This window comes from Anabas testudineus, chromosome 17 (assembly GCF_900324465.2).
Source record: "Anabas testudineus chromosome 17, fAnaTes1.2, whole genome shotgun sequence".
Taxonomy (NCBI): Eukaryota; Metazoa; Chordata; class Actinopteri; order Anabantiformes; family Anabantidae; genus Anabas; species Anabas testudineus.
The window spans coordinates 203,821-328,604 of record NC_046626.1 but is presented as its reverse complement, the minus strand read 5'-3'; the positions used below and the strand labels follow the sequence as shown (position 1 = coordinate 328,604).

Here is a 124,784-nt window from a genome sequence, read left to right as displayed (position 1 = left end):
TCTGTCCAGACTCGTGTCATTACAAATGCCATTACCTCTGGCACAAATCACAAATGGTGTTCCTGAGATGTAGCTTTGGTAAGGATGAGGCACACATGTGGTCACAATGATCCTGAACTTTAATCACCAAATTCTAATCAATTTAGTAGACACTTGAGCCAAATTTGAAGAAATTCCTTCAAGGTGTTCCTACATATAAATTGTACAGATGGCTGCACAAGCTGAAAACATAATGCCTCCTGTCATGTGTTGTTGCTGGTGCGGAGGCATAGAAGAAGAACAACAACTGAATACCTACAACCACAAGAGTGAGACTAACTGTTGCTGTTGTTTTTTGTTGCCAGCTGTTATACCTGTTCTTTTCTCTCCTCTTTCCACTCACCCCAATCAAATCAAATACTTGCAGTTGAATTTAGCAGCTGAACAGTTTATTTGTGAATTTATTTCTGTACAGGAAACTGTTTCTCAGCCTTGTGCTGAGTTGGACGGAATCACACACATCACAGAACATAACAGAAACAAAGGAAGTATGTAGGCGCCTCAAGGTAAGGGCTGGGAGCTTGCATGCTGCCCTCTAACCTGTTCTTTTATTTATTGCCATAGCAACATCTTGTTTGTCTCCATTAGAGGCATATGGTTACATAACACTGGCACACTTTCTGCTATGAGTTCTTGGTCATTGTCATAAATTATCAACACTAAACACACGTAAAATCTGCATTACTTGAATTATCCTAAGTCAAAACTCATCTATTTAATTTTTTTTACAGCTATACAGAACATTCTCCTGGGCATCAATCTTTTGTGTCATTTTAATTTGTTGTAAAATATTCTACTGAATAAAAGATTTAAAAATCTTTTATTTCTTTTAAATTTGTATTACATCTACATTGTCAAAAACCCATTTAGATACACCAGGAGATGATGAGGTGAAACTGCAGTGTCAGGTTACTTTATTAATGAGAAAGGTTGTTGTAGTGTTGTAATTTTCTCCATATTCTAAAAACCATCATACCACCAACTTACACTTAAACAACCTCTATGGGGAACTTTTAAAATTAGCCTCTAGCTATTAAGTATTTCATTACCTGTCATTACTCATCTAATCTAAGTACAAAGAAGGGTGTGAGCACCACTCCTTATGAAGCTGCGAAAGTTCGACCAAAATTCAAAAAGCAGTACTTACGTGTGCCAGCCTGTGTCCTCTCAAAATTCTTCCTCTGCTAAGAAAATAAATGGAAAGAGATTAACTTCAAATGAAGGATTCTTAATCGAACTGGCTTTGACCTTATTATTAAACCTTTTACCCAATGCCTTGAAGACTGAACTTAACATGAACCTAACGTACCTGGATGCTAACCTTTTGATTGAAAGCAGTGCATTTCAGTTACTTGTGGAAAAACAAATAAAGTTTTGCACATGAATTCATTTGTTTGTTCGTGTTGTGCAATTAAAATGATTCACCTACATGTTGCCACATAAAACAACGAGACAGACAGATTTTTTCTGCAGACCACATACCATGCATGTTCAGGAACCAGAGAGGAAAACATGCAGCCACAGAAACAGAAGCAGAGTAGGAATAAAAAATAAACATTGTTTTTGTGTTCATGCTCCATTTCCTTGAACAATGTTCCCCACTCTTTCACCCCAGATGTTATACGCTATGGACCTTCCGTCCCATCAATAGTTCAAATCATATTTTCAGGAACGAACCCTCCAAGAAAGCAATTAACCACTAAGTGGAACGCTGTAACACTTCAGTAATCAGTATAAAAATCAAATGTCTCTTTAAATTCATCCTACTCCCTTACAGCTTCAAATTCACATGAAGGTTTTTCCAGGCAGCTACCAGTTGCCAAATACATCAGGTAGTAGTTAAGGAGGAATCACTGCAATCACTATTGTGAAGTAAATAATACGTTACTGATGAATTACACAAAATTAGTTTAGTTTTGTCAGCATGTCAGCCTGAGCTACCTGAGCTGACACTGTAACCAGTTCAGTTACTCTTATGAATGAATATTTGACTGTATCGTCAGCATGAAAGTAAAATTTTCTATTTGTAGTTTGGCCAGTTTTATTGATGTAAATAATGACAATCAAAATTTCAAATCACTTGATTTCCTTCATATGGAGTCAAAACTAGTAGTAGAGCAGCAATGATAACAGCATGCTGCTTAGGAAACGTAAGGGTGGATACATACCACCATGTTCAATGGTGTGGTCTTGTGACAAAAGACAACCTGCCAACAAAGTTCTGACAATGTCAAAAATATGGGATGACAATCGTCACATCTTTTCACTTGTCCAAATCTGGATCCACGTTGCTGAAACCTGTCCTGTTCCTCGAAAATGTATTCAGGAATTTATCCATCCCAGTATCGTTAGCAGCCCCTCTGCTAGTCACAGTGTGGAGTCAAGTCAAGTTTGATTTATAAAGCACTTTTCATACACAACAGCAATTCAAAGTGTTTCACATGCACATTGCAAACCACTTGACAACGACCTGCTCTTCCCTTAAGAAGTCAGCTGACATGGATCATTTTTCTTGACTGTTTGGCAGCAGGAGACTGTTCTGAACCCTTCTCTGTATCTTCATCATCATCCTGTGATGATGAAATACATTCTCTTTTCTTATATATTTAGGCTACTACAATTTAAAAACTCTAGAAATAACATATAATATATTCAACAAATATCTTTTCTATTTGTCTCCTTTGAAGCTGAATGAATATAAAGTTTCATTCTGCCACACCGCACTCTTTCCTCATCTGTAATGTTCAAACAATCCAAAGTGTAGTAAATGTTATATGAATGAACTGCACAGCTCATCCCATTCAAGTAAAGAAAAGTAAGTCCTCTCAGTTGCCATTGTGATTCATACTATCAAAGCTCCTTTGATGATGAACAAACTGAGGGTTGATTAAACAGGTTCTGATCTGCTGTTCTCTCAGGTTCCCCCGTCAGGGTTAATCAGCTCACTTGGTTCAACTCCACAGTCATGGGTGGAAGCTGCCAGCTGTGGCAATATAGACACGTGGACGCAGTCAAACACAAATAGTTCTTTCGGTTTGAACCTTGACATCCTGCGCCAGTCAGAAGATTTCAGATTTCAGAGTCCAGGGCTTTTTAGGAAATGTATTTGACTGGTTTGACATGCTGCTACCCTTGGATTCACTCTCTATAACTGTGAATGCTAAGCTGTTGAAGGTTTTTGTGTTGTAGCCTCAGACTTTGACAGAAATACTTCTGTCTGTTGCAGTAGTTTTGCAGATCTGTTTGTTTCTCCAATATATCACTCCAGAATACCACCTGTGAAAAAGTACCATGAAAAAACTGTCAACATCTGTAGTAAGGCGAATTGTTGAACTGCATGTAAGAAGGCATGCATGTTTCTTATGAAGCACTGTCACTTTGCTTTCTAAGGAGTTCTAGAGAATTTAGCTTGAAACCAAACATACTATAAAAGACACATGAACACAGCAAAAAACAATTCAACAGAATAGGTGTTAAACATCATGTGCATGAGCCAATAAGGACACTTTGCACGGGTGGGTTGATCTAGCATCATTTGACTTTTGAAGCCTCCAGGTCAACAGGTAAGCAGGATGCACATACAGTATAGGGAGGAATGCTGATGAACCTGGCAGGCTTCTGGTTAATGTGGTGCAGTCTAAAATTAATCTACAAAACACCAGACACCAGAAAGCACTAAAGATAAGAAATTGCAATCAAATAATACAAGAAGATAAAGAGAAAGAAACCTCATTCCAAACGCCTCTCTTATTCCTAAAAAAATGAACATTGCCACCTCTTATCGTGACCTTTCATGTCTTCATCAAACACACAAAGTGATAGTGGAAACAGTTAGTGCAATTAGATTTTTTAATAACTGGTTAAACTACCTTTGGCAGCAAAAACCTCAAGCAAACTTATTACAATTTTTTAATTTAAATTCAAAAAATGTTATTAATCCTAGAGGAATATTGCCTAAATGTGAGTTCTACCAGTGCACAAACCTTTTCCCAGTAGCATTGTGGAAGGGTAGTGTCAGGGTTGTTTTTGGGAGAGAACACACAACACTCTGCGGCTTTTAGTCGAGGGAGAATCATGATCTGGTACTGCTTTGCTGCCTCTGGACCTGGATAGAGTTCTCTTTAACAGGAGCTAAAACTGTGCCAGGGATTTCTGCATGTTTCAAACGTTTTAGGTCACAGTGCTTTTAAAAGCAATGCCATGCATACAGAGGCTTCAGAAAAATAACCGATCTGCACAAGCTTGTTTTAAGATGATGAGATAACCTACAGAGAAGATGTTCCAGCCTTGACCTCATGCTATCATGACTGCAACTTCCATCAGCAAAACAAAGGAGCTTATCATGTTAGAGAGGAGGTTGTGTCGCTGTTCCACGAAGGGCAGAGGGTAGGTGCCACATCTTATGAGTGCTTTTGCTCAGTTATGCAGTAAGTATTGGTTTAAAGGGGTAATTGCTGAGCTTTTGACAAACATGGACTTGAACTTTGCTTCCACTGCAACTAGGATAATCAAAAGGTCTCAAAGCTTTATTGACTGTAATTAAACTTTCAAGTATTTTACGCATTTGTAATTGTGACTTTACCTCTGACTTTCTTTATCTGCTGCATGTTACTACTCACTACTTGCTTCTGCATTGTTATTGTGTAAGCTCTGATACTAATGAAGTTCTGTGTGTTTATGTGAGTGATTCATATATAAATGGTTCATATTCTAATCATTGCATTGAGTTGTTGAAAATGAAAATGAAATACAGTTTCAGTGTGTGTTTCTAAATCTGTGTCTAGATCTATTGTGCCTGTAACCTTGATGGAATCCGAAAGCATATTGAAGAGGTTGTGTGCAGTGAATGGGTTCAGTGTCTCCAGTGTTTGACCAGTAGGAACCTATCAGCCACAGAGGCTCAGTGCCATCCGTAGAGGCTTTTCCAGTTCATCCAGATATTTCTCAATAAAATGTTTGTTCGCCTGCTGTTTATACAGAGATGATGCTGAAGAGGGGACACTTACAGCACACTCACACTGTGGGTAGAGACAAAGGTTGCACAGCATGTGACTCGGTGCTGATAGGAAAAGGCTTTCTTACTTGACTTCCTATCCCACGTCACTGTTACCATAATGACAACATTACACACATTAAGTTCCGTGCTCATATTTATGAAGACAAAGATTTTACACTGGCACTGATACACTGCTCCCACTGTAATAACACATATACAGTAGTTTCCTATTTACGATCTGTTGACTCTTGAGCTACAGTCGGTCACATGTGGACTCAAACAATACACATCATGACAACACAATGATGACCCTGGGGGTCATCATTGATGACCAGCTGACCTTCACAGATCACATCGCCACAGTCTCTAGGTCGTGTAGATATGCCCTCCACAATATCAGAAAGATCAGACCCTATCTGACGGAATACACAACCCAACTCATTGTACAGGCGTTGATCTTATCTCGCCTGGATTACTGCAATGCACTACTGATGGGTTTACCGGCATCCACGACCAAACCCCTCCAGATGATCCAAAATGCGGCAGCACGCCTCATGTTCAATCAACCTAGAAGGTCTCATGTCACACCGCTCTTCAGATCTTTGCACTGGCTTCCTGTGGCTGCAAGGATCAGGTTCAAAGCTCTGTCTCTTGCCTACAGAGTGGTGAACTCCACAGCTCCATCTTATCTCAATTCAATCGTTCAGGTCTACATCCCCTCCCGTCCACTGCGCTCAACCAGGGAACGTCGTCTGGTGGTACCAGCACCACACAGTCGACACCAAGGAAAACTGTTCAGCTCAGTGATCCCAAGATGGTGGAATGAGCTGCCTATCTCTGCACGCTCAGCCACCTCACTTGCAATCTTTAAAAAACTGCTGAAAACAGAACTCTTTCGCATCTTCCTTTGCACTTAAAAAAAAAAAAAAAAAAAAAAAAAAAAAAAAAAATTCTACCCTTTCTTTCTAACATCTCTTGAAACAGAAACACTTTTTTGATAGCACTTTGCTTTGATGTTGTTTCTTCTTGACTTAGATTTTGTTTGCTTGCCTTGTTCCTCACTTGTAAGTCGCTTTGGATAAAAGCGTCTGCTAAATGACTAAATGTAAATGTAAATGTAAATGTAAATGTAAATGTAAATGTAAATGTAAATGTAAATGTAAATGTAAATGTAAATGTAAATGTAAACATCAAAAGCATCGCTGCTTTATATAGGGCAGGTGAGTCATGAAGTCATGATATGGCTTCAGTTTTAGCAGAGTGGCACTTTAAATATACACAGCTGCAGTGTGACCATGATATCATAATATCTACAATCAAATCTAGTCATCATCTTAATGACTCACAGTGACCTACAGTGACCTAACAGGTTACACCAAGTCAGGCCTTAGTATACAGTGACAAGAAAAAGTATGTTATTAGAATTTTATGGTTTTCTGCATTAATTTATCATAAAATGGGATCTGATCCTCATCTAAGTCAAGAGTATTAACATATATGTTGTGCTTTAAATAACAACACAAAAAATTCTGATCTTTCATGTCTTTATTGAGAACAATCATAAAAACCTCACAGTGATAGTAGAAAAAGTTTGTAAACCCTGCCGGGTGTTAGCATAAGTTAAGAAAATTAGTTAGATTAGACGCTAAGGAATTAGTAAAGGTGTGGACTAAACCTACTTCAACTGACAAAAACCACTTTTTGTGCTGAATGTCCTTATGTGAGCCATGCCTTGACAAAAGAAGCTGTTAGAGCATATCTGATTAAGAATTGGTGATTTACATAAAAATGGAAATGATGTCAAAGACTTGAGAAATTCACAGTCTACAGTTTGGCAAACAATCTACAAATGGAGACACTCAACTGTGGCTTCTCTACCAAGAAGTGGACGGCCAGTCAAAATGACCCCAAGAGCACAACAAACACTCATCAATGAGGTAAAGAAACAAAGTCAGGGCCTGGGTAGCTTTCAATGACTGGGGGGGATGAATTGTGTATCAAAAAAAGGCATATTATATTTGTTAATACTCTTGACTTAGATGAAGATCAGATCACATTTTATGATAAATTAATGCAGAAAACAATGAAATTCCAAAAGGTTCTTGTCACTGTATACTAAGGCCTGACTTGGTGTAACCTGATAGGTCACTGTAGGTCACTGTGAGTCACTAAGACGATGACTAGATATGATTTTTCTTGCCATTGTACTGTCACTATTTATGACTTCAGACTCCCTGGTGTTTGTTTGCCTCCAGAATTGAACATGCAGCAAAATCAAAATCATTCCAGGACTAAGACGTGCAACAAATTCTAATAATGACCTGTAGTGGGACTACAAGTCTGAAATCCCTATAATATCATGAACCTTTGCCACAGATAAACAAAGGTGTGTTTACCAGAACTAACTTTTTCCTCACAGTTTCTTGTGTGTGAACATGTGCTTGAAATTTTATCACATATGTTTTTTTTTTCTGTGTTAATGCAGCAGTACAATTTCAGCATTTCTACACATCACACTTATAGCATCTACATATTTTGCTTTAAACATGTCACTCACTAATTGATCACTGTGAAGGGAACCAAGAGCTAAAAATATTTATTGCAACACGCAGGTTGCAGAGGTACAAAAACTCAATAATTAAGTCAATATGTAAGTACTTGCCTAAAATGTGGTCTGCTACACAGTCTTTACTCAAGTTGAAACACTAAGTATATGTTCTAAAATTTCTCACTTAAACTCAAAAGTACAAGTACTTCACTAACACAATGATTCCTCTGGGGATTAGTTTAACTGAATTAAACATACAGTACACAGTAAACACACTCTATACTAGAATATATTGTGTGTATATGTATACCAGTACATATAATGTATGTGAGTGGCTTGTTAGATACAGTATGAACACAGCACTTTGGCTGGGTTTAGGCACTAAATGTTCAAAAATAACCACTTAACTTCACACGACTGGTTGCACTGACAGCAGCAGCTGTTTAACACCGGACTCCTGTGCAGGTCCAGTGCTTTGTTGACCCATCATGTTTTTGAGTCTATGTACTACTTTATGTGAATGTGTGTGACAGCCTAATCACAAAGGCTGAACTTGTTGTAGCTGCTCTTCAGTAATAATGAAGATAACTTTTCCTGAAAGAGTGAGATGCGTAGGAAGGACGACAACTGAGCTACTCAAGTTTCATTTATTAAATATTTATATTTATATTATATTAAAATAGTCTGATATCAGAAAGATTGACAGGTCATCTTTCTGACTACAACACTTAGGCTCGTTAGTATGAAGTCACTACATAACATATACAAGATAGCATATATAGAACTCACATTTAACGAAGAATATTCCTACAGCAAATACCCATGCACACACAAACATACCGACAACATACACTAACATAGACACCAACACGAAAGTGACTTAGTTAAAGTCAAATTGTGTACAATGAAGTAAGCTAATGAAGTAATAATAATAGTGATAGGGTTAATAGCATTAGCACCATTATCAATGCAACAGCAATAACACTGTTATGTGTGATAGAACTGACGAGTTCTCTTTTATGGTCTGGGCCATGTCAAGATGTGTCAAGTGAAGGATGTCTCACGGGGTATTTTTCTAAAAATCATAATTGTTTCATTGTAACCTAAAACCAAGTCAAACAGGTCATGATGCCTCTTGCGTCTAGTAGCCAACAGGGTTACTGGTGGTTACATGCACTGAACTCAGCTCTAACAGCCTAATATTGGCTAAATATTTTTAGATGTACCTGCGAGTCGGCTAGAAAACTGCAAAGAAAGGTGCTTACACTGAGAACCTTTGTTCAAGTGGGAAGGAGGCACAGTTAGGCATTGGGGTGTAGTTATGAAAGGTAGCAATTTTAGAAATAAGCTTTTGTTCAGGCTCATAGAAGGAGGAAGCACAGGTATGAGATCTGTAATGTTCATTAATATAAGATGAGGACACAGTAATTTATATCATCAGCATAATTTGATTTTATAAAACTTGTTAACATGCATTTGCTTATTTACACATCCATCAGTTATGAAGCAACATTATCATTCATGTGGACTTTTTCTGTCTACCTGTTGAATGTCTAATATTTACTTTATCTCTGGTTTTGACCCTAATTAAACCCTACAGACAATAGCTGTCTGAGTGCATTGAACTATATTTTCGCTTTGGTTTGAAAAATTCATAAATGTTTTATAAGGGGAGAGAGGTTACAGAGAAATGTGTGTGTGAGTGAGTATTGACGTTCATATTGACAGGTAGAGACAACATGGCACACAGCCAGGTGTACAAATGTATTGATTTATTATCAGTTTGTACAGCATGCACATGTTAACAAACACACACACACACACACACACACACACACACACACACACACACACACACACACACACACACACACACACACATATGTCAATTCATTGCTTTCTTAGAGTGAAAATAGCTTAAAATTGTCAGGGAATAAAACAGTTGTGAATATTTACAGTAGTGCATAATTACATGATTACTCACAGAGCATGTAGACTTGTTATTAAATACATTTTACAATTAACATAGATTTAGGTTTTCATGTGAAAACAGTAAGTTAACTTTCTTACATCTCACTGTAAGTCAAGAAGATGGCTGAGATGTGACAAATGCAAATCCATTTCGATGCAATCATGTCTTTAAAAAATTAAATTAATAGTTTGTATACAGCTAAACTGCATTCAGAAATACCTTACAAAGGGAATGTAATTACAACCTGACTGTTACCATGATAAGGATATGTTCACATGAAACGGAAAAGGCAAGTTGTAAATAGGTTGATAATGAACATATCAATAAGTTGTACCCAGACTATGGATTTTTTTCACACCACCACATAAAGTCCACATCATAGGTTGGCTGGAGGATTCCCAGTCCAGCACGGGACTGGTCAAGAGGTGGGACTTTGACAGCAGGGTCCAATAGCTCTATGTCAAAGTATGACAATATGAGAGATTCACTACAAAAACTTAAACACTTTGTAGTTCACTTGTTATCTTTAGTAAACAGGGCCGTTTATCGTCTGTGCAATTCACAGTATGAAAAAGCAGACATACCTGTTAAGTCAGAGACTTGTAGACAAACTGTCTAACCAGCTGTGCATGTGAAATATCTCACCGACTTGTGCAATACAACATTTCTTCTTTCTCTCAATGAGACAGAATTCCTTCTGTGTTTATAGTATGCAAATGTACTGTATGTCCCCACTGATTAAATAGACTACAGCTTATTGCTGAGCAGCATGTGTTGGACTAGTGATAGTGAGAGGGTGGTAAAGGTCAGCATTGGCCAACAAGCAGGCACATCTTCTGTGACAGCAGTGTTGTAGGTACAGCCACAGGGAGCAAAGAGCAGAAATGTGACTTCTATTAGCTCCCGAGCTTAAACAAGCAGACACATTAGATGCTGTGTTTCTACAAAAACTGAAGATGCTACTTCACACTTTTAGCCTGCCAGTCTTGGTCCATCAAAGGCAGGAAGTGTTTGGTCCAGTACTACCCAATACACTGAAGGTTTTAACAGTTTGTTAGGACTACATGTGCAGAATACTTCATAGTACCGTTCTTCAGCAGCAAAATTACAACAACAGAAATGTATAATTCTATTCCATATACATACAGCAAAGCCTGTTCATTAACACCGTTAAATACATTATGTACAATATGTACTTCATTTACTGTTCTTGACATAGACAGAACCTAGTGGATTGATTTCAGTTTGTACCTGAAGTCTACATCATAGGTTGGCTGGAGGATTCCCAGTCCAGCACGGGACTGGTCAAGAGGTGGGACTTTGACAGCAGGGTCCAATAGCTCCATGTCAAAGTATGACAATATGAGAGAGAGGAACTGTTTAATTTCATACACAGCAAAAAATCTGCCGGGGCATTTGGTGACACCGGAGCCAAAAGGCATGTAGAAGTAACGCAATCTGCGTCCATTGCGGTAAAAAGTTGTTTTCTCCTGACCCTTCTCATCCAGGAAACGGTCAAACTTGTACTCCTGTAGGGAGAGGAGGTGAGAAGGAGAGAGGTAGATAAGTTAGGGACAAGGAAGGTAACACAAATTGTACAGATTTTCTGAGGAAGATCATTTTCTAATTTAGTAAAAAGGAATTACGTCAGGATCTTACATAGGGATCCTCGTAGATTTCGGGATCGTAGTGTAGCATGGGTGGGTACAGGGCAATGACATCATCTTTCCTTATATGGTAGGACTCTTGGTTGTCAAGATGAAGCAGGAAGTCTTCCTTAGCAACACGCACATTCATGGAGGCACTGGAAAGGCGCATGGATTCTTTGATGATGCTGTCTATAGACAGAAAGTAGAGAGAAAGCCATGAAAGAAATTCCAGTTTGTATTAGTTATTATTAAATATGCTCTAATGCTGCACTGAGACCACAGCTGCATGTTGTCTGTCATATGGGCAATACCAGAATTTAATGCAGCACATAAGTTATCTATTGCCATACTTACCTAAAACAGGCATTTTGTCCAGCTGGTCCCTCGTGAGATTCAGTTCAGGGTTGTGTGGGTCGACCTTCAGACCTGAATCCTGCAGCACTTTCTGCACTTCCTCACGAGCTGCTTTCATTGCATCAGGACTCCTGTGCACAGATAGAGGAGCCTGCTAGTCTGGTCCAGTTAGCTGTCACTGTTGGGGATGAACTATTGTTCTCTCATGTTGATTATATACACGCCTTTCATTTTCATTTCATCCAGGAGCAGATAAAATTCAATAGTACCATGCTTCCTGCATGGCATTTAGTTGTAACTGTGATATTTGCTGCACATACTGCATGGAATCATTGTCTAAAAACACAGCTTCATTAATTTTCAATAATGTGTTTACATTTAAAACACATTAGCAGTTCCTGAATCAAAGGGCAAGGTCACAAATTTTCAAATTCTTTCCTATACTTCTAGCCTGGGAAGTCCCATAAATGAAAGGTAAGAAAGTTCCCTCTGCTTTCCCTTATTTAAAATATTCTCTGCTTCTAAGTGAAGAGGTCCTTCAGAATCACATTCTCATAGTATCCGGTGTCAACAACTCTCTGCTGAGTTAAGTCCTGACTCTAACAGGCCAATCCAAATGTATTTCTTTATTTTTTGAGGTCATTTTATAGTAGATTTACACCATGTTTAGGTCAGTTACCCTGCAGCATAACTTAACTTATATACATTATATCTGGGAGGCAAACACCTAACACTATTCTATAAGAATCCTTGGAAAACCTATTAATTCATTTTTTCTTTGATGATTGCCTGCAGTCCAAATGTAGAGGCAGCAAAGCAGTTCAATATCAATCATAGACATCCCTAAACCCGACCAATGGGATGGAATTTGATCAAATTGCCCTTTAAAACTTTTCTTATATGTAATACAGTGCATCAGCATTACGGAACATTACGCATATGGACACATGGACATGAAATTCTTCATTTCAATTTATCATATGTAATCTTACCGCAATTTTTCACAACGCTCTTATCTTCTAAAATGTTCATTGGTTGTACCACATCTGAAATTACAGACATGTATCCTGTGCTCCACATGCTCACATAGACCCATCTGACATGTTCAGACATTGCAAAACCATTATGTAACTCTGCTCCACACTGAACCCTGTCGTGGAAATGTCTGAGAGTTGCTAATTCTCTAAAGATTTATAAATGCAGTGTGATGACCTAATGTGCTTCATTTCATCATTTGGATCTATCTCACAATATTTCCCTGACCTTAACCCAGTACTGTGAGTGTCTAAATCTGATGATAAAAATCCCTAATAATATAAGTGTAAGATTGGATATTTTTGCAGAAGAGAAGACAGTATGTTGTAGATTGGATAGATACTGTTGTCTGTGTACAATTAAATGATGTGTTAAAGATCAACATATGTGCTACATTAATTATGTACATATGGTCAATATATTTATTGAAATGAGAGGTTGCAGTTGCAGGATTGCAAAAATGCTCCTCAAAAAAACATTTTCGTTGTACAAAAATGACAAGTTAGAGCTGCTAAATATTGCCAAAAGCTAGAAAGCTTGACTCTTTTTATTTCTGAGTCCTAATTTCTCTTTGATTAATGATCCTGGTCCTGAATGAACGATAATGATTACCATAGAAATGAACCCCATCTATGGTTTTCATCTTAGACAGAGCAGAACTCACAACCACTACCACATGATGATTGATGTTGATTGGTAATTGAGCCATACATTGTGGCTGCCTTGTGTTTCAATTTCTGAAAACCTATATAGCACCAAAAAAGAGAATGCACCAGCATACCTGATCATATAAAAGAGACTCCAGAAAGTAGCGGGCAGAGTGTTAGCCTGCGAAGCCCAGAGCAGAGCAACGTGGGTCCTGGCCTTGCTAATGTCATTGAAGGTAGATAAGGAATCATTCAGGATCATCCTCATAGAGATCAGATCAGACACGTTCTCTCTTTTGGACAAGTTCTCAGCATGCATGGTCTTTGCCAGGTTCTAGATATTGGAAAAGAACACAAGAAATAACATAGTTATTAATTAATATACACAAGTCATGAACAGTATATAGCCTACTACTAAAACTTGTTGTTGAAATGGCAGCACTCAGGTGTTAGGTCAAGGAGGTTAACATCCTCATGTCCTCCATGGATACAGATGCAACAGAAAGCACGGGAACTAATTTTGTACAGAAAAATGCAATGTCTGCAAAAACATGCAGTCAGGATACAGCTTCATCTTCCCATATTCTTGTAATACCTGGTGTGAACAGTTTTCTATTTGGTCTGAGTTCCAATGGGAACACTCCAAAACTTTGTTTGAGATAAGTTTATATTAGATTTACACTGTTACTTTGTTCACTATTAACAGCAGACACAGTCTGTGTGTCTACCCTAAACAATATAACCTTGTTTTTTTATATCAGCCCCCAAGTAAATCAAGCTCCCCTTTCGTAAGCTTCATGCACACAGTGATGCATTGGAGAGGCTTATAAAAAGATGTCTACTGATTCTATCAGGAGTTTAGCTGTTATTACGAGGTTCTTTTTCACTTCAGTAATTATTCTGCATTTCTGCTTTTGGTGTCATCTTTCAACTTTTTGTGAGGATAGACACAGTTCTAAACTACCTCTATTTATGGACAGCTTAATAACAAATGCCTAGACACTTGTTTACATAATGGCAATCCAATTGGGTACTTATTTTTTCCTGCCATTACAGGTGTAGGAAAAGTTCACTAACCTCTCTGGCACTGTAGGCACTCAAGAAGACATGGATGGGCAGGCCAGCAACCAATGCGGGGAAGATCTTGTCAAATTCTTTGAAATTCTCCAAAGCATTGAGCACCAAGGCTTTCTGAGCTGCCTGCCTAGCCTGGCACTTGTCATCACCAAACTCTTTACCAAACAGTGTCAGGTAGCCCGATTCAAACATCACCTGACAGACAGAAAAAGAGATGGAAATCTGTTAGGGCCGTAAGCAATATTGTTTTCAAATCCAAATGTACAACATGCAGGCTATGCAAACTTAGATGACAGTCCTCAACTTAAGTCCAGGCCTTCCTGAATACTGGGAAATCAATTTTTTGTCAAAAGTTTAGAAGTCAGTTTTGCAAGTTGATCCAATCCAGACATCCAGTCCATTATCCAACGGTAAGTCCTGAACCCAAATAAAAGTTCCTTAGCCTGTGCTATCAATTCAAGTCCAATTACTTACCTTGTAGCAGAACGCAAAGATGCCATCCACCTGCCATTGGTCCTTGCTTGGGCTTAGTGTGTCTGATCTCAGCATGACATCCTGAAGGTGGCCCATCATGGTCTCTATCAGGGAAGGTAGAGCCTCTCCCTGCAGAGTCTTCAGAAAGGTTTGATGGAGGTTCTCTGTGGTGTAGCCATGGCGAGGGTCAAAGCTGTCATGGCCAAATGCCTGGTGAAGGAAGGAGGAGCTTGTTGATCATTGTAGAAGTCATTGAGAGCCTGAAAAAGGCCCTTAATTGCAAAAGAAATTATCCTGGCCAAACATGTTATAAATAATCAAAGATGAAACTACAGAAATGTACCTTGACAGATGTAGCAAAGTGGAACTTTCTCCAATCAAGATGTCTCCCCTGTCTTATCACTGAATGGTAAGAGAAGGGGTCACATAGGAAATGGATGTACTGGCCTGCGATCTTGCAGGTGAATATATGGCCGTACTTTTTTTGCCGGCTGTGAAGGAACAGCAGAGGGTTGGACCCAAACTGCAAAGCACAGCCCAGGTAGGGGATTAAGCCATTTTCAACTGCAGGCTCACCAGGTTGCCTAAGGATATTGACAAGAGATTAAAAAAAAATATATATATATATGTATATATATATATATATATTTCTGCATTGGGCACAGAGGTGCTATCAGCAGTATTTTCACTTGAAGTCAAAGTTAAACTAAAAAAGTATCTTTAATAATAATATTATTAATAATATTTTAATCATAAAACAGTCTTGTCTGAAGACTATACAGGCTTGCTTAAAGTGTAAGAAAAAAGGACACACAACACACCGTCTTTAGGTTATATGAAAAACTACAAAACACCAAGTATAGTGATACACACTTTGCAATCAATAGCAGCCCCACAGAAAATATTGCTATTAATTTACTTGATGCCTGTATACTTTATTATTCACTGAGACTTGGTAAACCATGATAATCCCAACAACCACAACATTTCCAAAACAGCCACTAGTGTTGTTATAGTTTCATATACACCTTAAGCACACAATGGTGCGCTGACAAACAACAGAACACCTATAATATTTATATGTAGAAACCTCTCTCTGGATTTGTCAATCTGACTGGGGAGTAATATTAATGATACAAAAAAAAAATCAGTCAGCTGCATAACATCTGTATTCTGAGTAGACATAGACTAATAACACACACAACATAACATTTTTTCAACATCAGCTAAGCTGGGACAACATACCAGTGAAAATGATTGACAGTCAAAGTATACTAAACAAATTCCATCATCTTCATCATCACACTAAAGCTATTGTTTGATTACCATTTACCGTGTGCATACTTCTGTGACTCAGAGACAGTTGACTCTTATACAGTTTTATTGCTCTCCCAGTAGACACACTGTGTTAAGTAAAATGCATCAATGGATCAATTATATCACATGCCTGATACAATACATCCTTCATATGCTATATCAAGTCTTACCTGTGTCGTGTCCCAACAGCGAGCCACAGAATGCAGCAGAATCCCACCACTACTGCCCAGATCAGAGCAATGCTTAGTATCATAGTGATGATGTTCAGATGATGAGGACAGGAAGATCCAACACAGCAGAGGGTTCAGTACCAGCTGATAATGCTCCACACTGACATGAACTGTGTTTAACTAACTGCTGCTTGCTTCATGAAGTCAATGGTCCTGGAGAGAAGAGTGTGTTTCAAAGATGCTGCCCTTATTTCATGGAGTTTTCTAAACCAGAGACAATAAATTCAGTGTCACTGGATATTGTGTAAGAGTGGATGTGTCAGTGAGCACTGTAGGTTCAACCTAGTGTGATGACATGCAGCATGAGGGAGGTTTTTATACTATGCTGCTGAGGGTGGGACCCAAGAGAAGCTGTTTTTTCTTTGTTTGTTGTGCAACAAAATCAGTATTATTACCCTATCTGCAGTGACTTTATCTGAGTTATCTCAACATGTATTTTTGTGAAAAGAAGGGAAGGGTGATTTTTTCCTGCATTTGTCAGCAAAAAAAAAAAAAAAAATCCAGATGGTGGAAAAAGTCAGCCCCTTTTACATTAAAATATATGTCTAATTCTATGTAGTTGTCCAGTATGATCTCTTTTGGTGTAAAAAAAGATGCATCTTAATTTCAGATTACGATTTGTTCAATTAAAGGTGTTGTCTTCATTTGAAATTTAATCCAGCAGCAATATGATCTATAAGCCTTTCTTTCTAGGAAATGGCATTCCATGCAAGCTGTGTGTGTGTGTGTGTGTGTGTGTGTGTGTGTGTGTGTGTGTGCAATGTCTTTCCAAGGTTGAGTGGAGAAATTTCGGTTAGAGGGTTCATTTTGCCAGACATGTTGACCAGTCTCCACTACTTCAGAGTTTTGAGGGTTAAGACTCACGCATTTCAAGTTTAGGATTAGGGGTTAGAGTTAGGGTTAGAAATTTAGTTGAGATAGTAAAGAAGAGGAAATGCATTATGTCCTCACAGCTATAGTGAGATTAATGCGTTTGTGAGTATGCGTGTGAAATGGCCTTGACCGGAGTCCATGGACAGTGGTACCTGAAGGTCTGTGCTATGATAGTGCATCCAGGTTGGTAAATAGATCGAAGGTCCCTGCTATGCTCCCATTGAAGGTGTGTGTGTGTGTGTGTGTGTGTGTGTGTGTGTCAGTACAGGCATGGGCAGGAACATTACAACTGTATGGTATGTAACTAGCTGAAACTTGTTACTGTGCAAACACATTATAGGTAAAATCTAGTTCATCTAGAAAGAAATTAAAAGATAAAAAATGACATTACAAGTAATGTAAGTGTGTGGAGAGACACCACAGATTGATGGATGAAGTGTCCATCTAGCTGGAAGCACAACAATTCTCTAAACAGTAAGCATTAAGACATACTCACACACATACATGGTAAGAGTGATGGGGGTGTGTTCAGTGTTTGAGATTCCATCAACCACATGCTTCATTCAATGGTATCAGCTTAGAATTTTAAACCTAATAAACCCATCACAACCTTTAACTGCTGACTTCAACTGTGATTAGACAGTCCTTTAGGTGACCTGTAACATTTGTAGTACTAAAGTATAACCTGTTGCTGTCCTGTTGGTTTGCCTAGCCTAGCCACCGCAGCTAATTAACTTTACCACTGTTATTAAGGCTTGTGATGTTTTCGAGTTGTCTGTCTGTCCCCACAGCCACCAAATTCTTGTGAACGTGATATCTAAGGAGTGCTTGAAGGGAATTTATTCAACTCCTTTTGGAGAAACTAACTAGATTTTCATAACTAAAAGCTCAAAGATCAAGTTCCTGGTCAAGGCCCATTCTTGTGAATGCGATACAGTATGTGTCAAACGTCTTGGTACAATTTGGTACCAAGTGTCAATCTGGCATCAGTGATGAACTGATTCCTTTTTGTTGCTCAAAGGTCAAAAGTCAAGGTCACAGTCACCTCATGTTCATCCACTTCTTGTTGTGAATATGATGTCTCAGGAACACCTTGAAAGAATTTCTCCAAAGCTCAAATTGTCAAGGTCGCTTGACATCGTGATCACATGCATGTCCTATTCTCATCAATGCTAGGGATAGATGGGTCCACTTCTGTCCCTACCCTAAACACTTTCACAGCTTGCGGGGAGAAGCCTCACATACTGGTCATTGTCTGCTAGTAAATGCATGAAGTTACGTTTTTCATTTCCTTGCAACAGTCGGTGGTAGAGACATTAGTCTTTAAACATCACAGAGAGTGCCAATATGGCTTTATGGAGACCCACACAGAGCTCTACAGAGCTCACATGGGTGTATTAATTTACTGTCACTTTATTCTTACAGACTGAAGTAGAAAATACAAATATACACTACATCTGTGATCAAATAGAAAAGTAGGTTGACATTGCAATATAAAAATGGTTTGTGCTTATTGACCAGTGCTTTCTCACAAAGCATGTGAACTGGAGCCAACGGGAATCTGACTCGACATGCCACTGCAAATTGACTGACAGCGCTAAAGAAAGATGACAGATGTGTTTTTGTGATTACATGAAGGTCTGCAGTAGGAAAAAGGCCCTGCAACCAGTTTTACCTGTACTTCTAGTTTCAAGGAAACATTTTAAAACGTATTTTTGGCATTGAAAACAAAACATAAATGGAAAAAGAACATTGGCATGGTAATACCAGTCCTGCTGCTCCTGTTTCATACCCATAACAGTACTGTTACACCTTTGCAAATTAACTGTGAAGTTAATTAAAAGTTTAACTTAGTTGTATTTGTGAAAGCAACGGCAAACACAAATTTTCCACACGTAGGTTTGTTTTAATGGAAACCGACATATTTATTCTCCCCAGAAAAACATAAGCTGTATAACGTTCTCTGTGTTATGGACATTGGCATACTGTCTGATGGCATACTGTATAGCATTGTTTTCCATGACCTTTACAATTCTATGCCCTGTAACAGCACAGGTGTTAGCCACAGCCTCCAGGTTACTGTAAATGTATCACGCAGCAAATGATGAATGAATGATGAAGTAGATTGAATATTATTTCAACTGTGTTGTTTTTACTTGTTCAGCTGAAGCTCAGGATGGCAGTAAGGAGCAGAATGAAAGAGAACAGGGTTAATAAATGTCTTAAAATTGAGATAAAATATGTGTTGAAGGGAATTTTAACTCCACAAAAACCAAACCAAGTATATATTTGACAACCTGCTCCTTTCTATGTTTATTGTTGGATGGCGATGACGCCCAGTGCATGAGAGCGCTCTGCTAAGCTGCCTGGCAGGTGGAGTAGGGACAATTAACCCTATCTTTGCTCCTGATAACAACTGGTAAATGCCTGATAGCATCAAAGCAGATAGATTTTCTTTGCTTTATTCATTTTCAAAGACCAACTGTAACAAAGCAAAGAGAATCATTAAAATGTTGATTTAATGAATGAGTAACAAGTGCTAGCTCATCTACTGAGGCCACTGGTTTGGTACCCAATGTCATTTTAAGTGTTTTGGAAACTATTAAAGATTCATTGAAAAGATTCTAACTCAAAACAAACATGATTTCTTTTATTTCTCAGGTACGGAGAAAGATATTAAGAGAAAGTGAAGAGAATCAGAAGAAGTCTCTTAAAGAGGCATCAGCTCTAAGTACAAATACAGTTCCCCAGAGAATAGAGAGAGAAATAAAGTTCATGTTTTTGAAGCACGTTTGTTTATCTTAATTAAATTGCAATTTTCATATGCAATCAACATAAAACATGAAATTTCTCATCCTGTTTGCATGTTATGAAAGTGTGTGAAGTTACTGAACCAGACTGCATTTTAAATGAAGGCGTGTCATTTACCTGTGTCTGTTGCTAACTAACACACGTTAGAAACAGTCAGTGTGGCACAGATTAGATTTAGTATGCAGTGGAGATTTATCTCTCCATGTGTCTTTCTGTGTTTTTAATACTAAAACTTACAGTTTAACCAAAGTCACTTTGTAAAAGTTGTATTCTAACAGTCGCCAGTGGATGTCTGTCATTCCCTGCAAAAGCCCTTCCATCCCTGATTAGAAATGGAGTTTCTGTGTTATAAATGCTGATAAGGAGTGATATGTATTATCCTGGACAAATTCAGCTAAATTGACTGACTGTCAAGGTCAAGGTTTAGGGTGACTGAGGTGCTGTTGTGTTAGTGTGTTGGTTTCCAGTTTCTTATCTGGTAATCGTATAGTGGCTCAACCTTTGCACCCTTGTCAGAAAACAACTGAGTATGAACCTTGAAAAACGGCCATGTACGCAGCCTTTAGGGTTGAAGGGCTATAGCCTATGGTTCAGACCTGCCGAGTAAAGTTACCAAGAAGAGTGCGTTGTTTTTTCTTTTCCGTTTCAATATGTTCCAGCAGCTGCAGGAGAAGAAGATGGCAGGATTCTGATGTTACTTTAATTACTTTTAAAATCAACTGGCAGCACCAGTGATGATTTAGTTTCCAATCGTTAAAGTGCATGACTATTTCATTCCTTATTTTCTGTCTTGTCCTCTAACTGGATATAAGTACTTTTTATATGCACAAGGATGTGGGCAAGGGTATGCAAGCACGTTTAGAAAATGTGTAGTGATTTCAACATTTCCTCTATTCATAGGTAAGAATGTGGATCTGTTTGCCTTTGTGATGACAAGTCCCATGTAGTCATCCACACTAACTCTCTCACACCTACACAAACACACATACAGTTGGAATCTGTTGCTGCAAATCACTGCAGCCAAGACGCTTGACATGTCTGGGAAGATAAAAAGATGAATATACAATATAAAAGAGTGTGGTGTTTCTCCTATCTTAACTCTTCTCCTACTGCTACATTACGGTATGTTGGACTTCATTTGAAAACGATGTTAAAGCACTTTGTGATGTCAGAGATAATGGGAGATGAATGGAAAATGGACGAGAACATAATGTAAAAACAAAACCATCTTCATTGTTATTTATGGTGTAACAAAGTTATTAGTTAATTCAAAATGTAATGCATTTGTAAAAAAGAAAATAATAAAGCCTCTCACCATACATAAAAAAATTAAGTGTATAATACACAGGAAAGTACTTTATTAATCACTGAGGGGAAATGTGGATAGCCTGCTACATTTAGGGCATTAATGGTTTGAGGAAGGAGGAACCTGTCTGTGGGAGACTATTGAACAATCTGAACCACAACCCCCTTAATCAAGTCATTTGTTTTCCCAATATACCAATATCTAACTCTTTTATCTTAACATTACCATTAACAACTCTGTTTAACCGTGCAGGCTGCCATGTCACATGCCAAAGTGTCCTTGGGAAAAATACAGAACCCCAAATTGCCCCCGGTGAGTCAGATCAGCTGCATAGCAGCTCTGCCGTCTGTGTTTGAGCGTATGAGTGAATGAGATGCAGTGTAAAGAGCTTTGAGTACCATTTAGGAAGAAAAAAAAAAAGTAGAACATTTACCATTTAAAGTGCCCACAGTAACAACACTAATATTCAGCAGGTCTAATATTTACAATGCTCAACATCCTATTGTATCATTATAACATGGTAAAATTAGCTAATCAGCACAAAACCCGGCATCTAAATGTTACTGATGGGAAAGTAATTAGTTTTGCAGAGAAAAAGTATTTACACAAATAAAAATTTTACTTGGATGATAGTATAGAAAAAGCCACACATCAGCAAAGTGATTACACATTAGTGTTGAGACATTACACTACAACCTCAACCTTGTGGTGGCACGACAGGAAAAGTCAGGAGATCACCTAAGTCAGGGGTCAGCAACCTTTAACACCCAAAGAGCCACTTGGACCCGGTTTCCACGGAATAAAAACCCACTGGGAGCTGCAAATACTTTTTGACATCTAAAATGAAGATAATATAGCTTTGTTTTTTTATGACATTTATGAAGTGCTACAGAGAAAATTACATTTCAACACATTAAACACATTTTGAACTCTCAAAAAATTATGACACAAAATATAAATAAATAAATAAATAAATAATACATTGAGTTGAGGGTCTCTTTCAAATGAATTAAAAAGCTAAACTTAAATTATCCACGTAGCAAACAGAAGATGCTGTGAGCCGTCATCCTCACACCGTCATCTTCCTTTGGGCTATCGGAGCGTATATCGGAGCCTTGACATGAATTAAAATGAAGTAAAATGGGGAAAAAGCACTATGTCACACACGTTTCTTTTACCTGCTCCTGAACCTCTGCGCACAGCGTCTTTAAATCAAACACGAGCTTGTCCGGTCTTGGAAGGTTCTCAGTATCACTCTATTTGTGATTCTGTATTCTATTAAATACTTATAATTTATTTTCCCTAGCCACGCGGAGCCGCAGGTTTCCGACCCCTTGACCTAAGTCATTAGGCTTCGTCCTCAGGAGACTATGGATGTCTGTACTTGATTTTATGGGAATGTATTCATTAGTTGCTGAGATTTTCAGTCTGGATGGAAAGTGATAAGACCAACTGAAGCCTAGGCAAAGTTGCAATGGAAGATCTCTCCCTTTATGGGTTAATGTTGGCTATATACCTCTGATCGAATTATCTCTGACACTTCTGCTTCCCCACGCTATCAAATCTCTCAATTCACAATCCATATCTAACCAATAATCTTTCTGCTTAGGCACTGTTGCCAAGTCCGTTTATTATAAGATACTTGCAAGCTTGTTCTTTTCTAAATTCAATGAATAATAAATATAATTTGAATTTCAAGTGGCAGTCATGGGTTGTGGATTGTTGGGCTTGTTTCTAAACGCGTATTTGCTTATTTGGAATAGATCCCTATCACCTGTTGTGCTTATACTTGTCTAACAACAACATTGTTCCCTTTCTCCTCTCCTTCCCCATTCCAATCACATCACTGCCTGACTAAGGATTCATTTTAGTTGGTTTCATATGGAAGCTCTCTTTTCATCTTTGACTAGTTGGCTGGAAAATATAAGAACAAAACATAACATGTGGGAGAAAAGACCTCAAGTGGGGGTGATTTGAAGGCTGTGCCGATTGTTTAAGAGTGACTTATGTGAACATTATGCCAGTCTTGTTCAGCATGCCAGCAGTGATAAACATAAAAGAAATGCAGCATCTTTCTTGTCAATTAATTACCTGCAGTTCATTGTGCAACTTCTTCACGTTCGTTGTCATGGGGCTGATGCACAATAGTACTGCAGTGAAATCACGCTCTGCTCTGGATGATCTTGCTACTTTTTATGGCATGTCAAGTAGATTATTACAGGGAGGTTTCTAGTTTGGCGTCAATGAAGAGAGAGAGAGAGAGAGACCTTTTAAAGAATCACTACCTCTAATAGAACAGCAGATATTGATTTCTGCCCATCTGTCTTTTAGACCTACTATTGTGCAACCCACCTCCTCCCCATCACCTCCACAATGCCCAAGGCCTGGTCCAAGGTTTCTATGAACCATCTGCTGACTCTAAAGAACCTATCCTGTCTTCTAACTTCATATGAGCTCACATGTAATGTTGACGCTTCACATTATCAGAGTCTATCTGGATTTTCTCAGTTGATTCACTGAACTAACCTATAGTGTAAAGTAATGACTTGAGTAGTCTTAAGGCTGCTGGGAAATGTAGAGGCCTTAGTTACAGCCAAATGCAGGCAGACTACACTGAGTCCAATGTCCCACATCACTGAACAGTTGAAATCATTCCAGCGTCATCATATTGGGTGACCTACAGTTGATATTAAAGTTACACGTCCCCAGACACTTAATTTATATTGGGTAATAAAAATCAGACACTGATATCAAATCTTGGTTGGCCTGGTAACATTCTGATTATGTGTGACAGGAATATGGAGATGGTTTATACGCATTTAACCAACTTCTGCATTGATAGCAATCAATGTGGTGATATGTCCTTAACCTGAAATTAACTTTAGGAGCTGCAGATGAAGGTCGGCAGAGAGAGAAAAAGAGAGACAGACAGAGGAAGAGAGATAAAAAAAGGTTAAAAGAGCAAAGAAATAATCACTAAGCTGCAATAAGCAAACACTTCCCTATAATCGACTGTTCAGTCTGCATGGCCTTGACACTCCTGATAATCTGCTGGAAATCTAGCAATGCAATGAAACCACCCATATGCTGCAAAAACCTGATAACCTCATCAATCTGTCATACATGTACAGAAGGAAACTCATTCTGGCTAGTTTAAGCTTAAGGTAGCAGGCTAATCATACAACTACTTGTAACATATTGCACCGAGGGACACCTGACGACAGACCTTAGTCACAATGTCAGTTGCCCAGGTTTTAATAATCAATGTCCACATTACATACTGTACAAGTCTAAATAGAGTTATTCAGCTTTTATTTGATTGGTCGTGTCTGACAGTAGACTGGCTTCCAGTGAACCAGATCATCACCCTCAGTAAGGAGTGTATTTGTGCCTCTATACTGTTGCCTGTTCTATCTTTGTGGTGCTCAGTTGCTAAAACGTGATGAAGAATCTGCTAAAGTAAAATGTTTTATTAAGACTTTCTCTATCCTATCAGACAAATGGTTTAAGAAAACCAATCTGGAATAGTTCCAAAAGCTTACATGGAGACAATGAGACATAATCTGTCAAGATTTTTAAATTTACAAGTATGACAAATTCATTAAGTGTGTCTAGTTGAATCAGTCTACACAATCTTCTTTTCCTCTGGGTTTGCCAGAAGCTAGTGAAGTTGAAATATGAAGCAATGCCAATAAAACGCAAACTGCATTTGTTGCAGTCATTACAGATCAAAATTCCTCCAAAACAAGACCTGTAAACAGCGCAGGAATTGCACAACTGCACATTTCCTTCTTTAAGCAGACCTATAAACCAGCTTTTTTTTTTATCACGAGCGAGTCAACAGTCAACTGATGCTGCCTCAGTGTTTATTGCTGATAAAGATATGAACACAAATGCTGAAAATTAACCAAACAAACAAATATGTCAAGTGCGGTGGTTTAGCAGGAACAGTGTGACATGGTAGGACAGTGTATCAAGCCCCTCACGTGTAAGCATGTCTTCATGTGGGTCTTGGGGAGCCACTTGGTCCCCAGGGCTACTAGAGGTCTAAAACTCATTTGGGGAAACTAGCTTCTGTAAGTTTTATTGAGAAATATGTATATATACATATATATGTATATAAAAATTGTTTTCTAACCTTTTTTCTTTTGCTGAGATGAGTTATCTTTTACAGATATCTGAAAGAGCTGTGGACCACAGTGCTGTTCCAATGAGCAGTAAGGGCTAACAAATAAACTACCTTCTATTCCCAAGCTTTTGGCTACCACTGCCCTCTGAAACTCAGAAATTAAGTAAATGTGAATGGTTGTCTCTGTTTCTGTGTTAGCAGACTGTACTTGTACGTGCAGATTTTTATTCTGAAGTTGAAACATTTCAAATTAAGTTACCATCCAGAGCAAAGTCTTGTCTTGACTTTCACTTACATTTTTGTATTTGAACGAATCAATTATCACTTATTCTGTGCACACCCTATAAGTGGTCTTTTATTACTTTATTTCCTTATGCCTTGTATTATCATGCTACTGATTTTATTTTCTCCAGTTTTACTGAGCCAAAGATATGAGATAGCAGTTTACATGGACAAGGTCAACACTGTTGATAACATGTAGTTATCTCCAGCACCCTGGCCTAATTAAAATGATAAAATGCTTAATTTGATAATTCTGGAAAATGAATCAAAGACATTTGTGGGTGATAGGTCAGGGCTCTTTATTCTACACTCATGGTCATCAATTCTAAATATGCAAATAAAATTAGTTAGTGCTAAGTTAGCAGCACAGTGGCAGAGCAACAGCACCAGCTCTGGTCTACACAGAAGGCATTTGGGTCCAGTACAAAGTCACTGGCAGTCTGGAATAACCTTTATGGTAACTCTGAACAATAGCAATCTTGAGACAACACACAAACAAACAATGAAATAATATACTGCATACTCAGTAGGTGAATGAGGGATGTCCATGCAGAGTAAATTTCCCTAAGCCTAACCCTTCAGCACTGTTACCTAGCTTAGCTTTCAGCTTTTTTCTTCCAGCTACTCAACTACTTGATAAGAATAAGAATAACAATAACAATAACAATAACTCATTGAACAAGAATAACTCATTGTACAACGTACAACGAAATTAGAGTGCAATCATTTCAGTAGATAAATAGTGAGTAAATAAATAAAAACTAAAAACTGCTAAATAAGAAAAATATAAAACACCAGTAGGTTACACATACATACTCCAGCTATTGCACAGTTCCCTTAATAAATTAACCTTTTTTAGCAGTGTTTAAGGCAACGATGGCTCTTGGATAAAAACAGTTTTTTAATCTGCTTGTCCTTGTTTTAATTGTCCTGTATGTTCTGCCTGAAGGCAGCAGTTCAAACAGGGAATGATCAGGGTGTGATGGGTCCTGCAGGATGTTCTGTGCTTTTTTTAGGCAGTGGGAGCTGTACAGTTCTTCAAGGGATGGGAGAGGGCAGCCGATGACCTTCTGGGCTCTCGTGGTGACTCTCTGGAGAGCTTTCCTATCCACAGCTGTGCAACTGACAAACCAGGCACAGACACAGTATGATAAGATACTCTCTACTGAGCAACGGTAGAAGGACACTAGCAGTTTCTCATTCAGGTTGTTTTTCTTTAGAAGACTGAGAAAGTAGAGTCTCTGCTGGGCCTTCTTCACCAGAGCAGTGGTGTTGGCGCCCCAGGTCAGGTTCTGCTCAATGGTGATGCCCAGAAACTTGAAAGCAGCCACCCTCTCCACACGATCTCCACCGATAAACAGTGGCTAAAGTAAATCTTCATGCTGAGGTTGGCAGCCTCCGACGTGTCCGACGTGTTCTCACATAGGGAGTACTCAGACTTCAGAGAGTGAAGGGGGACCTGTTTAGAGTGTGCAAGAACTGACACAGCAGAGATCACATTCCAACATTACCTGGACCCTGTACTGGGGGCCCACAGGATAAAGTCTGGGTAACCTCCAGGCTGTCTGCTGTGCACATCTGCGTTCTTACCACAGAATTTACCAGACTTTAGGAAATCCTAAATCTCCTGCAGCTGTGTTGTTTTTTGCACTCTGCTTATTTAACTTTACAGTGGAAGTCTCACCTGTAAAATAACAATAGCATGTTTTTGTGCTCTAAATCCTTATTTTATAGGCAGTTTAATTTTTTCATATAGTGTATCAGGCTCGTAGACACACTATACTATGTACAGTATTGTTGATTTGATATGGGATGGATATGATATGATGATGATAATGATCTTTTATTAGCATCAGACAATGGTCTACTCTCTATACTCGTCTTGTTAGATCTTAGTGCTGCATTTGACACTATAGATCACAACATTTTATTACACAGACTGGAACATGTCATTGGAATAAAAGGAACAGCACTAGAGTGGTTTAAATCGTATCTATCAGATAGATTTCAGTTTGTACACGTTAATGAAGAGTCTTCCATGCACAGCAAAGTCAGCTATGGAGTTCCACAGGGATCTGTGCTTGGACCGATTCTTTTCACTTTATATATGTCAATATCATTAGGAAACACTCTATAAATGTCCATTGTTATGCAGATGATACCCAGCTATACCTATCTATGAAACCAGGAGAAACTAATAAATTAGTCAAACTTCAAGCATGCTTTAAAGACATAAAGGCCTGGATGTCCTCCAATTTCCTTCTCCTAAATCCAGACAGAGGTTATACTGTTCGGGCCTAAAAATCTCAGAGATGTCTCATCACGTTCTCACCCTTGATGACTCAGTACTGGCCTCAAGTAATACTGTAAGAAACCTCAGAGTTATCTTTAATCAGGATATCTCCTTCACTTCATACATCAAAGATATCTCTAGAACTGCCTTTTTTCACCTGAGAAACATTAAAGTTAAAACTAGGAGCATCCTGTCCCAAAGTGATGCTGAAAAACTAGTCCATGCATTTGTTACTTCCAGACTGGACTATTGTAATTAATTATTAATAGTTTGTCCCAATAACTCATTAAAAAGTCTCCAGTTAATCCAAAATGCTGCAGCCAGAGTTCTGACTGGAATTAGTAAGAGAGATCATATTTCTCCTACGTTAGCTTCTCTCCATTGGCTCCCTGTAAAATCCAGAATTGAATTTAAAATTCTTCTCCTCACTTATAAATCCCTTAATAATCAGGCTCCATCTTATCTTAAAGACCTCATAGTTCCATATCTTCCAAGCAGAACTCTACGTTCTCAGACTGCAGGTTTACTTGTGGTTCCTAGAGTTTCCAAATGTAGAATGGGAGGCAGAGCCTTTAGCTATCAAGCCCCTCTCCTGTGGAACCAGCTCCGAGTTCAGGTTCAGGGGGCAGACACCCTCTCTACATTTAAGACTAGACTTAAAACTTTCCTTTTTTATAAAGCTTATAGTTAGAGATGGATCAGGTGACTCTGAACCATCTCTTAGTTCTGCTGATATAGGTTAGTCTGCTGGGGGAACTCTACTGATAAACTGAGCTCCTCTCCTCTCTCCTTTCTCCTCTATCCATTCAAATGCCACCATTTCCTGTCATTAACTTTGTGTCTTCTCTCTCCTGTAGTTGTGTTTCCTCCTCTCTGTCTCCCTCTCTCTGTACTTTTCTGCAGGTATCCTCGGCCTGGAGCTGTACATCTCCAGAATCCAGTTGACCTGTCCAATGTTCTTGATGCTTGTTGTTGTCTTATTGCCTGCTGTTCTTTTCTCTGTTCTCTTTCCACTCACCCCAACCGGTCGAGGCAGATGGCCGCCCACTATGAGCCTGGTTCTGCTGGAGGTTTCTTCCTCTAAAGGGAGTTTTTCCTCGCCACTGTTGCCTAAAGCTTGCTCAAATGGGATTGTTGGGTTTTCTCTATCATTTTTTTGTATAAATATTTTCTGTAAGGTATTAAACCTTAAACACTGTAAAGTGCCTTGAGATAACTTCTGTTGTAAATTGGCGCTATACAAATAAAACTGAATTGAATTGAATTGAATTTGTGATAAAGTGATGTGTGATTTCTACATTGATTAAATGAATAATAACTAGATTTCAGTCCAAACTTTTTTATAAAACTACAATTTTAGGATCTATTTTTACTGCAGAATGCATGTTGGTTGTTATGGTTTTTAAATAGTAATCTGCCTTTATACTCTGAAAGTGAATTGTCTGCGTGTTCTGAGGTGATCTATTGGCCTTGAACATTTGTGTTTTAACACACGATTGTATCACTCTTATCTCCTACAGTTTACCCAATTAACTGATTAGAAATGCAGTGTGTGTGTAAAAGAAAGAAACCATTCATATAAAAAACAGCTGACAGAAGACAGTGAGGAATGGTAGACAAGGCAAATCGGAATAGTTTTCATTCATGAAACTACTCAGTTCCTCACACACACATACATACGCTTACAGTTATTTCTTGGAAACTTCACTGTAACCCTAAATTGTACCAGAACCTGCCTAAGCTTAACCAACCAAGTCATCAATCTAAATTTCAACACTATTGTGATGAGTACCAGTTGCTGGCTCCCCTAATAAAGGCAGTTTCCACACGATGTGAGTGTGCAACCATGTTTCAGTTGTGAGTAGTGTGTGCAGTACATGGTGCTCTTGTATGTCCAGCAGAGTGAGAACTGATTTGTGCCAAGTTATGAGTGGTTTGAATTTTATAAGACTGACGTGAGGTCATTTGGACAAAGTGAGGATAGTTCTCACATTCTTGTACCACTACAAAGGTTGTTTAGGGTTTAGACTTTGTTTCAGAACTAAGGTTAGAATCAGGTCAAAGTTGCAGGTTAGGCACATAGCTGTGGTGGTTGGTGTTAGGGCATATAATGTCAATAGGTGTTCTTACTTACTACTATTAATCAAAGGGTTTTCAGTTTAAACTTTGTTAAACTCAATAATTAATACAGTCTACTGATACTGGTGTAATTAGCTGATGATACAGAACAGTGTGCAAGAATCAGGACAGCTGCTAAGGCTGATTGCTGACATTACTCTGGCTGCTAGTGAAAATGTACATCTGCACAACAGGGTAACTGATATACACACTGTTGCTGTTGTCAAACATTGTTGTGGAACAGGCCGGAGAAATGACGTGGTCTTCTACCGGGACCACGTGTACTTAATGTGTACTTAATGACAAAACCAATGAAATAATCTGTGACCTGTTAAATGAACATGCAACCAACTCTAGTGTTAGGGAAAGCAAATACTTACCCTGCGGCCAAAGAAACTTTGCCTTTTTGCCAGTCTTTATTGTTCATTGAAACTAGTGATATTCAGTATGTGAAGTACAACTAGCACATAACAAGACTCGCATGTCACATACCAAATAAACTACTATACAAGATGTATAAAAAATCTGTCACCCACCTACTGGAATTCAAAGCTATTTGGATGATCTTATCACCACAAAACCTCTGCTTAACACAACATGACCATAACATAACCAAGCCAAAAAGAGGCTGGACCAGTACTCAGTGTATGTAACAAATACCAGAAAACCATCACTATTATTCCTGGGTCATGTCATTAACATGGGTAAAATCCTTCCTGTCCAAGAACACACCAGCATTGCTCTGAAAGGCTTTTGTCTCCCAAACACAAAATTAGCACTTGCTTGTGTGACAACCAGATATGGACAGTGCTACTGATCACAAAAGGAATTGGTCGTGCTGGAATCCATGTTGCCCACTGATCTGCACACATTACATATATGTTTTGATTAAGAATTAGGATCTTTTGTTTTTCAGAGGTGAGGTCTCTCTCAGTGACTAACTTTCACTGTGCTTTATCTTTTTTCCCCGAACTGTCAATTTTATGTGTACAAACTGAAATGTGTTAGCTTTTCTCTATTAAATGAGCAATTAATGTACTTGCATCATACTACAAGATTAGAGGTGAACTTGCACTTGCACATTATGCTCACCAAACGGCTGTCTGCACAAAGCAACACCTGCAAAACCTTTATTAGTGACCAAAAATTGACTCCAGTACAGCCCATACAGTACAGTTTACACTGGCATGTAAAATACCAGTAAATATGAGAGCTGCTTTTTTTTTTTTCAGATAAAAACGTAATAAAACGTACATTTTTCAAGTGATATTTGTAAACCATTTATATTAAATGGTTTACAATCTACAGGTACATATAATGCATAAAACATTTGTGTCTGTGGAGGAATGTGTACTGCTGCCAAATTCTGCTTCTGCTTCAGCATTTCAACTCTATTTCAATCTTTATGAAGAAATGGCATCATCATAAGTATCATAAATACCATGATGTATATGATGATGTTCAGCTAGCACTTTATCAAATTGGTGTTTAATTTGAGCAGAAGTTAACACAAACATTTGGGGTCAGCTTTTCCTCGTTATGTTATGCTCTTGTTCCCCCAACTATGCTAAATCCCCTGCACAGAGCCAGCCTTTCCTGGTCAGAGAGAAGTCAACTAAAATAATTTAAAACCGGAAAATTATCAATATAAGTGAACCTAAAGCCAAAGCCAGTCACAATGTGGGCATGAATAAATATGAGCAAAATCAAAAAACCATGGCAAGGCATTGCAAACCAACACACAGAACAAGACCACAGTCAAACACTGACTTACAATACAGAAAAGAAGCAGAGTCTTTGGTGTGCTGAGGCATGGAGTTACAGGAAAACATGCACAAGAACATAAAGTCACTGTGTCCTTCAAAGATAATCTGGCAGTGTGTCAAGGGAAGAGAAGTTCTTAAATACTGAGCTTGGTGGCCTGGATTTGTCTTCAGTGGGGTGTGGGTGTTGGGGAGCAAGGGAAGGAAAGTGAACAAAGGAATAGTGGTAGAAGAGCAACCTAGTTGAGTGTGTGTAGCAAGTGGCAAAAAGTGAAACACTACTTCACAATTAAATTAAATTTTATTTGTATAGAGCCAAAACACAACTGAAGTAATCTCAATACACTTTATCGTGTATACTCGTCGATTAATGATCACATGTGACACAAGATGGGAGCCTAGAAACTACAGCACATTTTTTGGTGTTTGCTGCACTCCTGTGGCTCCTTGGTGTCATTGTATATTTTTTAAAATAGACCCTTCTGGTGTGGTAATAAGAATTAGGACTGATTTTGTCCATAATTGCATCAGTTGAGAAGAAGAAACCACACAAACTTGGAAGAGGTGAGTACAGCCATATAACCTGAATTCCTTGCTGGACAGATGCATAGATATCTGCACATGCATGTAATACAGAAAGCATAGAACATGAGAAATATCAGTATAATTAGCAGAACATCCCTCATTTTCTCTTTCTGTCTCATGGTCTGTGCCCGGTTTAAACTGCTGTCCTTATTACCTGGGACATGATTAATTCAGAAATGTGTGGGGTACTCTTCTTTATTATGGTGTTTGTGTTATCTTTTAGCATCCCCTCTTACTGCACTTTAAGAAGCACCTTCAAGTGTGACTGCTAAGATACCAAGGGCCAACAATCTTAGTATGTAAATGGACAATTTAGGAACCCAAGACTGCAGGCAGAAAGGGCTATTAGAAGTGTGGTTGAGAGACAGGAATTAAATGCTGCTGCTTTACAGCATCAATTTAACAGTAATACATATATCCGTTAGTGGATCAGTTATACTTGTATAAGAATCTGAAACAGAATCTGTGCTGGAACTACTGGAAGACACATCTTGATGTCATTCTGTACTCTGAGTCTTTTTTTTTACCAGGCAACTCGGTCTAATACTTAGGGGCTCAAACTGCATGTACCTCTTTTATCAAATAATCACATCATGTATTATTTCCTTATTGTAATCTTTTTTTCCTCTGCATATTTTAACCTGGTTCTATCACTTACTTATTCTGCTTTTTTAATAATTCTGTGTTTTTTTAACTAAAGAAAAGGAATTAATACAAGTAAAATATTGTACTGTTCCTTGTGCACCTGTTTTAAGCCAGACTTACAGTCTGGTTACATACCTATTTTACACAAAACTTTTAGGAGTCTCTTGCAGGGCCACCAAGAGACGATAAACCTCACTACACACGGAGTACTACATTTTAGGCATTGCACCTGTCCAGTTTGTCACTGCTTCGTGCACTCTGCACAACAGAAATCTTTTGCAGCGTGCTGCATGCATACATGTTGCCTTAGGTAGAATATTACAATTAAATGTTGGGACACACCTGGGTAATTGACTGATGATGATCATTAAAAAAAGGTAAATAGGCTTACAATATGAGGAACCAAGAGACTTTAAAAATGAACCTTCGAATGCACTGTTACATCTTTATAGTTACACTGAAGGACTGATTACATTAGTAATTACCTACTACTGCCAAACACGGGAAAATTAAACATTTATATCCATATCAATATATAATTTAGTTTTAGGCATTGAAGGAAAAACTAACAATCCAATAATAAAAAAGAAAGAAGTCGTTTTCTAATTATGGCGTTTACGGTTTCAGGAGCGACCAAACCCCTCCAGATGATCCAAAATGCAGCAGCACGCCTCATTTTCAATCAACCAAAAAGGTCTCATGTCACACCGCTCTTCAGATCTTTGCACTGGGTTCCTGTGGCTGCAAGGATCAGGTTCAAAGCTCTGTCTCTTGCCTACAGAGTGGTCAACTCCACAGCTCCATCTTATCTCAGTTCAATCATTCAGGTCTACATCCTCTCCCGTCCACTGCGCTCAACCAGTGAACATCGTCTGGTGGTACCAGCACCACACAGTCGACACCAAGTAAAAACTGTTCAGCTCAGTGATCCCACGATGGTGGAATGAGCTGCAGAACTCAGCCACCTCACTTTAATATTTAAAACACTGCTGAAGACAGAACTCTTCCTCATCTTCCTTTGCACTTAAAAAAAAAAACTCTACTCTTCCGTTCTCACATCTCTTGAAACAGAAACACTTCTTTAACAGCACTTTGCTTTGATGTTGTTTCTTCTTGACTTAGATTTTGTTTGCTTGCCTTGTTCCTCACTTGTAAGTCGCTTTGAATAAACGTGTCTGATAAATGAATAAATGGATAAATGGAAATGGAGGAGCGACTTTTAATTTGAAAAAGAAAAAAAAATACCGGAAAAGCTACCTACCGGAAGTAGCTGACATCGGAAGAAGAACGACAAATGAATGTGTGAAAGCTAGGAGAACTTTCAACGTTGCAAAATTACGTTTTTTGAACACCCCCATAAAATATCAACAAATCCCTTTACGGTGTCAACTGTTCCAAAATTGAAGATGTTTAACAGACAGACGAGCCTGTGGATGGGTGATGTATGTTTAAAGTGTGTTTCAGTGTCAGACGTTTGCTTAGCTAGCCTCACGTACTGGTTGCTAGGTTGTTAGCGTGGTTAAAGTTAGCTCGGATACGTGCTTAATGTTGTAAAAGATTTGACTAAGGTGTGCTTTCTAGATAAAGCCTGATGCTGCATCTTTCTAAAACGTCAATGTTACATTTTGTGCTATAACGAGTCGCGAAAATACGTCTATTAACGTCACATAGCTAAACTCGACTTGTAGCAAGCGGTAGCTAACGTGAGCAACGTGATTCGAATCATTCAAGTCCTTCAACTAGAGTTCATATATAAAACACAGCTTCACTATTCAAGAAACGTGAAGCTGGGGCTTCTGGCGGCAGAGTGTGACATACGTGCTGTTAATGGACAGCTGTAGGTTTGAGGGTAGCGTTAGTTGTTGGCTAATATTTGATTAATACTAAGTATTGTCTTGTGAGTACCCGCGGATAATCTGCGAGCTAGAATCAACTAGTGAACTTTGTGTTATTATTGATGAAGCTGCTGTCAGTATGTACCGTAAATTGGTTTAATCAGCTGCTGGCTTTGTTCCACACGAAGATTTTTGAGTTCTTTACTTAGTTTGCAGTTTATAACTCAGATATGAAATGAATCGACAGATGTTTTCTTTTTTAAAAGCCGAGTTTCACTGGTGTGTAACCCCAAACATTTGGCTTTGTTGCTGCCACCTAAATGGTCAATTTATCAACAGAAGAAATTAAAATCAATGCTGATGAGAACATTCTGAGAAATTCAATTGAAACTTAACAAGGCCTGAACATTTTAGGTTTCTGCAGAAAGCTTGTTTTAGTATTGTGAACATTTGGGTTTGGTTTAGGGGAATGTGATGTATGTTCAACTTCTTTACATGTGTATTTAGTTGGACCCATACATGGATGAAAACTTCATCAAGCAGGCCTTCAGTGCTATGGGAGAATCACCATTTGGAGTCAAGATCATTACTCACAGGATAACAGGGTAGGTTATTTACCACACCGCATGCTTTACAGCCACCTAAAGGTTTGAAGACAACTGTTGCATTATGTACAATATTTTTTAATATAAAAATGAAGCTAGAGAGTTTTGGCCCACTGTAAACAACAATGGGCAACTTTTGCATGTGCCACCTCACTATTGTGTTGAGTTATAAAGTTGTTGAATCACAAGTCCAGTGAATGATAAACTAATTGTTTGAGTTGCACTGATTGCTGAATTGTGATGGCAGATAGACTTTTTTTTAAATAGTGTTTTCTGAATAACCTTCTAAGAACTATAATCAACACCATACACAAACATTTTGGTAACTTTTCTTTAGTGAAGAATTTGACTACTAAGTAACCTCTGTATTTTACATATTTTATCACTCAAAGAAATCTCAAAAGTGCTCCAGGTTTTGGGGCAAACCTTTCTTGTCTTTACAAACATTCAAATAAAAATGAGAGGCATTTGTACTTTTTCCAGATGTAAACAGGATCAACAGATTCTGTACAGAACGTCCATGCCGACTACATGTTTTTTGTGTGTGTGTGTGTGTGTGTGTGTGTGGCTGGCTGTGGCTGTGGCTGTGGCTGTGGCTGTGTAGAGCCGCGTTTCAGATTTGCTATGGCGCATTTGATGGAATCTCAAACATTGACTAGAGAGCCAGTGATCTGCTCCAGTGAACATGTTTGAGCTGACATGCCTCACAGCTGGTTCCAGTGGAACTGGGCAGTAACTGTGTGCAGCATGAACCGTTGTGTGTAAACAATTGACCAGCACAAAATATGATATCTCTGATCGGCCGGTGACGAGTCATGGCTAGTCGAGCTTAAAACCAGCCAATTCTGCTATCCCACTGATTAAAAACTGGCTGATATTAACTTAAAGACACTGTTATACTGAACTGCCTGCTGCCTAACACATAGCATGTAATAACCCATATGAGGATGGGCTCCCTATTGAGTCTGGTTCCTCTCAAGGTTTCTTCCTGTTCTGTCCCTTCTCAGGGAGTTTTTCTTGCCACTGTCGCCCTCGGCTTGCTCATCAGGGACAATCTGATTATTATGATTCATACACATTCACTGTTCATGTAAACTTCCATAGTTTCTTTGCTTGTGTAAAGCTGCTTTGCGACAATGTCAATTGTTAAAAGCGCTATACAAATTGAATTGAATTGAATTGAATTGATTGATTAGTGCATCTGCATATACACATTAGTCTCTTTTAGTGTGTGAATGTCAAGTAACAAATAGCCTGAATACGGGAATGTGATTGTGTTGTTGGGCAAAGTAGATATTTGTGTAGTAACAATTTTTTGACAAATTGTTGACAAGTTAAGACATAGTGTCCTACTCCGGGTCTAGACTAAAGCCTGTAGCTGGGCTGTGGTTTGTTATATTTTCATCTGTTGCTTATTCACTGTTATTGCAAATGCTGTTATGTAGCCTATAGAACATGTTTTTTTCCCTGTATCTGTCCTAACATTTCTGTCCTCTTGTGCAGTGGCTCAGCGGGATACTGCTTTGTGGAACTGGCAGATGAAGCAAGTGTTGACCGCTGTGTCCAGAGACTCAATGGAAAACTTGTTCCTGGATCAAACCCGGTTAGTTCTTTGGTGCAAATACTTTATCATAAATGCAATTTTACCACAAGATGTATATCATACTACAATAATTTACATGCTGTTTACAATTTCATAAATCTTTTTCTCCACTGACGTTTGCTATTGAGTACTATACAATTGTTGATTTGGCTGTAGAAAGTGGAGCTCAACTAGTCTTGGTCTTCCATTGATATGACAAACACATTAGGACACAGTGGTTAAATGAGCCAGATCTATTCAGTGTCCTGTTTGTGTTGCTCTCTCTTCAATTATTGTGCTTTCTCTGTCAATTCAAACCACATTTACTAAGAACCTGTATTGAATACCAGTAAATACCATTTACAGATACAATTGAGTGAAACAATGTTGTGTATGGGTTGCAATGACAACACGTCTACTTGACAGTTTGGTGATGTTAAAACTAAAAGAAATCGTTCCAGCTTGACATTGTTTTAAGTCTGTAGGTGTGTGTTAAATGTGAGCTATAGCTTCTTGCTACTGAATTTGAAATGTTGTTGGCCCTGTGAGCTGGCCAAGCTATTGGACTCCCCTGTCCACCAGCCTTTACCTACGGCTGAGGGGCTGCTTGTACATGAATGTACTTTGTTTGAAGCTGGTGAATAGAGTCTCTGGTAGGAACTAACTGAGGAATGGGCTAATGGCTGGTCTGGGTGGTGGAGGTATGTAAACCAAATTAACAACAACCATAATAACTCCACTCTCTATTTGCAGCAATATTAGAGCTATAGTACATCTTTGCTGTTTGAGGTTTGCTTAATGTGTGTTTGTGTTCTCTTCCCATGTGCAGCCCCGGAAGTTTAAGCTAAACTATGCCACCTATGGTAAACGGCCAGAGGCAGGGTAAGCTGTGATTGAAATGTACCTTTTGCATCTTATTGTTTAAGTCTACATTTAAGTTTAAACTGATGCATGTCTTTTTGTGTTGTATCAGGTCTTGATACAACATTGGTTGAGCTGTAAAGGCAGTTTAACAAATTTAGTTTACTTCATTCACAACCATGTAGTTTGAAATGATAGAGCATGTGTGGAGAATAGTTCCCACTATAACTTTAGTTTATTTCTAACATCATGGTGGCTGATTTGTCTGATCCTATTATTTTAATCATGAAGGGCAAAACTCCATGAACTGAACAAAGCTTTTCTAACCTCACTATTACATAAAACTTGACAGTGAGACATTCAGTACCTTGTCTGAATATGGTGAAATTCCCCAGAAACCCAGCACTCTTTAAATCCTGGCAGCAGCAAATGTGTATTAATCAAAGACTGTCTTTGATCCAAGTCTTTCCTTCTCTCAGGCCAGAGTTTTCAGTGTTTGTAGGCGACTTGGCCTCTGAAGTGGACGACTTCCAGCTGCACCAAGTTTTTAAGAAGTACCCTTCCTGCAAAGGAGCCAAAGTCGTCACCGACCAGTACGGATACTCTAGGTATGCCCTCTTCTAAACCAGACACCAGACGATGTGGCTTGAGAAATGTCATTGTTGTTAACATCAGTTGATTTCTTAAACTACTTATTGTTTATAATAATTTCTGTGGTGTGGTGTGTAATACTCTGTTTTGAATATTGAGTATTGTGATTATTTGCATAGCAGTGTTATGGACGTTGACCACCAGTGCATCAACTATTTTCCAACAAAGGCTGAAGGAATGTTTTCTTGCGGTCTTATGCTAAAACTATTGTTTTCCCCATATAGGCTAAGCAAGAGCAACTCACAATTCAAGTGATGCTACCTCATGTTAAAAGTAAAACAACAAGTTTCAGTTCTACCATAATAATACCCATTATATTCTGTTTCTCATTATACGTGGCTATTTAATGCCAAGTGTAGTATGTGCTGGTGTGGAGGGTAGGTGTAACTGTTGTTTGACTTGCAGAGGCTATGGCTTTGTCAAGTTTGGGGAGGAGAGTGAGCAGAAGAAAGCGATTGAGGAGTGCCAGGGAACGATGCTCGGGGGAAAGCCACTCAGACTCAGTATTGCTGTAGCAAAGAGGTAAGACGCTGAAACACAGATGTGGGTCATTTCATATTTCTGTAATCCCAGAAATAAAACAAAACCAACAATGAATACATTTTGCTAGGTATGTGTATCCAAGGCCTGGTGTATCTTTGCCAAATGAGAGAAGTTAGAAAGTGTCAGACAAAGCAATTTGACAAAGCAAAGGAAAAAGAGATGATGGTTTTTCACCAGTGCGTCATATATATTTGTCACACATTTTATATCCATGTGTCAGTATCAGTCTTAAACATTTTGCACCAGTAAGTGTGTGTTTTGGTTTGTTTTGGTTCTGTCCCTTGCCCCAGCTAGCTCTCCGTTTATGCCTGTATGTATGCAGCATGTTGCAAGTGTTGATGAAAAAAGGAAACTGTAGTTAAATATCCGTTACACATACGCGTTTTTATTTCTTATTTGCAGCCAGAAGATGAGTAACTACCATGGGAGCCAGGGCCAGAATTACCACAGCAGCTACAACCCGTCTCAGTCAAGTTACTACGGCGGCCACGGAGGCGGTGGTCAGGGAGGTTACTACTCTCAGTGGGGGAGCTATGACCAGTACGGTGGCTACAATAACAGTGGTTACAACAGCGGCTATAACAGCGGATACAACTCGGGCTACAACTATAATTATGGGCCCTATGGGTACCCCCCACCAGGCCACATGATGCCACCTCCTCCCATGGGTATGCCACCAATGTCCACCGACATGTCTGGAGCTGTAGAGGTGAGGGAAAGAATTTTCACATCTGTTGCCAGAAATATGTTTGTCTGCTTGAGAAAGTAAAGCAACAGCAAAGCTAAGGGCAACCTGGTTGCTCTGTACATGTAGAAGCACTGACTGAATCTGTTTCGTCTTCCCCAGCAGAGTCATGAAGAGACAGACGGTGTAGAGGAAGATAATGTTGAAGGTAAAGGCTAGTGAAAAACGCTATTACTGGATGACACTCTTGTTGGGTCCGTGCTCTTTAGGCAAGTGGGAAAACAGTAGGACACAACACTGCTGTCAGTACCTGGCAAAGATTGTTTGTGGATTAACCGGTATCACTCAATCACAGCATTCAAAAAACATGTGTCTCAGAGTTACAGTTGTATAACTGTCCGTTGGTTAATGTCACTCATACTTAAAATCAGAACACATACTAAAATCCAAATTAATGTCATGTTTGACAGCTGACAGGTTCCCTCTGTGAGAAGCTGTGCTTTCACACATGTAGTGCGCAATGTCCAGACTTCATTGTCCTGACATTGTCTATATTCTAGAGTTTATGTGAAATCAGCTCAAGGTTTAATGAAGTCACTCTGTTTTTCTTTGTCACTGTTTGTTGTCTGTCTTTAGTTAGAAGCAAGCCTTCTTCCAAACAAAGCTAAGGAACAATACTTTACTGGAGTACTTTTCTCCCTCCATTTTAAATGTTATTACAAATTATGCCTAGCTTCAGGAATTGGAGTGGGTAACACCTTACAGATATAACTTGTTAAAGCTGTATAAATGAATATTTTGCAATTGTTTCTAATAAATTAAGTGTAAATGGGACGATGTCTCTCAGCTGTTCTAGTCCTCTTCATGTTTCTGGGTTACACAGACCCCCGAATGAGTTTTAATTTCAAACTAACATAGAAGAAAGTTCTAAGATCAGTGCAGCCACACGAGTTGTCGTGCAAAATTTCAAGCTTTTATTACTGCCATCTCTTCACCAAAACAGACAAATTCAACAAATCACATCCCCTAGAAACATTAGACATTGGTATAACTCTGAGCCATAGGTCACAAGTACTCACTTCACATTACCTAAACTACATGTAAGGAGAATCGGCTCCAGACATTGGGCAGCGTTATGTTGGTGCATGCATTCTCCCATTGGGATCAAGTGCGGTTACCCTCCAGGCTGTTTGATTCACATTTGCATTTATCACATGCAACTCCTTCTGACAATGTCTGGAAACGTTCAAGGTCTGAAAGCAGCTTATGTCACTGCAGTGCTGCTGTACAAAGGCACCATCACTTTTCAGCTAACAGCTAATGATTGCTTTGCAAAGGAGGAATATGATGTAGTTGTAGAAATGGGACAGGGGGAGCAAAGAGCGAAGTTGTGGCTATATTCTGGAGTTAGTTTGGGTTCTGAAATTGGTTATTGCCTTAATGCCTTATGGTTTTTAAGTCATGGCTTGTGAATATTTTACAGAGCCCATCCCTGAATGTGACGTGGACCAGTGGAATAAAGCTTTTATGCAGCGCAGTGAGGAGCTCTACGACGCCATGATGAACTGTCACTGGGAACCCCTGGACTCTGTTGACTCCCCCATCCCATCTCTCTCTTGATACGTTGTCTTCTGATCCCTCCCTAACCGCTGACTATTTAATTTTTCATCCTTGTCATAATTTTCCATGATCTAAAGCTACATTGGCACCTTAAAGGCCACTTCAGCCCACTGTCCCAGTACTTTATCTACATCTGACTAGAGTCTGGTGCTACAAACAGAAGTATCAGTTACTATTTAAATGCTGAAAGTATGAACATTGACTTGATTTTAATGTTTACCATGTTGGTAATTTACAGAAAGTTGGTCAATAATCAGTAACGGTACCGTGTAGTCGATACTGCATAGTATGAACTCTGTTGGTTGACACAGTAGTGAATGTTGTGTGTCTGTGCTTCACCACTGATGGTTGTCACAGATAGCCAAACGACGCTCTTTTTTTTTGTGTGTGTTTTTTTTGGACCATGTTGAAGTGGTCGCACCAGCAGAAGATTAAATATGGCCCCATCTCGTTAGGAAGAGATTCTGAAGACAAACTTTAATATGATGCCTTTATTTGCCATGTTTGTGTCTCAGTCCAGGATGGTAGATTGTTTTATGTATATACACGTTATTAGTTCTTGTTCATTTTTAATGAAGGAATTTTCCTAATTTTTTTAATATTTTGTCATCAACATTATCTTTACATAATAATTTAATGAACACTTTCTGAGTAGAAGTTTGGGGAACTTACGGCAGGATAAATGTAATTTATCACCTCTTTCCAGACACGAAGCTTGATGTGTTTCTAGATGATGGATATAACCTCTCAATGTTTCTGATTGCTGTGAAACTGTATGTGATGACGTGGTGAGGTTGACAGATGATTTTCTGTATCACGTCACGACAGCTTCGATTCCCCGCTGTCTCGTGGCTGATGTTTTGTATGTTTTCTGTCTGCAGACATTTTATCAAAAAAAAAAAAAGCAGTTTAGAAAGAAAATGGTGTCTTGAGTCTTTATTTTAGAGAAGTGAAGAATCAAATGTTAGTCTTGTGAACACTTGTTATACATTACATTGATTGCCCAATGATATGTTCTCAGTGGCAACATCAAACATGCAACATGTTAGCATATTCTCAACAGCAAGTTTATGTTGAGAATATGGTAAGCAGCAAATAAGTAATTACATTCATACTTGGGTTGATTTCTTAATGTTTTTAGTAGGATGAAAAGTGATGAGATTTCTGTCCAAAAAAAGACTTTAAAAAATTGCTTAATCCCACAGGGAAATAGTTTTGCCTCATTGCAAAGAAAAAAAATGTCCAGCCAGCGCAGTGAAGTGGGTGGGGGATTGTCCAGGGCTACAACATGTAGTGTCCAGACTTTATTGTAATCACTTCTTAATGAGTACAAGAGAAGGTTTCTCTAGCTATGCTGATGGACAGGCTGACAGATGAGGTCAGACAGGAATCTCCCTGGACAATGATGTTTCCGGATGACATTGTAATTTGCAGTGAGAGTAGAGAGCAGGTAGAGGAACAGCTGGAGAAGTGGAGATTTGCTCTGGAAAGAAGAGGCATGAAGGTCAGTCGTAGTAAGACAGAATACATGTGTCTGAACGAGAGGGATCAAGGTAGAAGCGTTAGGTTACAGGGGGCTGAGGTGAAGAAGGTGCAGGCGTACTTAGGGTCAACAGTTCAGTGTGATGGGGAGTGTGGAAAAGAGGTGAAGACGCGAGTGCAGGCAGGTTGGAGCGGGTGGAGGAAAGTGTCAGGAGTGTTGTGTGACAGAAGAGTGTCAGGAAGACTCAAAGGAAAGGTGTACAAGACAGTGATGAGACCAGCTCTGCTCTATGGGTTAGAGACGGTAGCAGTGAGACAGAGACAAGAGGCTGAGATGGAGGTAGCAGAGATGAAGATGTTGAGGTTCTCCTTAGGAGTGACCAGGTTAGACAGAATAAGGAACGAGTACATCAGAGGGACGGCTCACGTTGCCTGTGTTAGAAACAAAGTCAGAGAGGCCAGACTGAGATGGTTTGGACATGTTCAGAGGAGGGATAGTGAATATATTGGTAGAAGAATGTTGGAGATGGAGCTGCCAGGCAGGAGGGCAAGAGGACGACCAAGGAGGAGATATATGGATGTCAGAGGACATGAGGTTGGCTGGTGTTAGGGTAGAAGAGGCTCATGATAGAGTGAGGTGGAAAAGGATGATTCGCTGTGGCGACCCCTGATGGGAAAAGCCGAAAGAGAAGAAGAAGGTTTCTCCAGAAGTAATGACATTCCCTGTGGTTTTTCCTAAAATATTTAATGAATATTATAACCTTTGACCCCCTGCCCCCAAGAGTGCAAGTGGATGTTTGTGGAAAAAATTTCCTTTGGCGTTTCTGAGATATAATGTTAATAAGAATGGGACAGACATAAAAATAAAGCTGATGGATTCATTAAACTCTGGGAATATTTTACTGAAATTGAAATCCTAATCCAGTATCTTTTCCTCTGAAGTATTTGCTTAAGCCTGTGTCCTGCTCTGATCGAGTCAGTGGTGAGCATGCCTGAAAGAGAGAGAAGAAGCAGAAAGGACAGTAAATGTGTGTAATGTGTCTGCATGTGTGTTACTATTCACTGACTGACAGGCGCAGATGCTGCAACAGCTGAGTCTCAGCCCAGATACAGTACAAAGGTTGCTGCTATTAATACACAAACTGCATTCACAAACACATAATGCGGCACATTGCACCCTACTTCACATCACTGTTGTTGCTTTTCATTTTCAACTTTTCTGAAGAGTGGTTCCTCCGCTGGCTTCGTCTCTGCCTCTGTCTCTCAAGTTTCATTCAGTCGGAAAGCCTGCGATACCTGTGCTAATACCAAAGAATCAATTTCATTGGTTCACACTTGAGACATATTATTAGGAGTAATGTGACACCTCCAAGACCCAGGAGATATGCAACAGGGCAAGAACATGCCCTGTGTTTTTATGTGTGTCTTTGAGAGAGAGGGTGGCAATGGCAGGGGGCAGAGCAAGCTGCAGTAGGAGTATGGAGGAGATAGTTCAAAGAGGGGAGGAATTCTGAAGCCACAACCCTTGGATGTGCTCCACAAAGTGATATCAAGGTGGTGAATGATGTTTGCTGTACAAGAGGAAAGCTGGAAAGAGAGACTTGGAAAGCTGCTTTATAAGGTTGGAGAAGAAGAGAGTGTGTCTTTCTGCAGAAGCAAGGTTTAGAGAGTGGCTGCTTTTTTGATATTCTATGTGTAAAGTCAGCACTGGTAGCATTGAAAAGCTACTTGCAGACACACCAAACTACGCTGAGTCAGCACAAGTGTCGACTGAAGAATTTCATGGTTGGATTTCACAGGGTGGACATACTTTCACTCTGTGGAATGCTACATACGCTCATTCATGTTAGTCAGTGCAACTCAACGCATGGATGCTGTTCACTAGCAGGCAACTGACTTACACCATTGGATTTAAACTCTTCATACTTAACAGCCAAAAGCTTAGCATTCCTGCACTTATCTGGATGAATCATCCATCCGTGCACCAATGCATCTTATCAGCAGTGAAAATAGATTGTAGATGTATAGATTGAGCAATACCAACCAGACGTTTGGATGAAATGCTAAATGGTTCTGCAATAGCAGGCAACCACAGCTGAGTTGAGTGTGTACTGCTCTATCACACGAGGCACTTCTGCTGCTTTGTCAGTAGTGGATAATCTACCCCTTCACATTATTTATCCTCAGAACCATTCAGAGTTGCTGGCTGTGAGTTCAGATGTTTCTCAACACAGTGCTTGTGGTCCTGACGGACCTGGCAGCCTGTCTCCTGGGTAACACCACGTTCCGGCGGCATTTCCACCTCTTGCTGTCTGCAGTGGTCATGTTTGGTCCTGCTCTGAGCCTCTGGGTCTCACAGCACAGCGTCTTTGCCAAGAGAAGCCACTTCCTCTACAGGTGAGACTGTTTCCTGTTAGATTCTTACTCTTCTTGCTTGGTGGTGTTATGTGCCATGTAGTTACAGGCCTACAAAGTGGGCTTGTACACTCCCTGTGTGTTATGTGATTTCTCTCAAAACTAAATGACTTTTAACACACGAAGGAGAAGTATGCTGATTGCTTGATTTGTTTAAAGCTGAGGTGTCATGTCATGCATATTGAATAAGAATCCATTTAGCATTGTGAGGCTCAGGAGGTAGAGCAGTCGTCTACCAGACATGGGATCAGTGGTTCGATTCCCAGCTTCTCCTGTCAAAGTGTCCTTGGGCAGATACTGAACCCCAAGTTGCCCCTGGTGAGTAAGATCAGCTGCTTGGCAGCTCTGCCACTGGTGTGTTTGTGCACAAAGGGGTGAATGAGAAGCAGTGTGAGAGTGCCAGTGCCAGTGCCACTTCTCAACTAGCCTAAATAGGCTCATTAGGTGGACAATAGAAGGAGGGCGTGTGAATGAATGCAATAGTCACACCTCCTTCACCCCCTACCTGTTTTTAATTGGGTTTTTTGTGTCTTTTGGATCAGTGGTCTTGATTTTCCTCGATATGGATAAAATGGTGGCATGATAGTAGATTCTGTTTTCATCTCTTTTCTCCTTCCAGGATGTTCCTGCGCTCTGGTTGGGGCTGGACCTGCGTTTTTGTAGGCGCGTTTGTCTTTCTTCTCTCCTTTTCCATCCGTCGTTCCCTTGCTCTGTCTATTCGCCACCTCTCCAGGCTCGGGTTTACTGGTGGACTGTGGCTTGCTTTCTGCAAACTGCTAGACCTTCTGGACAACGCAACAGGAAATTGCTACAAACCCTTAGTCACAGACTCGGTGGTACCCAATGTCCAGCCTCTGTTGGTGTTACAAGAAGATGAGAGCAAATCAGAATGCCTGAAAGCTGGGATGTTGTGGAGAGGATATGAAGTTTCACAGGACGTCTTCCTTCTCTGTCTCTGCTGCTTGCTATTGGCGGAGGAAACAGCTGTGTTCGGTCCATATCTGAGGTTGGGAGGCTTTTCAGATGCTCCCCTAAGAATCCTCTTTCTGTTCTGTGTCCTCCTGCTTGGGCTCTGGATCTTTTTGCTGCTCTGTCTCTTAGCTTACTTCCCTCAGTTCCCAACCCAGCTACTAGGAGGTGCACTCGGCTGTCTGAGCTGGAGGGGATTGTATAAAGGCTGGTACTGCCTGGAGCCCAATTGGTACTGCCCTGGCCGGCCTGGACTGGGACTGCTTAACACTAAGACCAACAGTACTGATGCGGAGAACACCCAACTGAAAAAATAAAAAAATGAATTAATTAGCTCCAACACAAAACCTGTTTGTCTGTGTTTACTGCACTTGTAGTAAGTAACGTAAGTGATTCTGTTGAGACTTTGACCGATCTTTGAAAATTGACTTAGTGGGCATTCAATAATGTACTTTATCTTTGCTTGCTGTTTTCCTATTGTGCTGCTCATGTCATTAATAGACTTGTTTTTTGTAAATTCATACCAGCTGACTAACACTGGATCACAGGGGAGTGTCCATTTAGACATGGCATACCGATGCTGCCAAACATGTAGATGTTAACATCTTTCAGTGTCTTATTTTGTGTAACAATCTAAAAGCATCTTAACAGGACCCGATTTAGTGATTTGGGGGCTCGGGGCAAATCCACAAATGAGGCCTCCCCTGTGCTTTATTCTCAACCACTGTTTAACTGTTTATATATCTAAATTAAGTTTATGTAAATAAAGGAAGACAATTTGAAATTCAAACAGAAAAAAGCAAGTTGTTTTTCATCTCTATTCTCTCGATTGTACAACAACTCAAGGCCTAACAAACAGCTGCATTTCCATCCTCTGTAACCATCAGAAAGCGTGACTGCAGAGATATAATTTCTGATGAACTAAAAAGCTTCCAGTTAATCCAAAATGCTGCAGCCAGAGTTCTGACTGGAATTAGCAACAGAGATCATATTTCTCCTACGTTAGCTTCTTTCTATTGGCTCCCTGTAAAATCCAGAATTGAATTTAAAATTCTTCTCAGAACAAAATAAAAATAAAAAAGAAAACAGAAAACAGAAATTTGATCTCTCTCGTCTTAATCCCTGTTAGTCAGAATCAGAATCAGAATCAGAAACATTTTATTCCCAGGTGCATTAAGGGCATTTTACAGCACTAGGAATTTGTCCCGATGTTAGGTGCAGACATAGAATAGAATAGCAGGAAAAACAAACAAACGTAAATACGCATATTCACAGTCGGTTGGGAGGGGGGGATTTGTGCAGAGGTTATCTGGGGGGAATTGGGGAACTGTTCAGCAGGCTGACAGCAGCAGGGAAGAAACTGTTCTTGTGGCGTGAGGTCCTGGTCCTGATGGACCGGAGTCTCTTGCCAGAGGGGAGAGGTTGAAATAGTGCATGGCCAGGGTGAGAGGGATCAGCTGCAATCCTGAAGCACGTCTCTGGGTCCTGGAGACGTACAGGTCCCGGAGTGATGGAAGGCTGCAGCCAATCACCTTCTCAGCAGAGCGTATGATTCTCTGCAGCCTGGCCTTGTCCCTGGCAGTGGCTGCAGCAAACCAGACTGTGATGGAGGAGGTGAGGATGGATTCGATGATGGCAGTATAGAAGTTGGTCAGCATCTGCTTTGGGAGGTTGTACTTCTTCAGCTGCCGCAAGAAGTACAGCCTCTGCTGAGCCTTCTTGGTGAGGGAGCTGATGTTCTGCTCCCACTTGAGCTCCTGGGTGACTGTGGTGCCCAGGAAAATGGAAGGACTCAACAGAGGTGACTGGGGTGTTACAGAGGATGACAGGCTGGAGGGGGGCTGGGTGTCTTCTGAAATCCACTATCATCTCCACTGTCTTGAGAGCGTTGAGCTCCAGGTTGTTCAAGCTGCACCATGACACCAGACGGTCCATCTCGCTCCTGTAGGCTGACTCGTCTCCATCGGAGATTAGGCCAATGAGGGTGGTGTCGTCTGCGAACTTTAGGAGTTTGACAGACTGGTGTCCAGATGTGCAGTTGTTTGTGTATAGGGAGAATAACAGAGGAGAGAGGACGCATCCTTGGGGGGATCCTGTGCTGATGGTCCGGGAGTCCGAGACATGCTTCCCCAGCCTCACAAACTGCCGTCTGTCTGTCAGGAAGTCTGTAATCCACCTGCACAGTGAGTCCGGCACGTTCAGTTGAGAGAGCTTGTCTTGGAGCAGAGATGGAACAATAGTGTTGAAGGCAGAGCTGAAGTCCACAAACAGTATCCTGGCATAGGATCCTGGGGAGTCCAGGTGCTGGAGGAGGAAGTGGAGAGCCATGTTTACAGCATCGTCTACAGATCTATTGGCCCTGTAGGCGAACTGCAAGGGGTCCAGCAGGGGGGGCTGTAATGTCCTTGAGGTGGGACAAGACAAGACGCTCAAAAGACTTCATGACCACGGAAGTCAGGGCAACGGGTCTGTAGTCTTTGAGTCCTGTGGTTTTTGCTTTTTTAGCAATAGGGGTTATGGCTGAGGTTTTAAAACAGACTGGCACATGGCAGGTCTCCAGTGAGGTGTTGAAGATGCCAGTGAACACAGGAGACAGTTGGTCGGCACAGTGCTTTAGGGCAGAGGGTGAGACAGAGTCTGGGCCCGCGGCTTTGCGGGGGTTCAGTCGTTTAAATACCTTGTTAACATCTCTCTCTTTGATAGAGAGAGGTGGGGGCGGAGGAGGTGACACTGAGGTGTGAAGCTGTGAGGTGGAGGGGCTGCTGCTGCTCAGTGGCTGGTGGGGGGTCACAGGTCCGTCCCATTGTCTGTCAAAACGACAATAGAACTCGTAAATAGAACAGTAAATGATTTGATAATTGACCATCAAATAGACTTATTCTGTCTTACTGAAACCTGGCTGCAGCAGGATGAATATGTCTCTCTGAATGAGTCAACCCCCCCAAGTCATGTTAATTATCATGTTCCTAGAAGCACAGGTCGGGGTGGAGGAGTAGCAGCAATCTTCCACTCAAGTTTGTTAATCAACCCCAGACCTAAACATAGTTTGAATTCATTTGAGAGCCTCACTCTTAGCCTCTCTGAACCTAACTGGAAAAATCAAAAACCAGTCCTGTTTGTTATTGTGTACCGTCCTCCTGTCCCTTACTCTGAGTTTTTAACTCAATTCTCAGAGTTTCTATCTGATTTAGTTCTTAGTGCAGATTAAGTCCTTATAGTGGGTGACTTTAATATCCATGTAGATGTTGATGATAACTGCCTCAACACTGCATTTAATTCACTATTAGACTCCATTGGTTTTACCCAAAATGTAAATAAACCCACTCACTGTTTTAATCACACCCTTGATCTTATTCTGACATACGGTGTGGAAGTTGATCAGTTAATAGTTTTTCCCCAAAACCCTCTTTTATCTGACCATTTCTTAATTACATTTGAATTTACAGTACCAGACTTTACTAAATCTATAGATAAGATTCTCTACAGTAGATGTTTATGTGAAAATGCTGTTGACAAATTTAAGGAACTGATTCCATCTTTTATTTCAGAGCCATGTACCAACACAGAGGAAGGCAGTTATTTCAATGTTACTCCAGCACAAGTGGACTATCTTGTTAATAGTACTGGTGCTTCACTCTTACTCAAATACTTGATACTGTTGCTCCTCTAAAAAAGAAGCTGGTGACTTACAGGAAGTTAGCTCCATGGTTACAATTCACAAATCCATAGCTTAAAGGAGAAATCACGTAAGCTGGAAAGGAGGTGGCGTTCCACCAATTTAGATGAATATTGCCTAGCCTGGAAAGATAGTTTAATAATATATAAAAAAGCCCTCCGTAAAGCTAGAACCTCATATTACTCCTCATTAATAGAGGCAAATAAGAACAACCCTAGGTTTCTTTTCAGCACTGTAGCCAGGCTGACAAAGAGTCATAGCTCTGTTGAGCCTAGTATTCCGTCAACTCTCAGCAGCAGTAATTTCATGAATTTCTTTACCGTATTTTCCGTGCTATAGGGCGCTCCGGATTATAAGGCGCAAACGCTTGATGCTCCTGACTACGGTAGCCGTAATGTTGCAGGTGGTGCGGCTTTGTAGTTTAGTAAAGTCGTACTAAGTTACTGGAATGAATTAATATATAAGGCGCTCTGGATTATAAGGCACACTGTTGTTTTTTTGAGAAGAGTGAAGATTTTTAAGTGCGCCCTATAGCATGGAAAATACAGTACAAATAAAATCAGAACCATTAGAGAAAAAATTTAACACATCCTCCCTGCATATGGCATGAATTGTCTCATTTGTACAACAACTCTAGATTCATTTGAAAGACCACGCTTGTACTTATACTGCTTCCTCCCTGTAGATCATTCTGAATTAATTTCAGTAATTAATTCCTCTGAACCATCAACATGTCTCTTAGATCTCATCCCGACTAGACTCCTCAAAGATGTCTTACCTTTGATCAGCACGTCCATATTAGATCAGATCAATCTGTCTTTACAAATAGGCTACGTACCACAGGCTTTTAAGGTTGCTGTAGTCAAGCCCCTACTCAAAAAGCCTACTCTGGACTCAGGGGTTTTAGTGAATTATAGACCAATATCCAATCTGCCCTTTATCTCTAAAATTCTTGAAAAGCTAGTTTCTAAGCAATTATATGACCACCTGCTCAGCAATAACTTTTTATGAAGATTTCCAGTCAGGATTTAGAGTACATCATAGCACAGAAACAGCACTGGTAAAGGTCACTAATGATCTTCTATTAGCATCAGACAATGGACTACTCTCTATACTCGTCTTGTTAGATCTTAGTGCTATATTTGACACTATAGATCACAACATTTTATTACACAGACTGGAACATGTCATTGGGATCAAAGGAACAGCACTAGAGTGGTTTAAATCGTATCTATCAGATAGATTTCAGTTTGTACATGTTATTGATGAATCATCCTTGCACAGCAAAGTTAGCTATGGAGTTCCACAGGGATCTGTGCTTGGACCGATTCTTTTCACTTTATATATGTTCCCCTTGGGCAATATTATTAGGAAACACTCTATAAATGTCCATTGTTATGCAAATGATACCCAGCTATACCTATCTATGAAACCAGGACAAACTAATAAATTAGTCAAACTTCAAGCATGCAAGACATAAAGACTTGGATGTCCTCCACTTTCCTTCTCCCAAATCCAGACAAGACAGAGGTTATACTGTTTGGGCCTAAACATTTCAGAGACACTATATCTAATCACGTTCTCACCCTTGATGACTTAGTATTGGCCTCAAGTAATACTGTAAGAAATCTCAGAGTTATCTTTAATCAGGATATCTCCTTCACTTCATACATAAAAGAAATCTCTAGAACTGCCTTTTTTCACCTGAGAAACATTGTTAAAATTAGGAGCATTCTGTCCCAAAGTGATGCTGAAAAACTAGTCCATGCATTTGTTACTTCCAGACTGGACTATTGTAATTCATTATTAATAGTTTGTCCCAGTAACTCATTAAAAAGCCTCCAGTTAATCCAAAATGCTGCAGCCAGAGTTCTGACTGGAATTAGCAACAGAGATCATATTTCTCCTACATTAGCTTCTCTCCATTGGCTCCCTGTTAAATCCAGAATTGAATTTAAAATTCTTCTCCTCTCTTATAAATCCCTTAATAATCAGGCTCCATCTTATCTTAAAGAACTCATAGTTCCATATTTTCCAAGCAGAACTCTACTTTCTCAGGCTGCAGGTTTACTTGTGGTTCCTAGCGTTTCCTAATGTAGAATGGGAGGCAGAGCCTTTAGCTATCAAGCCCCTCTCCTGTGGAACCAGCTCCCAGTTCAGGTTCTGGAGGTAGACACCCTCTCTACATTTAAGACTAGACTTAAAACTTTCCTTTTTTATAAAGCTTATAGTTAGAGATGGATCAGGTGACTCTGAACCATCTCTTAGTTATGCTGCTATAGGTTAGTCTGCTGGGGGACCTTTACTGATAATAAGAAACCTTGAGAGGAACCAGACTCAACAGGGAACCCATCCTCATATGGGTGATTACATGCTATGTGTTAGGCAGCAGGCACTTCAGTATAACAGTTAATGTCTTTAAGTTAATGTGGAGTCCAGTTAGTTATTGGAGGCTTTGGTAATTCCAGTCCTGGACTATCGGGCGTTGAGTCGAGACCTCAGTGAAACAGCTGTCAACATCAGCCGAGGCCAGGACCGTCGTCATGGTAGTGTGGAACCAAACCCAGTCACCACACGCATCCCACAGAGACCACACGGGGCATCCAAGCGATGAGATCTCCGACCAGAAGTGGGACACCAGGACGAGTCGAAAGGTCTAGAGGGCAAAGGGTGGAACGACGTGTAGCTCGACAGAGAGACAGGAAGAGGGGAAGAGATAGAAGAGGAGAGATAACAGTCAGTTAGAACTACAGTGAGGGAAAAAATTATTTGAACCCCAGCTGATTTTGTAAGTTTGCCCACTAACAAAGAAACGATCAGTCTATAATTTCAATGGTAGGTTTATTTGAACAGTGAGACACAACAATGACAAAAAAAATCCAGAAAAATGCGTTTCAAAAAGAGTTATAAATTAATTTGTATTTGATCCCTTCGAAAAACGTGCTTTAGTACTTGGTGGCAAAACCTTTGTTGGCAATCACAGAGGTCAGCCGTTTCTTGTAGTTGGCCACAAGGTTTGCACACATCTCAGGGGGGATTTTGGCCCACTCCTCTTTGCAGATCCTCTCCAATGTTTGGCAACTCGAACCTTCAGCTCCCTCCACAGATTTTCTATGGGATTAAGGTCTGGAGACTGACTAGGCCACTCCATGACCTTAATATGCTTCTTCTTGAGCCAGTGATTTGTTGCCTTAGCCGTGTGTTTTGGATCATTGTCATGCTGGAGTACCCAACCACGACCCTTTTCAATGCCCTGACTGAGGGAAGGAGGTTCTCACCCAACATTTGACGGTACATGGCCCCATCCATCCTCCCTTTGATGCGGTGCAATTGTCCTGTCCCCTTGGCAGAAAAACACCCCCAAAGCATAATGTTTCCACCTCCATATTTGACAGTGGGGACGGTGTTTTTGGAGTCGTAGGCAGCATTCCTCCTCCTCCAAACACAGCGAGTTGAGTTGATGCCAAAGAGCTCGATTTTGGTCTTATCTGACCACAACACTTTCACCCAGTCTTCCTCTGAATCAGTCAGATGTTCAGTGGCAAACTTCAAACGGGCCTGTAGATGGGCTTTCTTGAGCAGGGGGACCTTGCGGGCACAGCAGGATTTCAGTCCTTCACGGCGCAGTGTGTTACCAACTGTTTTTTTGGTGACTATGGTCCCAGCTGCCTTGAGATCATTGACAAGTTCCTCCCGAGTGGTTCTTGGCTGATTCCTCACCGTTCTCATTATCATTGAAACTCCACGAGGTGAGATCTTGCATGGAGCTCCAGACCAAGGGAGATTGGCAGTTAATTTATGTTTCTTCCATTTGCGAATAATTGCACCAACTGTTGTCACATTCTCACCCAGCTGCTTGGCGATGGTCTTGTAGCCCATTACAGCCTTGTGCAGGTCCACAATCTTGTCCCTGACATCCTTGGAAAGCTCTTTGGTCTTGGCCATGGTGAAGAGTTTGGAATCTGGATTGATTGATTGCTTCTGTGGACAGGTCTCTTTTATACAGGTAACGAGCTGAGAGGGCTGCCAATGTCAGCTCGTTACCTGTATAAGATCCACCTGGGAGCTAGAGATCTTGCTGACGGATAGGGGATCAAATACTTATTTCCTTCATGGAAATGCAAATTAATTTATAACTCTTTTTGAAACGCATTTTTCTGGATTTTTTTTGTCATTGTTGTGTCTCACTGTTCAAATAAACCTACCATTGAAATTATAGCCTGATCATTTCTTTGTTAGTGGGCAAACTTACAAAATCAGCTGGGGTTCAAATAATTTTTTCCCTCACTGTACATGTCTTAGCCAAGGACACGTAACCATATTGACTACATTATATTCTCTGAATGTAGCTTTTTATTACTGGGCCCTTTTGACATTGAGGGAGGTATCTGTGTTGAAGTCCACCCTGAACACAAAATGACCTTGACTTTGCTCTGCACACTGCAAAACCAGACAAAACATTTTACACAACAGTTTAATTGTATGATTGATATAGTAAAATTGATTTACACTGAGGATAAATATGCTGCAGGAGTGTGTCTAGCATCTTTCAGGTTCCACCAACTGAGCCAAGGGACAACGAAGACCTGGAAAGAAGACAGGGCACAAAAACAGAGACAGCACACACAGGAGGTAAAAGTCTAACACCAATCAACAAATTGGAGAAAAGAACAAAGAAAAAGAAGGAGAGAGAGTCATGTGGTCAAGAGAGAGAAAGAGACTAAATAAGAGGCTGAGACTATGGGAACAGAAAGATCTATATTCAAGACGTGAAATAAGTTGAGTTGTGCTAAGACTGATGCAATCTGACTGTAACTTTCACAATATCAAGAGTGCTATGGTTCATCTAGGTCATTTAAATATGTTTAGTGCAGCAGCACCTCCAAGAATAAGACCTACCACTGTTACATTCCTGCTCTGGTGCTGACACCTGCAGGCAGAGAGAAGTTGCTTGTGGTTATTTGTTTTTATTAACCTTTTGAATAAAACCAACTGAGTCTAATAGTGAATTAAATGCAGTGCTGAGGCAGTTAGCAACATAGAAAGTCTGAATATTCAGAACTCAGAGTAAGGGACCGGAGGACAGTCTACCATAACAAACAGAACAGTTTTTTCACTTTTCCAGTTTGGACTAGAGAGGCTATGACTAATGAATGAATTAAAACTATGTTAAGGCCTCGAGTTGATTAATAAGCTTGAGTGGGTGGAAGATTGCTGCTACTCCTTCACCCCGACCTGTGCTTCTCGAAACATAGAGTTAACTATAAGTTAAAATGACTGCAAAGATTTGATGACATTTTTTTCAGCCAGGTTTCAGTAAGACAAAATAAATCTATTTAACAGTCCACATTGGATTGTTTTGTTTTTATTTATTTCTATAAGATGAGTAGTCTTTTTTAAGCAAATGTGAGTTTGTTCTCACTTTAGCACACCTTAACCTTCTCTTTCTGTCTTTTAAACTACTCCTGTTGTTAATATGAATATCAAACATTAATATGTGTTTTATCAGAGTGCTAATTTATTGATTGATTTTTTTGATTGTTCTTCAGCTCTTAAATCAAACAGCAAATACGACCACATAACCAGCCCTTCCCATGCTGTTCCTCCTAGTGCAGATCCTTTAAAGGGCCTGGTATCTGTATGGTGTTTAGGCAGCCAGAGGAACTGTCAGCTGTAGGATTTCACACTAATCCTCCATAAAACACTAACTGACAACATGAACAGCTGCACGGCCTGATCTACTCTGCCCTGTCCTGCTGCTGATAATGTTCCAAAACAGAGAGCCTAAAAGGAAGGGCACAGCCAGAGATGCCAGATGCCCCGTGTTCATTCTTACCAAAAAATTGAGTTCAGTTCTAATGGTGAAATAAAGCAAGTCATCAGTAAGTGTAAACTGAAAGCAAAATGAACTAATATAACAGCCATGGCGGTTATTTTCAACAATGCCAGTGTTAAAATGAGCCCTTATCTCCCTGGCTGCTATCAGGCTGAAAATGCCACTGGTAGTGTGACCAAACAGTGTTTGTGTGGTCTGTCTATGCAGTTGAAGGCAGCGGGGTCATGGAAGGTAACACAGAAATGGTTTATTAATATCCTTCACACCCAGAGTAATAATAAACAGCACACATACTGAATACCAAATAGATGAGAGAACAAGAGTCCAGGCTCCTGTGGATGGAGCACTTACAGTCCAGCAGTCGACCAGGGGACGTATATACTTTCTTTGCTCACCTACAATAAGTAGTTCTTTAATAGATTACGTTTTCACTTCAAGATGTATTCTCCCATCTAAAAGTACTGGAACAGTACTTTACCTTTACTTTTGCTGTAGCCTGAAAACATTCGGGTTTGACATCAAAAGATAAATATGAGACAAAAGATCAACATCCCAGCTTTTATTTCCAGGTTTTAATGTCTGGATCCAATACACAATTTAGAAGATAGCACCTTTAGTTTGAACCCACCATTTTTAATGTGAGCTAAAGTATTAGAACATGTGACTGACAGGTGTGTCCTATTACATTGATTATTCAATAACAATAAATATCACTAAATGTTTTTGGATTTTGTCTGTTCGGACTGCATTTAGAGGTATAAATGGAAAATGGAAAATCAGTCAGAGCCCTTACACAAACATTGGTCATATCCAGTACAACCATCTCGAATGTCCTAAAGAAGAAAGAAACCACTGATGTGCTAAGTAGCAAACGTCAAATGGGTAGACTAAGGAAGATAGAGAAAGAAAGACCCTAAAACAACTGTTGGTGACATCAGCAACAATCTCCAGAGGGCGGGAGTGAAGGTATCACAATTCACTGTTTTCAGAAAACTTCATGGACAAAATTACAGAGGCTGCACAAGATGCAAACCACTCATTAGCAAGAAGAAAAGCTAGGCCAGGATGGAATCTGCCAAAAAGTACAGAAATTAGTCGCAGAAATTCAGGATAAAGTTTTATAGTCTGATGAGACTTTGAATGAATCTTTACCAAAGCGATGGAAAGACTAAAGTTTAGGAAAATAATGGATCTGTTCATGATCCCCAACATACAAGCTCATCTGTGAAACACAGTGGAGGAAATGTTATGACTTGGGCTGCATGGCTTCTTCTGGGACAGGCTCAATAATCTTTATTGATTATGTAACACATGATGACAGCAGCAAAATAAACTACAGAAACATTTGCCAGTTTAAGGAAAGATGCAACCAAACAGATTTCATGCAGCATCACGCAGCAAGATAATATAAAGAAAAAACAAACACACTATCAACACTCAGATCATCCAACAAATTTTAATATTATACGAAGAAAATGTGATGCAGTTTATAAATGATGACTTCATTTCTTATTGGAATAATGCTGTCCAAACCTTCCTGGCCCCATGTGAAAAGGTGCTAAATCATAAATAAACTGTGATTAACCACATTCTTGGAAAGCTAATTTAAAGTTCCTTTGCCACACTCCAGCCCTGCTGAATCAAGAAAGAACTTAAATAAAAACTGTCTGATAAAGTGCAGCACACTAATCTCAAAGTAACACATCATGCTGCAATCTACAGATATTCAAGAACATATGAGAAACAAAGCAACTGATGTATTAGTCTGCAGTCAGAATTTGGACTAGGTGGGACGGTTTTGCTGCTGGAAATTGTCTATACTGGAGTAATATGGTTGCAAATAGTCCTCCAACTGGGAATTACCTAAGAAACAAAGACCCTGACTGGTTTTAACACACAAGAGCATGGCTAAAGCAGGTGCAGGTTGGGGTGGGGGGTTCCAAGTAACTGCATGAAAACAGTTAATGCAGTCATAAAGGCATTTAAATAGACTGACAGAAAAGAGTCTGTTGCCAACCATAGCAACTTACAGTATCTTTCCTGAACGTTTCCTGAACGTTTTCCTTTTGTCTTGAATTGTTTTTTTACTATTTTAAAAACTGTTACAGCAAATACAAATACACAGTGTGACTTGGCAGAATGGCTCTGCTCTTACACTTCATGTTTCATAACTATTATCCCACCATGTCCAATGAAATGAATGGTTTTTTGCAAACCACTTTATAAAGCTGCAAGGTGTTGCGACTGCTTTTGACCACCTGTCTCCAATTTGGCGAGATGTAGGAGACTTACCGAACCTTTCACCTACCACTTGAGAGTAATTCAACTTACAACATAGAACAGGACTGTCTTTCTTTCTCCTCTGATGGTTTACCAGAAAATCTTTGAGATCAACTGGAAGTCCCTCTCCACGGCCTATCTAAACTCAGCCCACATTTGACCAGAGAGGCTACACTCTCGCTCTTAAAACCATCCTTCTTCACATCAAACCTCTCTCCACTGTTGCAGTCCACCAACAGGGTAAAGAAATGAACATCCATGACCTTCTGTATACAGAACAGAGGCCAGTGAGAATCACTTTGCTATAGGTAGAAGTTAAAGATCTTGAAGACAGAGCTACAATCATGCCCTAGCATTTATTAGGATTGTGCAAATTGGAGCCTCTATTTTGTTAAGTTCAAGTAGATAAGTTCATATAATGTCTACCTCTCTTTATGAAAATAATTATTTTTTTCAGGTGACTAACTGCGCAAACTACTTTGCTCCTCCTTTTACTTTAGTAAAAGGAGGAGCTCCTCCTTTTACTTTAGTGTCCAAAACACATAGTCACAGAAGTGGTAAAAATATTGATTGCCTTATCTCATTGTGTTTGTTACCGTTTGTTACCATCACCCAGTCAGAGATATCCAATAAAATCACCCCACTCAGACTTTTCGAAAATGGAAGTATTGAAATGAAGAACCTGTCTTAATACAAACTCTTATTCCCATGCAGCATCTGTGCAATTATTAAGTTTAGTTCCTGATCTGTAAAATAATTTCCTCCACTTCTCAAAATATCTGTGCTTCAAGAGTTGATTTAGATTTTTGACCTGTTGCACCACAGTTAATAACAAGCATTGTACCTTCAATAATGTTCTGAGACGGGAACAGGATTATTAATTAATTAAATCTAGTGAAAACAGCTGAGACAAATGCAAAGGTGCATTGATGTATGAAGGTAAGCTAGTTTAACATTAACGTTAATACAGCTGTAGATGTAATAGCATGTCTCACATCTCCTAAGGAATAACTAGGGAGTAATCTAAGGTATACATTCAACAACCAAAAACCACAATACTGAACTGAGTTAAATCAGCTCCTGAGTCAGTGAATTACTAACTGTGGAAAGATAATGAAAGGACTTATAGTCAGTTCCCCTTCACAGGTCCCACGCGTTGATTTGGCATGTGTTTACGCCAGATGCCCTTCCTGTTGCAACCCTCCCTTTTCTATCCAGGCTTGGGACCGGCACCAGGGTTGCCTTTGCCATGCCTGGTGGAGTGGTATGCGACCCCTCCTCCCCCCAAAAAAAACAAACAAAACAAAACACACACAAAAAGAACAAAAAGAGTCCAGACTACACTCTCTGCTATTAGGGAGCAGGTTAGTGAATACTTTTAAATGATAAGGAAAGGTTATTTTACTTTCATTATTATTTCATAGTCTTTTTGTTACTCTCTGCCTCTTTGCTCTTTCTAGCATGGAATCAACATACTCTGGTTTCTGTCAGTCCTCACTTAGAAAAAGAATTCAGCACATGAGAAGACAGAAAAAACTGTGGTAGAATTAGTGATAGAGAGGCTATGCCTGGGTGAGTCATGGTCGAGTTATGCTGGAGAAAGTTCCTGGCACTGCTCCCGAAAAATCACATTATTTGGACATGAGAGGTAGAGACAAACAAGCATAGAGGGCAGCCAGACATCATGAGAGCCATAGAGAGTCCTGTCATAAGTGATGAAAGTGATGGCGATTACTCCAGTGTGTGTGTGTGTGGGTGTGTGTGTATGGGTGTGAGGGCATACTAGTATGTGTGGAAGTAGTGTACCTGTTGATGTGTGTGTTTGTGTTTGTGCGTATTAGTAAGCAGGTCAGGGTGGTGCCCTTGGCCTTATAAGGGAGGGTTATCTGGGGTTATATATTTGATCCCTGTCTACCCTGAAGGTCTAGTAGCTGCTTCTTCTTCACCTGGCTTCTGTAAGTCTGCACAGCTGGCTCTTTAAATTCATAGATGCTGTTCTTCATACTTTTGTACTACTTCTATTGATATTAAATGGTTTCAAGTTGATCTCATTTTACTGAATGGAGGTGATGAGAAGGTGCATTTGAAACTGTTAAGACAGGAGTGGCATGCAGCTTAACAAGATGTTGCCCGACCTCATTAAAAGGCTTTCATTAAATATACTTTTGAAATTTATCAGGATACACTCAGTGATATGGGTGTAAGCTAATTCAAATATTTACTTTAACCTCTGAATGTCTTATAACCTGTATTTATCTGTCTACTGCAGATGAACACTGATTTATTTCTCTGAAGTCTGAGTTTACCTGTCATCGGAGTTGAATCTGCTGGTAAACTCTGCTTTCCTAATGGTTACTTAACTATACATGTTATTGAGCTAAAGACAAGTGTCGTATGGCTATGTTGCTATATACATTTTCAAATATCTGTAAATTGTAAAAGAAATATAGCAAAACATATAGCAAAAATATATACAGATGGGGTGAAGTCTTAATCATTATATCTGACTGTATGTATAATAGTGAAGCTATGGGGGATGCAGAGATGTCTGTGTTTGGGGCAGCAGCCCCCTACCTGAGGAAGTCAGACAGGGAGCGTATGGAGGCCTCCACACGTCCCTTTGACATAAAGAAGGAATGTTTTGTCCCGGATCCAGTGGAAGAGTTTGTCAAGGCAACCATCATCAGCCGAGATGGAGACAAAGTCACTGTGGAGACAGAGAATGGGAAGGTGAGTGGTTATATTGTACTAACAAAAAAATTACTGTTCAGCGTGTAACCAGAGTGCTACAGTAAGACTGACAGCAGATCTAACAAACTGGGGCTAGCTACATGAACAAGGCAGGCCAGATAAAAGTCTAAATATCTGTGTAAATGAATAAACTGACAATGAAAGATAATTATTTGAAGTCAGATATATGTAGTTGCTGCCTCAACCTACCCAGCATGCCAGATAAAAACTGTTCCACTTTATTCTTTTGTGCACTTTAAACCAGTTTTTGCCAGAAATACAACTCAATCAATTCCGTTTTTAATTAACAGGGTTACTTCACTTACCATTGTCAGTTAGAGCAACAGAGAGAACTGAAGTTTAAGTGTGAGTCTATGTGTTAGTCCTTGTCTGGAAGCAAGTGTTAATCTGTGTGTAAATCTATGTGTGATTTAAAGCGTGCATCCTTGAGTGAGTGCGAATGCAAGTTCAAATAGGACCTTGAGTGCTGCTGCAATTAAAGTGTCTACAGTCACTACGCCAAGCTGAGTGATGAAACGATGCATTGCTGTCATCTGGTAATAACCATGTGCAGCATGTGTTACAGTCTTACACACAGCCAATGTTGACAGAAATAGTGTAATGAATGCAGCTAATAAAAACAGCAATAGAAACTGCCTGACTGGCTGACTAGGTGAAAGGCATGCTGTCATTACATATTAGTGCTGTCATTTTCTTCAGAATGTAACTGTCAAGGAGACACAGATTCTGCAACAGAATCCTCCAAAGTTTGACAAGATAGAGGACATGGCCATGCTGACCTTCCTCCATGAGCCAGCTGTGCTGTTTAACCTCAAAGAGCGTTATGCAGCATGGATGATCTATGTGAGTAGCCAAGCCATAAACACCAATTGTAAACAAACTCTACTGTGCACCTATCAAAGCAGGATTTATAAAAGACTGGTTTTAAGTTTTTAAAAGGATAACAATGAATGCTAAAATGTTAATGACCCTTTCTGTGTTGGTCAGACCTACTCTGGGCTGTTCTGTGTGACTGTCAACCCCTACAAGTGGCTGCCAGTCTACAACCAAGAAGTGGTTATTGCCTATAGAGGAAAGAAGAGGAGTGAAGCTCCTCCTCATATCTTCTCCATCTCTGACAATGCCTACCAGTACATGCTGGCAGGTACAAACTGATAAGATCCTGTTTTGGATCCTTTTGTTACAAATAAGTATGCCAAATTCTAATACTAAAAAAGCTGTCTCTGCAAAATTGTTTTTGTAGACCGCGAAAACCAGTCAATTCTGATCACGTACGTAAGATACTGATACCCGAAAAGCATCTATGACACTGTACATTTTAGATTATGCACCTTTTAGATTATGCTACTATAAATACTGATCATTAACTTTGCAATTACAGTGGGGAATCTGGTGCAGGAAAGACTGTGAACACAAAGCGAGTCATCCAGTATTTTGCAAGTATTGCTGCTGGAGGCATTAAAAAAGACCCCAGTGCCAAAGACAAGGTGAATAATAAGCTCTGTCCAGAGTGTGATTTGTTGGAAGGGAATTTTTAAACTAAAACTAGCTAACACAGATATGCAACAAAAAAGATATGTGCAAGGGTGATTACACTTTTAGCATAAACTGTTTACTATATGAATGCTAAGAAAGTGCTTGAACTTTCTAAACTTGGAAGAAATATCCACCAGATGCCACCAGAGGCTGCTAAAGCCTCTTTGTGTAGTTTTAAACGTTCACTACAGATAGTTTATTACTTTAACAGATAGTAATAGTGTTGCTTGCTAACAGGGTACTCTGGAAGATCAAATCATCCAGGCTAACCCTGCTCTGGAGGCCTTTGGTAATGCCAAGACCATCAGGAATGACAACTCCTCCAGATTTGTGAGTATTTAATCCTTTTCCTTAAAGTTGGATTCTGAGTGCATTATATTGTCTTTAAATTGTAGCAATAGCTGATCTCAAAGTGTCTTTACAAATGCAAACTTCCTTTTTAGGGTAAATTCATCCGAATTCATTTTGATGCCAGGGGAAAGTTAGCCTCTGCTGATATTGAAACATGTAAGAACAGAAATACTGATTACTTATAATGTAAATATTTTTTAGCATTATTTAACATTAATTGTACTCATGTCAGTATCTTCTATTTCGTATTTTTTATTTCTCAGATCTTCTGGAGAAGTCCCGTGTGATCTTCCAGCTAAAGGCTGAAAGAGACTACCACATTTTCTACCAGATTCTGTCAAACAAGAAACCAGAAGTTTTGGGTTAGTGTAGGTTATTTAGGTTTCTGTGGTGGTTTGTCATTATTTTATTCAAAAAAAACAATCCAAAAACTTTGTACTGCAGTTGCTTCACCATCTATCTCACCACTGCTCTCCTTCTCTCTGTCTCCTCAGAGATGTTGTTGATCACAAATAATCCCTATGACTATGCCTTCATCTCTCAGGGGGAAACCCAAGTGGCTTCCATTGATGATGCAGAGGAATTGATGGCAACAGATGTCAGGCTCTCACTCATTCCTCATTTTGATTTTGCCAATTAGTTTAATTTTTTTCAGTTAAAATGTATTTAATGAACACAAAACAATCAGTGGTAAGTTTGAGTTACTGAATTCTCTTTTATAGAATGCTTTTGATGTATTGGGCTTCACTCAAGAAGAGAAGAACAGTATTTACAAGTTGACTGGTGCCATCATGCACTATGGTAACATGAAGTTCAAGCAGAGGCCTCGAGAAGAGCAGGCAGAGGCTGATGGCACTGAAGGTGAGACAGGTTCTGTTTGTAAGGTTCTGAACCAACCCAGAGAGTTTCACAGCATTCAGTTTTCTTCTTCAGATGCTGACAAAGTTGCTTATCTGATGGGCCTGAACTCTGCTGACCTCATCAAAGGTCTTTGTCATCCAAGAGTCAAAGTAGGAAATGAGTGGGTCACCAAGGGACAAAATGTTGCCCAGGTAAAAAAAAAGGAATTTGTAATAAAACATTGCTATCCATCATCAAGCTCTCCACATTGGTCCCACAATGTATTTCCTGGTCTACAGGTAAACTATGCTGTAGGAGCTCTATCTAAAGCTGTTTATGAAAAGATGTTCCTATGGATGGTAATGAGAATCAACCAGTCGCTGGAGACCAAGCAGCCTCGTCAGTACTTTATCGGTGTGCTGGACATTGCAGGATTTGAGATCTTTGATGTGAGTGGTCTTATTAGGATGCAGACTTTTTATGACAAAATAGACATGAAAAGTTAATAAACAATTTGGTACATTTCGTTTTTCCCAGTTCAACACCTTTGAGCAGCTGTGCATCAACTTCACCAATGAAAAACTCCAACAGTTTTTCAACCATCACATGTTTGTGCTGGAACAGGAAGAGTACAAGAAAGAGGGTATTGAATGGACCTTCATAGATTTTGGTATGGACCTGCAGGCCTGTATTGACCTCATTGAAAAGGTGAGTAACTGAGCTATTGTTCTGACATGAAGAAGTCAAGATAGATTTATTATAGTTATTTTTATCATCTTTCTTTTACTCCTCAGCCCATGGGTATTATGTCCATCCTTGAAGAGGAGTGCATGTTTCCCAAAGCCACTGATATGACCTTTAAAGCTAAGCTCTATGACAACCATCTAGGAAAATCTGCCAACTTCCAGAAGCCCAGAATTGTCAAAGGAAAACCAGAGGCTCATTTTGCCCTGGTACACTATGCTGGAACTGTTGATTATAATATCTTCAACTGGCTGGTGAAGAACAAAGATCCTCTGAATGAAACTGTTGTAGGACTCTACCAGAAGTCAACTCTCAAACTGTTGTCTTTACTCTTTGCAAATTATGCTGGAGCTGATTCAGGTAACCTGGTGTGAATATCTTCTTTTAATATCATAATAGTTTTGTCGTCCAGCTCTAAGATTTGACATTTTTTATAAGCAGCCATGGCCGAAGGTACTGAAGGTAAAAAAGAGAAGAAGAAAAAAGGATCATCATTTCAGACTGTATCTGCTCTTCACAGGGTAATGTATGTTTTCATTCTAGCATGAGGTATTATGTATATCAAAGTACACTAATATGTATTCATGTATGCTTCACCCAATAAAGGAGAACCTGAACAAACTGATGACAAACTTGAGGTCTACTCACCCTCACTTTGTGCGTTGCATCATTCCTAATGAGACAAAGACTCCTGGGGCCATGGAGAACCCTTTGGTGATGCACCAGTTGCGCTGTAATGGTGTGTTGGAAGGGATCAGGATCTGCAGAAAGGGTTTCCCCAACAGGATCCTCTACGGGGATTTCAAGCAGAGGTATTATCTCATTCAGTAACATAATGTATGAGTCAACAGAAACTGAAATATTATGCTTGAGCAATTTTTATGATTTGATATTCCAGATATCGTATCCTGAATCCTGCTGCTATCCCTGAGGGTCAATTTATTGATAGCAGGAAGGGAGCTGAAAAACTTCTTGCATCTCTGGATATTGATCACAATCAATACAAGTTTGGACACACCAAGGTATTGTCGTATATTGTTGAGATATTAAGAACAATGACTAAATATGTTACACAATTGCTGTAGATTATGCAGAATATGGCAAAAAGTTAAAACATCTATTGTTTTTAGGTGTTTTTCAAGGCTGGGTTACTGGGACTGCTCGAAGAGATGAGAGATGAGCGCTTGTCTAAAATCATCACTGCAATTCAAGCTAGATCCCGTGGCCTTTTGTCTCGTATCGAGTATCAGAAGATGGTAGAACGCAGGTATCCAGCTAACATTGGTCATTAATGATTTAACAGTTTAAGGTTTGTGATTTGTATATTTAACAAAAGAACTTCTATTTTATTTAAATCCCTTCAAGAGATGCTTTGTTAGTGATTCAGTGGAATGTCCGCTCATTCATGGGGGTCAAAAATTGGCCCTGGATGAAACTGTTCTTTAAAATTAAACCTCTGTTGAGATCTGCTGAGGCAGAAAAAGAAATGGCCAATTTGAAAGAAGAATTCCTCAAATTGAAAGAATCTTTTGCTAAGTCTGAAGCTCGCAGGAAGGAATTAGAGGAAAAAATGGTTTCTCTTCTCCAAGAGAAGAATGACCTGCAGCTCCAAGTTCAAGCGGTGAGGAAGGCACTACTAGTGATAATTTCATTGAACATGTCATTACTGTGTGTGCTAATGTGAATGCATTTTTGTCAGGAACAAGATAATCTCTGTGATGCTGAGGAAAGATGCGAGGGGCTGATCAAAAATAAAATCCAACTGGAGGCAAAAGCCAAAGAGCTGACAGAAAGACTTGAGGATGAGGAAGAGATGAATGCTGACCTGACGGCTAAGAAAAGAAAGCTGGAGGATGAATGTTCTGAGTTGAAGAAAGATATTGACGACTTAGAATTAACTCTGGCTAAAGTAGAGAAAGAAAAGCATGCCACTGAAAACAAGGTATTACAACTAATTTAATAATTTGTCACATTACTGGTCAGCAATGTAATCAGTTAATAATTGATTCAATTTATTAAAGATTAAAAGTTGTCCAATTGGATTTATAAATCATAATTGTAATATACAGTGCTTGAAAGACTTGAGTTTTCATTTAAAGGTGTCAACTGATAAAGCATCATCTCCCTTACTTATTAACTTTTTTTTATGTTGAACAATTAGACAAAGGCTTTGAAGACTGAGAACTAGAAAACTAGAACTAGAATAATAGAGAAGTTCAGAGATGTATTAAAAATCAGTCTTTGTTCAAGTTTGTTCATATAATGTATTTGACAGCAAGCCATTGCGAGAAAAGTAGTATTACTATTACTATTTAGGAGTCTTGCTGCAGCCCTCTGCACCAGTTGGAAGTGAGAGACAGACGATTACCGCAAGGCAATGGATTACAATAGTCCAGACTTGAAGAGATGGTGATAACGGTCTTCAGGTTGAATATTTTAATTAGAAAGAAGCAACCTTTTACTACGCTTTATCTGTTTCAAATGTTTGTACTGGGTCAAATAAGACACCAAGAGTTCTGACATAGGCATGAAATCAGAGGACTTTAATGGCCACTTATACTGCCTGTGATCTTGGGAGGGCAAAACAATGTAACTTCTGTCTTATCATTTGACTGAAGACAATTATTTGCTATCCAGAATGTTCACACTATGGACATAGCTGAATTAGTATCCCCTAGACTGAATGAAAGGTATAGTTGAGTATCATCAGCATAACAATAAAATGAGATTGTTTTTCAGAATATAGAGGCTAAAGGGAGCATATAATAATTATGAACATTTTCCTGGTTCACAGGTGAAGAACCTGACTGAGGAGATGGCAGCTCTGGATGAAATCATAGCTAAGTTAACCAAAGAAAAGAAAGCCTTACAGGAAGCTCATCAGCAAACACTGGATGACTTGCAGAGTGAAGAGGACAAAGTCAACACTCTGACCAAGGCAAAGACTAAGCTGGAGCAGCAAGTGGATGATGTAAGAAGCAACATGAATGTGTAATTATGTTATGTAATTAACATAATTCACAACTTGTGATCATATTTACCTTAAGCTTGAAGGATCTCTTGAGCAAGAGAAGAAGATTCGGATGGACCTTGAGAGAGCTAAGAGAAAGCTGGAGGGAGACCTAAAATTGACCCAGGAGACTGTTATGGATTTAGAAAATGACAAGCAACAGTTGGAAGAACGCTTAAAAAAGTACAATTTCCTTTTTACATTGTAAAAACACATACATATTTATTTTAATCTGCTAACATTGTCCAAACAACATTACAGGAAAGATTTTGAGATCAGTCAGTTGAATGGAAAAATTGAAGATGAACAGGCCATAATCATTCAACTCCAGAAGAAACTGAAAGAGCTGCAGGTAAAGAAACTGCCCCACAGTTTGTCTCAATTAATCATAAACAATTTGGGAAAAATATTTAAACATGTTTCTGTGACATTAGGCACGTGTAGAAGAGCTGGAGGAAGAGCTTGAGGCAGAGCGAGCTGCCCGAGCCAAGGTGGAAAAGCAGAGATCAGATTTGTCCAGAGAACTGGAGGAGATAAGTGAGCGGCTGGAGGAGGCTGGTGGAGCAACTGCTGCCCAGATTGAGATGAACAAGAAGAGGGAGGCTGAGTTCCAGAAACTGCGCAGAGACCTTGAAGAGGCCACTCTGCAGCATGAAGCCATGGCTGCCACGCTCAGGAAGAAACAGGCTGACAGTGTTGCAGACCTGGGAGAGCAGATTGACAACCTGCAGAGAGTCAAGCAGAAGCTGGAGAAAGAGAAGAGTGAGCTCAGACTGGAGCTGGATGATGTGGTTTCCAGTATGGAGCAGATAGTCAAGTCTAAGGTATGTGTGTCAAAGATACTCAAAGAAAAGTTAACTGTCAACGTGATATCAGTTTTTGTTTAAGTGACATAACAATATCAGTAAATGTTCTGCACTTATATAGCTCTTTTCTACCTAGCTGGTACTCAAAGCGCCTTACACTGCGTCTCATTCACCCATTCGCACACACACTCACACACCGATGGCAGAGCTGCTATGCAGCTGACCTGAATCACCAGGGACAACTTGGGGTTCAGTATCTTGCCCAAGGACACTTTGGCATGTGACATAGTAGCCGGGAATCGAACCACCAATCCTGTGATGGGCAGACAATTGATCTACCTATTGAGCCACAGCCACCCCACCCAAGTAACTATTGCTCTAAGTAAGAACATAGAATTGACAGTGGTGAGGACAATGTACAGGTCAGAAAGTTGGTTAATTTGTCTAGATAGATAATAACTGTCTAGAACCTACCTGTGTAAATTAAGTGTCTGTGAACTATAGTTTGTTTATTTTAAAGACTACCTTGGAGAAGACCTGCCGAACTTTGGAGGATCAAATGAATGAATACAGGCATAAGTGTGATGAATCTCAGAGATCCCTTAATGACTTCACCACCCAGAAGGCTAAACTTCAAGCTGAGAATGGTTAGTGTGTTCTATTCAAATAAAAGAACAAACTTGTTGAATAAAGGTCAATACCACTCAGAAGTTTTTACCTTTGTAGACGAACTATCAAGACAGCTGGAGGAGAAAGAATCTCTTATTTCTCAGCTGACAAGGGGAAAGAACTCATATAACCAACAGTTTGAAGATCTGAAACGACATCTAGAGGAGGAAATAAAGGTTTGAGGACAAAAACAAGTCATTATAAAACCTCAAAAAACTGTAGTTGCAAGTCAAAAAGAATTGCCCACAATATCTACCTTATTCCAGGCCAAGAATGCCTTAGCCCATGCGGTGCAGTCTGCTCGTCATGACTGTGACCTGCTCAGGGAGCAGTACGAGGAGGAGCAAGAGGCCAAGGCTGAACTGCAGCGCAGCATGTCTAAGGCCAATTCTGAGGTGGCTCAGTGGAGAACCAAGTATGAAACTGATGCCATCCAGAGGACCGAGGAACTGGAGGAGGCCAAGTGAGTAAAATATTTTCACTTTTCATTTAGACAAAGTTTAAAAGCGCTTAATCCTGAATAAATTGTATCATAAACTAGAAAAAAGCTGGCTCAGCGTCTGCAGGAGGCTGAGGAGGCTGTTGAAGCAGTGAATGCTAAATGTTCCTCTCTGGAGAAGACCAAACACAGACTACAGAATGAGATCGAAGATCTCATGGTGGATGTGGAGAGGTCCAATGCTGCTGCTGCTGCTCTGGACAAGAAGCAAAGGAACTTTGACAAAGTATTGTATTTTAGAATAGTGTTTAGCATAGTATACTTATATTATTTTTTACTCTATGTACGTGAGGTGTTTCTTTTTCTGTTGGTAGATGTAATTGTCAATTACATAGATACTGTAACCACCTACTTGACATCATTTAGCCACACTCTTGGGATAAATAAATGTACTTTTTTATTGTATTTATATTTATGTGTACTTGTATCCTAATATCTAGGTCCTGTCTGAGTGGAAGCAGAAATATGAGGAGTGTCAGTGTGAGTTGGAGAGCTCCCAGAAGGAAGCAAGGTCTTTGAGCACTGAGCTTTTCAAATTAAAAAACTCATATGAAGAATCTCTAGACCAACTGGACACCCTCAAGAGAGAGAACAAGAATCTCCAGGGTAATAGACCAGATCAGTCAGTGTGTCTAACAATGAAATGAATACTAATTGCATGTTCCACTTTTAATTAAATAAAACACTTAAAATATTTTCATACACAGAGGAGATTTCTGACCTCACTGAGCAACTTGGTGAGGGAGGAAAAACTGTTCATGAGTTAGAGAAAGTTCGTAAGCAGCTGGAGCAGGAGAAGAGTGAGATTCAGTCAGCCCTTGAGGAAGCAGAGGTAAGACTATTCCCTCAAATTCTTCATTCCACACAACTGTATATGTACCGTTTAAATGAGGCTGCTGTTTGGAGAATAAGGAATGAACTCCCGTTGTCTATCTTAGGGTTCTCTTGAGCATGAGGAGGGCAAGATCCTGAGAGCCCAGCTTGAGTTCAGCCAAATTAAGGCAGACATAGACCGTAAACTCTCTGAGAAAGATGAGGAGATGGAGCAAAGCAAGAGAAACCTGCAGAGGACAATTGACACCTTGCAGAGCTCTCTTGAGGCTGAGACTCGCAGCAGGAATGAGGCCCTTCGTTTGAAAAAGAAGATGGAGGGAGACCTCAATGAGATGGAGATACAGCTAAGCCAGGCCAACAGGCAGGCAGCTGAGGCCCAGAAACAGCTGAAAGCTGTTCATGCACATCTAAAGGTAAAAAACACGACTTAACCTTTTATCTTTCCTGCCATAGTTATTATGGTATCTCTAATTAGAGGCTTTTTTTCCAGGATACTCAGCTACACCTTGATGACTCTCTGCGAGCCAATGATGATATGAAGGAAAACATTGCTATTGTCGAGAGACGCAACAACCTATTACAAGCTGAAGTGGAGGAGCTCCGATCTGCTTTGGAGCAAACTGAGAGAGGTCGAAAACTTGCTGAACAAGAGTTGATAGATGTCACTGAAAGGGTGCAGCTACTGCACTCCCAGGTATGGAGCATTTATTGCATCTAGCACAGTTTTTATTCTTTTATTGTGACGTTTATGGAAACATTTCTTCCAATAGCACTTTGCTTTAATATTTTCTAATTGACTTAGATTTAGTTTTGCTTGCCTTGTACCTCACTTGTAAGTCGATTTTTGCATTCAACCAGAACACTAGCCTGATAAACCAAAAGAAGAAGCTGGAGGCTGATACGTCCCAGCTTCAAACTGAAGTGGAGGAAGCAGTGCAGGAGTGCAGAAATGCAGAGGAAAAGGCCAAGAAGGCCATTACTGATGCTGCCATGATGGCAGAGGAGCTGAAGAAAGAGCAGGACACCAGCGCTCACCTGGAGCGCATGAAGAAGAACATGGAACAAACCATCAAAGACCTACAGCACCGTCTGGATGAAGCTGAACAGATCGCCATGAAGGGAGGCAAGAAGCAGGTGCAGAAGCTTGAGGCCAGGGTGAGTATTTCTGTTAGATTTGTAATTTGTGTAACTTCTGCTTAGCAATAATTCTTAATAAATTCAAATCTGCAAAAACTTATTCCTGAGTAGGTGAGGGAGCTGGAAAATGAGATTGAAATGGAGCAGAAGAAAAGCAGTGAAGGCATTAAAGGCATGCGTAAATATGAGCGTCGCATTAAGGAACTTACTTATCAGGTTTGTACCATGTACGTAGCATCGAATTTCATGTATTTCATGGTAGTTAAAACGAATGGGTTTACTGGTTTATAACCTTGTTTCTTATTTCTATAGACTGAGGAGGATCATAAGAATATTGCCCGACTCCAGGATTTGGTAGACAAACTGCAGCTGAAAGTCAAAGCCTACAAAAAAGCTGCTGAGGAAGCTGTAAGTGTGGAGATATGCTGCCTTCATCTTTTCTCATGAAAATAATTAATTTAATTTAATCAGTAATTTACCTTCAACAGGAGGAACAGTCTAATGCTCATCTGAGCAAGTTCCGCAAACTGCAGCATGAGCTGGATGAGGCTGAAGAGCGAGCTGACATTGCTGAGACTCAGGTCAACAAGTTGCGTGCCAAGAGTCGTGACACTGGCTCCAAGGTTTGAAGCATGCTCTGTATAGCAGGTGCACAGCATCTGACCCTGACTCTTGCTGCCCTCTGCTGGCTGCATTTAACTTGTTTGCTGCTCTGCCCTTGCAGCACTTCATTTCATATTAGTTTGTTAATAAATATATATTGCTTTGTAATACTAAAAGCAATACTAATCTGGTGACCTAACAGCTCTCTCTTTTTTTCTTTCTTTCCAACTTCCCTGGCTGCAACAGAAAGGGTTTGATGAGGAGTGAAGCTTTGGAGTCGTCAGAAATACTATTACCTGCTGTGTATCGTAGACCCCCTCAACTATCACTATTCACAACATGTAGCGCTTAATAAAATCTCATCAAACTGTGGCACAACATTGTATTCTTCCTTTTATTTTTTGAGAATGACTGGCTTCATGTAATAATATACTACAGCTATATTTAATATAACTTTAGTATATTATATTGACTGTTTAGTAAAACAAATGGAGTTACAGTATTGTAATTTGAGTTATAAATGTTACAATATAGTGAAGTAGAGTGAAATAGGGTCAAAATGTCTGAGACCACATTGAACATACATACATACATATTTTCATGTAAATGTTGAGGTTTGAAGATTTATCAACTCAGTAATGAAAATTAAAAACCCTGCTCCTTTGTACAAAATATCAGATCTCCCTGAGTTTTATCCGTTGAAGCACATGTTCAGATGACACACAAATATTGTAGCATGGTGACAGTGGAAACAGAGTTTCAAAAAGATAGGTAGAGTGGATTGCCACCAGAATAATCATAGGTTCTGGTGAAAATGTATCTGTAAAGAGGTGGCCAAAAAGTGTAGTTCTATATTTCATTCATGTAACCAACATTTTACTGTGCTTTTGAGATTATGGTAAACATGGCATCAGAACTAAGCAAAAGTGTCAGATGTCAAACTGTTATTCTAAGCTTTTCTCAGTGTTAACATGGCTGCACTGGCTTGCAGTACATGGTACTATAATGTAATTTGTGGAAACTAGATCAATTGTATTCAAAGCACAATTAAGGAGACCAAAACTGAATCAGAACATCAATAAATCAAGCTTTGTTCACTGAGTGATGGAAAAGCAACAGACAAGGAGAGCTGACTTTTTGTACAAATGAATTAACATGGATAGTGCCACAACATAACTGCTGCTTAAATTAAATTTCTGTCCCAAATTAGCTCAGAATCTTAAACATTACTTTTTAAAATATTACAGCACAAATTTCTGGCACAATTGAACTTCCTGTCAAGGTGCACCTTTAAATGTAAAATGTTTCAGCTTGAGGCCTTCAACTGGATCTGTCAAGGACTGCTTTCAAATATTCTGACACAAAGTATAATGGCCAGGAGTTAACGTGGGCATGAGCAAGAAGAGCAAAGATAGGCCTGTAGACAAGAAACTTGCGTGGTGTGATTGGGCCTGAAAACTGAACAACATACAGACATACAGAAAGCTAAAACAGGAAGGGATAAAGCGAATCTCTTGTTCTTAAAATAGAGTTAAAGAAAGCCCAATAGCTTGGGACTCAAGGTCAAAAACAAACCCCTGCTCATACTCAAGCCTACCATAATACCACACATAATCACTTTAAGCTGGTCGGTAAATCCCCATTCCAGTGTGCCTGATTTCAGAGAATCAATAATCAAATATTATTAATACATCAACACCAAAATAATAAATGACAGTCGGATGTTTTTCCTAGGGAATTTTGTTACACATTTACATACAATTATGCATGATGAGCTCATACTTTTTTTTTTTTTACACAAATCCAAATCTTGATGAACAAATAGATAGAAATGAAAGAAGAGCTGTTTTGAACAGTATCCTTTAAAACAGTTTGCAGTAGTATAGAGGCATGTAGAAAAACTGATTAGTACACTCAGCTAACTGTGCTATCCTTACCCGCCTGGCTAGGGTTTGGTGCTGGTGTCAGGTCTCAGGGATTGCTGCTGCTGCCGGACACTAAATAATGATTTGTGGCAGGCAGAGAAGAGAAGAAGAGGGAGGCCCTAGACTCCCTTAGTGTTATATTATACGTTGTCTCTTGTATTATATGTCATGTCCCTAGCTTCCTAAGGGCACAATCAGGTATCTATGAGCTAATGAAAACACATTCACGCCTATGCTTAAAGAGGTGCACCACATGCAGCACAGTATGTGCTGAGGATTATCAGCATGATTAACAGGACATTTGAGCCCACGCACAAATGAGTAGCATGACTGACCAAAGATGGAACAATTCCCTGCCTCTATAAATGGACCACCTTTAACAGGGTGTATGACACCTATGGTCTTATCTCAGGGGTTAAGAGCAACCCTCCATGCCACAAAAAAAACTAAAACAAAAACAGCCATCACTGATCAGTCTGGCACAATTTGAAATTGGGTGAAATTCCTCTGCTACACAGGTATATACTCCATATGTCATATGTAGTTCATTATCTCCAGAAGCACCAAGTACCTGTGTTGCAGTGTTAGGGAGTAGTGATCTATAGCTAATAAAACTACAAACAGAGATGGAGTGATGGTTTGTTCATGGCAGGTTTAGGTGTCAAAGGATAGTCCAGGAAGCTGGATCATCAGTTCAATTTGAATGAAAATTTCAAGATAAAAAGACAATTTTAAAATACTTTTAAGCTTTGTTGGTTAGACAGGGTGTCACTGTGGGCTCATACATTAATGCATAAGTAATATTTGCAATATCTGATTTAATAAATTATGGTCACGGGGGTCATATAAAGAAAGATACTCGCATACTTTTAATTAAGTTAGATTCTAATGGAGAGTGTTTTTAAAGTGTGATGTCAGTTTTACTTACATTAAGGATCTGAATAAATCCTTCCTTATACTATACACTGTATCCACTGTGAGCTCCTCCATTTGTATTTAATCCCAAAGTGCATGTAACAAAAGAGAAGCATTTAAATCATGTTTCCTTTAATGAGCTGGTGATTGACCTCTAAGGTCTGTCTTATCTCTACTTGCTCTTTAGCAGGGTCATGGAATCTCTCACTTCCATTCGGCACCCTGACGCCAGCAGTAACAGGGCCGGGGAAGTTATCAGAATGAAAATAATCTGAGCACTTGTCAGCAGCTGTTAACCCTACTTTTATCTCTTGAACTTTGAAAGGGCTGTTATTACTGGTGGCTCAGTATCAGAATTCTGCGAGACGCTGTCAATCTGCAGCTCAGCTTAGACTCCATTTCAAGCCGAACATACAGATTTGAGAAAGCTGTGGAATGGACCCATTAATCTGAGTATGCGTCTTTGGGACACAACCCAATGCGCGACCATCATCTGGGCCACAGCTGGGCCTAGATGCAGGCGAAGGCAGGAACCTGAGCGCCTGTGTGTCTGTTCTCCTCAATCAGTGCAGGGTTCTCAGGAGGAATTTCACACTGTTATCTTTGTCCTCAAAGACACAATGCCATGTCAACAGGACTCTAGCTGAGGGGCCAGCTTTTGCTAGCTGCTGCCTGATAATGGGAGGAGGCTTCCACGCTGACCTTGGTGTCACATTGGAGCATGTCATGCTGGCACAACCCTCTATTGTATATCATCATTACTGCCTTTGAGTGAATCTCAAGCATGTCACCTGTGGCGGACCTCGGCCTGTGTTGTCTCACACTTGTCGCCTAGTTAATCTCACAGACTAATGTTCTTTATTTAGACCACCCCACTAGGAATCTGATGGCTGGTTATGTTACCGCAAATTCATTCTAAGATAACTAAATGCAATATGGTACTGATGTCACGCTTTGACTCCACTTAAGCCCTCTGGGTAACTGAGACCCACACATGACATACTTCTCTAAAACATCCTCCAAGATAGTTTAGACAACAATACCACTAGTTTACATGTATGGGATGCTCAGTCTTATTGTAAACAATGCAAAGAATGTCAATTATCCTTTTGTCAATCTTACGATATTCTAAGATGCATTTTTATTGCCTACCTTTTCTTAATTAATATAATCATTATTAGATAACTATAAATAATATAATGCTTTTTAAAAATGACGTAGCAATCATGTAAAACTAAAACCAAAATATGATATACTGATATAATAAAACTCACTTTATTTTGTGGATTTTAGCCATATACACAAATAGAAGATTTGATGTTCTTTTCTAGTTGAACAAATAGGGATCTGGACATAAAATACAATGAGGGAAATATATATAAACACAGATGAAGATATTTTTTTTCTATAATCTTTGCTTATATTGGCAACATTAATGTATGCTTTATCATCACTTTCTATTTACTGTAACTAATCCATTGTTAAAATAGAGTTTTTGATCAGTGTCAGTCTTGGCTGTCCACAGTGAAGATGCGTCAGTTCAGTTCAACATGTATTGTTCCTGTTTGAGAAGCACACCCTAGGGATGATGAGGATGGAATTCTTCTGTGTGCCTATTTAAAGACTGAATCACAGTCCCCTGGCTGCTTGAGGATACCTATGATTAATCACTGCACTGCATGGAGCTCCTAATATGGGCTGTCAGGAGGCCGACCCATCACTCATAAGTCTCTGACCCGCTGATTTCTATATTGCTCCCCGCTACTCGTTAGCCCCCCCCCCCTCCCTTCATGTACCCCCAGACACAAATACATTCCTGGACCCTGAAGCACTCCTCCATATTTGGCAGAGGGGCTTTGTTTATAAAGAGAACTCATAGTGAAACCCCCATAGGTCACCAAACCATCTTAAGGTAAGGTGGGGGGACAAAGGCTTACATTTTAACACTAAACCATTACCTGTGTTGCTTTGCACAGCAGACTGGTCTCATAGGTTTTCACTGTTTCTTTCTTCAGGACCATTACACATCACGTTTCTCAGGGGCAGTTGATAAGGTAAGATTATATACTAGTAAATTAATTATATTTTATGATATAAGGAAAGACATCCTCTGTAACACCATCATATGATAAATTAAGACATTTAAAGGTGACTCTGTATTGGCATATGCCGTTAGTTAAAGATATAATAAGATTACAATGAAACTGAGATCATTTATTTTGTAGACAAGTAAAGATGGGTGATGCTGCCATGAAAGAGTTTGGGGCAGCAGCCCCTTACCTAAGGAAGTCAGACAGGGAGCGTCTCGAGGCCCAAACTCGTCCCTTCGACATGAAGAAGGAGTGCTTTGTTCCCGATAATGAAGAGGAGTACGTGAAGGCTTCCATCATCAGCCGTGAGGGGGACAAAGTCACTGCTCAGACTGAGAAAGGAAAGGTCAGTAAGCTTTCTAACTAAGCCACAGTGGTACAGTGGGAGATGATTCAGTAATGTTGTCAGATGGTGGAGAAACAACAGGAGCCAGAAATTGATACACAGAGGCATCATGATCCTGACCACCGTTGTACTATGTGCAAACAAAAAGCACAGAAATGAAATCTTGAAATCTTTGAAGACCAGATAAAAGTCCACACAATTAATAACAGTGTAGTAATTCTGATTATCTCCATTTGCAGACTGTCACAGTGAAGGAGTGTGATGTACACCCTCAGAACCCGCCAAAGTTTGATAAAATTGAAGACATGGCAATGTTCACTTTCCTCCATGAACCAGCTGTGCTATTCAACCTCAAAGAGCGTTATGCAGCATGGATGATCTACGTGAGTTTAAAACTCATTATAAGGCATTATGGGGGCAAAGACTACACCCATCAACCAAACTACAGCTACATTTATATATAAATATCTAATAGTGTTTTATTAACATTTTGCTCTCTCTCTCTCATTGTCACAGACTTACTCTGGGCTGTTCTGTGTGACTGTCAACCCCTACAAGTGGCTGCCCGTCTACAACCAAGAAGTGGTTATTGCTTATAGAGGAAAAAAGAGGAGTGAAGCTCCTCCTCATATTTTCTCCATCTCTGACAATGCCTACCAGTACATGCTAACTGGTAATTTATCTTCGGATGTCATATGCTCACAGAGAATTGAAATGGAAAAATTCTCAGAGTCATTAAATGATGATGTTCTCCTTTTCAGACAGAGAAAATCAGTCAATTCTAATCACGTAAGTTATTCAATTTAATTCAGTTCAGTGTTATTTATATAGCGCCAAATCACATGAAAAGTAATTTCAAGGCACTTTACAGTGTGTAATAACAGTAATATAGTGTAGTACAGTAATATTTCATTTTTAAATGTTATTAGAGCAACAAACAGCAGTGTGTGTTTTAATCGTATTGAATTAAATCCCTGAATATGAACATTAACATTTAATCATGGCTTTTAATAGCAAGACACTATTACTAAACATCATGTATTGGTCTGGATAGTTTAATGTGATGTGATTTCGTTACAAGGAAGACTTTAGTGCTATTCCTGTTGTGATAATTCCCCAATCTTTTAATAGCCTCAATGGACCAATAAAGAATAAATGTTCAAAAGAATAGCTTTTTTAATGATTGTGGGCGGTCATAGAATCTATGAAAAAGATGCATGCTAAAGTAAATTCTATGACTTCTATAAATTTTTTTGGGGGGATTTCTTTTGACTTTTTTGCATTTACATTGATTGATAATTAATAACAACTTGAAAGGTTGAATGTGGTGTATTCTGCCCATTTGTCACATCATCTAAGCAATTTATTTTGTGTCCTGTGTCAGTGGCGAATCTGGTGCTGGGAAAACTGTCAACACCAAGAGAGTTATCCAGTACTTTGCCAGCATTGCAGCTGGAGGCGGGAAGAAGGAAGGCACTTCTGAGAAAAAGGTTAATATGCAGAATTTAGAGAAAATAGAACTTTTAATTGTGCACCACTTGATTTTGATTTTATCATAGTTTACAAATGGGACAAATGTTGAATTCCTGTATTTTTTTAGGGAACTCTGGAAGATCAAATCATCCAGGCTAACCCAGCTTTAGAGGCCTTTGGTAATGCCAAAACCATCAGAAATGACAACTCTTCAAGATTTGTAAGTGTCTGTATAAAATGAGATAAAATAGATTTGTTCTGATATATGTTAATGTTTTTTTATTTGATTATTTATTATAATTTTAGGGAAAATTTATCCGAATTCACTTTGCTGCAAGTGGAAAGCTGGCATCAGCTGATATTGAAACATGTGAGCTCTCTTTTAATATTTCATCTGGTTTGCCTCTATTGAAATAATGATCATCTGTGCATTCACCTACAGTCATAATAGATGTAATTGTCTTAAACAGATCTACTGGAAAAGTCCCGTGTTACCTTTCAGCTTAAGGCTGAGAGAGATTACCACATCTTCTATCAGATTCTGTCTCAGAAGAAACCTGAGCTTCTTGGTAAGTAAAAACAACTCATATTTCATATCTGTGACAACTGGTAGTTCACATGTTGTTTTGAAAGTATCACTAGAATGCAAAAGTTGGACTTGGAATTCGTTTTGCCTTTCAGAAATGTTGCTCATTACCAACAACCCCTATGATTACGCCTTCATCTCCCAAGGAGAGACGACTGTAGCCTCCATCAATGATGCCGAAGAGCTGATGGCCACTGACGTGAGTAGGGATGCACCATAACGTGTTTTCAGTCACACAAAAAAGTACCTTATAATGACTTCATAATGTAATGGTTTGTTACTGAAAACTGACAAAAATATATAGCTACTGCTCTGCTGACTCATGTTATAATAGCTTTCGGTACTAAATTTTGGAACTTAATGTCATTTATATCTGTAGATAAGAGTGAAAATTCTTTTATTAGACTTGACCAGATGTCTGATATTAAACCAGCAGGTTTAATGGATCCTGGTGGCTCAGATAGTGTGTACTATCATATCCCCCAGATCTCTCATGTTAATCTGTACACCCACATACACTATAAAAGTCAGTGAACAACCCCCTTTTCTCATTCAGGATGCTTTTGATGTGTTGGGCTTCACTCAAGAAGAGAAGAACAGTATTTACAAGTTGACTGGTGCCATCATGCATCATGGCAACATGAAGTTCAAGAACAAGCAGCGTGAAGAGCAGGCAGAGGCCGATGGCACTGAAGGTTGGTGGAGCTCTCTGAAGCTGTGAAACAGGATTTAAAACATGGGTATAAAAAATGAATCTGATGCTTAATTTGTCTTCACAGATGCTGACAAAGTTGCTTATTTGATGGGCCTGAACTCTGCTGACCTAATCAAAGGTCTTTGTCACCCAAGGGTCAAAGTAGGAAATGAATGGGTCACTAAAGGACAAAATGTACAGCAGGTAAAAATAAACCCCTAAACCCCCTACATTTCTTACAAAAGATGAAGGAAGCAGTACTATGACTATATACTACTACATTTTGAATTTCTTTTTGTAGGTATATTATGCTGTTGGTGCACTGTCTAAAGCAGTGTATGAGAAGATGTTCCTGTGGATGGTGGTGAGGATCAACCAATCCCTGGACACCAAGCAGCCACGCCAGTACTTCATTGGTGTGCTGGACATTGCTGGATTTGAGATATTTGATGTGAGCTTCATCAGTTTATGTTTACATGATCTATACCCTACATGATATCTATATAAAACAAATGTTTCTATTTAATGCAAATCAAGATATGCATAATGAAATGTACTGTGTCTATCTGGTCATTACAGTTCAACACCTTTGAGCAGCTGTGCATCAACTTCACCAATGAAAAACTCCAACAGTTTTTCAACCATCACATGTTTGTGCTGGAACAGGAAGAGTACAAGAAAGAGGGAATTGAATGGACCTTCATAGATTTTGGTATGGACCTGCAGGCCTGTATTGACCTCATTGAAAAGGTGAGTAACTGAGCTATTGTTCTGACATCAAGATAGGTTATTATCAATGGCCTATATGTATGCCTTATTTTACCTTTTTATTATTTAATATATTATTATTTTTATTGTTTTTCCGTATTTTTATTCCTAAGCCCATGGGTATCATGTCCATCCTTGAAGAGGAGTGCATGTTCCCCAAAGCCACAGATGCCACTTTTAAAGCTAAGCTCTATGACAACCATCTAGGAAAATCTGCCAACTTCCAGAAGCCCAGAATTGTCAAAGGAAAACCAGAGGCTCATTTTGCCCTGGTACACTATGCTGGAATTGTTGATTATAATATCAACAACTGGTTGGTGAAGAACAAAGATCCTCTGAATGAGACTGTTGTAGGACTCTACCAGAAGTCAACTCTCAAACTGTTGTCTTTACTCTTTGCAAATTATGCTGGAGCTGATTCAGGTAAGACTCAAGTGTTTGTACCAAACAACCTCCACTTAAGATGCCAATACTTTAGAATATTTTCCATAGTGAGAAATGCACGATTGGATTATTTGTATCTAATAATTTGATCTAATTAGTTATTTAATGGTTTTGCAGCTGAAGGTGGAAAAGGTGGCAAAGGTGGGGGCAAGAAGAAGGGCTCATCCTTCCAGACTGTTTCTGCTTTGCACAGGGTTAGTAAAAAAACTGAACAAAACATGTTGCTTCATATGGAAAGCTAATGATGGAAACTTTACATTGATAACTGAGAGATTTATGATGCAATAATAATCTAAACTTTTATTACTTTAATTACCTCCATAGGAGAACCTGAATAAGCTGATGACCAACTTGAGGTCTACTCACCCTCACTTTGTGCGCTGCATCATCCCTAATGAGACAAAGACTCCTGGGGCCATGGAGAACCCTCTGGTGATGCACCAACTGCGTTGTAATGGTGTGTTGGAAGGGATCAGGATCTGCAGAAAGGGTTTCCCCAACAGGATCCTCTATGGAGATTTCAAACAGAGGTATTGTCTCATTTGGTTATATGATGTATATAGTGAATCCAAAGAAATACTATGTTTCAGTGATTTTCATGATTTGATTTTCCAGATATCGCATCCTGAATCCTGCTGCCATCCCTGAGGGTCAGTTCATTGACAGCAGAAAGGGAGCTGAAAAACTTCTTGGGTCTCTAGATATTGATCACAATCAATACAAGTTTGGACACACCAAGGTAAACACCAAGAAAAGGTGTTGTAGGAAAATATCAACAGAAAAAAACAGTTAAAACGGGATTATGTAACTTTTGCTAAAGCATTGTAATATGTGACTTAGGGATAGTGACAGTGGAACATTGGTGAAAAAAATGTACTGTAGAAGTGGTACGTGTTACCACCAATTTAATAATGTCAGCTATTCAAGAATATTTAACTTAGGTTTGTGTGTTTGTTAGTTAATACTTGCTACTGTAAGCAAATTATCATACCATACTAGTGCAAAAGTCAGGTAACACTTAAATGAGTTAAGTAAGTTGACTTAGCTGACTTAATTCAGCTAAGTTCGTCCAACTTACCAGTTAGGTCAACTCAAAATATATATATACTAAATTAAGTTCAACTTAACTCATTTAAGTGTTACCTGATTTTTTTTTCAGTGAATTCTTTATTTTCACAGTCATGTTTTAAAGTTATAATGTACTAAAGTGTGCACCCCTATGTGTACAGTAATATTTACATGCTGTTTCGTGGTTGAAAGGTATTCTTCAAGGCTGGTCTTCTCGGGCAATTGGAGGAGATGAGGGATGACCGTTTGTCACTCATCATCACTGGAATCCAGGCTCGATCAAGAGGTTTACTGGCAAGAGTAGCCTTCCAAAAAATTGTTGAAAGAAGGTGAGACAAATCTGAAAATAAAAATAAAAAGTTAAATCAAGCAATGGATCATGACTATTCATGATCATTTTGGTTTGTGTTTAGTAGTAATCATTTTCATTGATCTTTGACAGAGATGCATTATTGGTGATCCAGTGGAACATCCGTGCCTTCATGGGGGTCAAGAATTGGCCCTGGATGAAGCTGTTCTTCAAGATCAAACCTCTGTTAAGATCCGCTGAGGCAGAAAAGGAGATGGCCAATATGAAGGAAGAATTCCTGAAGCTGAAAGAGGCTTATGCAAAGTCTGAAGCTCGTAGGAAGGAACTAGAGGAGAAAATGGTTTCTCTTCTTCAAGAGAAGAACGACCTGCAGCTCCAAGTCCAGGCTGTAAGTAAATTGTCAAAATTTAATGTATAAATTTAATGTATAAATTAAAACACACCATCCGCAACATGTAAAACAACTCTCATCAACTTAATAATATTTTTTTGCAGGAGCAAGATAATCTTGCAGATGCTGAGGAAAGATGTGAGGGTCTGATCAAACACAAAATTCAGATGGAAGCAAAAGCCAAAGAGCTGACTGAAAGACTGGAGGATGAGGAAGAGATGAATGCTGAACTTACAGCAAAGAAGAGGAAGTTGGAGGATGAATGCTCTGAGCTAAAGAAGGACATTGATGACTTAGAGTTAACTCTGGCGAAAGTAGAGAAAGAGAAGCATGCCACTGAGAACAAGGTATGACAACTACTTATCTATTTCTATTCATTCAAATTTTATGTGTGTGAGCAAGTGCCCTGTTCTACAATCCTTCTCTATTTCCAGGTGAAAAACCTAGTTGAGGAGATGGCAGCTCTGGATGAAATCATTGCCAAGCTGACCAAAGAAAAGAAAGCCTTACAGGAAGCTCATCAGCAAACACTGGATGACTTGCAGAGTGAAGAGGACAAAGTCAACACTCTGACCAAGGCTAAGACTAAGCTGGAGCAGCAAGTGGATGATGTATGTATTTTAGCATGCCACTGGCATTATTTTAGATAGGCCACTCTCCAAACAGTGAAGGGAAACATACCTTGACAACACCGTCTCTGAAAATTAAGCTCGAAGGTTCTTTGGAACAAGAGAAGAAGATACGGATGGATCTAGAGAGAGCAAAAAGGAAGCTGGAAGGAGACTTGAAACTGACCCAGGAGAGCCTAATGGACCTGGAGAATGACAAGCAACAACTTGAAGAGCATCTGAAGAAGTAATTTTGTAATTTGCATGACTGTATATTCAATATAATACAATAATATATTTCCTATATTCGAATATGATATCCTAGTGTTAATAATTATATGCAGTTGTTCTTACTTGTACTATTTCACTATTTCACCACAGGAAAGACTTTGAACTCAGTCAGCTCAATAATAAAATAGAGGATGAGCAGGCCATTGCCATTCAGCTTCAAAAGAAACTGAAAGAGCTTCAGGTAATACATGATTTACGTGTCAATGTTCAAATTTTTTTTAAACATTCAATAGCAAGGGCCACAAATTTATTCTGGCTCAACAGGCCCGCATTGAGGAGCTGGAGGAAGAGCTTGAGGCCGAGCGAGCTGCCCGAGCCAAGGTGGAAAAGCAGAGATCAGATTTGTCCAGAGAACTGGAGGAGATCAGTGAGCGGCTGGAGGAGGCTGGTGGAGCAACTGCTGCCCAGATTGAGATGAACAAGAAGAGGGAGGCTGAGTTCCAGAAACTGCGCAGAGACCTTGAAGAGGCCACTCTGCAGCATGAAGCCACGGCTGCCACGCTCAGGAAGAAACAGGCTGACAGTGTTGCAGACCTGGGAGAGCAGATTGACAACCTGCAGAGAGTCAAGCAGAAGCTGGAGAAGGAGAAGAGTGAGCTCAGACTGGAGCTGGATGATGTGGTTTCCAATATGGAACATATTGTGAAGACAAAGGTTGGCAAATGTTGACATGTGTAATACAGCATGCAGCTCATTGGTATATGATGAGTGTATTTAATTAATTATTTTTTCATTTTGATATTATTTCAGACAAATTTAGAGAAGACATGCAGGACTCTGGAAGACCAGATGAATGAATACAAAGCCAAGTTTGAAGAAGCTCAACGCTGTATCAATGACTTCAATATGCAAAAAGCAAAGCTTCAAACTGAGAACGGTACTTCTTGTAAATTACAAACTGATATTAACTTGATGCATCTAAAAGTGTTTCAAGCTTTCAAAATATAAAAGATTTTATCATTTTTCATAAAATGGGATGAAAACATTGCTTTTTCTGAAATATAAGGTGAGTTCTCAAGGCAGCTGGAGGAGAAAGACTCCCTGGTGTCTCAACTGACGAGAGGAAAAATGTCCTACACCCAACAAATTGAGGACCTAAAGAGACAACTGGAGGAGGAGACCAAGGTGAAGTTTTACTCCATACTGTACTGACAGCACAGAATAGTAATTTCTATCTGATATCAATGTCATTCCTAGAATTTTGTTCTGACAGGCCAAGAATGCCTTAGCCCATGCGGTGCAGTCTGCTCGTCATGACTGTGACCTGCTCAGGGAGCAGTACGAGGAGGAGCAAGAGGCCAAGGCTGAACTGCAGCGCAGCATGTCTAAGGCCAATTCTGAGGTGGCTCAGTGGAGAACCAAGTATGAAACTGATGCCATCCAGAGGACCGAGGAACTGGAGGAGGCTAAGTAAGATTCAAACTCGTTATTTGATTTGCAATCCCCACAAAGACATTTTACTTCGTCTAGCAGACCAGCTTTTTGTTTGTTTTATGTTCCTACACAAATGTAAGACGAACAAAAAGTTTGTCTGTTAGATGACTGAGCAGCTAGTTATAGTGGTTGAATGTATACACTTTGTATGTATATGACTTTACTGCGTCACTACACTTTACAAACAGTCACATCTGCAGGAACACTGAAATATTTGAATAATTGACTTCTTAAGGAAAAAGCTGGCTCAGCGTCTGCAGGAGGCTGAGGAGGCTGTTGAAGCAGTGAATGCTAAATGTTCCTCTCTGGAGAAGACCAAACACAGACTACAGAATGAGATCGAAGATCTCATGGTGGATGTGGAGAGGTCCAATGCTGCTGCTGCTGCTCTGGACAAGAAGCAAAGGAACTTCGATAAGGTGAAGTATAAAAAATATATCAAATAGTATAAAATATATATGTAATGATAACAAACTTTTACCTGATATTAACTGATTAATATATTCATACTTTCAGGTAGCGCTTTGCTTCTGCTTGACACACAATCAAATCTTTTAACTTCTCAGTACAACTAGCTATGGGCTAACATCTAGGGGTTACTTTGCTACAGGCAACCTTGACAGGTCTTTTACTAAATGTTGGTGCCCCCCAGTGTTGGTACTGAAAATAATACTGTAGATGCATGAGCTGCAGGGCAACACATTATAATACCCTATATCTATAATAGTATTTGCCATTTACAAAATATAAACACAATAAAACAACAGAACAATAGTCCAAATGTGTCAATAGATCACATATTAAATCCATCCATTTGCAGTTAGGATTTTCAATAACGTGACATATTGTTTTATAGAAAGTGTATTCCCCTCCATATCTAGTATCCATTTTTTATTTTTCTGGCACATGTCCACTTACTGCTGGCCTGTCTATTTACTATAGGTCCTGTCTGAGTGGAAGCAGAAGTATGAAGAGTCTCAGTGTGAGCTAGAGAGCTCCCAGAAGGAGGCCAGGGCTCTAAGCACTGAGCTCTTCAAACTTAAGAACTCTTATGAAGAGTCTTTAGACCATCTGGAGACCATGAAGAGAGAGAACAAAAACTTGCAGGGTAAGATCTACTGCATCATCCTGCATTCTGTAGATGTGCTAAAGGTAATTGTAAATCAGTCTTAATCCCACTGTTTGCCACCATACAGAGGAGATTTCTGACCTCACTGAGCAACTTGGTGAAAGCGGCAAGAGCATCCATGAACTGGAGAAATTACGGAAACAGTTGGAACAGGAGAAGAGTGAGATCCAGTCTGCTCTTGAGGAAGCTGAGGTACAACACTTTTTTAATGTGTAATACATTTTATAGAAAACCATTTCCTGCTGTGTATATAACTCTGTACCCTCTGGTCCCAGGCCTCCCTGGAGCATGAAGAGGGTAAAATTCTCAGAGCTCAGCTTGAGTTCAATCAAATTAAAGCTGACATTGAACGTAAACTAGCTGAGAAAGACGAGGAGATGGAGCAGACCAAGAGGAATCAGCAGAGGACGATTGACACCCTCCAGAGCTCTCTTGAAGCTGAGTGTCGCAGCAGGAATGAGGCCCTGCGACTGAAGAAAAAGATGGAGGGAGACCTCAATGAGATGGAGATCCAGCTAAGCCAGGCCAACAGGCAGGCAGCTGAGGCCCAGAAACAGCTTAAATCTGTTCATGCACATCTGAAGGTAAACTCGTAAAGGCTCACTTTCCTATGATATTTTAAATTAAAACTGATTCCTAACATCAGTGTGGTTGATGTCACCACTAAAGGACTGCCAAATACAGCTGGATGAGTCTGTTCGAGCCAACGATGATCTTAAAGAGAACATTGCCATTGTTGAGAGGCGCAACAACCTGCTTCAGGCTGAGCTGGAGGAGTTGAGGGCTGCTCTTGAGCAAACTGAGAGAAGTCGGAAACTTGCAGAGCAAGAGCTGTTGGATGTTAGTGAGAGGGTGCAGCTACTGCACTCACAGGTGAGATTTCAATCACCACAGTCAAAGTATTGCAGTCACCACAGACCACTGACTAGATTTCTTAGGTAAAGAAATCAAAAGATTTTTGATTTTTAAAGTCATGTAACCCACCTTTTGTCATGTCTCAAAAATATGCAGAACACTGGTCTGATAAACCAGAAGAAGAAACTTGAGGCGGATGCCTCCCAGCTTCAAACTGAAGTGGAGGAAGCAGTGCAGGAGTGCAGAAATGCAGAGGAAAAGGCCAAAAAGGCCATTACTGATGCTGCCATGATGGCAGAGGAGCTGAAGAAAGAGCAGGACACCAGCGCTCACCTGGAGCGCATGAAGAAGAACATGGAACAAACCATCAAAGACCTACAGCACCGTCTGGATGAAGCTGAACAGATCGCCATGAAGGGAGGCAAGAAGCAGGTGCAGAAGCTCGAGGCCAGGGTAAGAGAAATGTACACAAAAGTACAAAGTACAAGTACATTTACTCAAAGTCTGAGTAAATGTATGTGTTTACTGTGGTGTACTCCATTTCTTCATCATGTAGTTGCTGACTTTCTGTCAGTATGCAAAGCATAAATTGTGATATGATCTATGTCAAGAGTATGAACAACTATAATGTGTCCAAAATAATAACACAAAATAAAATTCCAATCTGTCATGTCTTTATTGAGAAACCTAAAGGTTCACATACTTTTTCTTTCCACTGCAGGTTGGTAGTGCGTAGTGGGTTTATCAATGCTTTAAGGCTGGACCATGCCATACAATAAAAAGCAGCTTTTATTTATCACTCTTATTTACATATATACCACACTAAATTTAATAATTAATTGAAGAGGGCAGCATGGAGGTTTAGTAGTTAGCGCTTTCGCCTCACAGCAAGAAGAACCTGTGTTGAATCCACGGGTCATCTGGGTGCCTGTGTGGAGTTTGCATGTTCTCCCAGTGTCTGCGGGGATCTCTCTGGTTACTCAGGCTTCCTCTCACTGTCCAAAGACATGCAGTCACTTTAACTGGTGATTTAAATTGACCATAGATATGAATGCGAGTGTGTATATTTGTCTGTCTCTGTATGTCAGCCCTGTGCACCCCCTCTCATATAATAACAGCTGGGATAGGCTTCAGCACCCCTGCAACCCATGAGTAAAAGCTGTTAAGCAGTCCATTTGGATGAATGGATGAATAATTTAATTATTTGCGCTTGGACAGTTTTTGACCAGTGATTTTCTAAAAGACGATTTTGTGATGATTTCAGGTGAGGGAGCTTGAGAATGAAGTGGAATCAGAGCAGAAGAAGAGCAGTGAAGCTGTGAAGGGAATTCGTAAATATGAAAGACGCATCAAGGAGCTCACTTACCAGGTGATTTTTTAAATTTACATATTACCATAACCTATACAAACTGTTTATTACCATCCATAAAACTATTATTAACTGACTGACTGAAGTGAATGTTCTCTATTGAACTCGAGTCGCTTTCTGTTGCCTTGTTTTATACAGACTGAGGAAGACCGCAAGAATATTGCACGTCTGCAGGATCTTGTTGACAAACTGCAGCTGAAAGTCAAAGCCTACAAGAGAGCTGCTGAGGAGGCTGTAAGTCAGGGCTGGAAGTGTCTCTCGTGTAGGCTGTGTGCTTAGGGTCTATATGGTGTTTGCACTAATCCAAAACCGTACTTTGAAATGTGTAGTTATTGTTACAGTTCATAGCATATACAGTTTTTTGCACTGTGTAGATATAAACACTATTCGAACATTGTCTACTTTGAACTTTAGGCCTAGGTCGTAAACAATAAAATAGTAAAAATAATTTGTATGCACGTGTCAAACCATTTAACTGAACATAGAGTGCTCAAGTTAATTGTTCCTTGTAAATACTGTAGTTAATGAAGTGTTTTTGTTGAATCATGTAGGAGGAGCAGGCCAATACTCATCTGGGCAAGTTCCGTAAATTGCAGCATGAGTTGGACGAGGCTGAAGAGAGAGCTGACATTGCTGAGTCTCAGGTCAACAAGCTGCGCGCCAAGAGCCGTGATGTGGGCTCAAAGGTAAGGCTCCTCTGGATGTCAACACTTCATATACAAAACTGCCTCCATGATATTTCACAACATATGATTTCAATGTCATCCATTTCAATCTGTGTTTTATTTGTTACATAAAACATTAGAATTATAGTGTGTTGTGTTAATCAATTAGCAGAAGGTGAGATCTGCACCTTCCATTTCTTTTAAATTCAACTAATCCAAACACACAAATAAACCCTAACCCTAACCCAAAACAACAAAGGAAAAAAGTCCCTGATTATCCCAAGAATGTTTAATATTACATTTTTATCAGCTTGGTAGCAAAGTCCCCATTGCCTCTACAGGTCAAAACCTGTTCTCTATATTGTATTTACGTGTTTGTATCATACTTACATCCAGTGAAATGAAAACTCGTTATGTGAGGAATCAGAATAAAAACAGAAACCGTGGCTCTTGGTCAGCATTACATATTAGATCAAACATTTCTGTAGAAATACAAGTCGAATTCACACAGAATTAGGAAAAACATGTTCCACTAAAATACTGAAATACATATAAGATGGTCTGTCATTTGTTGCCAAAGTATAATCTACTCGCAGAGATTATAGCCCTGATGTCAGTCACCTAGACTTAATGAAATTACAGCAATGCTGGAATATATTTTAGTAAATAAATCAGACCAGTCTTTGTACAGATCACTTTTATTTTGGGTGTTTTTGTGAGTTTTTAAATAAATTTTATTAGTGTAATATCACAGGTTAGTGTTAATGTCAATCTTGGCACAAGAGGGTCAGTGACAATTTATGGTAACAGGTAAATATAGCTTAAAAAACCTCTTTGTATTTTATCTCTCTGTGCCTTTATTAATGAGTTGAGAGAAAACATGTCAGAAAGTGAAGCAGAGGAAACAGGAAAGATGTGCAGAAGAACGTCTAAACTCAAACCAGGAACAGCGCATGTTTAGCATCTCTGGGACAGCAATATAGCAATATTTTTATGATAGCTACTGTATGTCAGAGGGAGTTTTTTGAATGTGTCAGTAAAGACCGTTAACCAATCAAATCTCTGATCTGTACAGATCATTTTGTTGGAGCAATTAGTTGTGTTAATATATTTTCTCCTCTTGTGGACAGGCCCTTTTCTACTGAGTAGAGCATGCTAATGTTGTGATCATGGTGGCATACTTACCAACATTTAAATAAACTTTCTGTTTTTTTAGTGCAATTATTGGAAATTATAGAATTATTTGCACAGAAGTTAAAATCACTTTTTTCTGTGTCACATATAGAAATACAACAAAACAACAGTTTGAATCTTAACTGAAGATGTGCAGACTTAGCTCTTAACCTTTCCTTCAAATACATTCAGTGCTGCATTCTGTTCACATTCTCCCAATCATATAAATCCAAAATAGGTTTTCAAACATTTTAAACTAATATACATTTTGAATGTTACACAGATTAGTTGCAAAACAAAATCTATATGTATTTCTGGTGTATTACCTTGTGCCACACTTTGTTGAGCGTGTTCTGTCTCTAATCCATCTGTTTTTGTCTATTCTCTTGTCGCTCTTTATCACAGAAAGGGCTAGATGAGGAGTAAAACACACAGACGTTCATCTAAGACCTTTGGGATCTCCTGTGTTGCAGTCTCCTTTTTCTCCACAGTAACTGTAGAATAAAGCAAAGTGCATTCAAATGAAATTGTCTTTATTGAGTCTTTATTTATTTCTAGCAGGTTAAATGTAACCTTCATGTAACCTTCAAACCCCAAACGACATTAACACCACCTAGTGATTGATGCTGTGGCTGTGCACTGTACAAGGTAACACGTTAAAGTGACCAGCTTTCACTTCATCAGTTGGTAAATGTGTTTCAGTAAAAAGACATCAAGAGGGTACCAGTAGTAAACACAAAAGAAACTCGCACACATATTTGAAGCTGATTTGCATTTGAACAAAACCTTACCAAATTAAGAGTATTCGCTGCCAATCAGTGGTAAGAGTAATGTCTTACAGATGACCACAGATGGAAAGAGGTTACTGATGTTCAGTGGGTCACTCCTGCTACTTTGCACTCTTACTTTACTTACTTTGACTGATTAGTAAACAGATTTTTCCTTTTTTTAAGACATGTGGTTTTATCATGTAGTATTTTCTAATGTTGTCACAGTTTGTCACACATTCTAGTGTTGGGACATTGAGTGCACATGTCAGAAATAAAAATGTAAGTATCTTGTGATGGTCAAAAAGCTGTTGTCCACATGTAAGCCCTGCTATAAAACACTAAAAATGATGGTTTGAAGGACAATGAAGGTGTATTTGCTTTTAAATCCCACATCTGCTAAAAATGACTAACATCCCAATCTAAACATACTCTACAGTATGTACTTTATTAGATGTTGCTATCAACAGAAACAGGTTTTTTGTTCTAACGTTATTCTTCTTCGTTCTTATATATTATTATATCATTGTCTATCATGTGATCAGGCCTTTAATTGTTGAAGTAACATGAAAGTTGCATTATTATTATTATTTCTCCAAGGTTCTTATAACAACTAATTCCTAAAGACTAATTATCATACTTGAATCCAACCCTGCCCACTCCTGACTTACAGATTAATGCAAATGTATGCAAGTCATTTAAAATATTAATAATTACTTTAAATCATGTGTGGCCTCCCTCTGTCTGGCTTACTGAGCCTGGATTATGACAAAATTTTGTTTATCTTACTTTTGGACTGGAATATTGGTAATCTGACCTCCCCCCATTCAGATATGCAGTTAGTTTAAGTAGTACTATACCTCTAAATTGCCTGTCACGGCTAAAGTACCTAGGTATTCCTGTTATTGCTGTATTTAGGAGATTTAGGTGTGTTTTCTTATTTCGGGTTTTCATTTTTTGAAAGCAAGCGGCATACACACCCCAGAGCCCTGTTTATAGAGTTGGCATTAGGCAACAAAAGCACTCAGGGTTCAGGTTAGAGAAAGATTGTGGTTTTGTTTGCAATGTAGCTAAAGTCTCTATTATATTTCCTCATCTAAACCAAGTGCTGTGAGTGCCTAAAAATCACAATAACACATTTTAATAATCCTTTTCTTTCCTAATGAAAGATTGGATATTTTGGCAAAACAGAAAAATGTCACCTGGGAACATAACAGTGGTAATGTATCAGTGTATTTCAATTAATTTCACTATTTTGTAAACTGTGTGGTAATTTCCATTCTTAAGGAGTTGTCCTCTGTTAGACTGGTGGCTCCTGTTTAGGTGATTCCACCTATCCATTATCTTTACCGCTTGTTCTCTGAAGGGTCGCAGAAATGCTGAAGCCCTCCCAGCTGTCATAGGGTGAAGGGCGGGGTACACCCTGGACAGGTTGCCACTCTATCGCAGGGCAGACATACAGAGACAGACAACACTTACATTCACTGATTTGCTGTTACAAATATTAAAGGCTGGTTGTGAATGCAGGCAGAGCTGCCTTGGTTTGAATCCTGAAAGTATAACATTTTTTGTTGGTTCAACTATAGCTTCTTCCAACTATCACACTGACTGAGTAGTTTTTAGGCTCTCATGGAGTCAGAGATGTAGAGTAAAAAATACATTGTACATAATTATTCATTCATATTGCTTGAAGTAATTCCAGTTGGAGATAAGTAAACACTATTTATCAAAGTTGTATTATGATAATATAATGTTTGTATGGCATCATTCTACACATTTCTGATCAAGAGCAAAATGTCTTATAGAATTCTTCATTCAATACAATGCATGGTTTTATTACTATATTGTATAACATTTGGTTTTACATTGTAATTTAAGGCATCATAATCACCTGTAATATTTAAAAAATAAAGTCAGTAAAGCAATGTTACACAGAGTGTTGGATATTTCTTAGACTGAGCTTACCATGCAATAATTAGGATATATTTAACAAAGTGAAACAAAATGATTTAGATCAAATTAGAACAGAAAAGAACATCTGTAATGTATTATCTTAGTAGAATAAACTGAATTTACAATGTTTAAAATCTCGCTTATACAGTAGCATAAGCTGACAGGCTTACCATACCTCATGCCTCTGCAGCAGCAGCATAAAGGATGGACTGAAGTTCTTCCATTGTCAGAAACAGTCAACTGAAGGGGGACATCAGCTTGGCACCTGTGTAGCACCAAATGATGACCTTGATCTTACATGGCTGTGCCCTTAAAAGGCTTTAAATATCTGAAAGACATTACACATTAATAAATAAACCACATAGTGTTATTCTTTGTATCCACTTTATATTATTGAAAAGCTGTGTAAGTCATGACTATGTTTGTCTTCCCACTGACTTAACCTTTTACCTTCATTACCAGAAAAGCCTTCACTGTGTCGACTGTTTAACATGTAGGACTGTGAGAAGTTTCTATTTTCAAAGGCTTAAGGATTGATCAGCACACACCACCCTCAATAGCATATCAACGTGACACCATTTGTTCTTTCCATAAAAGTGCAACTGGCTTCGCCTTAGAGGAGTCTACAACTGTGCTGATACAATGAGAAGAGCATGAGAGTCAGAAAGGGGATTCCAAAAAAAAAAAAAGAAAAAACACAGAGACAGATACACAAACAGCTGAGAATGAAAAACAAGTCCACTTATGTGTCCTGCCATTCTCCAGTGTCTTTTAAGGTAAAGTTATTTCTTAAGGTCATTCTTATTTTAGTGAAAACATAATTTGCACACAGAGCTTTAATTGTTAATTAAATAGCTGGCTATATTTAATAAGAATAAGAATAAGAATAAAAATAACTTTATTGGCATTGGACGTTGTACAACAAAATTGTCATAAATAAATAAAAACTAAAAACTGCTAAATAAGAAAAATATAAAACACCAGTAGGTTACACATACATACTCCAGCTATTGCACAGTTCCCTTAATAAATTAACCTTTTTTAGCAGTGTTTAAGGCAACGATGGCTCTTGGATAAAAACAGTTTTCTAATCTGCTTGTCCTCATTTAAATTGTGCTGTATGTTCTGCCTGAAGGCAGCAGTTCAAACAGGGAATGATCAGGGTGTGATGGGTCCTGCAGGATGTTCTGAGCTTTTTTTAGGCAGTGGGAGCTGTACAGTTCTTCCAGGGATGGGAGAGGGCAGCCGATGATCTTCTGGGCTCTCGTGGTGACTCTCTGGAGAGCTTTCCTATCCACAGCTGTGCAACTGGCAAACCAGCCACAGACACAGTATGATAAGATACTCTCTACTGAGAAATGGTAGAAGGACACTAGCAGTTTCTCATTCAGGTTGTTTTTCTTTAGAAGACATGATAATAATGACAGAATCACAAAACAACAAAATCTAGTCTTTTTTCCATAAATCTGTATTCACCTTAATATGTTTTCTATAAATACTGACAAAGGAAGGCCTATGGAAATCAATGTGTACACGTATTGATCAGCTGGGCAGAGGTCAGCATGGGAATTGATCGTCTGCAGCTACCCAGCACCAGAAATCTATGATGCACTTTGTTTTCTGACACTTTTTGGCCATGACCTGCATAACATTCTTCCCTGTCCACCACAGTATTAAAACCAGCAGGTGGATTTGATGTCGTTTCTAACTGGTGTACAGCAAGGATTGAAAACACTTTAACAGAATAAAAACTTTCAAATATGTCTAGAATAGAGAGATAATTCTATATATATATATATATATATATATATATATATATATATATATACATTTTTATTTTTTTTTGCCATCCACCTGCTACCACTTATCCAGCATGACATCGGAAAGTGCAGGTCAGATATCACTGTCTTCAAAGGTTGCCCTTCTCAATCAGAGAAGAAAAATCCAGACAAGTATTTCACAGGGTTATCTTTGTCCTCAAGGCCAAAGGATAGGGAACAATGCCATGACGACACCATGAGACAAAGGTGTACACTCAGTGGTGAGTGATAATTTAAAGTCCCTGACCTTAACTCACTTTCGGCAACAGCTGCAACACTTTATTGCCTCAGCACTGCCTCTAGAAATCTGCATTACATGACTGGCCTTCTTTTTTTATTAGGAACCTTTAAGAACATACAAAAGTTGTTGTCAAAACACACTGACAGAAGAACAACTTAGTTTGAATGAATCTTGGTCTATCAACGTGCTCCTTGGGATTTAAAATAGAAACACTGAATCAATTAGTGGAGTTACTGTAGGAAAAGACGACTTAGGGAAAGGTTTTGCTGACTTTTTGTAATCACATGTACTCTATTGGAAATTGACATGGATCATCAATCTCAATCAAACATTTATGGTAATAAGTAAACAAACAACAGCTGCTAGATAAATAAAGAAGCCCATACATAATAGCCAAATTACAGTATATTCTATATGATTATAGGCTCGTAAGAGTGGTTTGTGATATTATCACTACCATTAGCAAGCAAGTTTTTAACCAAAAAATTATCATTTCACTCTAATGTGCCTATTCAAAGTACAATCAGAAAGCTTACTCTCACTATATATAATATAACTATATAATTTCTCACAAATAAAGAAATCATATCTATATAAAGAAAGACTCCATTTAAAATGATATGTATTATAAGTTTATTTCAGTTTATTTGTATATTAATAAAATAATGGTCATTCGATATCAAGGCTGTCCCTGATCCCCACCTCTTGCCCTCCCCTTTCATGTAGCATGTATTGTCCTTGCCTTGTTTGTCACAAGGTGAAAGCAACAAATAGTAGCAGTACAATCTACCCAATTAGGAGAATGGCTTTTTTTAAAGTGCAACCTTTTTAGAAAAATTCATCCCATATTTGGTGGATAAACAACCTTTATTAATGGAGGAAGGGATGCTGAGCTCATCATTTTCACTTGACCATAGGTAAGCAAAACATTTATTAAGAATGTTGCCTTGACTAGAAAATATGTTGATTTAGGGTGTTAGTGATGGTGTGGCAGTAATGGAATCATTTTTTGTTTTATTTTATAGTTTCAATAGCAAGACTCTGATTGAATCTGGTCTCCTCTGGAGGTAACCCACCCTCGGTAAAAGCCACTTTTAATTCTGCGTCAAATTCTTTATATACATCTATGGGAATTTAAATGTTGATAATGTCTTACTGAAGACAGAGTTCACACAAATTTCTCTGATCTGTATATCTTCAAATCCACAGCATGTAAACAAGGAATGCACCCCTGTACATGACACCCCATACAGGAAAATAACCTACATACGATATGCTTACTGTTGCTTATGATATTCTGGCTAATGCAATGCATGGTATGCTGTCCTTTTGTACACATTCTACAGTGATTCTTAATGCAGGACACTGCTTTATGTTCATGATAATAACTACAGTCATTAGTACTGGCTCAACATGTGAATTTGTAACAGGTTGAAAAATGGGTGATGCTGCCATGAAAGAGTTTGGGGTTGCTGCTTCTTATCTGAGAAAGTCAGACAAGGAGCGCCTTGAGGCCCAAACTCGTCCATTTGACATGAAGAAGGAATGTTTTGTTCCTGACCCCGAGGTTGAATATGTTAAAGCTTCCATCACCAGTCGGGACGGTGACAAAGTCACTGCTGAAACTGAATTTGGAAAGGTAATTATAATTAACATTTGCAAACAAGTGCTTAAAAACATATTTAAATGGAGAGGTGATTGTCTAGGCTTTGGTTTGACTGTAAAATGTATTGTTCTCTTCTGTAGACTGTGACAGTGAAGGAGAGCGACATCCACCCCCAGAACCCACCAAAGTTTGATAAAATTGAAGACATGGCAATGTTCACCTTCCTGCATGAACCTGCTGTGCTGTTTAACCTTAAAGAGCGTTACGCAGCATGGATGATCTATGTAAGACACTGAATATTTAAAATAAAATCTCTACTGCTAACCTATCAGTTAACTTACAATTATCTGCTACCCTTCTCTATGACAGACTTACTCTGGGCTGTTCTGTGTGACTGTCAACCCCTACAAGTGGCTGCCAGTCTACAACCAAGAAGTGGTTATTGCTTATAGAGGAAAGAAGAGGAGTGAAGCTCCTCCTCATATCTTCTCCATCTCTGACAATGGCTACCAGTACATGCTGGCAGGTAGATAATCAGTTTTATTCTCCATTTGTTTAATTATTCAATTCTGCTATCATGCCATATTTCACTTATGTATCGATCATTTACAGACAGAGAAAACCAGTCAATTCTTATCACGTAAGTGAGGCAGTCATCAAAAATCTCACACAGTTGTTAAGCGTCATAGGTCTTGGTTTACAGTTTCTCCCTTCTCTTTAGTGGAGAATCTGGTGCTGGAAAGACTGTCAACACTAAACGTGTCATTCAGTACTTTGCCAGCATTGCAGCTGTCCCGAGTGCTGGGAAGAAAGATCCAGCTGTTGAAAAGAAGGTCTTTTTTTAAACATACAGTATGTAACTCTTCTAATTCTTTATAGAAAAACAGTGAGAGTAAGTTAAAGTATTTTCTTTTGTCTATATTTGACAAAATCAGGGTACTCTGGAAGATCAGATCATCCAGGCTAACCCTGCTCTGGAGGCCTTTGGTAATGCCAAGACCATCAGGAATGACAACTCCTCCAGATTTGTGAGTGTCTGTGTGAATGTAGTGGTGCTTTATCTTTATTAATTAGTTAAGTTAATTTTTGTAGAAGCCTATTAGAAATGAAAAAACAAACTACTTTTCCCTGCAGGGTAAATTCATCCGTATTCATTTTGACAACCGAGGAAAGTTGGCCTCTGCTGATATTGAGACTTGTAAGTCAAAGTAAATCCATTTGTATTTCAATATTGTCAGGGGTTATCTGTTGCAGAATGGAATTCGCATAACATTACTATAATTCCATCTTACTCTAATATACTATACCTATACTATACTATACCTCTAACAGACCTTCTGGAAAAGTCTCGCGTAACGTATCAACTCAAAGCTGAAAGGGACTACCACATTTTCTACCAGATTTTGTCTCAGGCAAAGCCTGAACTTCTGGGTAAGCGTACCATATGTATCATTTACTGTACATGATAAATCATATATGTGATAAACGTAGTATTTATTTATTAAATGAAATAAATATATTATGTCAAATATCTGTTTCAGAAATGCTGCTCATCACCAACAACCCCTATGACTATGCTTTCATCTCCCAAGGAGAGACAACTGTAGCCTCCATCAATGACTCTGAAGAGCTGATGGCCACTGATGTGAGCTTTGCTCTTGGATTCACAAAGCCAAATAATGGTAAATTATACCTTAACTATAAATACCAGATTTCCTTTGTTTTCAAATTAGGATGCTTTTGATGTGTTGGGCTTCACTCAAGAAGAGAAGAACAGTATTTACAAGTTGACTGGTGCCATCATGCATCATGGTAACATGAAGTTCAAGCAGAAGCAACGAGAGGAGCAGGCAGAGGCTGATGGTACTGAAGGTAAGAAAGTTGTTATATCTATTTTTATTATTATTATTATGTTTCGGACAACTACATTTGTATTTCCACACCAGTTTACATGTCTGAGAATATGTTTCAGATTTTGTCATGTTCTACTGTTTGTCACAAGTTTGGACCTGTGTGGCAAATAACCTTAAAAAGGAATACAGAAAAGCTCAGAGAGTATTTCTATCATCAGACTTATGAGTTAGAGACTTATGTACATGTAACTTAAGTGTACCTTCACTTTTTCAGTTGCTGACAAAGTTGCTTATCTGATGGGCCTGAACTCTGCTGACCTCATCAAAGGTCTTTGTCATCCAAGAGTCAAAGTGGGAAATGAGTGGGTCACCAAGGGACAAAATGTTGCCCAGGTAAAGAGCTGAAAGGGGTCTTTTGGGGAAACTTTGATTTAATATAAATGTAAGTACAGGTTAAGATACATAATTTGATTTAAATATATACATTTTCCCTTCCAAGGTGTATTATGCTGTTGGTGCACTGTCTAAGGCAGTGTATGAGAAAATGTTCCTATGGATGGTAATGAGAATTAACCAATCCCTGGACACCAAGCAGCCTCGCCAGTACTTCATTGGTGTACTGGACATTGCTGGATTTGAGATCTTTGAGGTGAGATCATGAAGCTACTACTACATAGAGCAAGTGGTAGAAGCATTTCTTTCCTTGCATGCTTACTTACTTTTCTATCTTGTTACAGTTCAACACCTTTGAGCAGCTGTGCATCAACTTCACCAATGAAAAACTGCAACAGTTCTTCAACCACCACATGTTTGTGCTGGAACAGGAAGAGTACAAGAAAGAGGGAATTGAGTGGGAGTTTATTGACTTTGGCATGGATTTGCAAGCCTGTATTGACCTCATTGAAAAGGTGATTTTTGGGTTATTTAGGCAATTTGAAATTTTTGAGGTTCCATGATCCATAGTTAATGTAGTATTATTTTTTTTAACATCAAATCTGCTTATTTTGCTCATCTTGCCAGAAATGAGGAGATATAACTTTGATTATTATGTTTACCTTAGCCCATGGGTATCATGTCCATCCTTGAAGAGGAGTGCATGTTCCCCAAAGCCACTGATATTACCTTTAAAGCTAAGCTCTATGACAACCATCTAGGAAAATCCAACAACTTCCAGAAGCCCAGAATTGTCAAAGGAAAACCAGAGGCTCATTTTGCCCTGGTACACTATGCTGGAGTTGTTGATTATAATATTAACAACTGGCTGGTGAAGAACAAAGATCCTCTGAATGAGACTGTTGTAGGGCTCTACCAGAAGTCAACTCTCAAGCTGCTTAGTACTCTCTTTGCAAATTATTCTGGAGCTGATTCAGGTGTGTATTTATCTGGTGGTTTGTTGGGTGTTAATCTATTACTATCACTGAACTATAGTAGTGTTACTTCTACTACTATAATCTAAAAGCATATGTTAAAAGTCCATTGATACATTTTTTAGCCCAGGAGTCTGGTGGCAAGGGCAAAGGTGGTGGTACTAAGAAGAAAGGTTCATCCTTCCAAACTGTATCAGCCTTACATAGGGTAAGTTCAATATGATTCAAACTTTGTGATGCTTCTCACTCTTATAACTACATGTTAAATGTTATTAAATGATGGAAACTTTACAATGATAACTGAGAAAATCTACGATGCAATAATAATCTAAACTTTTTTTACTTTAATTACCTCCATAGGAGAACCTAAATAAGCTGATGACCAACTTGAGGTCTACTCACCCTCACTTTGTGCGTTGCATCATCCCTAATGAGACAAAGACTCCTGGGGCCATGGAGAACCCTCTGGTGATGCACCAACTGCGTTGTAATGGTGTGTTGGAAGGGATCAGGATCTGCAGAAAGGGTTTCCCCAACAGGATCCTCTATGGAGATTTCAAACAAAGGTGCCTGCGAGATATACAGATATATATATATATATATATAGATAGATAGATAGATAGATAGAGAAAAAGCATCATGTCAGAAACTGAGAAAACTATGGGTAGCCAAACCAGCTTCTAAGTGACATGGCATAGATTCTCCAAGATACCATTCTACTGTATGAACATGGTGTCATAAAATATCTATATGTAGTTGGGTTAGGATCTGGTGAAATAGAATGATTCTATATGATTATATATGTAGTGATGAAGCTTTTTGAAACCTCGTAAAAATTTAAATAAAAGTGAAATGATGTTTTTTATATATTCTATTCTATAATACAAAGATACCGCATTTTGAACCCAAGTGCTATCCCTGAGGGACAATTCATTGATAACAAGAAAGCTTCAGAAAAGCTTTTGGGCTCCTTGGATATTGACCATAACCAGTACAAACTGGGGCACACCAAGGTCAGTAAATATATGGTATATGCTATAATCAACACACACAAATATTCAACATCAATCTGGCCATCTTATGCTTACGACTGCAAATGTAATATATTTGCAAAAATCAGGTGTTCTTTAAAGCTGGGCTGCTGGGTCTGCTGGAGGAGATGAGAGATGACCGTTTGGCACTAATTATCACCAGGATTCAAGCAAGGTCGCGAGGCGTTCTGGCAAGAATTGAATTCCAGAAGATTGTAGAACGCAGGTAACTGAACTCCTAAATTAACTTAAAAGTACTCACTGTACTAATATTCATTCGAAAGCAATATTCATGAGAATGAGAAAAGGAATAAATCAAGATATAGCAAAGTGATATTTCAACATATGTTCTCATCAAAATGTCAGTATATTAATAAAATAATTTTTCCAACTTACTCAAAGAATGTTTTCACTATTTTCCCACAATGCAATGTGCTGACAAGATGTGAAAATTACTGCTGGACAGCTGTCAGTACCACAGTAAAATAATGATGAATTGTGTATAAATCATTAAAATCAAATCAATGTCCACAGGGATGCCCTGCTTGTGATCCAGTGGAACATCCGTGCCTTCATGGGGGTCAAGAATTGGCCCTGGATGAAGATGTACTTCAAGATCAAACCTCTGCTGAAGTCGGCAGAGACTGAGAAGGAAATGGCCAACATGAAGGAAGAGTTCACCAAACTGAAAGAAGCCTATGCTAAATCAGAAGCCCGCAGGAAGGAACTTGAGGAAAAAATGGTCTCTCTTCTCCAAGAGAAGAACGACCTGCAGCTCCAAGTTCAGGCTGTATGTTTAAACAATGTTTCTTACAGAATTACAATTAATATCAACATTTGACTAAGTCGAATTACAATGTATTGCTTGTTTCATGTTACTTACAACAGGAACAGGATAATCTGTGTGATGCTGAAGAACGGTGCGAGGGGCTCATCAAGAGCAAGATTCAACTGGAGGCAAAAATCAAAGAGGTGACTGAAAGACTGGAGGATGAGGAAGAGATGAATGCTGAACTGACAGCCAAGAAGAGGAAGTTAGAGGACGAATGTTCTGAGTTGAAGAAAGATATTGACGACTTAGAGTTAACTCTGGCTAAAGTGGAGAAAGAAAAGCATGCCACTGAGAACAAGGTACTTTCAAATACTTCTTAAACGGATATTGTTCTCCATGTCCTAAATAAACTCGGTGTTGACGTCTTTGATCAAAATGTGTTTTGGTTATAGGTAAAGAATCTGACTGAGGAGTTGGCAGCTCTGGATGAAATCATTGCCAAGCTGACCAAAGAAAAGAAAGCCTTACAGGAAGCTCATCAGCAAACACTGGATGACTTGCAGAGTGAAGAGGACAAAGTCAACACTCTGACCAAGGCTAAGACTAAGCTGGAGCAGCAAGTGGATGATGTATGAATTAACATAATCTCTTAGATGTAATTTATGTGAAAATAATAAAAATAATAATAAAAGTTCTGTATCACTGCCCACAGCTTGAAGGGTCTCTAGAGCAAGAGAAGAAAATACGTATGGACCTTGAAAGAGCAAAGCGGAAGCTTGAAGGAGATCTGAAATTAGCTCAAGAGAGTTTAATGGACTTGGAAAATGACAAGCAGCAACTTGAAGAGAGGCTGAAAAAGTAACATGAGAAGTACACAAAAACACAGATATATGTTAAATTAATTATGTATCAGATGGTGCATTTAATTAATTAATTTATTTTTTTCCACAGGAAAGATTTTGAAATCAGTCAACTCAATGGCAAAATAGAGGATGAACAGGCAATGAGTGCCCAGCTCCAGAAAAAACTGAAGGAGTTGCAGGTAATAATAATAATTACTATTATTAGTAAAAGTGTTTGCAATACAGTAATGTAAGCTGAATAAGCAAGTGCTTGGTATGACATGTTAAGATACAATATAATAAGAGCAATACGATTTCATATTTGGCTTTGCTTTGATTTTGGCACATTAGGCCCGCATTGAGGAGCTGGAGGAAGAGCTTGAGGCAGAGCGAGCTGCCCGAGCCAAGGTGGAAAAGCAGAGATCAGATTTGTCCAGAGAACTGGAGGAGATAAGTGAGCGGCTGGAGGAGGCTGGTGGAGCAACTGCTGCCCAGATTGAGATGAACAAGAAGAGGGAGGCTGAGTTCCAGAAACTGCGCAGAGACCTTGAAGAGGCCACTCTGCAGCATGAAGCCACGGCTGCCACGCTCAGGAAGAAACAGGCTGACAGTGTTGCAGACCTGGGAGAGCAGATTGACAACCTGCAGAGAGTCAAGCAGAAGCTGGAGAAGGAGAAGAGTGAGCTCAGACTGGAGCTGGATGATGTGGTTTCCAATATGGAGCAGATTGTAAAGGCTAAGGTAACATACGTATTATATCGTGTTTCTCTCTTTTGATTAATACTTTGGAAGACTTACTTGATACTTCACAAAAGTGGTGTATTTGCAATCTATACTTTTTGTTTTCAGAATAATTTGGAGAAAATGTGCAGGTCTCTGGAAGACCAGATGAATGAATACAAAGCAAAGGCAGAAGAGGGACAACGAGCACTCAATGATTTCTCCATGCAGAAAGCAAAGCTTCAAACTGAAAATGGTTTGCACTGATCTATATGCATTTGACTTAAACTGTATTTTTTTTTAGATATTACAATCTAGTCATTTTATCCTGTAATCACAATCAGGTGAACTTACAAGACAGCTGGAGGAAAAGGACTCCCTGGTGTCTCAGCTCACTAGAGGAAAACAGTCATACACTCAGCAAATTGAAGATCTGAAAAGGCAACTGGAGGAGGAAATCAAGGTAGAAAACAATCGAAACGGAGACATAAGTATCTACAGACAAATTTTAGTCTATGAGAACTACTGAGATACGTTTTCATTTCATTCAGGCCAAGAATGCCTTAGCCCATGCGGTGCAGTCTGCTCGTCATGACTGTGACCTGCTCAGGGAGCAGTATGAGGAGGAGCAAGAGGCCAAGGCTGAACTGCAGCGCAGCATGTCTAAGGCCAATTCTGAGGTGGCTCAGTGGAGAACCAAGTATGAAACTGATGCCATCCAGAGGACCGAGGAACTGGAGGAGGCCAAGTGAGTAAAATATTTTCACTTTTCATTTTGGCAATGTTTAAAAGCGCTTAATCCTGAATAAATTGTATCATAATCTAGAAAAAAGCTGGCTCAGCGTCTGCAGGAGGCTGAGGAGGCTGTTGAAGCAGTGAATGCTAAATGTTCCTCTCTGGAGAAGACCAAACACAGACTACAGAATGAGATCGAAGATCTCATGGTGGATGTGGAGAGGTCCAATGCTGCTGCTGCTGCTCTGGACAAGAAGCAAAGGAACTTCGATAAGGTACAATTTTAAAGCACATGTCACAATTTCACTCCTTTTGATTAACAATTAGAGTATACTGACATTTAAGCGCCCATTTTCAGGTCTTAGCGGAATGGAAACAGAAGTATGAGGAGTCTCAAACTGAGCTGGAGAGCTCTCAAAAGGAAGCCAGATCTCTAAGTACTGAGCTATTCAAGCTGAAGAACTCATATGAAGAATCTCTTGAACATCTGGAAACCATGAAGAGAGAGAATAAGAACCTACAGGGTAAATGATAATAGCAGCTCACACTGCTATTGGGGAGTTTTTTTCTAATGTGTAAATCATTCATGATGATTTCTTTCTTTCAGAGGAGATATCTGACCTCACTGAACAAATTGGTGAGGGTGGAAAGAGTATTCATGAGCTTGAGAAAATTCGGAAACAGTTGGAACAAGAGAAGTCAGAGATACAAACTGCTTTGGAGGAAGCTGAGGTATCTTTCAGTGTTCTGATGGTCGACCTTGTGTATTTGAAAATTAATTCGGAAATAACTGGTCATGTATCTGAACTTAATTGAATTTGCTTCATGGTAGGCATCACTGGAACATGAGGAAGGGAAGATTCTCAGAGCTCAGCTTGAGTTTAATCAGGTTAAGGCTGACATTGAGCGTAAGCTGGCTGAGAAAGATGAAGAAATGGAGCAAGCTAAGAGGAACCAACAGCGAATTGTGGATACTCTTCAGAGCTCTCTTGAGGCTGAGACTCGCAGCAGGAATGAGGCCCTTCGTTTGAAAAAGAAGATGGAGGGAGACCTCAATGAGATGGAGATACAGCTAAGCCAGGCCAACAGGCAGGCAGCTGAGGCCCAGAAACAGCTGAAAGCTGTTCATGCACATCTAAAGGTAAAAAACACGACTTAACCTTTTATTTTTGCTGCCATAGTTGTTATGGTATCTCTAATTGGAGGCTTTTTTTCCAGGATACTCAGCTACACCTTGATGACTCTCTGCGAGCCAATGATGATATGAAGGAAAACATTGCTATTGTTGAGAGACGCAACAACCTATTACAAACTGAAGTGGAGGAGCTCCGATCTGCTTTGGAGCAAACTGAGAGAGGTCGCAAACTTGCTGAACAAGAGTTGATGGATGTCACTGAAAGGGTGCAGCTACTGCACTCCCAGGTATGGTGCATCTGGCACTCTCTTCTCTTATTGTCAGGTAATTGAGAAATTATATCAGATAATTTTCCAATTTGACCAGAACACTAGCCTGATAAACCAAAAGAAGAAGCTGGAGGCTGATACGTCCCAGCTTCAAACTGAAGTGGAGGAAGCAGTGCAGGAGTGCAGAAATGCAGAGGAAAAGGCCAAAAAGGCCATTACTGATGCTGCCATGATGGCAGAGGAGCTGAAGAAAGAGCAGGACACCAGCGCTCACCTGGAGCGCATGAAGAAGAACATGGAACAAACCATCAAAGACCTACAGCACCGTCTGGATGAAGCTGAACAGATCGCCATGAAGGGAGGCAAGAAGCAGGTGCAGAAGCTTGAGGCCAGGGTGAGTACACATTGGCTCTTTGACTCATGCCAATATTTTACTACACTGACTAAATATCTGTAGAAGTACAAAGGTGTTGCCTGGCTTTGCCATGATTAAATTGTACACTCTGCAGGTCAAGGAACTTGAAAATGAGGTGGAAAGTGAGCAGAGAAAGGCCAGTGATGCTGTGAAAGGGGTGAGGAAGTATGAAAGGCGTATAAAAGAGCTTACATATCAGGTACAGTCAATTTATATTTATTCCTGCTTATTCTGTGAAAATTACATTCACAATGAATATATATATATACATTTTCCTTTAATAAATTTCTGCACTATTTAGACTGAAGAAGATCGTAAAAACCTAGCACGTCTTCAGGATTTGGTGGATAAGCTTCAGCTAAAGGTTAAATCCTATAAGAAAGCCGCGGAGGACGCTGTAAGTTATTGTTATAACTTACAAATGTTATAAATGCAATTCCTATGTCTGCCAACTGAAACTAGAAATATCATGGCAGATGTAAAATATTACATATATGGTGTTTCTCCTCTACCCTCTAGGAGGAACAAGCCAACAGTAATCTTACTAAATTCCGCAAGCTTCAACATGAGCTTGATGAAGCAGAAGAGAGAGCTGACATTGCTGAGTCTCAGGTCAACAAGCTACGTGCCAAGAGTCGTGATGTGGGTTCAAAGGTTTGTATACGCACGCACATGCTCATACTGGAAATGTGATGTCTTCACTGCTATTAATGTGGTCAATTAACTGAAGTCTCCTTCTGTCACATAATGCAGTATGGTAAGTAAATAGATTTTGGTATACTTCCTCTCCAAACTATCTCTAACGTCTTTGAAGGTTACTAAGTACATTTGATTTGAATCAGACTTTATACCAGACTCTGATCTGGACAGGGGCCAAGAAAACTTGATCAAGACATTCCATTAGATTGCATTAGATGTACAGTATATAAACCTTGGAGTTGCAATGTTAGCTATCCACCAGATCAAGTCCAGCTTTACTATTTTGTCCAAAATGTCACAGTCAGATTTCCAATAAAAATGATGAAAAGAAAAAAAAGTAATTGTTAATTCAACTAAAGAAATCACACTATACTGAGAGGGATGTTTCTTAGTTATGACAATTATCCTTTTCATATACTGTATAACAGTATATGAAAAGGTGCTGGTGTTTCACTGATTTGTTCATGTTGCTCTTGCAGGGCAATGGCTGTTAAGCCAAATAGGCTAATCATTACTGGATTTATCTGGTTAATCAGTTTAACACAATGGTTAAAAATCAAATAATTCCCCCTATCAAACGAAAACAACAACAATAATACAATAATAAACAATAATAATGGATGACTATTTATTTTGTATTTTTTCTCTTTCTTTCTCAGAAAGGACTTGTGGAAGAGTGAAGTTCTTTCAAAAACAATCATTTCTGAGGCACTTCTTGCTTGAATAATGGTGTCTCCCTATGCATGTTTTGTGTTCAATAGAAAAAAATATGATATGCATCAGAAGTCTTTTCCTGACATTTTACTGCTAAGAAATTTGTGGTTCATAATTACAGAGAACTAAACTAATTTCTTTGTAAAATAAACTATATATAAAATAAAATATATTATTATATAAAATAAGAATAAGTGGTAATAATAAACAGACAGTAAGTAAATCAAATCCTATTTTTGTAAAATAATGTTATGCCACACTTCTTCTTTGATTGGTTGGAATTAGAAACGTACTAATCAATTAGTAAACAAGTATAATAATAAGTAAATAAAAGAAATTATTTGATTATTCTAGCTATGTGTGTGTATTACATATAAAATAGACAAAATGTTCAGTCAAAAAACATGGTTGAACAACATCAGTCTTTTGTTTGGAAAACTATAAATGTCCGTGTATGCATATACAATTAAATTATGTTTTTATTCAAATTTAGTTCAGTTAATTTCAGTGAGCTTTAGCCCTCTATAGCAGAAAAAATACAATACATAAATTCAATTTAATGTGTGTTTCACAGAGTGAATACTACTAAGTATAAGTATAAATATAAATACCTATGATTTGAAATATTCCATTTTCACAGAGCCTTTGTTTTAAGTCAAATGAATCTGCTACAAGCTTCTTCTCACGCTGCTCAGTCTATGACTCAAATGACCAGCAGATGGTGCTCAAACATCCTACTTCAGTTTGTGCAGTATATTTAAATAATTTGCGCTGCATCTTGAGGCTCAGTGACAGAGCCAAGGATACTTTGACACATGAACCAGGGGATGAAGGAATCCAACTGCCCTGTGATTAGTGGACAAGTTGCTACCTGCTGCTGTGACTACTTCCTGAGTTTCAGCTGCACAATACATAGTTGGTAGAAGAGTCTCAAAGACAACAATTAAAAATATATAATAAGACCTATATCAATTACATAATGACAAAACATTTCTACTTTAATACTGAAAATACTACTAACTACTAAACATTACTACGCTATTTTTCTTTAGAAGTCAAATATATTTTAGTTCTTTTCAACATACCAGTTTGAGTTACAAGATAATGCAGTGGATTTGAATCTGATCAGAATAAGGTCAAATTTATTAAAGGTGAACTAAATAGCCTCAGTGGCCTGCCTCAATGCTTTAATGCAAGTACAGAAAGTACAGAAAAGTGCCTTTATAAGAATTTACTTACTTCTAATTCTCAATTTAGCAAATCAAAGTTTTCTCTGAAAGAAAAATGTTTATGATTATAAAACAAAGATCTCAATCTCAGACAGTGTGTAGACACACTGACAAGTGAGCTATAAGACAGAAATACCTATGATGAATCATAACATAATAAAACAATAACCTCACCCATTACCCCTTTACATCCCATCTTGTAGTTGATACAGAACATTTGACAAAGACAATACCCCAGTGCTTATCCAGTTTGCCTTTAACACTATAAAGCTCATAGTGCAACCTTCCATACTGATAATTTTGCAGAATAAAATGTCGAAACATCATTTGTTTAACAAGAACTGTTGAAAATACTAATCTTTACATCAGTAGTGGAGGTCAGGCTAGTAACAAACATTCGCTGTTCAAAGTCACACGAGAGACGACCACAAACCCACACTCACAGCTGAAGCACAAAACTCAGTGTATTTCGGTCCCCTAAGAGAAACCTAGCAAAAAACACCATTTGATTAATAGAAATTGTAAACAATGTGAATGTGGTAGAGTATCCCATGACAAAAACAAAACTTTGTGAAGTTTTTAAAGTTAAAATATTTTCCTAAACATTATCAGTATTTCAAAAGTAGATAAAAGCTTTAAATGAAGAGTACCTTTATGCTGTGTTATTTCACCTGGTCCAAATCATAGCCTCATCAGAAGACAAGCAGTACTCTGGATTTGAATCCACACAGAAGGTCCATACTCTGAGTGAATGGGGAGAAGACAAATCAACTCCTGTAATCCTCTCCTGGAACTCAACAACCTCTTAGAAGTGACCTTTCACAACAACAAAGAACAAATGCTAACAATAGTTCTGCAGGCTCCAGTTTCAAACTTAAGTGAGACAAGGTGCCTCACACCTTCTCTTGTGGTTACACGTGACCCTAAAAGTCAGAGACACAAAGACTCTGGACAGCTGGGAATGAAAACTTTAATGGACAAACAAGTGGTCTGCAAGAGCTTGAAATAGAATCAGAGTTAAGTAAAGGAGATGGAAATTCTGGTAAGAGCAAACAAGGACAAGGTTTGGTGGGATGTGACAGGAAGTAGACGGCGCTAAAAGGTTCTGGTTCATTTTTGACCAACATGCTTTATAACATTTCATTGTACCATACCTGGATTTAAATTCTGTGTCAGGCCAAGAAAATAATATTAAAGTTTTATTAGCTCCTGACTGCCATTATTCACAATAGTTTAATTTGCCTCTTTGTCTTTCATCATATGACAAACTTGAGTTACTCAATGCATTTGGTTTTAGTATATATGTGTGTGTAAATGACATCAACATTACATTTAATTTAATACATAAAGTATTCATGGTTTCTCATAGGCTTATCTGTTGCTGCTGGTCAAACAGAAAAATACCTTTGCTGAGTACCTGCGTCACAAGCTGTACCCAAGCTGTCCTGTGAACCAGCAAGCCCTCAAAGGCAGCCAGCAGGAATTTCACAAGTTATCTTTGTGCTCAAGGATAAAGAGAAGAAAACAATACCGCGTCAACAGAAACAGGCCAAGGGCACTCACAGCAGGCATCTTTTGGATACAAGCCTGGTGTATAGGTCACAAGATAAATTTGTTTCAGTGCACAGACATATGTCATATATTTGTTTTATTCTTCTTTCTTCATTAATATAATTTGATGTTATTCATGATTCAATTCAGTTCAATTCAATTCAATTTTATTTGTATAGTGCTTTTTACAATTGACATTGACATCAGATTGTCCCTGATGAGCAAGCCGAGGACGATGGTGGCAAGGAAAAACTCCCTGAGAAGGGACAGAAAAGGAAGAAACCTTGAGAGGAACCAGACTCAACAGGGAACCCATCCTCATATGGGTGATTACATGCTGTGTAGGCAGCAGGCAGTTCAGTATAACAGTTAATGTCTTTAAGTTAATGTGGAGTCCAATTAGCTATTGGAGGCTCAGGTGGATGATGCAAATGCTAAAGGGAATTATAGTCCAAGATTTTATTTTTTTTAAGGTTTAAGTGCATAGAAAGTTGCAGAAGAGTTCTGTTTTCAGCAGGGTTTTGATAATTGGGAGCGAGGCTGCTGAGAGTGCAAAATAAAAACTTGTGATTCTTTTTGTTATTTTTACTGTTTACCAGGAGTGACAGTTTGATTCCATAGATGGTCAATATTAAAATTATAATGACTTAATTTGCATTTGTCTGTTCATTTGTTAAAAATCCAATACATGTTGTCAATCCATGACTGAATATTTTTTGTAATTTGTGGTAGGACTTAACATTGGTTTTTATCTGATCTATTTTAATAACATAAACTTTGGGTATTCTTTAGTTAAAGCTTTTAAAACCAAAATAATGAGCCTTGTATGTTTGTTATGAGACTAACTATACACTTATTGACTTTGAAGACCTTGCAGGCACAGCCACCATGTTGATAAAAATAATGTACTGCATCATTTGCAACAGAGAGTCAATTTACTGCATAACATGATGGAATTAAAAAAAAAATGGCCAAAATGTGTCAGTTGCCATATTGCTTTTCCAAATCTTTATGACATCACTTTAATGTGTTACATTAAGATAAGTTACACTGATGGGAAAAAACTAGGCTGACTTATAAAAACTGCTGATGTTGTTGTTAATGTCCCTGGCAGTGGCAGAAACATAAGTAAACCAATGTTCAGTATTGATACTGTAATATTCTCTGATTGTTTTTTTTTTTATTGTAAATTCCTAAACCAGACTTTTGACAGACATTTACATTTACACAAAACAGATTATTATGATACTAATTACATCTCCATATGCAATTACCTAGGTTTATGCATGAAATAAAGGTAGTGTGAGTCTAGAACACAACATCATCACTGGCATCCTGAAGAGCATGCTGTCAGTTTTTGCATATCAAACTTAGGAGGCTTTGACTCCAAAATTACAGAAAATCATTGTTGTTGTTCTGGAGAATATTTTTCCAAATTTTTAGAAGGCTCTTCATACCAAGTTACTTATTTCACATCTAATGTGGTGGCAGAGAGAGAGCAAAAAACAATGCCAAGTAACCAGGATTAGACTAAGGGTCCAGATCTGACTGTGAACAGTGGTGAGTGATAATAAAGGGATCTCACAGCTGTGACCTTGGCCTTGTCTTGCCTTGCTGTAGACAACAGCTGCAGCTCTTTATGATCAGTTTTGAAATGTATTTCACACACTATCACTTGACAGACTATTGCTGAGGTTTAGATCTCAGTATGTTTGAGGCCCCATTAATCTTGCTTGTCTATTAGCCTACTTCATTTAGTTAGAGTTTATATGCAAAGCCTATGATAAAAAATGTCTGTGGTGAAATCCACTGTAGAGCTAAATGTTCTAGGCAACTAGTACCTCTTCTATTGTTATGAATATTGTTGTTGTTATTAATATTATTGTCTTGTTAGTGATAAGACAAGAAAGACACACGTCTAATGAACACTGTCATCAAGCATTTCTCTAACCTGCTGGGACAAAAGAGAAGTTGATAGACTGTAGCCTATCCCTTTTCCCCACCTCCTGCCTCTCCCTTTCTTTGTCATGGTCCAGTTTGGCCTTGTTCACAAGGTGAGAGCAACAAATAGCAGCACAAGGCTCTACCCAATTTGGACAATGCTTTTTGTGCTAGGCAACACGGATGCCATTTCTCTGATATATCCCCATATTTGGTTGACTAACAACCTTTATTAATGGAGAGGCAACCCAGTGTCAGCCACTGGATCCATCATTTCCCTTGACAAAGGTTCATGGTCAAAGGTAGGAAAAAAGAAAACAATTCAAAACAACTCAAATGAGAAACTGCTAGATTGTGTGTAATTGACTTTTTTAGCGTGTTTGTGAAAGATGGACAGTAAAATCCGTAAAGATATTTCATCCCAACGACATTTTGTAAGCTCTTACTGATATATTTGAGTGAGTGGATTAATTCTATTATTGTGATTTTCTTTATTACTTGTCAAACTTGACTAATGCAATATTACATTTGGTTTACTTCTATCTACTTGATAGAAATAGCACAGATCCCAACATCCTACGAAGTGAAACACCTCAGGTAATCCTTTTCCTTGTTTTGCCAATGTGGGCTTGTTTTTACTCAACATCAAAAAGCATAGGACATCCAATTTTCCCTGGGTTCCAAGACAATCTTATTCTTAAAAGGTTGAAAAATGGGCGATGCCGCAATGGCAGAGTTTGGGACAGCTGCTCCTTTTCTGAGGAAGTCAGATAAGGAGCGTTTGGAAGCCCAAACTCGTCCATTTGACATGAAGAAAGAATGCTTCGTGCCTGACCCAGAGGTGGAGTACGTCAAAGCTTCTATCACCAGTCGTGATGGTGACAAGGTCACTGCTCAGACTGAATTTGGAAAAGTATGTACATCATATGCTTTCACTTTAGCTGTATGCTACTATAGGCCTTCAACTTTGTTTAAAATGTGTTATCATTTTCAACAGACTGTCACAGTAAAGGAGTGTGATGTACACCCTCAAAACCCACCAAAGTTTGATAAAATTGAAGACATGGCAATGTTCACCTTCCTGCATGAACCTGCTGTGCTGTTTAACCTTAAAGAGCGTTACGCAGCATGGATGATCTATGTAAGACACTGAATATTTAAAATAAAATCTCTACTGCTAACCTATCAGTTAACTTACAATTATCTGCTACCCTTCTCTATGACAGACTTACTCTGGGCTGTTCTGTGTGACTGTCAACCCCTACAAGTGGCTGCCAGTCTACAACCAAGAAGTGGTTATTGCTTATAGAGGAAAGAAGAGGAGTGAAGCTCCTCCTCATATCTTCTCCATCTCTGACAATGGCTACCAGTACATGCTGGCAGGTAGATAATCAGTTTTATTCTCCATTTGTTTAATTATTCAATTCTGCTATCATGCCATATTTAACTTATGTATCGATCATTTACAGACAGAGAAAACCAGTCAATTCTTATCACGTAAGTGAGGCAGTCATCAAAAATCTCACACAGTTGTTAAGCGTCATAGGTCTTGGTTTACAGTTTCTCCCTTCTCTTTAGTGGAGAATCTGGTGCTGGAAAGACTGTCAACACTAAACGTGTCATTCAGTACTTTGCCAGCATTGCAGCTGTCCCGAGTGCTGGGAAGAAAGATCCAGCTGTTGAAAAGAAGGTCTTTTTTTAAACATACAGTATGTAACTCTTCTAATTCTTTATAGAAAAACAGTGAGAGTAAGTTAAAGTATTTTCTTTTGTCTATATTTGACAAAATCAGGGTACTCTGGAAGATCAGATCATCCAGGCTAACCCTGCTCTGGAGGCCTTTGGTAATGCCAAGACCATCAGGAATGACAACTCCTCCAGATTTGTGAGTGTCTGTGTGAATGTAGTGGTGCTTTATCTTTATTAATTAGTTAAGTTAATTTTTGTAGAAGCCTATTAGAAATGAAAAAACAAACTACTTTTCCCTGCAGGGTAAATTCATCCGTATTCATTTTGACAACCGAGGAAAGTTGGCCTCTGCTGATATTGAGACTTGTAAGTCAAAGTAAATCCATTTGTATTTCAATATTGTCAGGGGTTATCTGGTGCAGAATGGAATTCGCATAACATTACTATAATTCCATCTTACTCTAATATACTATACCTATACTATACTATACCTCTAACAGACCTTCTGGAAAAGTCTCGCGTAACGTATCAACTCAAAGCTGAAAGGGACTACCACATTTTCTACCAGATTTTGTCTCAGGCAAAGCCTGAACTTCTGGGTAAGCGTACCATATGTATCATTTACTGTACATGATAAATCATATATGTGATAAACGTAGTATTTATTTATTTAATGAAATAAATATATTATGTCAAATATCTGTTTCAGAAATGCTGCTCATCACCAACAACCCCTATGACTATGCTTTCATCTCCCAAGGAGAGACAACTGTAGCCTCCATCAATGACTCTGAAGAGCTGATGGCCACTGATGTGAGCTTTGCTCTTGGATTCACAAAGCCAAATAATGGTAAATTATACCTTAACTATAAATACCAGATTTCCTTTGTTTTCAAATTAGGATGCTTTTGATGTGTTGGGCTTCACTCAAGAAGAGAAGAACAGTATTTACAAGTTGACTGGTGCCATCATGCATCATGGTAACATGAAGTTCAAGCAGAAGCAACGAGAGGAGCAGGCAGAGGCTGATGGTACTGAAGGTAAGAAAGTTGTTATATCTATTTTTATTATTATTATTATGTTTCGGACAACTACATTTGTATTTCCACACCAGTTTACATGTCTGAGAATATGTTTCAGATTTGTCACAAGTTTGGACCTGTGTGGCAAATAACCTTAAAAAGGAATACAGAAAAGCTCAGAGAGTATTTCTATCATAATAATAATAATACATTTATTTATAGAGCACTTTTCTAAACATGTGTTACAAAGTGCTTCACAAGTGCACGGTTGTGGTGCGGGAAACATTAATACAAACAAAACAATAATACAAACACAGCTCACAACAACTACCGCATCAGTCCTTTGAAAGACCAGTTCCAACGTAAAGATACTGTAATCTAATGGAGAGTCTTCCCAAAGACAGATTTGTTTTAGATTACAGAAGATCGCAAAAGACTCGCCAGTAGAGGTATGAATTAAGGAGAGATTTAAAAGATGTTACTGAATCAGCTAATCTTATTTCCTTGGGTAAGTTGTTCCAGAGTTTAGGGGCTCTAACTGAAAAGGCTCTGTCACTAGTTGTCATTCTGACATCAGGGACATACAGAAGATTTCTACCAGAGGATCTCAGGCTACGTGCAGGCTCATAAGGCTTTAAAAGCTGGGATATATAGCTAGGGGAAAGACCATGCAGAACTTTAAAAGTTATTAATAAAATCTTGAAACCAATCCTAAAACATACTGGCAGCCAGTGTAGGGAAGTTAATACAGGAGTGATGTGATCGTATTTTCTTTTTCTAGTTAAGGGTCTTGCAGCTGAATTCTGAACAATCTGGAGCCGATTAATAGATTTGTGGCTGAGACAGGTGAACAGATTGTTGCAATAGACAAGGCGTGAGGAAATAAATGCGTGTAAGATTACTTCAGTATCATGAAATGATAGAATTGAACGTATTTTGGAGATATTTCTAAGATGATAAAAACATGCCTGAACAAGCTTTGTGACATGATGCTCAAAGTTAAGTTTACTATCAAACCAAACACCAAGACTTTTTGCAGTGGGCTTAGAATTATCTAAGAGAGAATCTGTGCAGGGCAAAATGTGTTTGGCTATACGTTGTGGACTGATAACAACTATTTCTGTTTTGTCAGAATTCAGCTGCAGGAAATTTTGAGCAATCCAGCTTTTTATCTCATTTATACACTCATGTAAGGAACTCAGTCCCCCGTGGTCTGATATCTTAAAGGGACAGTACAGCTGAGTGTCGTCAGCATAGCAATAAAAAGAGACACAGTGTTCATGAATAATATGTCCCAAAGGGAGCATATACAAAGAGAACAAGATTGGCCCCAGCACTGAACCTTGCGGGACTCCGTACTTTACAGGAGAAAAAGACGACTTGTAGTTATTAACGGTAACACAAAACGATCTGTTGGACAGGTATGAAGTGAACCAGTCCAGTGCAGTGCCTTCTATTCCAGCCAAGTGCTTTAGTCGGTCTAACAAAAATCATCAGATTTATGAGGTAGAGACTTATGTACATGTAACTTAAGTGTACCTTCACTTTTTCAGATGCTGACAAAGTTGCTTATCTGATGGGCCTGAACTCTGCTGACCTCATCAAAGGTCTTTGTCATCCAAGAGTCAAAGTGGGAAATGAGTGGGTCACCAAGGGACAAAATGTTGCCCAGGTAAAGAGCTGAAAGGGGTCTTTTGGGGAAACTTTGATTTAATATAAATGTAAGTACAGGTTAAGATACATAATTTGATTTAAATATATACATTTTCCTCCCAAGGTGTATTATGCTGTTGGTGCACTGGCTAAGGCAGTGTATGAGAAAATGTTCCTATGGATGGTAATGAGAATTAACCAATCTTTGGACACCAAGCAGCCTCGCCAGTACTTCATTGGTGTACTGGACATTGCTGGATTTGAAATCTTTGATGTGAGTTTTCAATCCAAAGCTAATAAAGGCCATCAGTAACATTGATATTTGTTTTTCTTGTTAAGTCAAGGTGATTTTTGATCACTCTTGATGCAATTACAGTTCAACACCTTTGAGCAGCTGTGCATCAACTTCACCAATGAAAAACTGCAACAGTTCTTCAACCACCACATGTTTGTGCTGGAACAGGAAGAGTACAAGAAAGAGGGAATTGAGTGGGAGTTTATTGACTTTGGCATGGATTTGCAAGCCTGTATTGACCTCATTGAAAAGGTGATTTTTGGGTTATTTAGGCAATTCAAAATTTTTGAGGTTCCATGATCCATAGTTAATGTAGTATTATTTTTTTAACATCAAATCTGCTTCTTTTGCTCATCTTGTCAAAAAGGAGGAGATATAACTTTGATTATTATATTTACCTTAGCCCATGGGTATCATGTCCATCCTTGAAGAGGAGTGCATGTTCCCCAAAGCCACTGATGCCACCTTTAAAGCTAAGCTCTATGACAACCATCTAGGAAAGTCCAACAACTTCCAGAAGCCCAGAATTATCAAAGGGAAACCAGAGGCTCATTTCTCCCTTGTACACTATGCTGGAACTGTTGATTATAATATCAACAACTGGTTGGTGAAGAACAAAGATCCTCTGAATGAGACTGTGGTTGGTCTTTTCCAGAAGTCTAACCTTAAGCTTTTGTCCATACTCTTTGCTGGATATGCAGGAGCTGATTCAGGTATGTTGGCACTCACTAGTAAAAACATGCAGCAGCTGAAAAATATGAAATGATATTGCTTTTTTTATACAGATTCAGTTTCTGTACGGTTGACTACCTTCTCAATTTCAAAGTGATTTTTATTTAGCTCAGGACTCTGGAGGAAAGGGCAAAGGTGGTAGCAAGAAGAAAGGTTCATCCTTCCAAACTGTGTCAGCTTTGCACAGGGTAAAATAATTTGAAATTAAAATTAGTGGCTACAGATTTGTTTAAATATAGTTGTTGAACATTGAAACATAAACGTATAACAAATTATGTGTTAAAAACATGCAGGAGAACCTGAATAAGCTGATGACCAACTTGAGGTCTACTCACCCTCACTTTGTGCGTTGCATCATCCCCAATGAGACGAAGACTCCTGGGGCCATGGAGAACCCTCTGGTGATGCACCAGCTACGCTGTAATGGTGTGTTAGAAGGGATCAGGATCTGTAGAAAGGGTTTCCCAAACAGGATCCTCTATGGAGATTTCAAACAAAGGCCTGTATTAACCCAAAAACAGACCCACATTTACAACTCCAAAAAGAAAAGAAAATTAATTTGTCTAATTTCTGGTTATACATCTTATCACTTTTATGTGTCACAGATACCGTATATTGAACCCCAATGCCATTCCTGAGGGACAGTTCATTGACAACAAGAAGGCTGCTGAGAAACTGTTGGGTTCTTTGGATATTGATCACAACCAGTACAAACTGGGGCACACCAAAGTAAACATTTCCAATGCCGATAAAAACTAAATTACTTTGAATGAATCAGTTTGCAAAATTGATGTATATATTATTACCAACTGTCTAATCTTCTCTTATAAAAAAGGTGTTTTTCAAAGCTGGACTGCTGGGTCAGCTAGAGGAAATGCGAGATGACCGACTAGCTCTTATCATCACTGGTATCCAAGCACGGTCACGAGGTCTTCTGGCAAGAATTGAATTCCAGAAGATTGTTGAACGCAGGTAACTGCTCACAGCACAGTCAGACTTTGTCAGGCAGTTTCATTCTATCTGTATAGCTCAATACCCAAATCACAATATTTCATCATGGGGTTAAGTAACCATTAAAACCATGGTGTACACTAGACTCGCTATGTTAAATGAAAAACTCCAGCAAAAAGCATCTCAACTGTCAGAAATGGAAGAAATCTAATAATTTGACAAAACGCAACCTCAAATGTTCCCTGACCTTTTCTTAGTTTTACAAACTAAAGTTACCATAGCATCAAAAAAAAAAAACAAAAAAACAAAAAAGAGAGTCTTGTAAGCGAAAGGAATTGATTCAAGGTATAATGTACAGTTCTAACAATCAAACTAGATTTTCACTGATGAAGAAGGTTGTAAAGACAATTATAATCTGTTGTAAACAGGGATGCCCTGCTTGTGATCCAGTGGAACATCCGTGCCTTCATGGGGGTCAAGAATTGGCCCTGGATGAAGATGTACTTCAAGATCAAACCTCTGCTGAAGTCGGCAGAGACTGAGAAGGAAATGGCCAACATGAAGGAAGAGTTCACCAAACTGAAAGAAGCCTATGCTAAATCAGAAGCCCGCAGGAAGGAACTTGAGGAAAAAATGGTCTCTCTTCTCCAAGAGAAGAACGACCTGCAGCTCCAAGTTCAGGCTGTATGTTTAAACAATGTTTCTTACAGAATTACAATTAATATCAACATTTGACTAAGTCGAATTACAATGTATTGCTTGTTTCATGTTACTAACAACAGGAACAGGATAATCTGTGTGATGCTGAAGAACGGTGCGAGGGGCTCATCAAGAGCAAGATTCAACTGGAGGCAAAAATCAAAGAGGTGACTGAAAGACTGGAGGATGAGGAAGAGATGAATGCTGAACTGACAGCCAAGAAGAGGAAGTTAGAGGACGAATGTTCTGAGTTGAAGAAAGATATTGACGACTTAGAGTTAACTCTGGCTAAAGTGGAGAAAGAAAAGCATGCCACTGAGAACAAGGTACTTTCAAATACTTCTTAAACGGATATTGTTCTCCATGTCCTAAATAAACTCGGTGTTGACGTCTTTGATCAAAATGTGTTTTGGTTATAGGTAAAGAATCTGACTGAGGAGTTGGCAGCTCTGGATGAAATCATTGCCAAGCTGACCAAAGAAAAGAAAGCCTTACACGAAGCTCATCAGCAAACACTGGATGACTTGCAGAGTGAAGAGGACAAAGTCAACACTCTGACCAAGGCTAAGACTAAGCTGGAGCAGCAAGTGGATGATGTATGAATTAACATAATCTCTTAGATGTAATTTATGTGAAAATAATAAAATAAATAATAAAAGTTCTTTATCACTGCCCACAGCTTGAAGGGTCTCTAGAGCAAGAGAAGAAAATACGTATGGACCTTGAAAGAGCAAAGCGGAAGCTTGAAGGAGATCTGAAATTAGCTCAAGAGAGTTTAATGGACTTGGAAAATGACAAGCAGCAACTTGAAGAGAGGCTGAAAAAGTAACATGAGAAGTACACAAAAACACAGATATATGTTAAATTAATTATGTATCAGATGGTGCATTTAATTTATTTATTTTTTTTTTTCCACAGGAAAGATTTTGAAATCAGTCAACTCAATGGCAAAATAGAGGATGAACAGGCAATGAGTGCCCAGCTCCAGAAAAAACTGAAGGAGTTGCAGGTAATAATAATAATTACTATTATTAGTAAAAGTGTTTGCAATACAGTAATGTAAGCTGAATAAGCAAGTGCTTGGTATGACATGTTAAGATACAATATAATAAGAGCAATACGATTTCATATTTGGCTTTGCTTTGATTTTGGCACATTAGGCCCGCATTGAGGAGCTGGAGGAAGAGCTTGAGGCAGAGCGAGCTGCCCGAGCCAAGGTGGAAAAGCAGAGATCAGATTTGTCCAGAGAACTGGAGGAGATAAGTGAGCGGCTGGAGGAGGCTGGTGGAGCAACTGCTGCCCAGATTGAGATGAACAAGAAGAGGGAGGCTGAGTTCCAGAAACTGCGCAGAGACCTTGAAGAGGCCACTCTGCAGCATGAAGCCACGGCTGCCACGCTCAGGAAGAAACAGGCTGACAGTGTTGCAGACCTGGGAGAGCAGATTGACAACCTGCAGAGAGTCAAGCAGAAGCTGGAGAAGGAGAAGAGTGAGCTCAGACTGGAGCTGGATGATGTGGTTTCCAATATGGAGCAGATTGTAAAGGCTAAGGTAACATACGTATTATATCGTGTTTCTCTCTTTTGATTAATACTTTGGAAGACTTACTTGATACTTCACAAAAGTGGTGTATTTGCAATCTATACTTTTTGTTTTCAGAATAATTTGGAGAAAATGTGCAGGTCTCTGGAAGACCAGATGAATGAATACAAAGCAAAGGCGGAAGAGGGACAACGAGCACTCAATGATTTCTCCATGCAGAAAGCAAAGCTTCAAACTGAAAATGGTTTGCACTGATCTATATGCATTTGACTTAAACTGTATTTTTTTTTAGATATTACAATCTAGTCATTTTATCCTGTAATCACAATCAGGTGAACTTACAAGACAGCTGGAGGAAAAGGACTCCCTGGTGTCTCAGCTCACTAGAGGAAAACAGTCATACACTCAGCAAATTGAAGATCTGAAAAGGCAACTGGAGGAGGAAATCAAGGTAGAAAACAATCGAAACGGAGACATAAGTATCTACAGACAAATTTTAGTCCATGAGAACTACTGAGATACGTTTTCATTTCATTCAGGCCAAGAATGCCTTAGCCCATGCGGTGCAGTCTGCTCGTCATGACTGTGACCTGCTCAGGGAGCAGTATGAGGAGGAGCAAGAGGCCAAGGCTGAACTGCAGCGCAGCATGTCTAAGGCCAATTCTGAGGTGGCTCAGTGGAGAACCAAGTATGAAACTGATGCCATCCAGAGGACCGAGGAACTGGAGGAGGCCAAGTGAGTAAAATATTTTCACTTTTCATTTTGGCAATGTTTAAAAGCGCTTAATCCTGAATAAATTGTATCATAATCTAGAAAAAAGCTGGCTCAGCGTCTGCAGGAGGCTGAGGAGGCTGTTGAAGCAGTGAATGCTAAATGTTCCTCTCTGGAGAAGACCAAACACAGACTACAGAATGAGATCGAAGATCTCATGGTGGATGTGGAGAGGTCCAATGCTGCTGCTGCTGCTCTGGACAAGAAGCAAAGGAACTTCGATAAGGTACAATTTTAAAGCACATGTCACAATTTCACTCCTTTTGATTAACAATTAGAGTATACTGACATTTAAGCGCCCATTTTCAGGTCTTAGCGGAATGGAAACAGAAGTATGAGGAGTCTCAAACTGAGCTGGAGAGCTCTCAAAAGGAAGCCAGATCTCTAAGTACTGAGCTATTCAAGCTGAAGAACTCATATGAAGAATCTCTTGAACATCTGGAAACCATGAAGAGAGAGAATAAGAACCTACAGGGTAAATGATAATAGCAGCTCACACTGCTATTGGGGAGTTTTTTTCTAATGTGTAAATCATTCATGATGATTTCTTTCTTTCAGAGGAGATATCTGACCTCACTGAACAAATTGGTGAGGGTGGAAAGAGTATTCATGAGCTTGAGAAAATTCGGAAACAGTTGGAACAAGAGAAGTCAGAGATACAAACTGCTTTGGAGGAAGCTGAGGTATCTTTCAGTGTTCTGATGGTCGACCTTGTGTATTTGAAAATTAATTCGGAAATAACTGGTCATGTATCTGAATTTAATTGAATTTGCTTCATGGTAGGCATCACTGGAACATGAGGAAGGGAAGATTCTCAGAGCTCAGCTTGAGTTTAATCAGGTTAAGGCTGACATTGAGCGTAAGCTGGCTGAGAAAGATGAAGAAATGGAGCAAGCTAAGAGGAACCAACAGCGAATTGTGGATACTCTTCAGAGCTCTCTTGAGGCTGAGACTCGCAGCAGGAATGAGGCCCTTCGTTTGAAAAAGAAGATGGAGGGAGACCTCAATGAGATGGAGATCCAGCTAAGCCAGGCCAACAGGCAGGCAGCTGAGGCCCAGAAACAGCTGAAAGCTGTTCATGCACATCTAAAGGTAAAAAACACGACTTAACCTTTTATTTTTGCTGCCATAGTTGTTATGGTATCTCTAATTGGAGGCTTTTTTTCCAGGATACTCAGCTACACCTTGATGACTCTCTGCGAGCCAATGATGATATGAAGGAAAACATTGCTATTGTTGAGAGACGCAACAACCTATTACAAACTGAAGTGGAGGAGCTCCGATCTGCTTTGGAGCAAACTGAGAGAGGTCGCAAACTTGCTGAACAAGAGTTGATGGATGTCACTGAAAGGGTGCAGCTACTGCACTCCCAGGTATGGAGCATCTGGCACTCTCTTCTCTTATTGTCAGGTAATTGAGAAATTTTATCAGATAATTTTCCAATTTGACCAGAACACTAGCCTGATAAACCAAAAGAAGAAGCTGGAGGCTGATACGTCCCAGCTTCAAACTGAAGTGGAGGAAGCAGTGCAGGAGTGCAGAAATGCAGAGGAAAAGGCCAAAAAGGCCATTACTGATGCTGCCATGATGGCAGAGGAGCTGAAGAAAGAGCAGGACACCAGCGCTCACCTGGAGCGCATGAAGAAGAACATGGAACAAACCATCAAAGACCTACAGCACCGTCTGGATGAAGCTGAACAGATCGCCATGAAGGGAGGCAAGAAGCAGGTGCAGAAGCTTGAGGCCAGGGTGAGTGTCAATAATTACCAGGAAATTAAAAAACACACTATAATAAGGCAATTTCTTCTCTCTTTTATTTCTTTTTATGTCATAAAAAAGTTAATATCTTGGAAATACTACTTACTTACTTTTATTATTGTTTAACGTGAGAAAACATATAGTCCATGTCATTCCCTCAACAGATCAGAGAACTAGAAAGTGAAGTAGAGACTGAACAAAGAAAGTCCAGTGATTCTATTAAGGGAATAAGAAAATATGAGAGACGAATCAAAGAGCTGACCTATCAGGCAAGTTTCAATTTATTTTACGGTCCTGTGAAACAATACAATCATTATTTCTGTTTAAAACGAAATTATTATTATTTTGTTGTTTTTTATTATTTTCAGACTGAAGAGGATCGTAAAAATCTTTCTCGTCTGCAAGATCTGGTAGACAAGCTGCAGCTAAAGGTCAAATCCTACAAGAAAGCTGCTGAGGAGGCTGTAAGTACACTTTACACTTAAGAAAGGTATATAAAAACATCATCATAATAATAACATAATATATGAATAGCTCGTCACTATGTCGAAAAAATTAAAATCTAGCACTGAATTGACAATAGACAATTTTGAATTTAGATTTGCTGTTGAGTGAAACAACCAACCTGACCTTAGATCTGCAAACTAAACTAATACTACATCACTCAGCATTATTACTGTAAAAGTAAAGACAAAAAAATGGTTTTATAATTTCATATTTTTTAAGCTACATTATTAGTACCAAAAGAAATATCAGACACTGATGAGGATATTGTATACCTGTTCTACAGGAGGAACAAGCCAATAGTAACCTTACAAAGTTTCGCAAACTTCAACATGAGCTTGATGAAGCAGAAGAGAGAGCCGATATCGCTGAGTCTCAGGTCAACAAGCTGCGTGCCAAAAGTCGTGACGTGGGTTCAAAGGTCAGTCAGTGATTTTATTCATGAATTTTTGTGTTGGGAACTAAATGTCCCTAGTTTGCACATATTTAGGCTATAGTGGATATACAGTTTAATAGCATAAATGCTGCCATCTGAATAATGTATTAAGATTGAAATATATGATTGTATTATATTTCATATGATGTATTTTTAATCTTTTAATGAAAAAAGATAGCTGTTTTATAATTTGTATTATTTTTCTTTATCTTAATTTAGAAAGGACACGACGAGGAGTGAACTTCGTTGAATGACTATAAGTTTCTGAGGTACCTGATGTCTCAATAATGGTGTCTCCCTAAGCATGTCAGTTGATCAGTAGAATAAATTTAATCAGCATCTCAATCTGTGCCTTGGATGTTTTTTTCTTCTTATAATAATAACAATTTTACTGGTGTCCCAAAACTTTTGGTCACAACAGGTTTACATATGTATGTGGTTATGTTAACGGTAAAAGCTACATTACTAACATTACTTGTTAGAAAAATACATTTCCTTATGCACAGTGCACCACAAAACTACTACAAAGTACCCTACATCTAAATCAAATCTCAGTCGGCCTATGAAACCCAGGC

At 39.1% G+C, this 124,784-nt stretch overlaps 7 protein-coding genes and 1 long non-coding RNA gene across 14 annotated transcripts; 6 read left to right on the top strand and 2 right to left on the bottom strand.

Moving 5' to 3' along the window:
• Window positions 1–9,930: 9,930 nt before the first annotated feature.
• LOC113172448 (cytochrome P450 7A1) lies at window positions 9,931–16,608 on the bottom strand. Of its 2 annotated transcripts, XM_026375418.1 has the most exons (9): window positions 16,279–16,608; window positions 15,135–15,375; window positions 14,792–15,001; window positions 14,318–14,512; window positions 13,375–13,574; window positions 11,559–11,689; window positions 11,215–11,393; window positions 10,807–11,084; window positions 9,931–10,010 (listed from the first exon to the last, which is right to left on the bottom strand). In XM_026375418.1, exons 1-9 carry the CDS (start codon window positions 16,359–16,361, stop codon window positions 9,974–9,976), a joined length of 1,554 nt encoding a protein of 517 aa, XP_026231203.1. In that variant the 5' UTR covers window positions 16,362–16,608; the 3' UTR covers window positions 9,931–9,973. The 2 variants fall into 2 exon arrangements, with proteins under 2 accessions (XP_026231203.1, XP_026231204.1); XM_026375419.1 differs by having other exon boundaries at window positions 9,931–11,084.
• A 17,805-nt stretch (window positions 16,609–34,413) lies between these two features.
• Window positions 34,414–41,969, top strand: trnau1apb (tRNA selenocysteine 1 associated protein 1b). Of its 2 annotated transcripts, none has more exons than XM_026374550.1 (9): window positions 34,414–34,585; window positions 35,486–35,583; window positions 37,087–37,186; window positions 37,995–38,047; window positions 38,506–38,634; window positions 39,083–39,199; window positions 39,623–39,929; window positions 40,071–40,113; window positions 41,389–41,969. In XM_026374550.1, the coding sequence occupies exons 1-9, from the start codon at window positions 34,550–34,552 to the stop codon at window positions 41,523–41,525; spliced, it is 1,020 nt and encodes a 339-aa protein (XP_026230335.1). In that variant the 5' UTR covers window positions 34,414–34,549; the 3' UTR covers window positions 41,526–41,969. The 2 variants fall into 2 exon arrangements, with proteins under 2 accessions (XP_026230335.1, XP_026230334.1); XM_026374549.1 differs by having other exon boundaries at window positions 40,068–40,113.
• Window positions 41,970–44,444: 2,475 nt separating this feature from the next.
• Window positions 44,445–47,145, top strand: fitm1 (fat storage-inducing transmembrane protein 1). 2 transcript variants are annotated; one of them, XM_026375012.1, is made up of 3 exons: window positions 44,445–44,628; window positions 45,195–45,404; window positions 46,042–47,145. In XM_026375012.1, the coding sequence occupies exons 2-3, from the start codon at window positions 45,226–45,228 to the stop codon at window positions 46,706–46,708; spliced, it is 846 nt and encodes a 281-aa protein (XP_026230797.1). In that variant the 5' UTR covers window positions 44,445–44,628; window positions 45,195–45,225; the 3' UTR covers window positions 46,709–47,145. The 2 variants fall into 2 exon arrangements, with proteins under 2 accessions (XP_026230797.1, XP_026230798.1); XM_026375013.1 differs by lacking the exon at window positions 44,445–44,628 and having other exon boundaries at window positions 45,184–45,404.
• Window positions 47,146–60,105: 12,960 nt separating this feature from the next.
• Window positions 60,106–72,335, top strand: LOC113172425 (myosin-7-like). 2 transcript variants are annotated; one of them, XM_026375393.2, is made up of 39 exons: window positions 60,106–60,138; window positions 60,453–60,513; window positions 60,706–60,913; window positions 61,634–61,777; window positions 61,922–62,078; window positions 62,178–62,205; window positions 62,316–62,421; window positions 62,708–62,800; window positions 62,914–62,977; window positions 63,085–63,183; window positions 63,316–63,419; window positions 63,544–63,682; window positions 63,755–63,873; window positions 63,961–64,110; window positions 64,199–64,369; window positions 64,456–64,765; window positions 64,847–64,926; window positions 65,012–65,217; window positions 65,304–65,427; window positions 65,536–65,672; window positions 65,771–66,026; window positions 66,105–66,347; window positions 67,200–67,376; window positions 67,453–67,598; window positions 67,677–67,767; window positions 67,850–68,239; window positions 68,742–68,868; window positions 68,948–69,066; window positions 69,157–69,353; window positions 69,432–69,615; window positions 69,830–69,995; window positions 70,097–70,221; window positions 70,328–70,636; window positions 70,714–70,917; window positions 71,082–71,378; window positions 71,472–71,576; window positions 71,673–71,768; window positions 71,849–71,983; window positions 72,210–72,335. In XM_026375393.2, exons 3-39 carry the CDS (start codon window positions 60,713–60,715, stop codon window positions 72,228–72,230), a joined length of 5,820 nt encoding a protein of 1,939 aa, XP_026231178.1. In that variant the 5' UTR covers window positions 60,106–60,138; window positions 60,453–60,513; window positions 60,706–60,712; the 3' UTR covers window positions 72,231–72,335. The 2 variants fall into 2 exon arrangements, with proteins under 2 accessions (XP_026231178.1, XP_026231177.1); XM_026375392.2 differs by having other exon boundaries at window positions 64,844–64,926.
• Window positions 72,336–76,692: 4,357 nt separating this feature from the next.
• On the top strand, window positions 76,693–91,024 carry LOC113172426 (myosin-7). The gene is made up of 39 exons (XM_026375394.1): window positions 76,693–76,715; window positions 76,819–76,857; window positions 77,029–77,239; window positions 77,479–77,622; window positions 77,756–77,912; window positions 78,001–78,028; window positions 78,624–78,729; window positions 78,840–78,932; window positions 79,019–79,082; window positions 79,183–79,281; window positions 79,394–79,497; window positions 79,855–79,993; window positions 80,078–80,196; window positions 80,294–80,443; window positions 80,572–80,742; window positions 80,874–81,183; window positions 81,322–81,398; window positions 81,529–81,734; window positions 81,820–81,943; window positions 82,465–82,601; window positions 82,715–82,970; window positions 83,078–83,320; window positions 83,408–83,584; window positions 83,683–83,828; window positions 83,963–84,053; window positions 84,137–84,526; window positions 84,623–84,749; window positions 84,879–84,997; window positions 85,086–85,282; window positions 85,542–85,725; window positions 86,249–86,414; window positions 86,503–86,627; window positions 86,711–87,019; window positions 87,105–87,308; window positions 87,447–87,743; window positions 88,555–88,659; window positions 88,798–88,893; window positions 89,211–89,345; window positions 90,903–91,024. Exons 3-39 carry the CDS (start codon window positions 77,039–77,041, stop codon window positions 90,921–90,923), a joined length of 5,817 nt encoding a protein of 1,938 aa, XP_026231179.1. The 5' UTR covers window positions 76,693–76,715; window positions 76,819–76,857; window positions 77,029–77,038; the 3' UTR covers window positions 90,924–91,024.
• On the bottom strand, window positions 90,908–100,595 carry LOC113172427. 2 transcript variants are annotated; one of them, XR_003299745.1, is made up of 4 exons: window positions 100,507–100,595; window positions 99,457–99,552; window positions 93,393–93,545; window positions 90,908–90,991 (listed from the first exon to the last, which is right to left on the bottom strand). It is a non-coding gene; the product is annotated as an uncharacterized LOC113172427 (long non-coding RNA). The 2 variants fall into 2 exon arrangements; XR_003299746.1 differs by lacking the exon at window positions 90,908–90,991 and adding an exon at window positions 92,619–92,704.
• LOC113172422 (myosin-7-like) lies at window positions 96,052–107,859 on the top strand. Its single transcript, XM_026375386.1, has 39 exons — window positions 96,052–96,195; window positions 96,304–96,359; window positions 96,709–96,917; window positions 97,025–97,168; window positions 97,254–97,410; window positions 97,497–97,524; window positions 97,606–97,717; window positions 97,820–97,912; window positions 98,019–98,082; window positions 98,217–98,315; window positions 98,426–98,529; window positions 98,618–98,756; window positions 99,012–99,130; window positions 99,237–99,386; window positions 99,475–99,645; window positions 99,798–100,107; window positions 100,230–100,312; window positions 100,465–100,670; window positions 100,994–101,117; window positions 101,225–101,361; window positions 101,670–101,925; window positions 102,024–102,266; window positions 102,360–102,536; window positions 102,620–102,765; window positions 102,859–102,949; window positions 103,101–103,490; window positions 103,599–103,725; window positions 103,814–103,932; window positions 104,021–104,217; window positions 104,296–104,479; window positions 104,563–104,728; window positions 104,812–104,936; window positions 105,037–105,345; window positions 105,423–105,626; window positions 105,706–106,002; window positions 106,118–106,222; window positions 106,325–106,420; window positions 106,543–106,677; window positions 107,382–107,859. Exons 3-39 carry the CDS (start codon window positions 96,717–96,719, stop codon window positions 107,400–107,402), a joined length of 5,829 nt encoding a protein of 1,942 aa, XP_026231171.1. The 5' UTR covers window positions 96,052–96,195; window positions 96,304–96,359; window positions 96,709–96,716; the 3' UTR covers window positions 107,403–107,859.
• Window positions 107,860–112,280: 4,421 nt separating this feature from the next.
• LOC113172424 (myosin-7-like) lies at window positions 112,281–124,554 on the top strand. 2 transcript variants are annotated; one of them, XM_026375389.1, is made up of 39 exons: window positions 112,281–112,459; window positions 112,712–112,754; window positions 112,862–113,070; window positions 113,155–113,298; window positions 113,384–113,540; window positions 113,627–113,654; window positions 113,736–113,847; window positions 113,950–114,042; window positions 114,149–114,212; window positions 114,347–114,445; window positions 114,556–114,659; window positions 114,748–114,886; window positions 116,422–116,540; window positions 116,646–116,795; window positions 116,898–117,068; window positions 117,220–117,529; window positions 117,657–117,736; window positions 117,842–118,047; window positions 118,154–118,277; window positions 118,384–118,520; window positions 118,928–119,183; window positions 119,282–119,524; window positions 119,618–119,794; window positions 119,878–120,023; window positions 120,117–120,207; window positions 120,359–120,748; window positions 120,857–120,983; window positions 121,072–121,190; window positions 121,279–121,475; window positions 121,554–121,737; window positions 121,821–121,986; window positions 122,070–122,194; window positions 122,295–122,603; window positions 122,681–122,884; window positions 122,964–123,260; window positions 123,434–123,538; window positions 123,638–123,733; window positions 124,060–124,194; window positions 124,429–124,554. In XM_026375389.1, the coding sequence occupies exons 3-39, from the start codon at window positions 112,870–112,872 to the stop codon at window positions 124,447–124,449; spliced, it is 5,826 nt and encodes a 1,941-aa protein (XP_026231174.1). In that variant the 5' UTR covers window positions 112,281–112,459; window positions 112,712–112,754; window positions 112,862–112,869; the 3' UTR covers window positions 124,450–124,554. The 2 variants fall into 2 exon arrangements, with proteins under 2 accessions (XP_026231174.1, XP_026231175.1); XM_026375390.1 differs by lacking the exon at window positions 112,712–112,754 and having other exon boundaries at window positions 112,811–113,070.
• The last annotated feature ends 230 nt before the right edge of the window (window positions 124,555–124,784 follow it).

Coding starts and splice junctions, on each gene's coding strand:
- LOC113172424 (XM_026375390.1), top strand. CDS start 112,870: ATGGGCGATGCCGCAATGGCAGAGTTTGGGACAGCTGCTCCTTTTCTG. Junction 113,071..113,154: donor CTCAGACTGAATTTGGAAAA/GTATGTACATCA, acceptor CATTTTCAACAG/ACTGTCACAGTAAAGGAGTG. Junction 121,476..121,553: donor GAGGAACTGGAGGAGGCCAA/GTGAGTAAAATA, acceptor ATCATAATCTAG/AAAAAAGCTGGCTCAGCGTC.
- LOC113172425 (XM_026375392.2), top strand. CDS start 60,713: ATGGGGGATGCAGAGATGTCTGTGTTTGGGGCAGCAGCCCCCTACCTG. Junction 63,683..63,754: donor AGAGGCTGATGGCACTGAAG/GTGAGACAGGTT, acceptor TTTCTTCTTCAG/ATGCTGACAAAGTTGCTTAT. Junction 65,673..65,770: donor CAGAAGATGGTAGAACGCAG/GTATCCAGCTAA, acceptor AATCCCTTCAAG/AGATGCTTTGTTAGTGATTC.
- trnau1apb (XM_026374549.1), top strand. CDS start 34,550: ATGTTTAACAGACAGACGAGCCTGTGGATGGGTGAT. Junction 38,635..39,082: donor GACCAGTACGGATACTCTAG/GTATGCCCTCTT, acceptor TTTGACTTGCAG/AGGCTATGGCTTTGTCAAGT. Junction 39,200..39,622: donor AGTATTGCTGTAGCAAAGAG/GTAAGACGCTGA, acceptor TCTTATTTGCAG/CCAGAAGATGAGTAACTACC.
- fitm1 (XM_026375012.1), top strand. CDS start 45,226: ATGTTTCTCAACACAGTGCTTGTGGTCCTGACGGACCTGGCAGCCTGT. Junction 45,405..46,041: donor AGAAGCCACTTCCTCTACAG/GTGAGACTGTTT, acceptor TTCTCCTTCCAG/GATGTTCCTGCGCTCTGGTT.
- LOC113172426 (XM_026375394.1), top strand. CDS start 77,039: ATGGGTGATGCTGCCATGAAAGAGTTTGGGGCAGCAGCCCCTTACCTA. Junction 77,623..77,755: donor ATGCAGCATGGATGATCTAC/GTGAGTTTAAAA, acceptor TCATTGTCACAG/ACTTACTCTGGGCTGTTCTG. Junction 81,184..81,321: donor TTATGCTGGAGCTGATTCAG/GTAAGACTCAAG, acceptor ATGGTTTTGCAG/CTGAAGGTGGAAAAGGTGGC.
- LOC113172422 (XM_026375386.1), top strand. CDS start 96,717: ATGGGTGATGCTGCCATGAAAGAGTTTGGGGTTGCTGCTTCTTATCTG. Junction 101,118..101,224: donor ACAAACTGGGGCACACCAAG/GTCAGTAAATAT, acceptor TGCAAAAATCAG/GTGTTCTTTAAAGCTGGGCT. Junction 104,937..105,036: donor CTGCTTTGGAGGAAGCTGAG/GTATCTTTCAGT, acceptor GCTTCATGGTAG/GCATCACTGGAACATGAGGA.
- LOC113172448 (XM_026375418.1), bottom strand. CDS start 16,361: ATGATACTAAGCATTGCTCTGATCTGGGCAGTAGTGGTGGGATTCTGC. Junction 11,690..13,374: donor AGTCTCTTTTATATGATCAG/GTATGCTGGTGC, acceptor ATCTGTGCACAG/GAGTCCTGATGCAATGAAAG. Junction 11,085..11,214: donor AAATCTACGAGGATCCCTAT/GTAAGATCCTGA, acceptor CTCTCCCTACAG/GAGTACAAGTTTGACCGTTT.